At 42.6% G+C, this 129,059-nt stretch overlaps 1 protein-coding gene across 1 annotated transcript; it reads left to right on the top strand.

Moving 5' to 3' along the window:
• Positions 1–17,867: 17,867 nt before the first annotated feature.
• On the top strand, positions 17,868–99,975 carry csk (C-terminal Src kinase). The gene is made up of 14 exons (XM_058998386.1): positions 17,868–17,986; positions 18,302–18,418; positions 62,123–62,202; positions 76,899–77,012; positions 80,183–80,295; positions 83,211–83,430; positions 85,650–85,743; positions 92,570–92,635; positions 93,116–93,215; positions 94,885–94,975; positions 95,885–95,958; positions 96,446–96,641; positions 96,998–97,084; positions 98,993–99,975. Exons 3-14 carry the CDS (start codon positions 62,188–62,190, stop codon positions 99,173–99,175), a joined length of 1,353 nt encoding a protein of 450 aa, XP_058854369.1. The 5' UTR covers positions 17,868–17,986; positions 18,302–18,418; positions 62,123–62,187; the 3' UTR covers positions 99,176–99,975.
• Positions 99,976–129,059: the final 29,084 nt, after the last annotated feature.

Raw genomic sequence — 129,059 nt, 5'->3', positions numbered from 1 at the left:
CCTTCCATAACCATACCTGATTTAGACACGACACGATGACATGACCCGACATGGCATGACGCGACACGATGACCTGACACGGCATGATTGGCCTGACACAGCACGATGACCTGACACGACATTGTGTCATAGCACAATTGACCTGGCACAAAGACACGGCACAACCTGACATGACACGATGACCTGACACAATGACGTGACACAATGACACAGCACGCACTGACACGACACGATGACTTGACACAGTGACACGGCACGACCTGACACGACACGATAATCTGACATAATCACACAGCATGACCTGACACGACACGATGACCTGACACAGACACGGCACGCCCCGAGACGACACGATGACCTGAAACAATGACATGGCTCGCCCTGAGACGACACGATGACCTGACACAATGACACGGCACGCCCTGACACAACACGATGACCTGACACAATGACATGGCACCCCCTGACCTGACGCAATGATATGGCACACCCTGACATGATGACGTGACACGGCAAGCCCTGGCACGACACGATGACCTGACACAAAGACACGGCACGACCTGACATGACACGATGACCTGACACAATGACACGGCACTCCCTGACACGGCACGCCCTGGCACGACACGATGACCTGACACAAGGACACGGCACGCCCTGACACGATGACGTGACACAATGACACAGCACGCACTGACACGACACGATGACTTGACACAGTGACACGGCACGACCTGACACGACACGATAATCTGACATAATCACACAGCATGACCCGACACGATGACCTGACACAGACACGGCACGCCCCGAGACGACACGATGACCTGAAACAATGACATGGCTCGCCCTGAGACGACACGATGACCTGACACAATGACACGGCACGCCCTGACACAACACGATGACCTGACACAATGACATGGCACCCCCTGACATGATGACGTGACACGGCAAGCCCTGGCACGACACGATGACCTGACACAAAGACACGGCACGACCTGACATGACACGATGACCTGACACAATGACACGGCACGCCCTGGCACGACACAATGACCTGACACGACACGGCACGCCCCGACACGATGACGTGACACAATGACACGGCACGCACTGACACGACACGATGACCTGACACAGTGACACGGCACGACCTGACACGACACGATGACCTGACATGACACAATGACATGGCACACCCTGACACGATGACGTGACACGGCACGCCCTGACACGACACGATGACCTGACACAGTGACACGGCATGCCCTGACACGACACGATGACCTGACATGACACAATGACATGGCACACCCTGACACGATGACGTGACACGGCACGCCCTGACACGACACGATGACCTGACACAGTGACACGGCATGTCCCGACACGATGACCTGATATGACACAATGACATGACACACTGACACGATGACGTGACACGGCACGCCCTGACACGACACGGCATGCCCCGACACGACCCGATGACCTGACACGACACGATGACCTGACACGACACGATGACGTGACACAATGACACGCCACTCCCTGACACGGCACGCCCTGACACGACATGATGACGTGACACAATGACATGGCACGCCCTGACACGGCACGATGACCTGACACAATGACACGACACGATGACCCGGCATAATGACACGGCATGTCCTGACACGACACGCCACGCCCTGGCATGACACAATGACCCGGCACGATGACCTGACACGACACGCCCTGACATGTCTTGATGACCTGACACAATGACACGGCACGCCCTGGCACGACACGATGACCTTACACAGACACGGCACGACATGACCTGACACAATGACACGGCACGCCCTGACATGTCATGATAACCTGAGAGTGAAACGGTGTAACAAACGGTCTACGTCTACTTGAAGCAATTTTTATCCCCACCGTTGGCAAGACTGACAGCGAATAATATCAAAGGGTTCTTGGTAAATAAAGACTTCACTGTACACTGCAGTATGATGCAAAAAATCTGTCATGTATTAAAGAATTTTCATAGTGTTATCACACATAAACAATATGCAGAACAGCAGTATAACAATATAAACTGATAACTTAGGCTAATCCACAACAAAAAACCTCAAAAAAAACAACCAGTTATATTAATAATGCAGCGAGCAACACGGTACACACACTTATTGTTTAAACTGCTCTTAGGTATTTTCCCATTACTATTATAAAAATGACATTGATTAGCAAAGTAAATAAAATAAATCCACATATTTTAATCATATAGAACAAAAAAAAACAGTCCTCCAAATAAAAAAACACGGCATAAACTTCAATGTCCCAAATGCGTTTAACAACCCCCCCCCAAAAAATAGAAAAACCAAAAAATAAACGGGAGCTCCCCAAAAAGTAAATAGTCAGATCTCACCCGATCCTTAGGGGCAATACACGAAATCCAGAAAAATCCAACAAAAAGGGAGATCAATCGAATAGTTGAGGAAAATCCCAGCTGGTATCTGCAGTTTAATTTCAATGTGTTCCGTCCCAAATCACTTCTGTGTCTAAACACGTTTGCAGCAGCACTAGTTTGTTTCACTAGTTGAATATTTGCTAAAATAGTGTTTACAGCAGTAGACTTATAAAAGAACTTAAACACCCATTTTTACTTCAGTATTGACAAAACAACAAACTCTAGTTACCTACAAACCTAAAACACTTTGCATTACATTGCATTCAACCATGCTGCCAAAAACAGGAAACAGGAAGCCCCTGTGAGAGAGACGTAGAAACTTTTTACACCCCACGTCAAATCTGACATTAGCACTATACAATTAGAAATTACAAGTTTACTCTTTCTAGTTTATTTTTTCAATTTGTACCTGGCCAGGTATACTGTAATTCATTCAGCTAAAAGTGGTACATATCTAGCACCACTTTGTGTGGCGAGTGCCACATAGTCCCGTCCCCCCCAACCGGACATACTGGGGTTTTAGCTCCAAAATAGGGTTTCAGGTTGACCACATGCACAGTATCTACTTTCTGAGGTTGATCAACCCATTGTACAGAATAATTAACAGGACCTAACTTTTTCTTTATTATTGCTGGACCCGACCATTTAGGGGCTAGCTTAGCTGTAAACTTCCCTAAAGAATCAGATAATGGATGGGTTCGGACCCAGACCAAATTCCCCACACTAAAAACTGTACATCCCGTCTGCGGAGGTTATAATGTTTAGCCTGCCTGGACTGAGCTACTTTGACTCGTTCACTGACTTCTTTAGCCAAAGCCTGTTGGCGTTCTAACAATGAATATTGTGCAGAGGCCAGAGTTGGAGACACTGTTATCAGACGGTCGAGAGGCCCTTTGAGCATGCGTCCCACTGCGAGTTCAGCAGGCGAAAACCCTGTGGTTTCCTGCTTCACTGTGTTGAGAGAAAAACGAAATTCATGGTTCCATTGGTCCCAATCTTGGTGTCGATCTCCCACAAATGATGCTATCATGGTTTTTACGGTTTGATTAACCCGCTCTGTCAAATTCGTTTGAGGATGGTAAGCTCTAGTCAACTTTCTGACGAATCCCCAAGCTTTGCACACGTCGATAATAAGCTGGCTCGTAAATTGTACTCCTCAGTCAGAAATGAGATATTGTGAGTTCCCCACCTGGTAAAGATTTCCTGAATTAGAATTTTAACAATTTTAGGGGTCTTGCTGTCACGTAAAGGGAACATTTCCACCCATTTGGTATAGTAATCTATGATGACACATAGATACACGTGTCCTCTTTTACTCTTGGGGAATGGTCCCATTAAGTCTATCCCCAACAATTCTCAAGGTTCTTCCACATTCGTGGACTGAAGTAAACCTGCTGGTCTACAATTTGAAGGTTTATATTTTTGACAAGTAGAACATTGCTTGACAAACGTCCAAGTGTCTTTTCTTACAGATGGCCACCAAGTTACTTCAAGAACTCTAAGCAGAGTCTTAAGTTGTCCCAAATGACCACCTAGAGGATTGTTGTGGTAATAATTTAAAAAAAATGTCTGTCATGCTAGTCGGCACCACAAGCTGGAATTTATGTCCTTCTCTTTGGATAGGTACCCTTCTGTACACCAGCCCTCGTTCCATCACAAACTTAATTCCTGTCCATTGCAGTACACGGCTTCACATTCAGATCTGCCATTATGTTAGCAATAAAAGGATCTTTGGCCTGAGCCTCTGCTATCTCATCCAGGGAGGTAGGCACATCCATACTGAAACAGATCTTGTTCATGTAAACTGCAACCGTAACTTCAGGTGTGACTATAACTCGGGACAGAGCATCAGGTACAGTATTTAAACTTCCTTTCCTATACAGCACCTTAAAGATAAATTGCTGTAAATGGAGAGTCCACCTTGTAAGACGTGAAGAAGTCTTCGGTGTATTGAAAGCCCAGGGCAATGCAGCATGATCTGTCACCACTTCAAACTGGACACCTTCAAGGTAATGTCTCAATTTTTCGACTGCCCATACCACGGCAAGACATTCCTTTTCTGAAGTAGAATAATTCTTTTCAGCTGGATTGAGCATGCGGGAAGCATAAGCAATGACATGCTCTCCCTCCCCATCACTCTGTGCAAATACAGCCCCAAGTCCCACATCACTGGCATCTGTATATACTCTGAATGCCTGATCTAGGTTGGGATAAACAAGAATGGATGGTGCTTGGAGGGCCTTCTTAAGCATTTCAACACTGTTTTGGCATTCTTCTGTCCACTCCCAGGGCACACCTTTTTTCTTGAGGCGATTTAAAGGTGCAGCCAGATCAGCAAACTTGGGGATGAATTTATGGTACCATCCTGTGAGACCTAAAAAACGCTGTACCTCCTTCAGGTTAGTCGGAGTGGGGTATGCTTGAATTGCTGTGAGCTTATCCGTATCAGCAGCCACTCCCTGTCCAGATACAATGTGGCCAAGAAATTTGATGGATCTTTTAAAGAAATGACATTTGGCCAGATTCAACCAGCTTGATAAAGTTTCAAAAAATACTTGCTGGAGATCTTCCAAATGCTGAGATTCAGAAGGTGAATACACAATAACATCATCAATATATACCAGACAGCACCCACCTCGTAGTTCACGTAGAACGTGTTCCATAATGCACTGGAATGTTGCTGCAGCATTCTTTAAACCAAAAGGCATAACACAGAATTGATATAGACCAAATGGAGTGCAAAATGCAGTCTTTGACTTGCTGTTTTTATCCATGGCTACCTGCCAATATCCAGAACGCAGATCTAAGGTACTGAACACGCTGGCACCATTCAAAGACTCCAAAATGTCATGCACATTTGGCATCGGATATGCATCAAAATGAGTTTTGGAATTCAGTTGTCTGTAATCTACACAAAAACGGTAGGAACCATCCCGCTTTAGTACTAACACAACTGGGGCTGACCACACAGAAGTTGAAGGCTCAATGACGCCATCTTCAGTCATCTGTTGCAGATGTTCTTCTATAATTTTTTTTTATTAGATATGTCCGATATGCTCGACATCGAATCGGAACCTCATCTGTGGTATAAATTGTATGTGTTTGGACATTAGTAATTTCTGCTAGGGTATCAGTGATAGTAGCCAGTCCTTGACAAGGGTTAATAAGCTGCACATCTTCCACTGATTCAAAGTCCTCACCCTCTGGTTCTCTGATATAAAGATCATTTAATCTAGTGGTTATTTCCACTACTTTCCCTTCTAGTAACAAATGGGCCTAGTGTAAAATCAATATCATCCTCCTTGTTATTATGTATATTATCTGGGGTTGACTTAGCTATTGACATACTTGCATTAAATAAATCAACATCTATTACTTAAACCAGACCTTCAAATATCAAAATGCAGTATGACAATTATTCTTAAAAAAAAAAACCTAGATCCCCGTACGGGCCACCAATTCTGTAACAAACGGTCTACGTCTACTTGAAGCAATTTTTATCCCCACCGTTAGCAAGACTGTTTGACAGTGAATAATATCAAAGGGTTCTTGGTAATAAAGACTTCACTGTACACTGCAATATGATGCAAAAAATCTGTCATGTATTAAAGAATTTTCATAGTGTTATCACACATAAACAATATGCAGAACAGCAGTATAACAATATAAACTGATAACTTAGGCTAATCCACAACAAAAAACCTAAAAAAAAAAACCAGTTATATTAATAATGCAGCGAGCAACGCGGTACACACACTTATTGTTTAAACTGCTCTTAGGTATTTTCCCATTACTATTGGAAAACAATTGCTGAAATAAATAATTGTAGACATCTATTTCTTAAAACCTTTTTCCCTCATCCACAAAAGCAAAACTTTTGCTACAAAAGATTTTTCCTGTAATTTGATTTCGAGAAATTTCTAGAAATTATAAATTTCTATTGGGGTAGTAAACTTTTGACTACACGTGTATGTATGTCTGTGTGTGTATGTGTGTATATATATAAGAACATAAGAACATAAGAAAGTTTACAAACGAGAGGAGGCCATTCAGCCCATCTTGCTCGTTTGGTTGTTAGTAGCTTATTGATCCCAGAATCTCATCAAGCAGCTTCTTGAAGGATCCCAGGGTGTCAGCTTCAACAACATTACTGGGGAGTTGGTTCCAGACCCTCACAATTCTCTGTGTAAAAAAGTGCCTCCTATTTTCTGTTCTGAATGTCCCTTTATCTAATCTCCATTTATGACCCCTGGTCCTTTTTTCTTTTTTCAAGTCAAAGAAGTCCCCCGGGTTGACATTGTCTATACTTTAGGATTTTGAATGTTTGAATCAGGTCGCCGCATAGTCTTCTTTGTTCAAGACTGAATAGATTCAATTCTTTTAGCCTGTCTGCATACGACATGCCTTTTAAACCTGGGATAATTCTGGTTGCTCTTCTTTGCACTCTTTCTAGAGCAGCAATATCCTTTTTGTAACGAGGTGACCAGAACTGAACACAATATTCTAGGTGAGGTCTTACTAATGCATTGTAGAGTTTTAACATTACTTCCCTTGATTTAAATTCAACACTTCTCACAATATATCCAAGCATCTTGTTAGCCTTTTTTATAGCTTCCCCACATTGTCTAGATGAAGACATTTCTGAGTCAACATAAACTCCTAGGTCTTTTTCATAGTTCCCTTCTTCAATTTCACTATCTCCCATATGATATTTATAATGCACATTTTTACTGCCCGCATGCAATACTTTACACTTTTCTCTATTAAATTTCATTTGCCATGTGTCTGCCCAATTTTGAATGCTGTCTAGATCATTTTGAATGACCTTTGCTGCTTCAACAGTGTCTGCCACTCCTCCTATTTTTGTGTCGTCTGCAAATTTAACGAGTTTGCTTACTATATCAGAGTCTAAATCATTAATGTAGATTAGGAATAGCAGAGGACCTAATACTGATCCCTGTGGTACACCACTGGTTACCTCACTCCATTTCGAGGTTTCTCCTCTAATCAGTACTTTCTGTTTTCTACCTGTTAACCACTCCCTAATCCATGTGCATGCATTTCCTTGAATCCCTACTGCGTTCAGTTTGAGAATTAATCTTTTATGCGGGACTTTGTCAAAAGCTTTCTGGAAATCTAAATAAACCATGTCGTATGCTTTGCAGTTATCCATTTTCAATGTTGCATCCTCAAAAAAGTCAAGCAGGTTAGTTAGACATGATCTCCCTTTCCTAAAACCATGCTGGCTGTCTCCCAGGATATTGTTACCATATAAGTAATTTTCCATTTTGGATCTTATTATAGTTTCCATAAGTTTACATATAATAGAAGTCAGGCTTATTGGTCTGTAGTTACCTGGTTGGGTTTTGTCTCCCTTTTTGTGGATCGGTATTACATTTGCTATTTTCCAGTCTGTTGGTACAACCCCTGTGTCAAGAGACTGTTGCATGATCTTGGTTAGCGGTTTGTAAATAACTTCTTTCATTTCTTTGAGTACTATTGGGAGGATCTCATCCGGCCCAGGGGATTTGTTTATTTTAAGAGCTCCTAGTCCCTTTAACACTTCTGCCTCTGTTATGCTAAAGTTATTTAAAACTGGATAGGAACAGGTCGACATGTGGGGCATGTTGTCCGTGTCCTCCTTTGTAAAAACCTGTGAAAAGTAATCATTTAATATATTTGCTATTTTTTTTTCTTCATCTATGATTTTGCCATTTGTGTCTCTTAGACATTTAACCTCCATACATATATATATGTATGTATACAGTCACCTCCAAAATTATTGGCACCCTTGATAATGATGAGCAAAAAAGGCTGTATAAAATAAACAACACAGGTAATGAGCTATATTTTATGCTCAAATATATGGGAAAACCATATTCTTTTATTCTAATACAATTGCTCAGAGAAAAAGTTTTTTTATTAACACGTAATAAAAAAAAATTATTGGCACCCCTAAAGATTCTTATAAATAAAATCAAACAAAATTAAATCTGCATTAACATTCTACTTCTTTAAGTTCATCTCAGTCTTAAGGAACTGTATTGTGGCCTTCCATGGCTTCCTGTTTCACTGGGATATAAAAATGAGATAACACGCATATGAAATCCATTTGTCATCCATCACCATGGGGAAAGGCAAAGAACTCACAAATGAAAAGAGATGGTTGTTGGCCTTCATAAATCAGGCAATGGGTACAAAACAATAGCTAAAAAAATAAATATACCACTTACCACTATTAGGGCAATAATTAAGTTCAAAACCACTGGAACAGTGGTAAACTTGCCTGGTAGAGGACGCAAGTGTATCTTGACCCATCGGTCCGCTGCAGTGCGGTCAACAGAGTCCCCAGTCCCTGTTACACCAGGAGTTAGGAAATGAGCCACTAGGGGTAGGAGCAGGACTAAGAGCCCCCCGGTTCTCCTGGGAGCAGCCAGCAACTGCCCCGACTGTCTCCAGGTCACTGGACAGTTTGTATAGTGTGCACATTGCAGATAAGCTGGGCCTGGCCTAGTTTCTGCCTGTCGAGGCTTCCATCGCCTCTCTGGTGCAGATGCCTAATCTAGCGTTGCTGCAAAAGGACTTTTCATGTCCTAATGAGATGATGCTGAAAAAGCCATAGCCTCAGTATTTTGCTCACGTCTTGGTAGCTACAGTAGCATTCTGGAGGCTTACCAGTCCGTGCTGCTACAATCGCTGTCTTTGGACCATAGGCCCTCGCCCCTCCAGTTGGACGAGCTGCGCCTGGTCAGCAACCACCTGATCCCATTGTCTAAGTACAATGGTCAGGCATTGGTCAGGAGCATGGCCGCATTGGTGGTGGCAAGAAGGCAGCTCTGGCTTGCTCAGGCCCGACAGCCTGACAAGGACAAGGCGTCATTACTGGATGCACCTGTAACACCAGGGCATACGTTTGGGCCGGCAGTGGATGAGATGCTAAAACGCTCTCAACAAGCACGTGAGTCTTCCACGTAATTGGCACGCCTCCTCCCCAAGCATAAGCCCCCAGCACATAAGCCAGCTAAGCATTGGCAAAACAGGCGTCCACAGCCACAAAAGCAGATTCAGGCTCCTACAGCCTCTGCTAGAGCTAATGCGCAATGCGGAGGCTGGCACAATTATGGTCCACCTGCTCACAAGCAGCACCTTTAGCCTGAGCTTCTACGAGCCCTAGAGATTTGCTGCCACAGGTCCAGGGCCCATTCTATCAGGCCAGCCTGGATTATTGGCGATCATGCACCACGGACACCTGGGTGATTCCCACCATCAGGGCCGGTTACTCTCTGCACTTTCGATTCTGCCCCCCTCCTTTTCAGAGCACGATCACAGCTACAGTCATGAACCCTCAAGACACTGTATTAGTGTCTCAGGAGGTGGCAACCTGTGACGGGCAGCCCCACCCCAGTATATATTGCGTGCCATTATTAAGATTTATTGTATTATTTTTTATTTGTATTATGATTTCTGTAAATATATATGACGACGAAAAGCCGTGTTTTGTATTTTATTATTGTTTAGCCGGACGAGCGGGATGCTGTCCGCCATGGTATTGTTTTGTATTTTGGTTTTAAAATACCTTGTGAAGATGCGTGACTGATCAGCCGCTGATAATTTAATTAGTTGACAGTAACGCATCCTTATTAAACTCATGCAGACTATGGCCGTGGGGTAATAAGGTAATTAATAGCTAGTTAACCCCTTGGCCATAATATAAAAAACCTGCAACTTTGGCAGCAACGGGTTGAGTGTGTTCAGAGTGGAGATCGCTATTCACACTGATTTAACCAGCGTGATACTTGTTATTATTTGTTTGTTCTTTTGGCCAACATGCCCTTTTGTCTGAAAGTGTTTTGTTTAAATCTTTTGTTTTGTTATTTAATAAAAACGCTGGGTTTCTCAGTTCTCTCAGTTTTGCTCCGCCATTCCTTGTCTTGGTTTCATTTCCCTGGTCTGACGTCACCCTTGCAGCCATCCTGTTCACACGGCCCTACTGCACAAACAGGCAATCTCAATTGTCCAGCCCCTCAGCGAGAGAGAAGAGATTTACTTCAGGTATTTCCTGGTGCCGAAACGGGATGCCGGCCTCAGACCAGTCCTCAACCTCAGACATCTCAATCTGTACTTAAGAGAATGAAGGTTCAAGATGTTGACCATGCAACAGCTGTTGTAGTCAGTCAGGGCATGCGACTGGTTCACTACGGTGGACCTCAAGGACGCCTACTTTCACATTCCTGTAAGACCTGGCCACAGGAAGTACTTGCACTTCACCTTTCAAGGGACCACGTACGAGTTCTGTGTACTGCCGCCCATTTCTCAAAGTACATGGATGCTATATTGACCCCTCTGAGACTAAAAGGCATCACAGTGATCAATTACCTGGATGACTGGCTGATATGTGCTGAGTCACTAGCACATAAGAACAGAAAAACATAAGAAAGTTTACAAACGAGAGGAGGCCATTCAGCCCATCTTGCTCGTTTGGTTGTTAGTAGCTTATTGATCCCAGAATCTCATCAAGCAGCTTCTTGAAGGATCCCAGGGTGTCAGCTTCAACAACATTACTGGGGAGCTGGTTCCAGACCCTCACAAATCTCTGTGTAAAACAGTGCCTCATATCTTCTGTTCTGAATGCCCCTTTATCAAATCTCCATTTGTGATCCTTGGTCCTTGTTTCTTTTTTCAGGTCAAAAAAGTCCCCTGGGTCGACACTGTCAATACCAGGCAGTGTTGCACATGGAACTAGTCACCAACCACCTCCAACGGTTAGGTATCACGGTGAACCAGTTGAAAAGCTGGTTAACACCTCCTGAAGGGCTGTCTATCACAGCGTAAGCCTCAATTCCAGAAACATGAGCACCACTCTGTCGGACGATCGAATCCAGAGGCTAACTGTCTGCTTGGATCTGTTTCAGCACAATGCAGCGGTGAGGGTACTGACCTTCCAGAGACTTCTGGGCCTGATGGCAGCATGTGACAATGTGGTTTGTAGTGCTCCGGTGTACAGGTGATTGCAGGTGCTCCAACAAAGGACAAACACAAAGTTCACAGGTCAGGTTTCTTTAATGTTCCTTGACGAGGATTCAAATAATAAAGCTGGCTCTACCCAGCAATGGGTATTGCCAGCGAAAACTGGACTCAAATAATAAAGCTGGCTCTACCCAGCAATGGGTATTGCCAGCGACAAAACAAAAGGGGGGTTGCAGTCCCGAAATAATAATTCCAACACACAAAACAAGAAATACAGTCACAACCACACGTCTCCAGACAGTGTGCTCTGGTGCAGGTGCGGTGCTCTGAGTGCTAGTGCTGGTGCTCGTGTGCGTTCAGGTCCGGGCTGGCTTCTCCCTACAGCTCCGGCTTCGAATCAGCCGTCTGGCAAAACAAACACAACAGTTATCAATGGAACCACACTTCATTCAAAATTCCGTCCTTGTCTCCTCCCATTAACCACAACAAAGGAAACGATTACGGCGTCACGTCCCCCTAAAGTACCCTAAGCCCCGCCCCCTCCGATAGCTAGTTCAATCACGTCTCCTCCAATTCATGACTGAAACTTCGCTCACCGTACTAGGGCGATGACTCCAGGTACCGTAACGCCGCCTTCTTCCTGAATGGCCGGCTTCCGACTGTCCCCGGAATGAACTGCCCAACCATTCAGTACGAAGCCCGCAGTTCCTGTTGTACAGTGCCCTCACCGGTCGAGAGGGAGATTGTTGCTTCGGATTCATTCGCTCTCTGTCACACAGCAGCATCCCAGATCCTCCCCTTAGGGCTCTTACGCATTGGTTCTCTCCAAGCCTGGTTCAAGCACAGGGTCCGGCACCCTGTCTTAGAACGCTACCGCTTATCACAGTGTCTCGTCACTGTATAGCCCTCTCGTGGTGGAAACAACCAGCTCATCTGTGCTTGGGCACAGCTCTGGGCTTTGTCACAAGGAGACAGGTGGTGACTACAGATGCTTTTCTACAGATGTCTGGAATGGCTTGGGAGTACAGGGAGTGTGGGAACCCGCATGGGAGGGTGTGGCAATGTGCCCCGCCCCTGTGTGTATTTTTGTGTTTTATGTTGTATGTTGCGTGTGTTAATAGATAGCACGGGATATAAATGGGTGTGTGTAGCACAAGTTATTTAAAATGTATAATTGTATTTAGGCACGAGAATTGCACTTCATGTGCATTTAAAGTATTTAATATGTGAGCACGAGGTTGCACATAATTCACGTGCTGGGATTCAAGTGAATAATTAATTAGTAATTGAATCCCGGCACAACAGTATATACAGATGCACGTTTCATTCACTCAGGGTTGTGTGTTCGGTGAGTGGAGAACGGGTGTAGAGAGGAGGTAAAATAAATGATAATAATAATAATAATAAGTGTTTGTACTCACCGTGTTTGTTTGTCTCTTAGTCCACCGTTTGTTTAGTGTTAATCCGTTTTATTTGTTTCAATAAACCTTCTGAACGCTGCCATTGCGTCTCAGTTTCACTCCTCACCACTGTGTCTGTGTACTGCTTTCTGGCCTGAGGTCATTCACAAAGACACCCTGTGACAGAGGGTCTTCACATAAATGTTTTAGAGCTGCAGTTCATCTGGCCCTGTAGGAATTTTTTTCAGAGATACAAGGGAGGCATGTGCTGATACATACAGACAACACCACAGCAGTGGCTTGCATCAACCACCAGGGGGGTCTCTGGTCTCTCTGTCTCAATCATGTTGCCTGGGAGCTTTTGTTCTGGGCTCATGAACACTTGCTTTCAGTAAAAGCAGTTCACCTGCCAGGGGTAAGGAACTGGGCGTTCGGAATGGCGACTTCATCCAAAGGTTGTGAACCTCACAGATAGATCTCTTTGCGACCCAGGAGTCCACCCATTGTCCTCACTAGTATTCCCTAGTGGAGAGCGGTCACCCTGGATGGCCCAGGACTGTTGTATACTTTCCCACCATTGCCACTGCCTTCACTGTGCGTGGAGAAGATCAGGCAAGATCGGGCCCTGGTGCTCTTAGTAGCCCCAAAGTGGCCCAGGAGAACATGGTTCTCGTCACTGGCCCAGCTCCTGTTCGGTCAGCCATGACAGCTGCCAGCCCATAGCGACCTGCTGAGCCAGGTGCGGGGGCTGTGTGGCACCCAGATCCAACAGTTCTGCAGCTTTGGGTCTGGCCCCTGAGCGGAGACATTTGAGCCGTCTCGGGTTATCTGACAAAGTCATTGAGATGCTTCAGAATGCGACGTCTACATGCTCCCAGTATGGCTGTAAATGGGTGGTATTCCTGAAGTGGTGCTGATGAAGGGTAATCTCCCTCCACGATTAAGGTCTAGCTGGCAGCTATCTCAGCTTGCCATAGGAGCACACGTCTTGGCGGGACAGTTTTTGAAGAGTGCTCGGAGGTTAAGACCCCCTAGAAAGGACCTGGTTCCTCACTGGCGACTTAATGTAGTGCTGGAAGCGCTTACAAAACCACAATTTGAGCCCCTAGATTCAGCAGAGCTGAAATTCCTGTCAAGCGAGTAGGTGAAATGCAAGCATTTTCAACAGTGAAAGCCTGTTTGTTTTTTGCGGAGGCTAAAACTAAGGTTACTCTCCTCACTAATCCTGCTTTTCTCCCTAAAAGCATGCTGCTTTCCATATAACCCATTCAGTGGAATTGGACCCTTCCACTCCCCTCCTTTCCATACGCTCTGTCCGGTTAGGGCTCTGGCATATTATGGTGACCGCACCCAGAGTGGGCGGCAATCAGAGGAATTGTTTATTTGCTTCGGGTCTAAGTTCCACGGACAAGCCCTGTCTAAACAGCGGCTGTCGAGGTTGATTGCAGACACGGTCAGGATTGCATACGACCAGAAAACGTCACTGGTCACTCCACAAGAGGCCTTTCAACCTCCTGGGCCACGCCTCCTACTTTACCAGGTTCTACCGGCTGAGTGTCGTAGATCAGCAGAACCCTGGTTTATGGTTTATGAACCCTGGTTTATTATGTTTCACTTAAGTCCTGGGGTAGTTAGTCAGACACCTTTTTTAGACTTTAGGTGTTAAATGCTGAAGTTACTCAGAGTAACTTTGCAGCATATATACTGCATGAGCGGTCTCCCTCACTGTACTGTGGATCCTCTTCGGTCCTCAGTCAGAATGCTGAAAGCAGTTTATCTACCTTCTTAGTACATCTGCCGGAGTTGCAAGTCCTTGACTTGCAATGGCTTGGGTATTGTATCCCATTAGGTAATGGTTATGGCTTGGGTATTCTATCCCATTCTGTAATGGTTACATTTCGTACTTGAAAGGGAACGTTGGGATAGTACCATAACCATGGTTCCCTGAAATAGAAACGTAACCGTTAACCTTCAAGGTCGCTGCATTCACTCCAACGCAGCAGGCCTGAAGAGAAAATGGTGCTGAGCCTTATGTGTCATTCGTATTTATCTCCTGGGGGTGGAGACAATGGGGCTCTTAAAGGAGCAGTTTTGATAAAAGTGCTAAGGTAATTCGGGCTATAAGAGATAGATCCCATTCTGTAATGGTTGCATTTCTATTTCAGGGAACCAGGGTTATGATAATTACCTAATGTTTTCTCTGTTTAAGTTGCTCCAATGTTAAATTTCAGTATTTGTTCTCTATCAGAATCCACCTGGTGTTATCTCAACCTGTAGATGCTCTGCTGCCTGCTCCTTTTGAGTATTTCCTGATTCCAAATTATTTCCAAACACATTCTCCGCTGGCCCTTTTTGTAATCTTAGTACAACGAAGGTGGGACCAGCAGAGGTGAAAAGTCACATCATCATGTGATTTCTTAGGACTCAGGACTTATTCAACCGGAGAGGCAGCTAGGGTTCTACAGCCACAGAAATGCCAGATTGATTTGACACAAAGAGAAAATATTATTGCACAACGGAACCACAGGGTCATTTGTAAACCTCTTGAAATGTAAGGCAGTAAAAATAAATACAATGACATTTGAAGCTACTTAGCGCTAAGCTGTGTGTTCTTGACTAGCACGGCTGCCACAGTGATGTCCTCCTGCAGGATGGGAATCTCCTTTCCTGCACTGATCCGCTCCCTCAGCTTCCTGCAGACCCAAGCACTGGCTGACGCCTGAAAGATGCTGACTGTGGAAGGGTTCAGTGGGCATCAGGGTGCCGATCTAGCAGAGTGTTTAAGTACATTAATACTACATCCCTCTAGAAGGCATGCATTGATTCTAGCGAGGCATATTGTTCCAGAGGGTATACATAATTCATAGCAGAGATCTAAGAGCCAAACGATTTCCAGTTACTCATCATCAGAGCTTTAGGCAGAGTGCCCTCCTTGTAGACAGCTGCTAGGCTCTGCCCAAAGACCCCTGTGGCAATCCCACTGGCTGCACAAGCGTGCTGATCTGCTCTCCCTCCTATCTTGGAGCCACAGCAAGAGTGGAAGACTTTAAGTAGACTCCTGCAGCCTTCCCTCTTATAGCTGGAAGTGATCAGCAACAGAGTAGTTCAAAGATCTGCTATTGTTTACATCATGAGACCCCAAAGGATTGTACTTAATATTACCTTTCAACAGAAATAATGTGCAATTCCTCATACTGCCACAAGGGGGGGGGGGGGGGGGGGAGGAGGTGAACCACAACATTTACAGTGGGGAAGTCTGGAGTGTGTTCAGCTCTAGCGCCATAACTGAATACTGTAATACACACAGTGCATAGACACCATGCTGTAATACACACACTGCATAGACACCATGCTGTAATACACACATTGCATAGACATCATGCTGTAATACACACACTGCATAGACACCATGCTGTAATACACACAGTGCATAGACACCATGCTGTAATACACACAGTGCATAGACACCATGCTGTAATACACACAGTGAATAGACACCATGCTGTAATACACACACTGCATAGACATCATGCTGTAATACACACAGTGCATTGACATCATGCTGTAATACACACAGTGCATAGACACCATGCTGTAATACACACAGTGCATAGACACCATGCTGTAATACACACACTGCATAGACATCATGCTATAATACACACACTGCATAGACACCATGCTGTAATACACACAGTGCATAGACACCATGCTGTAATACACACACTGCATAGACACCATGCTGTAATACACACACTGCATAGACATCATGTTGTAATACACACACTGCATAGACACCATGCTGTAATACACACACTGCATAGACATCATGCTGTAATACACACACTGCATAGACACCATGCTGTAATACACACACTGCATAGACACCATGCTGTAATACACACAGTGCATAGACACCATGCTGTAATACACACACTGCATAGACACCATGCTGTAATACACACAGTGCATAGACACCATGCTGTAATACACACACTGCATAGACATCATGCTGTAATACACACACTGCATAGACACCATGCTGTAATACACACACTGCATAGACACCATGCTGTAATACACACAGTGCATTGACATCATGCTGTAATACACACACTGCATAGACATCATGTTGTAATACACACACTGCATAGACACCATGCTGTAATACACACACTGCATAGACACCATGCTGTAATACACACACTGCATAGACACCATGCTGTAATACACACAGTGCATAGACACCATGCTGTAATACACACACTGCATAGACACCATGCTGTAATACACACAGTGCATAGACACCATGCTGTAATACACACACTGCATAGACATCATGTTGTAATACACACACTGCATAGACACCATGCTGTAATACACACACTGCATAGACATCATGCTGTAATACACACACTGCATAGACATCATGCTGTAATACACACACTGCACAGGCCATAGGCATCATGTTTAATTACTTCTTTACACTTGTTTTGTTTAAGAAACTTTTACTTGCACTGCAACAGCAGACATTCCATAAAGTAATGACTATTGCAACCACAGTTAACAATAGGTCTGTTAATTCATGCTTTAATTGCAGGAAACTGTATATGTGTTTGCGACTAATGATCTTGTAGCTGTGATATCAGTTCAGCTAGACTGAAGATACGTATTTCAGTATTTTACAGAACAAATCAACATTCACAGGCAGCGGCAGAAGAAAATCTCTTTGCAATCCATGTGAATGAGGCCGGTACGGGCTTGGGTTGGAGATGCTAGAGTTAGCACATTGCCTGAGCTGGGTCAAACTGAACCGTCTTGTAATAGACAGATTTGGGGAAAGGATCCTTACTGTTCTAACCTTAAGATGTGATTATCGGAAAATAGAGAGCAAGTCTGAATTTCTTGGACACGACAATAAAACAGTTAATATTACAAAAAAAATAATGAAAATGTGTGTGTGAAGTCGTGTCTCTGCACTCGCACTCCACCAGAGGGCACTACTGGCTTTGGCGTCGGGAAAAAGCCCGTCCTCCCCTCTGTGCGCGCTCCCTTCTCTTCCCACAGTGCGCGGCTCCGCGGAGGCGCATGCGCACTCAAGCTGTCTCACGGAGGGACCATTTCCTCTTGTTGGAGGCCTGTGCTTGCAAAGAGAGTAGAGGTTAGTCTGCGTGGGGACGATATTTTATTTTTAACAATATAACTGGATAACTGCGAGATACAACTGTATCTGTGGAGAGCAACACAGAGCAGCTCCTTTCTGACTCGGTGCTGCACTGGGAGCTTGCGGCACGTTGTTTATTATTCATTACCGCTGGAGATTAATTATAAATACCATTCGGAATCGCTGAGAGAACATTGTATCTAAAAAAAAAATCGAATTTCTTCTTTGTTTCTGCAATACTGTGGATCGCTTTCTGAAGACAGATAATATATTTTGTAATTACAAATATTAATTGTTCATTACCCACTGCAGCCGTTGTGTTCATTAATGGACTAGCTACCCAGAGCATCTTGAACACGGAGTTGGTATTTACTGTATCTACACCCGAAGGAAAGGAATTACAACGCAGCTTCCAAAAGGCAATACAAGGTGAGTGCACACAGAATCGTTGCCGTTCAGTTTGAACAGAGTCGTCTTTTCTGCACCGCTGCATAACTCCGCTGTTAGGGTCGCTATGCTGAGTGATATGGTCGCCTACGCTATGCAGTGTATAATGTTGATGTATCTTGCCGGGCTGGGTTACCAGTATTTTGATTTGAATAGCTGCTTGTGATCGTGCTACACAAACTTTTTAACTATAAACTGGACCTTATCAGGATTTTTGTATGAGTTTAGTAATGGAAGCTAATTGTAAAACACGCTATGATGCCAGCTAAAAAAGGGTGCAGTTGCGTTTAAAAAGGATGCACAGTCACACGTATTGGTAAATTACTGTACATCTAGCTTCCGTATACATTCTGGGTAGTACTGCAATTATAAGATGGATACTTTACTATTTTGTGTTGCATATGTTGCATTTATGTATGTCTTTGTTAAAAACCCATTCCTGTAACTTCCTCCTTCGGGTGCTGAGAAGTGTTGACGGGGTTGGCCTGCGATTCTTTCTGCTCGGGCTAGTCTCTGGCTCCGCAGCCGATGTATTCATATCGCGACATTGTCATTTGGCTGCACCTCTGTGCATATGCTGCTAGGTTTAGAATGTGCTGGTCATTTTCATTGCTGCTAGACTCTCTTTGTGTCCATTCTGACAACCGCAGTTGTTCGTTGCATGGAAACAATCATTTAAAAAAAAAAAAAAAAGAACCCAAACAAAAAAAACACCAGGAACTTCCTATATTAGTAGAGCCAGTAGTGGTCGCGGTGTTGCGCGACATCCGAGCTCCACAGTCAATGAAGTGAAAAGCTAGCTTCTCCATCCTGGTCATTTGAGAGCCCTACACATCGAGATATGCTTTGCTACAATGAGAACTGCCGCTAATTGAATTACAGTTTGACTTCACTAGAGGCTGTTAAACATATGTTCCGCTTTTGTGAATTCCCATATTTTAAGCACAGTTAAACAGCAATGTTCTTGCATGTCCCATCTTTGTACCTGTTAATGTCTGATAATAAATAAATAAATAAATAATTTATTTCTTAGCAGACGTCCTTATCCAGGGCGACTTACAAGATATCACATTATTTTTACATACAATTACCCATTTATACAGTTGGGTTTTTAACTGGAGCAATCTAGGTAAAGTACCTTGCTCAAGGGTACAGCAGCAGTGTCCCCACCGGGGATTGAACCCATGACCCTCCGGTCAAGAGTCCAGAGCCCTAACCACTACTCCACACTACTACTGATAAATCAGTAGTACGGCATGTGCAATGTATGTCGTGCATTCTGTACATACAGTTTAGAGCAATGTTCTGGATATTGCCCTGGCTACAGGCTTGCAGCAGTAAGTTTGTGGATATTGCCCTGGCTACAGGCTTGCAGCAGTAAGGTTTTGGATATTGCCCTGGCTACAGGCTTGCAGCAGTAAGGTTGTGGATATTGCCCTGGCTTCAGGCTTGCAGCAGTAAGGTTGTGGATATTGCCCTGGCTACAGGCTTGCAGCAGTAAGGTTGTGGATATTGCCCTGGCTACAGGCTTGCAGCAGTAAGGTTGTGGATATTGCCCTGGCTACAGACTTGCAGCAGTAAGGTTGTGGATATTGCCATGGCTACAGGCTTGCAGCAGTAAGGTTGTGGATATTGCCCTGGCTACAGGCTTGCAGCAGTAAGGTTGTGGATATTGCCCTGGCTACAGACTTGCAGCAGTAAGGTTGTGGATATTGCCCTGGCTACAGACTTGCAGCAGTAAGGTTGTGGATATTGCCCTGGCTACAGGCTTGCAGCAGTAAGGTTGTGGATATTGCCCTGGCTACAGGCTTGCAGCAGTAAGGTTGTGGATATTGCCCTGGCTACAGACTTGCAGCAGTAAGGTTGTGGATATTGCCCTGGCTACAGGCTTGCAGCAGTAAGGTTGTGGATATTGCCCTGGCTACAGGCTTGCAGCAGTAAGGTTGTGGATATTGCCCTGGCTACAGGCTTGCAGCAGTAAGGTTGTGGATATTGCCCTGGCTTCAGGCTTGCAGCAGTAAGGTTGTGGATATTGCCCTGGCTACAGGCTTGCAGCAGTAAGGTTGTGGATATTGCCCTGGCAACAGGCGTGCAGCAGTAAGTTTGTGGATATTGCCCTGGCTACAGGCGTGCAGCAGTAAGGTTGTGGGAGGATTATTTGGGTGAGAAATCACCATGGACTGATTCATGTACTGTACTGAGTTATACAGTAGGTACCACGTGGTATTATTTCAGCCTTGAGTAAATGTCAAAATTAGACCCCTGCCTAATGTTAATATTAAAAACCATGTACATGAAGTTGAGTTCCGGGACCTTGAGAAAGGGTTTCTTTTGATACCTAAATAAAGATGGGTTTATTTTAATCACCTAAATACCAGTGGCCTGAACATGTAAAAGCTGTTCAGAAGTATCTGTGTACTCTGGGCAACCCAGTCTCCGGGTACAAATAGTGTCATTTTTTTCTTTGTTTGGAAACCCAAGAACCTTGTTTTGTTTAATTCAGAGTGGCAACCCTTTGAGAAAGAGGCTGTTGAATAGTGGGACACAGATAGGTTCCTATTCCATCCATTACAATGATTCTGCTGAGACACAGCATGTCTGAAAGAGGGATAGGCACTCCTCAAAAGAGGGCACACCTCTGACAGCCTCAGTATCTAGAACGAGTGCTCATGCCCATCTCCAGTGACCTCTGACAGCCTCAGTATCTAGAACGAGTGCTCATGCCCATCCAGTCACCTCTGACAGCCTCAGTATCTAGAACGAGCGCTCATGCCTATCTCCAGTCACCTCTGACAGCCTCAGTATCTAGAACGAGCGCTCATGCCTATCTCCAGTCACCTCTGACAGCCTCAGTATCTAGAACGAGCGCTCATGCCTATCTCCAGTCACCTCTGACAGCCTCAGTATCTAGAACGAGCGCTCATGCCTATCTCCAGTCACCTCGTGCACGTTTCCCATGCTGAGAGTTCTTTTATCTGGTTCACAGTTTTGCTTCTGGTGAAGTTTTTGACCTCCTGCCAGTTTGGTGTTGCAGTTGCAGGTGCAGGCAGGCGGTGAGTGACACAAAGCAGTCGGGTATCCCCAGGGAGCGTGGCCATGTCAGATAGAAGGATGTTCACAGACAGGAGTCCAAAAGGGAGGGGGATCAGCACAGGCTTTCATTACATTAACATTTATTTCCTTGTTTTACCAGAGCCTGTTGAGGCAGGTGTCTCATTTTGAAGGGGGTCCTGGTAAGATTAAGCAGAAATATTTATTTAATTATTTACATTTATTTATTTATTGCATTTTATATAATGCTTTTTATACAAAAGTATCACAAAGCACTGTACAGTACATCGCAGAGAAAAAACACAATACATTTGTATAGCATGTCACACATACAATTGCCACAATCAGACCATTTAAATAACATATTTAAATAACAGTATACACGTAATACAAAAACAGCAATTTTAAAGTTACATTAAAACCCACTAAGATAAGAAAATCAGTAACTCCTGCAAATAACTAGGTGCTAATCCATTCTGGGCCTTGTAAGTTAACAGCAAAATCTTAAACTCAGTTCTATACTGCACAGGGAGCCAGTGTAAGGCCAATGGAGGCCAAAACTAAGGTAATATGTTCACTTTTCCTGGTTTTAGTCAGAATTCAGCAGCGGTATTCTGAACAAGCTGCAAGCGGGATACCACACATTTTGGGAGACCAGAAAAAAGTGCATTATAATAATCAATTTTAGATTAAATAATGGCATGCATTAGTCTCTCAGCATCAGATATGGAGAACTGTACCGGAGGAAAGTGAACCAGGAACCAGGAAGATCAAGAGAGCATGTAGTAGCTCTCATATGTTGAAAACAGCTTCCTTGAATTTAACACAGAAAGGTCATGCTTCAGGGTGTATCAGGGATCAGTACTGAAACATGAACTCCAATATAAAGGGCCTTGTAATCTAACACAGAAAGGTCATGCATCAGGGTGTATCAGGGATCAGTACTGAAACATGTTCCAATTTCCATTAGTGTGTTAGTTGCTAAGCAGTAAGTTTATATCATTTACAAACCTGTTCGTAAGTCATCGTTTATTCAAACATGCTGCTAATGCTACAAAACTAAGAATCAACTTGAGCAATCGGATATGTTTACTTAATGTTATGAACTTTGGAGAGAGAGAGAACCCATTTTCTATTTGTTTAAATTGGAGCCGTACCTTTTAATCAGTAAGCATCAGTCTCCCACGGACGTGTTGAACGCAACGTTTTTAATGCCAGCTTTGGTTCCCATTTATTACGGCTGCTGTAGTGTAAACTTGTGCAGACCTTGCAGACTGCTTGCCACCATGTGCAAGCTGTTTTCTGAATAGACACACTTCTGCTATTTCATTGTGAGAGTGAAAAATGGCATCTTCAAGCTTTTCAGCTGAGGAAGCTGAAACGGAAGTTAAAAAGAGGATTTCTTTTTTTGTCTAAAATGGTAACGTTTTACAGGAAACTATTATAGATGATCAAAATCACCCGATATGGTTATAACCTTATTAAATATGTAAAAAAAAATGTTTTAAAAGCATACATGGTACTACCGTGCAGCTTTAATGTGCCTGCAGGCGCTACTGATAAGCATCCCATGTGTCACGTACTGTAGTACCACTTACCACAATGCAAGGTTCAGCACTGAAGTGCAGTGCAGTTCCACTGGCTAGTGGCATCCTGCACTCTAAAGAGACTGCCTCCTTTGTGTGTTCATTTGTAAGAATTTGGATTTGCAACATGACAGAGTAATGGAGTGAACATGTTAGGGATGGGAAGTTTAAACCTATAAACTCTAAAGAAGTAATTAAACATTGAATAATATGCTAGACCAGTCATGTGACACATTTCACCAAACGCATATTTTTTAATGTATTCATTTTAGTAATTTATCATCATATACAGCAGCCCGTCGCGTTTCCAAATTCTGTGATGCCACAGTAAGGGCGGATATTATAAAAAGGAAGGGGTTTGGCAGTTGCCTCCAAGTAGTTTTTCTAATTGGTGTAACAGAAAGATTGACACTGGGGCAGGTTTTATTCTGGGTTGATCTGGCGCTTCATTGGTACACTGTGTGTTCATGCTGTAGTGGGCTCGGTATGATTAAGTCCACACGGGGTAAGAAAGGAATTTTTTTCAGATGTTTGTTGTATATTTTTAATAAAATTGCATCTCTGAATAAAGGAACAAGCCAGAGTCACATTTGGAATTATTTTGAGGAACCGGACGAGAAAACTGTGGTATGTAAATAATGATATTTGTTTATTTATCCAAGGCGACTTACAGAAACTAGGGTGTGTGAACTATGCATCCGCTGCAGAGTCACTTACAACTACATCTCACCTGAAAGACGGAGTACAAGGAGGTTAAGTGACTTGCTCAGGGTCACACAATGAGTCAGTGGCTGAGGTGGGATTTGAACCGGGGACCTCCTGGTTAAAAGCCCTTTTCTTTAGCCACAGGACCACACCAAAATTGCCATACCGCTAAAACACAAGTTCAATGCTTCACCATTTGAAATGAAAACCATTCAGATTTACTGTGGATGGAGGTACTGGATGCAGTAAAAAGCAAACATCCAGAATAAACCAAACAGAATGCTCTAGATGGCGACTGTGAATACGTATAGCACAATTTAAAAAGGATTTTTTTTCAATATGAATTCAGAGAACGCATACATGTAAATGGGTTATGTATTGGCTTTAATTTACCAGTACACTTTTATGCAGATCATTGATATCTATGTAATCTGTCAACAGAAGGGGATTAAAAAAAAAAAAAAACAACAATAAATGGATTTCCCGTTTTGTGGCACTGATCCCTGAATTAATATAACAATGTATTTGAAACTGTGCATTTGATAGATGTAACACATGTAAGTAATGTTTTTTAATTAATATTGGTTTTGTTTTGTTCTTTTGAATATAATATAATTTAAACAAAAAAAAGGTTTGGAGAGAGAGAGAACCCATTTTCTATTTGTTTAAATTGCATCAGTTTAAATTCCTCCTTTTAGCTGTATTGACCGTTGTTTTGTTAGAAAGACTGATTCTTTACTCATTTAACTGTGCATATTTTTTATATTTTACAACATAATGTATATCGAACACGAAATATCTGAACCCGTTAATGCGAATTGTTTTGAATCTTTGTACTCCTACGCACTCAAACCAGCTGTATCGTTGACTCATCGATCTGAGTGCCTCTCGCTCTGGCAATATTGAGCTACAACAGTATTATATTTTGAAAGTCTTAAGTAGACTGTATACAATCTGTGTTTAATAACCTGTACCCTTCCAGGGTCCTACATTATTATTATTATTTATTTCTTAGCAGACGCCCTTATCCAGGGCGACTTACAATCGTAAGCAAATACATTTCAAGTGTTACAATACAAGTAATACAATAAGAGCAAGAAATACAATAACTTTTGTTCAAGCAAAGTACAAGTGTGACAAACCACAATTCAATAATACAGCAGATAATAGTGATAGTTACATGAGGATATGATTAAATACAAAGTACTACAGGTTAAACACTTGGCAGATTACAGTATTCTGAAGTACATGATTAAATGCAGTAAAATAGGGGGCAGATAAGAGCAAAATAAAGCACATTTACATGAAGGGTGATAGTGTCCCAGGATACAAACAGAGGAGTTCTACAGGTGCTGTTTGAAGAGGTGATCTTGAGGAGGCGTCGGAATGTGGTCAGGGACTGGGCAGTCCTGACATCTGTAGGAAGGTCATTCCACCACTGCGGAGCAAGGGTGGAGAAGGAGCGGGCTCTGGAGGCAGGGGAGCGTAGCGGAGGTAGAGCCAGTCTTCTAGTGCAGGCAGAGCGGAGAGGTCGAGTGGGGGTATAGGGAGAGATGAGGGTCTGGAGGTAGCTGGGTGCAGTCTGGTCAAGGCATCTGTAGGCTAGTACAAGAGTCTTGAACTGGATGCGAGCGGTGATCGGGAGCCAGTGGAGCGAGCGGAGTAGTGGAGTAGCGTGGGCGAAGCGAGGCAGAGAGAACACCAGGTGGGCAGCAGAGTTCTTGATGAGCTGGAGCGGACAGGTGGCGGACGCAGGGAGGCCAGCCAGGAGGGAGTTGCAGTAGTCTAGGCGGGAGAGTACAAGGGCCTGGACCAGGAGCTGGGTAGCATAGCTGGTGAGGAAGGGTCGGATTCTTCGGATGTTGCTCAGGAAGAATCGGCAAGTGCGTGCCAGAGTGGAGATGTGCTGGGAATAAGAGAGGCAGGGGTCCAGGGTGACTCCAAGGTTCTTAGCGGAGGAAGAGGGAGAGAGTGTGGTAGATTCCAGAGGAACAGAGATAGAGAGATCAGAGGAGGGGGAGGAGGAGGAGGAGGGAAAGAAAAGGAGGTCAGATTTAGAGAGGTTGAGTTTGAGGTGATGCGAGTGCATCCAGGAGGAAATAGCAGACAGACAGGTAGAGATACGGGAGGAGATGGTAGGAGTCAGAGGTGGGGAAGGAGAGGAAAATCTGAGCATCATCAGCATAGAAATGGTATGAGAAACCATAGGATGCGATGAGGGGGCCCAGGGAGCGGGTGTAGAGAGAGAACAGGAGAGGACCCAAGACTGACCCTTGGGGGACTCCAGTTAAGAGAGGGTGAGGTGTGGAGGTTGCACCACGCCAGGTTACCTGGTAAGTGCGGTTGGAGAGGTAGGAGGAGAACCAGGCCAGAGCAGTGCCAGAGATCCCCGGGTCAGCAAGAGATGATAGTAGAATAGAGTGATCAACAGTGTCAAAGGCAGCAGAGAGGTCGAGGAGAATTAGGACAGAGGAGAGAGAGGCAGCTCGGGCACACTTAATTCATGTGATTTCTACAGTAAGAGCTTGTGCTATAATTTAATAGAAGTTAAAGCTAGTTAGCTGTGTATTGCAGTGTTTTGTGGCAGACTGCAAGCACCAGCCGAAAGGGAAGCTGCTCCAGATTTCTTCTGCTAGCTCATCAAAGGAAGTTGTATGTCGGTTTGTGCTAATCTGTATTAATAAAATGAATAAGAAATATCCAAAACCATTTGTGTATGCAGTATAAATGTAATGTGTAGTGGTTTTCCCTTTCAACATTACTCTTTTCCTTTTGATAAGTCATTTCCATGTTTTTCCATTTCATAGACCTATTACTTGATATATATGTGCTGGACTTTTACTTTCAAGCTACGTTGTTCAAGTAAATGCCAACACATTCTTATTTGTATTTATTTTAATCAATCAACAGTTAAAAGAATTGAAAAAAATACATTAAAAATGAAAGAAAAAAATACAACCTACTGTAGAAATCGCATTGTTTACAGAAATTGTAACAGAAACGAACTTCTGAAAACTGTAAAATAAACCGTGTTCGAAATCACAGTTTTCACACGTGTTTTTATGTATATTTATTTTTGTTTGTTTGTTTGTTTGTTTATTCATACACCTGCGCATTCTCGGACTCTAGTTAATGAGAAACGGCGTCATGGGAAAGTATGTACACTCAGAATCTGGAAAGACTGAGAATGAATGTAACGACTGGTGGTTCCATGAATATTTTAGAAACTTAAAATTGATCTTGTTTTTTGTATAAAATTTAAAAGACAAATGGAATACATGAAAAAATAGAAAACAAAACACAGCTCATGGCTTACCTTTCCTGTATTCAAATGTACTACCAATTAATACAGCTTCTTATCTTATGTCTCTTTAATTTAGAAATTGCTTCACATTTTTCTCTTCTGGCTGACTTGGTATTATGGTATCTATATAATGTGACATTGTGTGTTGTGCCTGAAATATAATTTCTGTGTTCACTGGTTTTGTCTTTCTTCCCCACTTTTTTGTGTGTGAAATAAGTTATTGCAAAACCATACAGTTTGCTTATTTGGACTTTACTTACTTGGACATGTACTGTGTGCCAAGACAAGTTTGTGGTTTTAAAATTCTAATATAAACATATTATTTTATAATTACTTTTCATAGACACATATTAGTAACTTTTACTCGCTCTTTAAATCTCCAGACACCTAAAATCATAACAAAAAGAACAGTTACACACTTATTTTGAATTTCGTGTACCTATTAAGCACAGGATATGCTGGATTTAGACCCCTGCAAAACCCTGAAATTGGTTTTCAGTGGGGGCACCCGCGCCGGGGGAGGACCCCCACACCCCCCCTGCACCCGTGCCGGGGGAGCACCCCCCACACCCCCCCTGCACCCGTGCCGGGGGAGCACCCCCCACACCCCCCCTGCACCCGTGCCGGGGGAGCACCCCCCACACCCCCCCTGCACCCGTGCCGGGGGAGGACCCCTATACCCCCCCCCCCTGCACCCGCGCCGGGGGAGGGCCCCCCACACCCCCCCTGCACCCGTGCCGGGGGAGCGCCCCCCACACCCCCCCTGCACCCGTGCCGGGGGAGCACCCCCCACACCCCCCCTGCACCCGTGCCGGGGGAGCACCCCCCACACCCCCCCTGCACCCGCGCCGGGGGAGGACCCCTATACCCCCCCCCCTGCACCCGTGCCGGGGGAGCACCCCCCACACCCCCCCTGCACCCGCGCCGGGGGAGGACCCCTATACCCCCCCCTGCACCCGCGCCGGGGGAGGACCCCCCACACCCCCCCTGCACCCGCGCCGGGGGAGGACCCCCCACACCCCCCCTGCACCCGCGCCGGGGGAGGACCCCTATACCCCCCCCCTGCACCCGCGCAGGGGGAGGACCCCTATACCCCCCCCTGCACCCGCACCGGGGGAGGACCCCTATACCCCCCCCTGCACCTGCACCGGGGGAGGACCCCTATACCCCCCCCCCTGCACCCGTGCCGGGGGAGGACCCCTATACCCCCCCCTGCACCCGCACCGGGGGAGGACCCCTATACCCCCCCCTGCACCCGCACCGGGGGAGGACCCCTATACCCCCCTCTGCACCCGTGCCGGGGGAGGACCCCCACAGCCCCCTGCACCCGCGCCGGGGGAGGACCCCTATACCCCCCCTGCACCCGCGCCGGGGGAGGACCCCTATACCCCCCTCTGCACCCGTGCCGGGGGAGGACCCCTATACCCCCCCCTGCACCCGCGCCGGGGGAGGACCCCTATACCCCCCTCTGCACCCGTGCCGGGGGAGGACCCGCGCCGGGGGAGGACCCCTATACCCCCCCCTGCACCCGCACCGGGGGAGGACCCCTGCACCCACGCCTTCTACTTAGGATTTCTAGCCTCCTTCTTTAAATGAAAATGAAAAGACTGTTTACTAAGAAAAATCATAAAACAATAGAACAAATTCCCTTTTTTTTATTCTATTGATTTTTTTTGTATTACAAGCAGGACAGCCACTATAAGATCGTTACCTTTATTAAAAATGTGCACGGATGAATCTACCATTTAATCCAGTAATGCCCATAAATTAACTGATCAAAAATTTGAATCGAGTGACAGTCCTAATTTCAATATATACTTTGGTGTGTACGTGTGTTTTTTTTTTTTTTTTTCTTTTTAATTAATTTATTTTTATTTATTTTTATTTATTTATTTTTTACTGTAGTTCAGTCTTTGCGATGATGAAACGTTATTTGCTTAATTTGGGGTTCTTTGCGTGGAAAATACTAACCAGGGCTGTCAGTATACATCAGAATGTAATATTAAGAGAGTGTGTGTGTAGATATGGTTTAAAAGCTGACACCTGCATAGCATTTAAATATTCATAAGAATGTACCAAAAGCACATCCCTAGAACATGTACAGCAACATGCCAGAGTAACGGGGTTACATGTACAGTATGGTGCTTTGCAACATGCCAGAGTAACAGGGTCATTCGTTGCCATTTTTCTATGAGAGAGACAGAGAGACTGAGAGAAACTGTCTGGGAGGCAGGGTGGGCAGAGACAGAGAGACTCTCTGGGAGGCAGGGTGTGCGAGTGGTTAGAATGGAGACAGGGAAGCAGTGTAGGGCATGACGTTTTTTTATCCTGAGTTGCAGCCTGTGTGACTCACTGACTTGGGCAGATGTAGAGGCAGACACACGCCATCCTGCCACTGCAAGCTGAGCGAGTAGTCCCAGCTGGACACGGTCAGGGAGATAATGAAGACATTGTTGCAGGGGCCAGTCCCATAATGAAGATCTCTTCCTCTGTCTGTGGAGCTCATGGCAAACATGTTGGTCTCAGAGCTCCATGTAGCGAGGCTCTATCACTGCAAGAGGGAACTGCTGGACTGAAACACGCTGGTCTCAGAGCTCCATGTAGCAAGGCTCTATCACTGCGAGAGGGAACTGCTGGACTGAAACATGCTGGTCTCAGAGCTCCATGTAGCGAGGCTCTATCACTGCGAGAGGGAACTGCTGGACTGAAACACGCTGGTCTCAGAGCTCCATGTAGCGAGGCTCTATCACTGCGAGAGGGAACTGCTGGACTGAATCATGCTGGTCTCAGAGCTCCATGTAGCGAGGCTCTGTCACTGCGAGAGGGAACTGCTGGACTGAAACATGCTGGTCTCAGAGCTCCATGTAGCGAGGCTCTATCACTGCGAGAGGGAACTGCTGGACTGAATCATGCTGGTCTCAGAGCTCCATGTAGCAGGGCTCTGTCGCTGCGAGAGGGAACTGCTGGACTGAAACACGCTGGTCTCAGAGCTCCATGTAGCAAGGCTCTATCACTGCGAGAGGGAACTGCTGGACTGAAACATGCTGGTCTCAGAGCTCCATGTAGCGAGGCTCTGTCACTGCGAGAGGGAACTGCTGGACTGAAACATGCTGGTCTCAGAGCTCCATGTAGCGAGGCTCTATCACTGCGAGAGGGAACTGCTGGACTGAAACATGCTGGTCTCAGAGCTCCATGTAGCGAGGCTCTATCACTGCGAGAGGGAACTGCTGGACTGAATCATGCTGGTCTCAGAGCTCCATGTAGCAGGGCTCTGTCGCTGCGAGAGGGAACTGCTGGACTGAAACATCCTGGTCTCAGAGCTCCATGTAGTGGGGCTCTGTCACTGCGAGAGGGAACTGCTGGACTGAAACATGCTGGTCTCAGAGCTCCATGTAGTGGGGCTCTATCACTGCGAGAGGGAACTGCTGGACTGAAACATCCTGGTCTCAGAGCTCCATGTAGTGGGGCTCTATCACTGCGAGAGGGAACTGCTGGACTGAAACATGCTGGTCTCAGAGCTCCATGTAGCAAGGCTCTATCACTGCGAGAGGGAACTGCTGGACTGAAACATACTGGTCTCAGAGCTCCATGTAGTGGGGCTTGATATCACTGTGCGACGGAACTGCTGAACTGAAACATGCTGTTCTCAGAGCTCCATGTATTATTATTATTATTATTATTTATTTCTTAGCAGACGCCCTTATCCAGGGCGACTTACAATTGTTACAAGATATCACATTATACATTATTTCACATTATACAGATATCACATTATGTTTACATACAATTACCCATTTATACAGTTGGGTTTTTACTGGAGCAATCTAGGTAAAGTACCTTGCTCAAGGGTACAACAGCAGTGTCCACCACTGGGGATTGAACCCACAACCCTCCGGTCAAGAGTCCAGAGCCCTAACCACTACTCCACACTGCTGCCCTGTAGCTGGGCTCTGTCACTGCGAGAGGGAACTGCTGGACTGAGTCCCTTATCTGGAGCTCCTCAGCACGGGAAGGGGGTGGGCTGCTTGATTTTAACAGCCCTCTGTAATGTTATGAGTCACAAAAGGAAATGCTTTTCCAGTGATTTGTCGTCTTTTTTATAATTTGAAATCCGCCCCAAACGAGTGGCCTAGTGGCTGACTGCAGACTCCTTTGGTTTGGGGAGCCAGAGGTTCAGTCTCTATTTTGAGTACTCAGTAGCATGCTGGAGAATCATACTGATTTCTTCAAGGCAATATCAGCATGTAGCTTTTTCTCCCACTGTTGCATCACACGCACGACTGAATCGGTGTGATGATTGAGTGCACAGTGACTGTGGCTGGCAAATGTTTCTTCAGCTTTATTCCTTGAAGCCTTAAGACGTACATATTTTAAATTAAAGTGTAAGGTTGGTTATTTTTCTAGTGCAGCTATTTGATTAGTCATAGTATTGTGTTCAATCAATGTTTATTTATGCCATGAAAACTGAAAAACAAGATTACAATCTCAGTGCGATGTTCTGTAGAAAGGACTGGCCTCCATGGATAGATACACAGCTTCTCTTCGTCTCTAAGCTGCTGTTTCAGTCGGAATGGGAAATTAGCCCGATCAGCACCACTGGCACTCTCTTAGGTGTTTGCAGTGGAGAACTCAATCTGGATAATGAATATAATGCAGCTCTACAAAAGAAAGTGATCACACTGCAGTACAGTACCTAATGCACGATCATTATGCTTTGAAAATTTGGTTGTGAATGGAAGTCACGTGGCTTCAACATGTGTGGATCCTGCATTATTTAGGGGGTATACATACAGTAAGTCAAGTAGCCTACTTACTGCTTGCCTACTATTCCATCCAGTTTTATCTAAAAATTTCTCTTCAAATGAAGTGAAAATGATACTTGTTGACCCTCTCATGCAGTTGCAGAGTGGCACATTGCTGTGGCACATTGCTGTAGCACAGGCACACGTTTCCACATAAGCGTAACAGAGCTGCATGCTTTACTACTGTGCCTCTGTGTGGCACTGAATGTCTGTCTGTGTATCTCTGTGTGTCTCGTGTCTGTCTATCTGTATGTGTCTCGTGTGTCTGTATCACTGCGTGTCTGTGTATCACTGTGTGTCTCTCTCTATCGCTGCGTGTCTGTCTGTGATCTCAGATCCCCCAGGTTACTCACGTTTTTATCTGCTTCATTTTCATCTCATTTGAATTCATGACGCCTTGAATAAATGGCTTGCCCTGTGCAAAGTCTGTGCATTATTAAGATTGATACAAATACGTTTGTGGGATTTTCCCCTTTCTGTATAATTGCCCTGATTTTTCACTTCCTGTTTCCCTGAAATAAGTTGCAGCAGGATTGCAGAATGTACTAATTTAGCACCTCTGCACGTGCTCTTAAACTGTAGAGACTTTGAAGACATCCCAGGAAGATCTGCATCTCCTTAGCAAGGAAGCCTATAGGATAGTACAGCAGCGTACAGTACAGACCTGCAGTCTGTATTACTGGAAAGTCCCCTACAAGGAAAAGTAGGAGCAGACATGCTTAAAGTAATTGTACTGCAGCTATCAAGAAGGTTATAAATCTTGCCATGTTGCACTTCCATTACATATCTCGCAAATGTGTAGAGTGTTTTAAGTTGAAACGACTTTACAGTAGGTCAAAGGAAGCTCCCTGTTTCTGTGACTTATTCTTTCAGGGTTATTTGTTTGCACTTGCAGTCCCAGGGGCATTCCACCTCAACAGTGTCTTCTGGGTCAAAGCATGTTACTGGCTGAAAGTATGTCAGTCAATTGGGGAAGCAGCTGATTGGTTATTGATAGGAAAGAAGCCAGTGAAGGGGTGGGGCAATTTCACACTCTGTGAAATGACCCAGGAAGTACAAGACAGCCTAAGAATGGCTTGTGAAAACTTTTTTTTTATTATTTTTTATAAAAACACACATTTTTACTAGACGAAATAATTGTCCTCTGTAACATGTCTAGAATGTGAAGAGTACATGTTTGTTTGAAATATTTTATTATTCAAAATTCTGAAGTAGGTCAATGACACAGAAAACCAAACTGTCCAGTCAGCTGTCAGGGGAGATTCCACACACCTACTTGAAGTGTTTTTAAGTCCCCTGAAACCCCTTTATTTTTTCAACTATTCGGTTATAAAATGTGTTTCATAGTTGAACAGTCAATTGTTTACCATGATTTATCTATACAGTCAGGCCACATGAAGAAACCTAACTTGTCAAATTCAGAGATGCAGGAGGTACTGACAGCTGCTTAAAAGAGCAGAATATATACATGCTGGTGAGTGGATGGAGGTTCACTTTGTCAAGGAGCAGAATATATACATGCTGGTCAGTGGATGGAGGTTCAGTTTGTCAAGGAGCAGAATATATACATGCTGGCGACTGGATGGAGGTTCAGTTTGTCAAGGAGCAGAATATATACAGACGTGCTCAAATTTGTTGGTACCCCTCCACAAAAATCGAAGAATGCACAATTTTCTCTGAAATAACTTGAAACTGACAAAAGTAATTGGCATCCACCATTGTTTATTCCATATTTAATAGAAACCAGACTTTGCATTTGATTTTTTATTCAACATAATATTGTAAATAATAAAACAAATGAAAATGGCATGGACAAAAATGATGGGACCCTTAACCTAATATTTTGTTGCACAACCTTTAGAGACAATCACTGCAATCAAACGTTTTCTGTAGCTCTCAATGAGACTTCTGCACCTGTTAACAGGTAGTTTGGCCCACTCTTCCTGAGCAAACTGCTCCAGCTGTCTCAGGTTTGATGGGTGCCTTCTCTAGACTGCAAGTTTCAGCTCTTTCCATAGATGTTCGATAGGATTCAGATCAGGACTCATAGAAGGCCACTTCAGAATAGTCCAATGTTTTGTTCTTATCCATTCTTGGGTGCTTTTAGCTGTGTGTTTTGGGTCATTATCCTGTTGGAGGACCCATGATCTGCGACTGAGACAGAGCTTTCTGACACTGGGCAGTACGTTTTGCTCCAGAATGCCTTGATAGTCTTGAGATTTCATTGTGCCCTGCACAGATTCAAGGCACCCTGAGGTTCAGTTTGTCAAGGAGCAGAATATATACATGCTGGTGACTGGATGGAGGTTCAGTTTGCCACTCGCAGTGGATCTGTGAGGAATTCTGTAGGATGGGGGATTCCTCCACCCAAAGGAGCTGCGCCACATCCAGGCCACGGGAGCATACTGTATGCCAGACACTTGTATCTATATTCTGTTCTATGAATACAAACGTGCTCATTTTTGCCACCAAATATATTTCAAGCAGTTTTGGTTTGCATTTTTGCGTATTTTTCCCAGCACTATATTGAGTCCTCAGAGTTGAGTCGATTTGTTTGAACAGTATTAGCCTATCAATTGATTTTGTGATTTCTATATAATGCTAGCTCTCAGTATTGAGTTCTGTAATGTTTTTTTCTTCTGCTGTTCTGTTTGGTTGCTATGTTGAATGATCTATTTCATTTGATCCCAGATCCTCAGTCCTGGGCTTTATTAAATTCAATGGCTCTATTATCCCCTGTCCAATTGATTATGGAGATCACCAGTATTGAGATCTCTCAGAGCTGTACACTGTCTTGCGTTTCAGTGTCATGTCTCTAATTCTAAATGGAGATCACCAGTATTGAGATCTCTCAGAGCTGTACACTATCTTGAGTTTCAGTGTCCTGTCTCTAATTCTAAATGTCCATCGCTGCTCCCATGATATTTCACCATTCATTAGCTAACTGATTTGGTTATTTCACTGTTTGGGCATGTTGAACTTTATAGTTCACTGTTTTCAATGTTTGACATTTTTGTATGTGACAATTGGATTGTGAAATAGAGAGAGTATTTAGGGCCCTATGAAGTCTGTTTTATTATTTTGAATTTTCTGATTTATTTTTTCCTGATTTCGTTTTTTTTCGGTTTTAAAAATCTGTAATTTGTTACTTAGTTAGTTTTTTATAACTACAAGTGTTTGATACATTGACAGCAATGATGAAGCTACAAATGCATGAAAAAATGACAAAAAAAAACAACTTTCTAAACGGTTTTAATGAAAGTGCTTTCAGAAAAAAGGGTACAAACTGGCACAATGTAATAGAAAAAAACTAGGAACATTGTAAATTAAAAACAAAAAAAAGATGTAGGCTTTTTTAGTAGTTTCTTTTCAACACAAGCTGAACAATAACATTTCAAAATAGATGTAATGTTTTCATTAATAATTAATGACAAACAATGTAAATAAAAGCCCACATATTTTGATTTATTCTAATTTAATAAAAAGGCACTTGGTAATATCTCCCTGAGAACTTTGGAGAAAAAATGCAGCAACTAGACCCTACATTCTGCAGTAGTCATTACAGTACTATCTGCTCAGAATAACTTGTAGGTAGTCGTTTTCCCCCAAGCGCAGTGCTTAATTTGTGCCGGGGCTTGCCAGGGCTCAGCCCCGGAACCTCTGGACGTGCAGAGTCGTATTCCCGGTACCTCTAGTTAAAAATCTCAGAAAATGCGTTCTTTTTAAACTCTCAACACAGTGGTATTAAGTCTGCAAGTTCTTGCGTGCGCACTAGAGAGACAGTCCGCTGCCACATTTGTAGCCGCAACTCTGTTGTTTTTTTATACACAAATAAGCGTACTTGATTTGAAAAACGTCATCAACGATACAAGCAACTTCTTGCACTACATGGTTTGATTAAACGAGTAGTACACAACAAAATATGAAAGCTGAACATTAATTTCAACAAAGAACGACAACTTTTTAATGAAAAAAATATTGTAGCCTACTTTTAGCCTGCTATATTGTATTAAACCAAAACAATAAAATTAATAACAATCTGGTTCTTTCTTGCCTTTTTCAATTAATATAATTTAATTAATAGAGAATAAAAACATACTAAGATAACAACTACCTAAGCCAGCGGCTTCTGTTGCATACACATCGCAGACCGTGGGGCAAACCAATGCTCATGTTGATGTGCGTATTAATTTTTTTTTTTTATTTTTTTTTTTATAATGTCATCCTTCTGGAGTCTTCTGAATGTCTTTTAATTTGTTTGTATTTTAAACCATTTAAATGCAAAACCATAACAAAACATTCAAGGAAATGCATGCACATGGATTAGGGAGTGGTTAACATGGAGAAAACAGAAAGTACTGATTAGAGGAGAAACCTTAAAATGGAGCGAGGTCCTCTGCTACAAAAATAGGAGGAGTGGCAAACACTGTTGCAGCAGCAAAGGTCATTCAAAATTGTCAAGACAGCATTCAGAACTGGGCAGACACATGGCAAATGACATTTAATAGAGAAAAGTGTAGTCAAAAGTGCAGGCAATAATAATGTGCATTATAAATATCATATGGGAGTTACTGAAATTGAAGAAGGGATCTATGAAAAAGACCTAGGAGTTTATGTTGACTCTAGACAATGTGGGGAAGCTATAAGAAAGGCCAACAAGATGCTCAGATACATAGTGAAAAGTGTTGAATTTAAATCAAGGGAAGTAATGTTAAAACTTTACAATGCATTAGTAAGACCTCATGTAGAATATTGTGTTCAGTTCTGGTCACCTTTCTACAAAAAGGATATTGCTGCTCTAGAAAGAGGGCAAAGAAGGGGGACGGTGCGGGTTCCGAGCAGCTCGGCGGGGAAAAAATGCCTGCAACCTTCCCACCGAGCGCACGGGCCCCAGCGACCCGGTGCGGGGTCCCAGCAGCTCAGGACTCTTTTGACCTGAAAAAAGAAACAAGGACCAGGGGTCACAAATGGAGATTAGATAAAGGGGCATTCAGAACAGAAAATAGGAGGCACTTTTTTACACAGAGAATTGTCAGGGTCTGGAACCAACTCCCCAGTAATGTTGTTGAAGAAGACACCCTGGGATCCTTCAAGAAGCCGCGGCAACATTGTATTGAGTGTCTGAGTGTAGCTATTGTTTAAATAAACAGTTAGGCACTGAACCGGGTAATGGAGCAAAGCACTAAAAATGAATGGAAGTTTTATTTATTTATTTATTTTAAACGTTCAGACGGCTCACTGGACAGAAAGACGCTTACTTGTCTACTGGCAGTGAGTTCCAGCATCACACACGAGTACATCTAGTCTGCTGTGTGCTGAACACACCTTCACTTCTCAAAATGCACGAGCAGCAGCTCTTCTGCTACAGACAATAACAATACAACAAGAGATTAAACCCACCAGTTTTGCAGAAATTCAGCATCTCTGCAAGCCCATGAATCAAGCTAAGTATGATAAGAAAGACTTTATCTGTATATCTAGCTATCTATATATATATAATCTATCTATCTATCTATATATATATCTATATATATATCTATATATATATCTATATATATATCTATATATATATATATATATCTATCTATCTATATCTAGCTCTCTTGCTCGCGCTCTCTCGCTCTCTCTTTCTATATCTATATCTATCTATCTATCTCTCTCTCTCTCTCTCTCTCTCTCTCTCTCTCTCTCTCTCTCTCTCTCTCTCTCTCTCTCTCTCTCTCTCTCTATATATATATATATATATATATATATATATATAATATATATAAGATATATAATCTATATATAGTGCCTTGCAAAAGTATTCAGACCCCTGACCAATTCCCTCATATTACTGAATTACAAATGGTACATTGAAATTTCGTCCCATATATATATATATATATATATATATATATATATATATATATATATATCTTTATCTATCTATATATCTCTATCTATCTATCTTTATCTAGCTCTCTCTCTCTATCTAAATATAGATAGATAGATAGATAGATAGATAGATAGATAGATAGATAGATACATAGATACACACACATAGTGGTTTGCAGAAATATTCACCCCCTTGCAAAGTTTTCACATTTTGTTGGCACCTGAGCGTACTCCACGACGCTTTCACATTAGACATTTCATGTAGAATCTACACAAACTACTTAATGTAGTTAAAAAATGCATATAGAATATAAATAAGTAAGATTTACAGAGAAAAACAGATTAATCTTAGTTGCATAAGTATTCAACCCCTTTGCTACTGCAGCTCAGGTGCAAATGATTTGTTTGAAAGTTCAGAAAATTAGTGAAATGGTTTCAGCCTGTCGTGCTCAAAGTGGTTTAACTTGTAGATAATTTCCCTCAGGTATATAAAGACTTTCAAGCTGCAACTCACATAGTGATCCAACAAAGCAGCCATGAAGACCAAGAAGCTTTCGAAACAAGTCGGGGATAAAGTGGAAGAGAGGCACAGAGCAGGAGATGGGTACAAGAAAATTTGAAAGGCCTTGATTATCCCTCTCAGCACAGTGAAGTCCATCATTAAGAAGTGGAAGATGCATCATACCACCCAGACACTACCCAGATCAGGTCGCCCTCCCAAACTGATCAGTCGGGCAAGCAGGAAACTGGTTCGGGATGTCACTCTGAAGCCAACAATGACCTTGCAAAGTTCTGTATCTGAGATGGGAGTCAGTATTCACACATCAACAATAAGCCGGTCCCTACACAAAGCTGACCTGTATGGACCAGTGGCAAGAAAGAAACCATTACTCAAAACGCCTCATCTTAAAGCACGTATGGAGTTTGCGAAAAAGCATGTAGATGATACAGCAGACCTGTGGAAAAAGGTTTTCTGGTCAGACGAGACAAAAATTTAACTTTTCGGTCTAACCAAGCATTACGTCTGGCGCAAGCCCAACACTGCACATCACCCAGTCAACACTATCCCAACTGTCAAGCATGCTGGTGGCAGCATCATGTTATGCTTCTCTTCAGCAGGGACTGGGAAGCTTGTCAAGATAGAGTGGAGAATGGATGGTGCAAAGTACAGGCGAATCCTTGAGGAAAACCTGTTTGAGTCAGCCAAGACTCTGAAACTGGGGAGGAAATTCACATTTCAGCAGGGCAATGCCCCGAAGCACAAAGCTAAAGCCAGACTGGAGTGGTTGAACAAGAAGAGAATTAATGTTCTTGAGTGGCCCAGTCAAGGTCCTGACTTGAATCCAATTGAAAATTTATGGCGAGACTTGAAGAGTGCAGTCCATCGACGATCCCCAACAAACTCAGAACTGGAGCAATTTTTTGTGAAGAATGGGCAAAAATGTTACCATCTTACTGTGCAAAGCTAGTGTAGACCTATCAAAAACTACTCATAGCAGTAATTGCTGCAAAAGGTGCTTCTACCAAGTATTGACTTAAGGAGCTGAATACTTATGCAATACATTTCATTTTGTACATTTTCTTTGCAAGTTTTGCTGACATTTAACCTCCTCCTCATATAACAGTGTTCAGTTTAACCACTACAGCTTTGAATAAACAAAGTTTGTTTGAAAAACTGTGCATACATTATTTGTAATTCAACAAAATGTGAAAACTTTGCAGGGGGGTGGATACTTCTGCTGTATGAGTAGGCCAGTGGCATACCCAGTTAGCACACAGGCCCACTCAAATCTGCGCCTATGAATGCCAAGTTGGGATATCTCAGCGGTGAAATGACGGATTCGAAAAATTCCTTCGATGTTTGACGGTAGGAAAACAACGATTTTGATATTGAGTCAGCTTTTTTTTTCTCTTTTGCTTTTGTAATAATATTACAAATGAGTTATAAAATATAATGTTTACGTGCAGTTCCGTGTTCCGCCCGCGGGACTAGAGGGCGTAGTTAAAAGGCTAATTGATCATTAGAAAACCCTTTTGCAATTATGTTAGCACAGCTGAAAACTGTTGTGCTGATTAAAGAAGCAATAAAACTGGCCTTCTTTACACTAGTTAAGTATCTGGAGCATCAGCAATTGTGGGTTCGATTACAGGCTCAAAATGGCCAGAAACAAAGAACTTTCTTCTGAAACTCGTCAGTCTATTCTTGTTCTGAGAAATGAAGGCTATTCCATGCGAGAAATTGCCAAGAAACTGAAGATCTCGTACAACGCTGTGTACTAGTCCCTTCACAGAACAGCGCAAACTGGCTGTAACCAGAATAGAAAGAGGAGTGGGAGGCCCCGGTGCACAACTGAGCAAGAGGACAAATACATTAGAGTGTCTAGTATGAGAAACAGACGCCTCACAGGTCCTCAACTGGCAGCTTCATTAAATAGTACCCGCAAAACACCAGTCTCAACATCAACAGTGAAGAGGTGACTCCGGGATGCTGGCCTTCTAGGCAAGTTGCAAAGAAAAAGCCATATCTCAGACTGGCCAATAAAAAGAAAAGATTAAGATGGGCAAAAGAACACAGACACTGGACAGAGGAAGATTGGAAAAAGGTGTTATGGACAGACGAATCTAAGTTTGAGGTGTTCGGATCACAAAGAAGAACATTCGTGAGACGCAGACCAAATGAAAAGATGCTGGAGGAGTGCTTGACGCCATCTGTCAAGCATGGTGGAGGCAATGTGATGGTCTGGGGGTGCTTTGGTGGTGGTAAAGTGGGAGATTTGTACAGGGTAAAAGGGATCTTGAAGAAGGAAGGCTATCACTCCATTTTGCAACGCCATGCCATACCCTGTGGATGGCGCTTGATTGGAGCCAATTTCCTCCTACAACAGGACAATGACCCAAAGCACAGCTCCAAACTATGCAAGAACTATTTAGGGAAGAAGCAGTCAGCTGGTATTCTGTCTATAATGGAGTGGCCAGCACAGTCACCGGAGCAGCTTGACCGTATGGTACGTAAGAAGTGCCTGTCAAGCCAATCCAACTTGTGGGAGGTGCTTCAGGAAGCATGGGGTGAAATCTTTTCAGATTACCTCAACAAATTGACAACTAGAATGCCAAAGGTCTGCAAGGCTGTAATTGCTGCAAATGGAGGATTCTTTGACGAAAGCAAAGTTTGAAGGACACCATTATTATTTCAATTAAAAATCATTATTTCTAACCTTCATTTTGCTATATTTCCTATTCAAACTCATTTCATGTATGTTTTCATGGAAAACAAGGAAATTTCTAAGTGACCCCAAACTTTTGAACGGTAGTGTATATCTTTCCAAATATGCACATACTTTTAAGAGTTTTGATCCCAATGACCGCCTGTACACTGTGAACAGGATTAATACAGCTATAGCGAGCCTCATAAGAACATAAGAAAGTTTACAAACGAGAGGAGGCCATTCGGCCCATCTTGCTCGTTTGGTTGTTAGTAGCTTATTGATCCCAGAATCTCATCAAGCAGCTTCTTGAAGGATCCCAGGGTATCTGCTTCAACAACATTACTGGGGAGTTGGTTCCATACCCTCACAATTCTCTGTGTAAAAGAAGTGCCTCCTATTTTCTGTTCTGAATGCCCCTTTATCTAATCTCCATTTGTGACCCCTGGTCCTTGTTTCTTTTTTCAGGTCGAAAAGTCCCCTGGGTCGACATTGTCAATACCTTTTAGAATTTTGAATGCTTGAATCAGATCACCATGTAGTGTTCTTTGTTCAAGACTGAATAGATTCAATTATTTTAGTCTGTCTGCATACGACATGCCTTTTAAACCCGGGATAATTCTGGTCGCTCTTCTTTGCACTCTTTCTAGAGCAGTAGTATCCTTTTTGTAAAGAGGTGACCAGCTGGCTTCAATGCTGACAAGTCGCTGAAGAACATGCTGTCTCTCCTATGGATTGAAAGAGACCTGTGCGATTCTCTGGAGTATGACTAGAATTGCAATGTTCAACAGCAAGCCCGACACCTTACCCTGTAAGGTGGAGTGGAGATGAGAGGATACCAACTAGGCAATGGGAAGTCATTTACCAACTTTCATTTTATTTATTAATTGCTTACAATGTAATATTTCTGTGTGTTGCTGGCTTTACGCCCTCTAGTCCCGCAGGCGGAACACGGAACTGCACGTAAACATTATATTTCATAACTCATTTGTAATATTGTTACAAAAGCAAAAGAGACAAAAAGCTGACTCAATACCAAATTCGTTGTTTTCCTACCGTCAAACAGCGAAGGAATTTTTCGAATCCGTCATTTCACTGCTGAGATATCCCATTCGCAATGTGTCTAGTACCCCTATGCTTCCAAAACAAATGTGATCGACTAGCTTGCATTTTGCTGCTCTGGTCTTACAGTGTAGACATTGTTAATGTTGTAAATGACTATTGTAGCTGGAAACGGCTGATTTGTAATGGAATATCTACATAGGCGTACAGAGGCCCATTATCAGCAACCATCAGTCCTGTGTTGCAATGACACGTTGTGTTTGCTAATCCAAGTTTATCATTTTAACCTGTAATGTGCCAGAAGTTAACATCCCTTTTAGAACTTAGTGTATCACTGGACATAAAGAATCTGGCTCTTTTCATATGCTACAAGTTGAAAAAATGACTATAGAACATAAAAAAATGAAAAGCGTTTGTTGTTTTTTTATGTATTTTTTCTGGATATCTCCTTCCAGTGTGGTACTGAGTAAGACTTTTATCACACCTGAGGTTTTAGTCTTGATGCCCAAGGGGTTACCTTGAATTCAAGCCCTGAACCATGCCTGTGCTGTCTATACTTTGGAAGATATTGTGATTTATTTAAGGGCACAGCCCCCCAGGCGGAAATTGCCTGTGAAGGGCTGGGGTTTTGACAGGTTAAAGTGCATTCACTGCAGATATGTGTACTTTTATTTTTTGTCTATTTCTAACATTTTAAATGGATTTACAGGGAAAGTATTTGATGTATTCAGGTTTTTAATTGATTTCAAATCATTTTTAAAGTGTGAACTGTTTCCTGTAACATCAGACCTTTGGTCATTACCCATCCAACCTAAATAGGGGCCCACCCACATTTCCAAGCCTAGTTACACCACTGGAGGAGGCTGCGTTGCTGCCTTTTTTTTTTTTTTTTTTTGGCACGTAGCACGTAAAGCTGACCAATTTTCTTGTTAGTTTGCAGTTTTTGGATATGATGACAGTTTGTTTATGTTCTCTTCACAATTAAGTTAATTTCCTAGAAGTGCTTACTGTAGCTACATATTTATAATTGTATTTAAAAAAACGAATTTATTTCAGTCCACAATCACATTTAAAAACAGATCTCCTATTTATTGTGTTTTCTCATCTCTGTATGCAGCTTGAACTGCACGTTTTATTGTGTTGGTTGTATTTGTAATTTCTAAATGATTGCCCCTAGTAAATTTTGGTCACTTTCTCAATGGGTAAATTTCCTGGTTGGTTAAATAAATGCATAAATACATTGTAAATTGTATTTACAGTTAATACTACTACTACTACTACTACTACTACTACTACTACTACTACTACTACTAATAGCATCAGTAATAAAAACAAATGTAAATTAGATGGATGTAGCAATTGTATCAATTTAATATGCCATTAAAACCGTGATAAACTAAGATTAATTGCGATAAATTTAAATTTAATATAAAGATAAAACCAAACTGAAAGTTATGTGCGAGGTGGTGGGGGTGTTAAGAGAATATCAGATCTTTTATATTGTTAAAAAATAATAGTATTTCTGTTGGAGTACAGCTGTTGATGTTGTGTGCGTGCGTGCGTGTGCGTGCGCGTGCGCGTGTGTGTGTGTGCGTGCTTGCATGCTGAAATGTTAAGGGCTGTTAGCATGCAGAGTGCCCGGATGTTAAGGGGTGTTGGCACGCTGCAGGAGGAAAGGAAAAGCCACAAAGTGCTGCAATAATTGCTGATTGCATAAAGCCAAAGTGAAGACTCTGAGCCCTAAACCCTGTTTGGTAAAAATGAAACAATTAAGAGTACAGAGAAAAATCAATCAGCAAATCGAGTGTTCTCCGACAGCATTCCCGGCGCCTCCATTCTCTGATCACACACACACACATACACCCACAAAAATATCTCTCTATCTCACATGCAAATAGGATGTGTATTCAAAGCGCTCAATCCCACCAAGTTTACATATACCCTGCAAGCGTATTCTATTTATTTTTCATTGTTTACACCAAGTGCTTCAGGGCTCTTCAAAACGGTTTCCCAATGAGGGGCCAGGACTCAAAGAAAAAAAAACTGAAGGTCCCACACCTGATCTTGTGTTGGACTGCTTGGTGTGGGGGTGGCATGGACTCCACTCTGTTTTTGGGGTTACATGGACTCCACTCTGTGTTTGGTTTGGGGTGGCATGGACTCCACTCTGTGTTTGGTGTAGGGTGGCATGGACTCCACTCTGTGTTTGGTTTGGGGTGGCATGGACTCCACTCTGTGTTTGGTGTAGGGTGGCATGGACTCCACTCTGTGTTTGGTGTGGCATGGACTCCACTCTGTGTTTGGTGTGGGGGTGGCATGGACTCCACTCTGTGTTTGGTGTTGGATGGCATGGACTCCACTCTGTGTTTGGTTTGGTGTGGCATGGACTCCACTCTGTGTTTGGTGTGGCATGGACTCCACTCTGTGTTTGGTGTGGCATGGACTCCACTCTGTGTTTGGTGTGGCATGGACTCCACTCTGTGTTTGGTGTGGCATGGACTCCACTCTGTGTTTGGTGTGGCATGGACTCCACTCTGTGTTTGGTGTGGCATGGCATGGACCACTCTGTGTTTGGGGCATGGACTCCACTCTGTGTTTGGTGTGGGGTGGCGTGAACTCCACTCAATGCCTGGAGGGGTCCTGTGAGACCCCTGCAATGTCCAGGCAGCACTTTAACCAAGACATGATTCTGAATATTCATATAGAACTTCAGAACAAGCAAAGCTTCAGTCAAGGAAATTAATTTTCATGTTCTTGTGGTTGAGGCACAGACTGGTGCATTTCCTTGCTAAGCTCAGTGTTGCAGCTTTGCATGTTTCTGGTGCAAACACAAGCATTGCTTGATTATTTTCTGAAATGTCTGCAGAGGATGTAAATGTCAAGATACCAACCTGCTTTAGTCTTCCCTGCAATGTCTCTGATACAAGGCTGATATGCAACCTCACCCCAATTAAAAAGTTTTTCTAACACTCGCTGATGCAATACAACAGCTTATTCTAGAATTCCAACTGCTGTATTCTCAGCGCTACAGCACCACCCTGCACCTTAGTAATGAGAACCAACACTGCATTCTGAGCTCTCCAGCACTGCCATTACCCTGTACCTTAATAATAATGAGCACCAGTTTAAACACCCTATTCTGAGCTCTCCAGCACTGCCATTACCCTGTACCTTAATAATAATGAGCACCAGTTTAAACACCCCACTCTGAGCTCTCCAGCACTGCCATTACCCTGTAACTTAATAATGAACACTAGTCTAAACACTCCTCTCTTGGCTGTCCAGCACTGTCATTACGCTGCACCTTAATAATAATGAGCACTAGTCTACACACCCCATTGTTGGATGAGAGTGAGTGATGGGCCAGGGGTCTTATTGAAAGTTATGTAGATAACTCTTAATGCCAGCCTGTTTTCTTAATTATTAATGGCATTACACTGCAGCACTGCAGCCCAGGGACTCCTTTTAATAATGAGGATATCTTTCAGCACAAAACCATGTCATGCTAACATACAACAGTAGCACCATCCTGTACCTCTGAGAAGGACACAATGTACACAATCTCTTTATTCCCTATCCCAGGTGACCTCAGATCACCACTGATTTCATAGGAAGATCCTCAGCAGTGTACTGTATTACTGAATTGGATGGCTTTCAGATTCCCGACACGTAGCTTTCCATTTCAGGAAATGTTTGTTCAATTAATCTTAACATTTGCAGCAAATGGTTTTGTAATCAATTAATCGTATCCCTCTTTAAAAAAAAACAAACAAAAAACTATTCGCCTAAATATTTGAATGGGACTAAAAGCTTGTACAGTTAGCAGTGCATCTGTGGTCCCTAAATGTTCTGTTTGCAGCTTTCATTTGGGCTGGAGTCACGTTTTCATTATACTAGTTACTTCAGCGGTGTTTGCTTGAAATAGTGCAGTAAACTTTTTTACTTTTGTGCTGGAATAGTGAAGCAGGTTCAAACACCCACAATTATGCAATACTGTATTAATATCATAAAAAAACATAATCATTCCAGTGTTCAAATCACCAGTGTAGCTGGGTGTTCAAGGTAAGGGACTGTGCAGTGTGTAGCTGGGTGTTCAAGGTAAGGGACTGTGCAGTGTGTAGCTGGGTGTTCAAGGTAAGGGACTGTGTGATGTGTAGTTGGGTGTTCAAGGTAAGGGACTGTGTGATGTGTAGCTGGGTGTTCAAGGTAAGGGACTGTGTGATGTGTAGCTGGGTGTTCAAGGTAAGGGACTGTGTGATGTGTAGTTGGGTGTTCAAGGTAAGGGACTGTGCGATGTGTGTTCCTCCTTATAACTAGAATACCAGTGTTAGTTCAGTCATTATGGTGCAAGTAGGAGCCCATACCATACCTCCTTATAAGCTACAGTATAAAGGGACGCCTTATAATGAGGGAGCACTTCACTAGACTTCTCAACACGAATGAGAAACGTTTCATGCAGTTTAAAAACATGAACTACAAACATTAAGTTACTGTTGTAGTATCACTTTGTGTAACTTAGTGCACCCTTGGTGTGAGATGCATTAATAAACCCTCGAGCTGTCGTATTTTGGGATTTATATGGCATCTCACACTCGGGTGTGTAAATTCACGTTACACACGCCTCCTACATCAATTTCTTGCAGATATATACTACACTAACCATCTTTCTATTTATTCATTTAGCAGATGCCTTTATCCAAGCCCCCCAAATTTGGAACCCTAGGAGGGACGTCCCCCTCATTCTAAAACTGAAATGGAAGCACTGTAAAGCACAGAATCAAAGCTAAATGGTGGTTTCCACGTGCAATTTCTTAACATGTTACGAACATAAGAAAATAAAGTTTACAAACGAGAGGAGGCCATTCAGCCCATCTTGCTCGTTTGATTGTCAGTAGCTTATTGATCCCAGAATCTCATCAAGCAGCTTCCTGAAGGATCCCAGGGTGTCAGCTTCAACAACATTACTGGGGAGTTGGTTCCAGACCCTCACAATTCTCTGTGTAAAAAAATGCCTCCTATCTTCTGTTCTGAATGCCCCTTTATCTAATCTCCATTTGTAACCCCTGGTCCTTATTTCTTTTTTCAGGTCAGAAAAGTCCCCTGTGTCGACATTGTCTATACCTTTTAGGATTTTGAATGCTTGAATCAGATCACCGCGTAGTCTTCTTTGTTCAAGACTGAATAGATTCAATTCTTTTAGCTTGTCTGCATACGACATGCCTTTTAAACCCGGGATAATTCTGGTTGCTTTTCTTTGCACTCTTTCTAGAGCAGCAATATCCTTTTTGTAACAAGATGACCAGAACTGAACACAATATTCTAGGTGAGGTCTTACTAATGCATTGTAAAGTTGTAACATTATTTCCCTTTATTTAAATTCAACACTTCTCACAATATATCCGAGCATCTTGTTGGCCTTTTTTATAGCTTCCCCACATTGTCTAGATGAAGCCATTTCTGAGTCAACATAAACTCCTAGGTCTTTTTCATAGATCCCTTCTTCAATTTCACTATCTCCCATATGATATTTCTAATGCACATTTTTATTGCCTGCGTGCAATACTTTACACTTTTCTCTATTAAATGTCATTTGCCATGTGTCTGCCTAATTCTGAATGCTGTCTAGATCATTTTGAATGACCTTTGCTGCTGCAACAGTGTTTGCCACGCCCCTATTTTTGTGTCGTCTGCAAATTTAACAAGTTTGCTTACTATACCAGAATATAAATCATTAATGTAGATTGGGAATAGCAGAGGACCTAATACTGATCCCTGTGGTACACCACTGGTTACCTCGCTCCATTTTGAGGTTTCTCCTCTAATCAGTACTTTCTGTTTTCTACATGTTAACCACTCCCTAATCCATGTGCATGCATTTCCTTGAATCCCTACTGCATTCAGTTTGAGAATTAATCTTTTATGCAGGACTTTGTCAAAAGCTTTCTGGAAATCTAAATAAACCATGTCATATGCTTTGCAATTATCCATTGTCAATGTTGCATCCTCAAAAAAATCAAGCAGGTTAGTTAGACAAAATCTCCCTTTCCTAAAACCATGCTGGCTGTCTCCCAGGATATTGTTACCATATAGGTAATTTTCCATTTTGGATCTTATTATAGTTTCCATAAGTTTACATATAATAGAAGTAAGGCTTACTGGTCTGTAATTACCTGGTTCGGTTTTGTCTCCCTTTTTGTGGATCGTTATTACGTTTGCAATTTTCCAGTCTGTCGGTACAACCTCTGTGTCAAGAGACTGTTGTATGATCTTGGTTAGCGGTTTGTAGCGGTTCTTTCATTTCTTTGAGTACTATTGGGAGGATCTCATCCGGCCCAGGGGATTTGTTTATTTTAAGAGCTCCTAGTCCCCCCTAGTTAGAAGAGCTCCTAGTCCCCCCTAGTTATCTGCTTCCAACACTCAGTGACACAATACAGTACTGTATTTTAGCATTGTCTGGGTGGCTGACTGTCCATTTGATGCACCTCTGTACTCAAACCCACTTTCGAGAGACGAGCAGAGCAGAAGACAGGGAGAGGGATTGATTGACTGATTATATGTAACGTGTGTTGAAATGCTTTGGCAACACTGGATCACTTCTGTCATGCTAATGAAGCCAGTTTGTATTTCAGAGAGAGACGTGTACAGTGTAAGCCAATTGATTTCAATTCAGTATTTCTTCACTGACTTTTTTCTATGGTACACTGATACACTACACTACATACACATACAGTCTTCTACATGCAGGTATAATTAATAAAAATGGTGATGGCTTTTCTGATTGGTTATAAACATTTCTGCTAATAAAGCTTTAAGCATGTTTAATCCTAAACTTTCAGCGTTTTGAAATGAAAACTCATTACGGTGAATCGTGAGAATCGGATCAGAGTCCCGTCTGAATCGATTCTTTGGATTCACCCAATGAATGAATTCAGAAACGCTCGAGTCTGGCTGATTCATTGAGAGTTATGAAACTGAACCATATGTACCATGTTGTCGTTTGCAGAGGGTAAACGGTTTTGCTTCAAATTATTTGTATGGTTACCAGAGTTCATATATTGCGTAAAGACCATAACAAAAAAAATGAGTGAGTTCATCCGAAACCGCAAACTGAGTTTTGCCCTGTTGGGCACGCTCAGCACTCACTTCAGGGTTTTGAATTCTGAGAGAGTGAGAGAGAGGAGTGAGTCCCTGTCAGGCACGCTCAGAGCACTCACTTCAGGGTTTTGAATTCTGAGAGAGAGAGAGAGAGAGAACGTCCCTGTCGGGGCACGCTCAGAGCACTGTCTTCAGCAGACTGGGTGTCTTTCTAATCAAGATGTTAAGACTTGAGAGCAATGTGGAAATACCTGTTTAGTGAAAATCCCCAATGTGAGTGACTGTGCAAGTGTCTGTTGTGCTTTTGAATTCTAATGCAAGATCCAAACTGGGTGCAGGACTTGTGTTGAGTTTGTCAGGTCAGAACACTCCAGTCCAGGAGGCCCCTTATTATTTTTGCTGGGAATATAGTGCAGATGGACATACACCAGTAGTGCCTTCATGTGACACTCGAGTTTTACATCCAGAGAACCGCTTTGACTCGTCGTGATGTTCATTGTGTGCTTAACCTAACCCTTGCAAGGATTTGTGTGGATACAGTATGTGCTGTGCAGTATACTGACTCATTTTATAACACTTTCTCTTTTGCCTCCTGGCTATTTGTTGTACCCAGTTCTTGTATGTCTGGGGCAGTTGTGTGGTTGTTCTATCTGCTTGACTGCACCCACGATAACGTCTTCCATTAAAGAGGTCTGCTTGACCTGCACCCACGATAACATCTTCTATTAAAGAGGTCTGCTTGATCTGCACCCACGATAACGTCTTCCATTAAAGAGATCTGCACTCTCCTCCACAACTGGATGGCTTCCTGACTGATCACTTCATTCAAGAATTGGGCTTGACTTGTTCATGCCAGCACGTTATTGTGTAATGTGGTTATTGCAGTGCAGCTATTGTATAAAGTGTGTTTAACTCTTCGTACTAGCCAGGGTTTTATTACCTCCAGCAATATTATCATGGCTCCACTGTGTCTTGTTTTTTCAGTCCTTTTGCTCATCAGGTTTCATTTACAACACTTCAGGTGACATGCAGCTGCACTCACTCCAGTGGTCTGGCTGTGTCCGACCTGTTTGACAGTGTATTTGAAATATTTGCATGCCCTCAATTAACGTAGAAGCAAATGTAGAATTAAAAGATTCTCAGCCCAGTAGTAGTGGTATTAAAGGTAAGAAATGGATAGCGTACTGCTTTAAGTAGCTACAGTATTTAAACCTAAATGGTTGTCAACTTCAGCAGTGCATTGAAAGAAAGTGTTACCATTAACCAATGACCTGCTTCACATTAGCATGATTTTGCCATGAATGATAGTAAAGCAAAGAAGAAAAAGAATAGGGAATGCATACATAATCCGTTCCCCATTTATTTGCCTGTGTATTGTACAATAAGTGGATTGTTAATAAAGGAATGTATTACTGAGTGCTGTGTAATGTAGGGCAGAGAACTTTTCACACCACTGATGAAAAATGCAGGCTTAAACGTCATACCAAAAGGTTAAAAAAGCAATGCTTGCATCTGTAATTTACTAAAAACTGTGGTTAGGGAAGGAAGTGTGATTTCTAACTCTTTAAACCACTGGTAGGACTGGAAATACAAGGAATACTGCTGTGAAGAAAATCAATATGAAGCTGAAAGCTGCATCATCCAGTAGATCTGTCAGCTTTGTCAGCCCGTCTGAAAGCAGGTGGGGAAGTACAGTATGGAATGTGCTTTCAGCAAAGCATGTAACCAAGCCTTTAAAAACACCCTTACCAGCAGCATTCTCACAAGCTTCCTGTTGATCTGGGTGCCTTCCTGTGTCTCCACTGTATTTTGCACACAGGAAGTAAACCGTTTGTTTGTTGGGGTTTTATTTGAAAAGCATGCTTGTGGTTTACAGATCAGTTTGGGTTGTTTTTTGGTTCAGCTGGTAGGGAGAGTATTCCTCTTGACAGGAGGGGCTCTTTACAGTTACTGGCTCCTTGTTTGGGAGCATTCAGTCATGTGCAGAGACTAACAGGTGTGTTCAATTGTTTTAAATAGAGAAACTCATTTCAACTTTGAACTGAGGCATTCAGAAATGAAAGCTATTTTTAATTAATTTTTGGTTTTATACAATGTTTTTTGGTTCTTAACGCCCTTATACTGCTTTGCAACCATAGCCCCTTTCACACTGGCGCCCCTACCCTTGGCGAAATGCATGATGGCCGTTCGTAAGCAGATGAATTAACAAACAACCACGACTGCGTGAAGGTTTCATTTGCTCAAATCAACATTTAGTTTTATGTGCTTGCTTCTGTCACCCAGGTCGATCCTGCTTCTTCAAAAAGCAGTGTGAAATTGCATAGTGACCCAGGTAGAGCAAGCCAGTGTGAAACGGGCTTGTGAGTACTGAACACTGATCAAAGCACACACTTACCGGTAAAACCAGGGCTGTGTGGAATGTGTTGTTTTTAGAGCCTTGCTAGCAGTGTACATGTAAATAATTAAACAATGGACTACAATCCCAAGGAAAAACACTTATCCGGAAAACCTTGTTTTTGTTTTTCAGATGAGCTGGTATTTGTAGTTTAAATACATTTCTGATCATGATCAGGTCGTGAATGCATTTGGTTGCACACGCGTGCCTAAAACAAAATTGATGGTTGCTCAAGCAACTTGTTTTGGTCGTATGCAACCAGATTAGGCGCACACACAGTAGACTGATTCTCTGTCAAGATGCATTACTGCTGCTGTCTAGTGAAAGATAACTTTCACCACCACATGTTTTAGCCTCTGGCTATATCAATGAAGCAGATCTTTTTCAAACATTTCATTTTTCTTCATGCTTACAAACCATAGCTTTGTTAATGTAAAATTTCTGTGCATGAGAAATCCTGGATACTAACCTGAAGGCTGGACAGGATGAGAGGCCTGGAGATTCTCTTCGGTGTATCGGCTCTCTGGGAGCTGGCTTTGTGGCCTGCTCCCTGTACTGCACACGCTGGCTTTGTGGCCTGCTCTCTGTACTGCATACGCTGTCTTTGTGGCCTGCTCCCTGTACTGCACACGCTGGCTTTGTGGCCTGCTCCCTGTACTGCACACGCTGGCTTTGTGGCCTGCTCCCTGTACTGCAGACGCTGGCTTTGTGGCCTGCTCCCTGTACTGCACACGCTGGCTTTGTGGCCTGCTCCCTGTACTGCAGATGCTGGCTTTGTGGCCTGCTCCCTGTACTGCAGATGCTGGCTTTGTGGCCTGCTCCCTGTACTGCACACGCTGGCTTTGTGGCCTGCTCCCTGTACTGCACACGCTGGCTTTGTGGCCTGCTCCCTGTACTGCAGATGCTGGCTTTGTGGCCTGCTCCCTGTACTGCACATGCTGGCTTGTGGCCTGCTCCCTGTACTGCACACGCTGGCTTTGTGGCCACATAGTATGACACATAGTATTTGTATCTGGAAGTCAGAGAAGTGAGGATCTCAGTGCTCTAGTAGAGCCAGGCTGAGGACATGTGGACTCTGTGCGGCTCTAGCAGTGTTACTGCATTCTTAATGTGAAGTGCAATACTTTGAATAAGCTACTAACAACCAAACGAGCAACTTCTTCTTCTTCTTCTTCTTCTTCTTCTTCTTCTTCTTCTTCTTCTTCTTCTTCTTCTTCTTCTTCTTCTTCTTCTTCTTCTTCTTCTTCTTCTTCTTCTTCTTCTTCTTCTTCTTCTTCTTCTTCTTCTTCTTCTTCTTCTTCTTCTTCTTCTTCTTCTTCTTCTTCTTCTTCTTCTTCTTCTTCTTCTTCTTCTTCTTCTTCTTCTTCTTCTTCTTCTTCTTCTTCTTCTTCTTCTTCTTCTTCTTCTTCTTCTTCTTCTTCTTCTTCTTCTTCTTCTTCTTCTTCTTCTTCTTCTTCTTCTTCTTCTTCTTCTTCTTCTTCTTCTTCTTCTTCTTCTTCTTCTTCTTCTTCTTCTTCTTCTTCTTCTTCTTCTTCTCAGACGCCCTTATCCAGGGCAACTACAGATACTTCTGGGTGAAAGTTAAAGGTTCAGTAAAACCTCTGTTATCCAAATTGATCCACACCAGGGGGTGTTTTGATGATCAAATTGATCCACACCAGGGGGTGTTTTGATGATCAAATTGATCCACACCAGGGGGTGTTTGGATGATTAAATTGATCCACACCAGGGGGTGTTCGGATGATCAAATTGATCAGATACTTGAATACAGTAACTGAAACTGTTTGACTTTCCCAATCAAGACAGAGAACACATACAGTACACTACTACTACAGTACCCCTTTACCTTTAAATATATAACATACTGCACTGTACTGTAAATAGAAGAGACTGAGGGAAGGGCTGACAGGTTACCAAGGGGCTGTTTGATAACAAAGAGGATCTGTGATAGTCTAGGTTTGGATAAAGTTTTACTGTATGTAACTCATTGAGTCGCATTGATTCTGTGTGCTTTAATAAACACAGCTGCGCAAGATGGGTTACTACCGACCAGTTTGATTTTATTGCTGTGTTTTGATGAAGCATGTGTCTGAAAGAGATCCTTTTCTTTAACACTATTTTGTAATGGAAGTTCCTATCAGACAGAAATAGCCTGGGTTATTACAGTGTCCACTGTATACACTCATCCTATCAGACAGAAATAGCCTGGGTTATTACAGTGTCCACTGTATACACTCATCCTATCAGACAGAAATAGCCTAGGTTATTACAGTGTCCACTGTATACACTCATCCTATCAGACAGAAATAGCCTGGATCATTACAGTGTCCACTGTATACACTAATCCTGTCCCATTTATGCTTATGTACTTCATGATTGTGCCAAAGAAGGACAGTAACTCTAGTGACCAGCTTGCACAATTAATAAAAACATGTTTAAACTCCAGTGGTTGGGACACAGCTGGCTAATTCCCAGGTCTTTCATGCCATTCACTGTGAAAGCTGGGTTCAAATTGAGATGCTCAGGCCGTCGGTAAATAAGAAAGGTCTCAGCCTAACGTACTCCAGACAGCCCTTGTCTCAAAAGAAAGGGCACATGGTGTGCTCCAGAGAGTCCTGCTGCTGCAGAAAGGCAGGGATATTCCCAGGTGCTCACACTCACGGAGATGCCAGGAGAAGCTCTTGTGCTACCATTGTCTGGACCGAGACCCACAGATCTGGACAACCCCCAACACAAGATGCTCTTTAAGTGTGCCCTGAGATTCGTGTACTTCATTCACACGCCACAGCCCTGTATAGCTGTATGAATCGGTGCACTCATTGAATGTAATAGCTGTATGAATCGGTGCACACACTAGAAGAAACATGCTTACTGTGCTGCTGCAGTAGAGGATCTGTTTGCTTGTGTTACTGTGCTGCTGCAGTAGAGGATCTGTTTGCTTGTGTCACTGTGCTGCTGCAGTAGAGGATCTGTTTGCTTGTGTTACTGTGCTGATGCAGTAGAGGATCTGTTTGCTTGTGCAGTATTGCTTCACCCTTTTCAGTGCAGTGCGTTCTTTTCTGATTCCTAATTCACTAATAGACTAGCTCCTCTACAGCTTATCACTGGATTTCGTTATTTTAATTTAGGTGAAGTCGATTTTCTCCACTAGCCTAACTTATTGGGCAAGTCTCTGTGGTTATAAAGGATTCTCATCGCTTTTTGAAACATTTTTAAAAATCTTTATTTTAAAAAGGACATTGCTGCGTGTCACCATACAGAATACATCACACGGTATGATAAGCGAATCCCTTTGATGTCCCTTTTTTAATGTTCATAACCAGCGACCTACTATCGTATTAGATAAGGAGATAATTGTGGCGGCCATTAACGTCATTCTGTTTTCCTAGTTGTAGTTGTGTATTCAAAGCCCTGTAAATGTGTGCGTGTGCATGGCCTCCGCCGCTGCTGTGACTGAACTCCGAGTCCGGTCTGTGGGCTCTGCAGGCTGCAGGGAGGGCAGAGGGCACGCGGTGATGGGCCTGTCAGGCGCAGACAGAGAACATGCTGTTTCCAGAGCATTGTACTTCTAACAGGGGGATTTGCATACAGAACAGGTCCCATTTCCATATCTTAATGTCGGCTGGGTTGTGACCTTGACTGGGGTCTGATTGCACAATACCGGCTTTGTGGAGACGACTGCTGCCTGGGATAATGGGCTGTACTGTATTATAACACAACAGGGTGGGACCTCCGCCACGGGCATTGGCCACAGGACGCAGGCAAAAGCACACCCTGCAGTAGGGGACTGATTGAGCTGCATGGGAGCTAGGTGTCATTTACTATCTGAGCAGAATGATACTCTGTTCTACCTTAAAATACCATAAAATATGGGTTCCTACAATGGTGACTAGTGGAACATCATTCAATGATTTGCCCACTGGGGAAAATAGTGGAATAGTGTTGTCCAATTGTGATGAAACTTGCGGAGGACCTTCTTTGGCACCCATTATTGAATGTATTCTTATCTGTGGGTAAATGGATGTTGTCAGTATGTCACAATTACATTCTTGTTTAAAATGAAGAAGCCTATCCTTGAGTGGAGAGGAGCTGTCTGCAGTGCAGACTTTATCCCAGTGGAGTGCATGTGGAGTGGAGCTGGCTGCAGTGCAGACTTTATCCCAGTGGAGTGCATGTAGAGTGGAGCTGTCTGCAGTGCAGGTTCTATCCCAGTGGAGTGCATGTAGAGTGGAGCTGGCTGCAGTGCAGGCTCTATCCCAGTGGAGTGCATGTGGAATGGAGCTGGCTGCAGTGCAGGCTCTATCCCAGTGGAGTGCATGTAGAGTGGAGCTGGCTGCAGTGCAGGCTCTATCCCAGTGGAGTGCATGTAGAGTGGAGCTGGCTGCAGTGCAGGCTCTATCCCAGTGGAGTGCATGTAGAGTGGAGCTGGCTGCAGTGCAGGCTCTATCCCAGTGGAGTGCATGTAGAGTGGAGCTGGCTGCAGTGCAGGCTCTATCCCAGTGGAGAGCATGTGGAGTGGAGCTGGCTGCAGTGCGGTCAGGCTGTTGCTAGCAGGCTCCAGGAGAGCTTCCCCTCAGCTCTTCAGTGAGCAGCACACCTCCGTGCTGATCTGGCATTCACACACAGACCCAATTCTTCCAATGAAAGAGGTGGCTATTTTATAAGTAGCTTATAATCCTCGTAATGGAACGTGAAACATGCAATGTGATTGGTCGAGCAAGGTTCCAGTTGTCCGTATATAGGATGGATACATGAAAATAAATAAATAAAATCGCTATCTTTATACTCACTCACCCTGACTTTGTCACTTCAAATAATGTACTTTAGCGGTTTGTAAACTAAAGAAAAACAGAAAAAGACAGTGCACGTTATCCACCCCTCTCTGACACAGACCTTGAACGAATTACTGAAATCCGAGATCCGTGTTGAATTTGTTTTTATTCCTCACAGAGTTGCAGATAATTCAATCTTATGCACAAATTTCAGAACTTTGGGATTCTCTGTGGAAACTGAACCACCTTCTTGTGCTTTATTTGTCAACACAAAAAAACAGCTGTACTGAGTTGGAAAGCTCAGAGTCCACCACCTGCTCTGGTCTCTTCCAGTGCTGAGGCCAGGGAGTGCCTTAGGTTAGGGTTGAGTGCTGTGTGAACACACAGGGGTGTTAATAGTTTAGGGTTAGGTTAGGGTTGAGTGCTGTGTGAACACACAGGGGTGTTAATAGTTTAGGGTTAGGTTAGGGTTGAGTGCTGTGTGAACATACAGGGGTGTTAATAGTTTAGGGTTAGGTTAGGGTTGAGTGCTGTGTGAACACACGGGTGTTAATAGTTTAGGGTTGAACTCTTAGCGGTCCATTTATTCAGCGCGTCAGGACCAATTTATTTTCACACGCGCAGTTTATTTTAGACGCGCTGTTTAAAGGTATTTTATTTCACAGTAAAACAGGTTTAAAAGGCACTGCATATCAACAGGACACTCAGTACTGCATCTCCAGCCCTTCGCTGTATTTTTCACATACCTCTTCATCTCCTGATCACTCGTTTTATCACCAAACTCCTCAGTAATGCGATCCAAGTCATTATTTTATTACTGTCACATCTCAAAAAGCTCTGCACATGTCTGTGATATTGTTTGAGCGCTGGATGCAGAAGCAGCTATCTTGTATGTTTATGGCTGTGTTATCTCTGTGTATTGCTCAGATACGCCCCCCCCCCCCTTTTTTTTTTTTCCCCCGGCTTCTCTCGATTTCCTATCGGTCTCACTCGGCCATTGAATGGTTTTTTCTGCTTTTTCCGGAGAAAAAACGACTAGAGACCTGTGCTTTACGTCTTTTTGATGATGTCGGACAGGGTCCGACATCGGACCAGAGAGGGAAAATTGTAATGTCGGACCTGGTCATAGGACCGCAAAGGGTTAAACATTATCCAAACAGACAGAATTTTGTCTGCACTAGAAATGTGAAATATAGATGTTGGCATTCAGTGTAGAAAATATGTTAATTTTAAACTTGATAAACATGAAAACGGCCCTATTAGCAAAGTCTGCGGGGAAGCTACACTTTGAATTGAACAAACTACCAGCTCTGACCAGGATAAGCCAGTGTGCCCTGTTAAACTACCAGCTCTGACCAGGATAAGCCAGTGTGCCCAGTTAAACTACCAGCTCTGACCAGGATAAGCCAGTGTTGCGCATTCCCAACGTTTACGAGACAGAAGGCTTACCACTGCTACACTCTTTGTCAGAGACCAGTGATTGCTGGTTGCGTAAAACAGCCTAAGGTATTGACTTGATTGTGTTAATTTAGTTAGTGCAAACCACTTAAACTCAGGAAATACTTCAGAGGAAAACTAAAGGAGAAACTTAACTCCTGTCTTGTAGAACAGCAGGGCTGCCATGGTAACCAGTGATTGGGCCTGGAAGACAGCAGACAGGCCTGTAGCCAGTTTCCCCTGAAGTGTTTCTTGACTTGACAGAGTACTGCTAATGACAAGTTTGATCAGCGATGTGTTGGAATACTGTGTATTAGAATGGACTGGGATTGGAACCCTTCATGTAGCTGAGTATATTGGAATGGATTTCTAGCACAGTTTAAGTACAAATGGACTCTCTAGAGGCTGTCTAGTATTATTTGGTATGGCCTTAGGGTTTTTCTCATAGTTTTACCTGCTTTGTCACAGCATGTATCCGTGTTTTACACAAGTCCAGGGGACCATTGCTTCTGGGCAGTTGTTTCAGTTGCTCAGTACTTGGAAGGCTCTGTACTCTTCAATCTCTTCAGTTAAGTCTAGCAGGTTCAGAAATGGAAAGATATGTTCCACTGTGGGCAATTGCCCCTGCCATTCAGGTACTGTGCAGTGGGCAATTTGCCAAAGTGGAAAATCCAGGCTGGTGTCGACATTTATTCCGAATCAGTAATATTGAAATAAATAGAGTGTTGATACTTAAACATCTTCGCCCATGTATTTGCAATATTCATCTGTGCAGCACTTACATAGTACAGGGGCCCATGTGGAGCTGGGATCACAGGGAATCTCATTGGCAATAGTTCCTGGACGAACGGGAGGTTTTCATGTTTGAAATGAACAAATATTCTTTCATTTTTAATAAGATTGAAAACAAAAGTATCATGTGTACCGTATGACAGTAAAACCAACCCAGAGAGATAAAAATAAAGTGTGTCCCCATCCAGTGACTTAGTAGAGAAAGGAGAGAAGCACGGCTCTGTGGAATGTGTGTGTGATTTACCTCATTTACACATTTCCTTTGCATCTGTGACAGTCGTTTAAAAAATGCTGTTGTATGAATCGATATGAACATGGCCATGTGTACCACTGAATACATTTCAAGCAGCGTTTGTGTATTCAAATATTCATCCTTCAGTAACACTGCAATGTACTATCAGGTATTAAAATGTGTGCACGTTGTATGTTTCCAATCCCATGCTTTTCATATGTAGCTATTACAGGACTTCTTTCGCTCTGGAAAGAGGTCAGTCCAGTATGTGTGTTCTCAATTAGTTTGTGGTTATTGCATTATTAAAATACTGCCGTTTATCATTAGTGTGTGTGTGTGTGTGTGTGTGTTTACTGAAATCCCATACATACAGAGCTCAATGTAAGAGTGACCAGCTACCATAGGGCAGTCTGGTTCACATATCTGTATTAACCAATGTAGAAAGAAAATAAATTTTTTTCATACATGTTCATTTTTATTTATGAATCTTTTAAAAAAAGAAAAATAAATAAATAAATAATCTGGCTTTACCCCATTATAACTTTAACATTAGTTTCTGTAACTAAAAAAGTAAAATCAAAGAAACCTTTGCCACTGCACTCGTAAATTTGGAACATTGTATTTTAATACGAGCCCCACAAGCTATGCAGCAACACTGTGTATTGGGCACACCAGTGTGTTGCACGCTCACCGGGCACGCCTGTGTGTTGCACGCTCACCGGGCACACCAGTGTGTTGCACGCTCACCGGGCACGCCTGTGTGTTGCACGCTCACCGGGCACGCCTGTGTGTTGCACGCTCACCGGGCACGCCTGTGTGTTGCACGCTCACCGGGCACGCCTGTGTGTTGCACGCTCACCGGGCACGCCTGTGTGTTGCACGCTCACCGGACACATCTGTACGAACAGAAAGCTCAAGTTTCCATGATTCAGGAGGAAATAAGAAGAACACAACACACTAACTTCCAGGCAAGGTGAAATCAGTCATTATACAAGAGAAGCTAGCTGTACCACACAACAAAGTGAGCATTGTGATGATGATCCTTTAACCAGAGAATGCATAGAAGAGCAGGCTTATCTAACCACATGTTAATGCACTGTACAAAGCCACCCTATGAGCATGATAACATCAGGGAGCTTGAAGACAAACTACACTGCATTGTATTCCATTACGAAGTATTATTAAATACTGTACCTTTTTTTTTTTTTTTTTGCAGTATAAATATAATTTATTATCACACAGGAAATGTCTCGGGTTGGTCAGGAATTCACTCATGTACTTTTACAGTACTGCTTGCAGTGAGAGTGAAGGAAATGGACGCGCTTTGTTTTCTAAAAGCGCTATGAAAGCTCCCTCATGAATGTTTACCACAGTACATTTGCATGGTAGTTGAGCAGTTTTTCCCTGCTTTTCTCATCTTCATACAATGCATGTACCATGGTTTGCATGTTTAACTGTAACTCTGGGCTTAACAATGCTTGTTTGTGCTTTGCCATGCCTTGTTACCCTTTGATATAATTTTACTATAGAAATGTTTGTAAGGGTAGATGGAATATGTTTGTGCACATACCTACGTATGAAGACTACAAGGATACTTTAGTTGCAATAAAGTATTCATTACCATGGTATAATGACATACTATATTGTATATGGTTTCATTGTAAAAAACACTATTATAATATATAAACCAAAGTTCTGCACCTTTTTATTAAAGTTGTATAATGTGTGAGCAGATGAGATCTGAGCCATCTGTCAAGAACATCCTGTTTCTGTACAGCATGGCCCATCGGAAAAGACTGATTTACCTGCTTCCTGCTCGCGTGGTGCTTTGCATTCGCGCGTTCTGAAAGTACTACTGGGTTATATTTAGATGCTAGAGTTGGGCTGGCGGTTTGGGGGTCTGTGAGTGCATATTGATACGGCAGCAAACACTTGTTTAGGGATTCATGCGAAGGGTGAGCTGCCTATCTGAGCAATTCCCATTAATAAGGCAGGATTGATTTTTATTTTTTCCAAAAATTATGCATTAGTGTGTTTTCCAGATAGAACACCCTAAACTTTATCAAAATAAAAAGGGGATACAATGTAACATTTGGGTATAAATTTTTTTTTACTTTTTAGTGAAAAAAAGTCCCCTGTGACATACTTATTAAATTACCTAAAAGGTAGATAAAGATAATTATCCTATTATAATGTTTTTGTTTGTACAGAAATAAATTGTCACTCCAGAACCATAGTCAACATTCTAAGTTTTTGATATCATAGTTACTGTTACAGCAAGGTCCCCTGAAACATAATGAAATACATGTTGGATGAATAATTATTAGAAGTATACATTTAGATTTAACTGACAGTGAATTGTATACCAAGTGATTTCATACGGACTGTACTCGTTGGCTGGACAGAATCATGAAATCACAGACTGTTACTTTTCTAGAGGATCTCCGATCATATGCAGAATGTTAAAGGGGAAGGCACAGATTTCTTTGTTTTGAAATAAACAATTTGTCAGATTCAGAATACCATGAGTAAAGCATTGTTTGGAAATGTGAACTGGGAACCCCTTCTATCTATACAGTATACAGTACGACACAGGGAGATTTTTGAATTGATCATGGTGTGCAAACCCTTAAATGTAAAGTAAGGCTTCTGGGATCTCCCCTGACAGCTCTCTTTAATATTGAATGCTCCCGTGGCCTGCGTGTGGCGCAGCTCCTTTGGGTGGAGGAATCCCCCATCCTACAGAATTCCTCACAGATCCACTGCGAGTGGCAAACTGAACCTCCATCCAGTCACCAGCATGTATATATTCTGCTCCTTGACAAACTGAACCTCCATCCACTCACCAGCATGTATATGTTCTGCTCTTTTAAGCAGCTGTCAGTACTTCCTGCATCTCTGAATTTGACAAGTTAGGTTTCTTCATGTGGCCTGACTGTATAGATAAATCATGGTAAACAATGGACTGTTCAACTAGTCTGTATATGAAACACATTTTATAACCGAATAGTAAATAGAAAATAAAGGGTCTGCTGTTAGTGCCACCTACCTGTTATACCAGGTACTGCTGAGCATTGTCCCAATTGAGGGTGCTTGAAAATCTTCAGAATATCTCTGGGAAAAGCGTAATGTTAAATCATGGAAAAGTTGAAGAAAGGCGCATGTACATTAAATGTGTAGTTTTGCCCAGTGTTGAGTACTGTAGCTGTACCAGAATAGTATAATGAACAGATTATATCAAGTGCAGCCTTAAAATGAGCCTGATACTTAGAAGAGAAACTGTGCTGCTGCCACTAATCTCACTGATTAATTAAACATGTTTAATAAAGAGTAGCCTGTGAACTGTGTTGACCGTGTTGCTTCTGTCTTGCAGCTCTGATGGTACCAGGTGACTTGTGACTGGCGTGAGGAGGAACCCACTTCCCAATCGACTTCACCATGTCTGGGATTCAGGTATGAGCGCTGGCACAGTGACACTGGGAAGGAAAGATCAGCCCTTTGTAACCCCCTTTCTCACACACACGTATGAATGTCACTCATTTTCCTACATGAAGTGGTGCACATAGCTAGTAACACCCTTTCTTTATTTCTCTATTGATTCTGATTAAATGTTTTAACACTGGGGTGGAAACATCAAGCTTTGTGGTCTGTATCTTTTCTCTCCAATTTATATTTAGATGTTTTCTTACATAATTCTTTTTTTTTAACTTTTATTTCTGTTCCCACTCCCCTCTATAGTGATGTCCTGCTCGGGAGTGCTTTGGGCAACTCATTGAACAGAAAAAGGGAATTCCTCAAATAAAAAAAGAAAACAGCCTTATATGCAGAAGTACCACTGCTAACTTTATCATCATCCAAAATGTTTGCAAATGATCCAATGAGCATCACTAGAAGAGGCTTTTGAAGCCTTGTTATCTTAATCTCATGATGCATTCTCTAATTACTGCACATCCCTCATAGATTCTGTCGGCACGTCTCGCTCTGCGGGAATATTTCCTGTTTCTGTTGCCAAGCAAGCACTGCCTGCGAGAGCCAGCCTCTCTCCAATCAATTACTGGCCTGCTGAGCTAATTCTCCTAATTTCCTCCTCTCCCAGTCCCTGTCAGTCTCATTTGCTTTCCCAATTTCTCTCTCTCTACTTTCTCCCTAAACGTTTAATCATATTCACCCTCTCCCTCACTCGCTGAGAAAGCTCTTAACCAGAGCAATACAGTTACAACTGGGGCTGCAGTACAGCACCGCAAAAACGATGCACAGCACAATGCTGTGAACTGAGTGGACTAGTGAGAAGATCTCCAAGCACTGGTAGTTTGTTGAAGCAACACTATTTTCTGCTGGTTTCCACTCTGGCTCTTGCCAGTATTTGAATGCTCAGTGAACCTCTGAATGGATGAGTCTGTATTTGAAAGAACACGACTCCTGACAGTCCCTTAACACCTCAACAGACAAACCTGAGAGACTTTCTATCAGCTCGTTGATCCTGATCATTCATTTTTACATGTTTGTGTTGGAGTTGCTGTTTCTGCTTCTATCTAGCAGGATTTAACCGGCACACTAACTATTCCAGCCAAAATGCACGGGTCTGCTTGTGGAAAGCACAATGCCATGAGTGTAAGCCTGGTAAAGAATGGACTAAGCAGAAACTAAATAATACAAAACACACACCAAAAAAAAGAATAGAGATATATTCAAAAAATGTAGATGGTATTACATTTTTATTCCTAGCTAACATATTCAATATCCTCTTGCCTGTAACATGTATAATTCCATGGATTCAGTCTTGTGTTTCTACATATAAAATCTGAGGACAAATGAGTATTTAATTATGAAATAATTACTAAGTGGCATGTCAACCATAACTGTTAAACACTCAGTAGTGCTAAAAATGTTATAAATTCAATGACAAATGTTCAAAAGAAGTGTTTTGAAGACATTGAGAAAGACTTTGTAATTGAAGTATGATGTTTCTTTTAGTGTTTCTAACTGAAGTGTTAATAAAGCTTGGTGCTGTGAGAGCACCACTCCCCTCCCCTCCCCATAGCTCTGTGAACCTCTATCATGCAGAAGCAGTCAGGTGCTGTGTGAGCTCCCCTCCCCTCCATATGGCTCTGTGAACCTCTATCCTGCAGAAGCAGTCAGGTGCTGTGTGAGCTCCCCTCCCCTCCCCATAGCTCTGTGAACCTCTATCCTGCAGAAGCGAAGCAGTCAGGTGCTGTGTGAGCTCCCTCCCCTCCCTTCACTCACTCAGAGACTTCCTGGGCTGTCTGCTCCGCCCTTCAGAGCACTAGCTCAGAGACTTCCTGTGCTACCTGCACCTTCCTTTGTAGAGCTCTGGTTTGCACCTTGTTTGCAAACATCATTGCACCGTTGCAAATTTAGCATTTAACAAAAATAAAGGGGGGGCGGGGGTAACGGAAGTAAAGATAGAATGTGTTGAGGGGGAGGGGGGGGAGCCCTATCTGACTTGAACACGAGTCAGTGTTGCTGAGCTGGTATGCTGTGGTTTCCTCATCCTCTGCAAGAAACACAAATCTGTGCTTGGTTCCTTTTGCATTTTGTTTTAAAGCGGCATTTTATCTTGTCGTGTTTTAATTCTGAACTGTAGTAATTTTCCGATGTTTAATTAAACAATATCAAATACATACATCTCTTGGAGAAATTGGAGCACAGCATAGCGGTAGAAGTGGTGTGGATCTCTGTACGAACTGACAGATGCCTCCAATATAACCCCCTGTGGACAATAAGAAATGAATTGCTGACCACATGCTGTGAGGTTTTAATGATTTCCATTACATGAGAGTAGATGTTAAAACTTCATGCTGATTTGAAATCGGCTGTCGCCAAGATAAGCACCAACTAAGATGTAGCTTTACAATAAACTAATGTGATCTGTGTCTCCATCCATTCGCATTCCCTTCCATATGATGATGTAGATATCCTTCTGCCAGGTGTTGATGGCTGAATTGTAATGCTGGCTCCGGAGATCAGCTTATTTTGCCTCCCTAGCGCATCAGCACACACAACTGCTGCGATGCTAGCTCCGGGGATCAACCACAGTGCGGTCTTCCCAGTGCATCAGCATGACAACCATCTGGATTGAGCTAAGTAGGGTACATCTCTGGGGTCTTCAAGTGGGCACCTTCCATCCTCAGTGTTTTGTCAACTAGCCCACGACACCTCAAGAGGGCTTGATGGTGATTCTGGCATCCCAGCATCACCCCCTCCATCCCCCACTCAACTCAGCCCAGCTTACTTACCCGTATATCAGCGTTTCTTTCTTTCTCTTGTGTGCTTGAGATCCCCAACCAGAATCTTTCAGTCTCAACCACAGCCAGTTGCTGCTTCTCTCTGCTGCTTCAGATAAGTTCTTCACTGTGCGACGCAATTCTTGGCCACTGAATCCGACGTCTCTGAGAAACAGAGACTCTCCATCCTCGTTGTTCCGCTTTAGCGGCTAGTTGAGCATACCACAGTTTCTTCCTCTCGTATGCCTCATCTACAGCATCCGCCCATGGCACTATTAACTCTACCAGGTGAACAAGGCGTGCTGATCCAGACCACAAGACAATATCTGGTCGAAGGTTAGTGCTGGCAATCTCAGGTGGAAAAATAAGCCGTTGACCAACATCTGCCAGCATTTTCCAGTCTCCAGCAGCTTCCAGTTGTCCTGGGCGAGACTTGGTTTTAACACCTTTTCTTGGTGGTTGCTCTCCTGGGCGAAGGAATGTTGTCTTTTATGTGTAATGGTTTTTTTTTTTTTTTTTTTTTTTTTAAATTTAGTCGTTGCCAATTTATTTTTTTTTATTATTTTCTCCCCAATTTGAAATGCCCAATTATTTTTAGGCTCAGCTCACCGCTACCACCTGACTCGGTAGGGGAGAAGATGAACACACGCTGTCCTCCGAAGCGTGTGCCGTCAGCCGCCCACTTCTTTACACTCTGCAGACTCACCGTGCAGCCGCCTCAGAGCTACAGCGTCGGAGGACAACGCAGCTCTGGGCAGCTTACAGGCAAACCCGCAGGCGCCCGGCCAGACTACAGGGGTCGCTGGTGCGCGGTGAGCCGAGGACACCCTGGCCGACCTAACCCTCCCTCCCCCCGGACGACAATGTGTAATGTTTTGATGGAACTGGTGGCAACTTATTGGTCATGTTATGCTTGTCTTCCAATGCTAAGGCCAAACATTGCAGCACCTGGTCATGGTGCCAAGTAAACCGTCCTTGGCTAAGAGCCACCTTACATCCTGTTAAAATGTGCCTTACAGTTGCAGGTGATGAACACAAAGGACATAAGGGATCCTCTCCTACCCAGAGGTTTAGGTTCTGTGGTGATGGGAGAACATCATATGTTGACCTGATGAAGAAACTGATCCTTCTGTGTTCCGTTGTCAATGGATCTTGCTAGCTGATCTTGCGTTGTTCCACACTCTCCCATCTCATCCATTCTCCCTGCTTGGCCTATGAAACGGCCTTTACGCACCTCATCCTCTCCTTCTGCTTTTGCACCTCGTTGACTACCAGCTTCCTCCATTGAGCTGGGGCTGCCTTGTGCCATGTAGGAGGAGGTGAACTGAGACCAAGACCCCCTCTTCCATGCTGAACTTGCCCCATGATATCACCGATTCGAAGGCTTCCACGGCTTTCTTTGCCTCTTCCAATTTTTAACACGGGTGCTGCCTCCCTTACGCATTTGTCTCGTGACTACTAATGTCATTTCCAGTCAGACCTGGGCGCACTTAAACTCCTCGGTTAGAGCGGAGATTGGTAGCTGCAGTATTTCTTTACCATAAAGTCCCACTCTGCTGAGGCAGAGTGGAACTCCCAACCATTTCCTGATGTATGAACTGGTTAAAGCTTCCAGCTTCTCTACTGTTGTCAAAGAAACCTCATACACAGTCAGTGGCCACAGCAACCTCGGCAGTAGACCAAACTGAAAACACCAGAGTTTTAGTTTGCCTGGTAAAGCGCTGCTGTCTATGCTCTTCAACCCTTTGACTGCTTGTTGTCTAACTTCTCCCACATGAACTGTGTCCTTTAGATCCCAGCAGTACCATCTCCCAAGACTTTTTCTTCAATTTAAACATAAAGCAAAGGCATACACAGCCATTCCAAAACACTGAAGCCTGCTGAGCCCATGCATTTGCACACTATATCTTTATTTCAATTATTTAACCACCCAGCTGCCCCTTTTATTTTGGCAATTTCCAAATTTTTTTTTTCATTCTTATCCCTCAAATAAGTAATGTGGATGTTTTCAAAACAATTTTTGCTATTTTAAAATACACACTTTTTTGTTATTATGAAAAAGGAAATACAGTATTTCAATAGAACTTTAACAAAATAACAACAATGTTTACAATTGTAGGATTATAATATAGATCACATCATAACATTTTCTTTCCAATGACAGCATTATATAAGTATAAATAGCATAATTTTTTACAATTGCAGCATTGTAATAACATTATGTCTGGGAGATGCTCGCTCATGCAGTCTAAACCATTCAGAAGGGGGGCTCGCGATGTCTGTGAGACGCTCGCTCATGCAGTCTAAACCGTTCAGAAGGGGGGCTCGCGATGTCTGGGAGACGCTCGCTCATGCAGTCTAAACCGTTCAGAAGGGGGGCTCGCGATGTCTGGGAGACGCTCGCTCATGCAGTCTAAACCGTTCAGAAGGGGGGCTCGCGATGTCTGGGAGACGCTCGCTCATGCAGTCTAAACCGTTCAGAAGGGGGGCTCGCGATGTCTGGGAGACGCTTGCTCATGCAGTCTAAACCGTTCAGAAGGGGGGCTTGCGATGTCTGGGAGATGCTCGCTCATGCAGTCTAAACCGTTCAGAAGGGGGGCTCGCGATGTCTGGGAGATGCTCGCTCATGCAGTCTAAACCGTTCAGAAGGGGGGCTCGCGATGTCTGGGAGATGCTCGCTCATGCAGTCTAAACCGTTTAGAAGGGGGGCTCGCGATGTCTGGGAGATGCTCGCTCATGCAGTCTAAACCGTTCAGAAGGGGGGCTCGGGGCTCGCGATGTCTGGGAGGCGCTCGCTCATGCAGTCTAAACCGTTCAGAAGGGGGGCTCGCGATGTCTGGGAGACGCTCGCTCATGCAGTCTAAACCGTTCAGAAGGGGGGCTCGCGATGTCTGGGAGACGCTCGCTCATCTAAACCGTTCAGAAGGGGGGCTCGCAATGTCTGGGAGACGCTCGCATGTGTGTTAACTCTGGAGGCATGCGCTCTTTATGCTGAAGAGACAAACAACAGTACTGGGATTTGGAGTCAGTCAGCACCGCATGTTAATCCTCTGTATGAAATGAGTGTTGTATGTGTAGTGTGTGAAAAAATTCATTCTATAGTAATGCACAGGCTTATAGGTGCGTTTTTCATGTGCAGTGTGTGAAAAAATACATTCTATAATGCACAGGCTTATAGATGGCTAAAAATGGATTAGAAAATGACCCGTAGTCACTGCAGTCCAAACACAACAAAGCTGCTGCCAAGTAGATTCCTTATCTCGGGAAGCGCAGGTGTATGCAGGTTCACAGTGCAGTACAACGTCGCATATCCGACCTCCTGTGGACTGGGGTGTAGGCGAATATGTGAACAAGTCGGATTTGTGAACATCTATAGAAAATTACATTTACACATGCATAAATAGGTTAGTGAACAAAAACAACACTCAAACTGCTTTAAACACAGGGACATTCTTTGCTTTAAAAGTATGCAAACGTAAACAAGATGAATTAGGCTACAGTACACAGTGTTGCTATGCGGTTTACTATAAGCCATCTCCACGCAAAGCTTAAAAAAAATAAATAATTCAAAACAAACTGTAAATGTACAGTAACCTGCAACTGATGGCTTCTTTCTTAACTCTAGAAGTCCCTGCCTCCCTGGTTCTGCTTTCTTAATATCTCTGTCACGGTACTTTGCGCTCTTTCTTGATAGTGCCAACAGCCGATAAGAAGCTCGGTTTAAATATTGCTTCGGCTATTTTAAACAAATGGCCGGTAAGCATTGCGTTTATGAAGCTTGCTTTGTTTAATTAAAATGCATTTAAAAGCTACAACAACACGCTGCCAATATCTACAACTGTGCGCTCCATCATATAAACACATTGCACAGAAAAAGAGTAAAACACAAAGCTTTCTGGTGTATTGAAACGTCACTGCTACACACAGCTGACTGACACACGCACACAGCCCGTCTCTCTTAAAGGGGAACTTGCTGCCAGTACCAACCATTACTCTCGTAGCCTAATTTTAATATTTGTTTATTTATTTATTTAGCGGTGGTTAATTGATCAGGGCGGTTATGCGACGGTCAGATCTGCAGCGTTCTGCTGTACTGGATTTTTGATTAAAGCTTCCATGTTTACCCAGAATTTTGTAAAACTGTATACTATTTGCATTTCTTCCATAGACCAGAGTGATCAGGACCAAATCACAAAGAAATACAATCTTAGGACAATCTTGTACAACGTGAAACTGCAAATCCCAAATCAGAGGCATCAGTATCATAAAGGACCATATCCTACACCCTTCATGTGCATGTGTACAAGCCTGACAGACTGGCTGCCTGATATACACCAGGGTTATGGTACCAATAGAATTGCATAAGCGATTATAAAGTGTGACAGATGTATGAATGGACAGTAGTCTTCAGTAACACCCCCTGCAGAGAATAATAATGACTTACTGAACACATTCTGCGGCTGCTGTATCTAAAGTTTAGGTAATTTAAAAAAAAAAAATTATTTAGTCGTTGCCAATTATTTTTATTATTTTCTCCCCAATTTAGCAATTATTTTTAGGCTCAGCTCACCGCTACCACCCCTGCGCTGACTCGGGAGGGCGAAGACGAACACACGCTGTCCTCCAAAGCGTGTGCCGTCAGCCGACCGCTTTTTTTCACACTGCGGACCCTCCATGCAGCCACCCAAGAGCTACAGCGTCGGAGGACAACGCAGCTCTCGGGCAGCTTACAGGCAAGCCCGCAGGCGCCCGGCGAGACTACAGGGGTCGCTGGTGCACGGTGAGCCGAGGACACCCTGGCCAACCAAACCCTCCCTCCCCCTGGGCGGCGCTTGGACAATTGAGCGCCGCCCCCTGAAAGCTCCCATCCTCGGTCAGCAAAGGAATAGCCTGGACTCGAACTCGCGACGTCCAGACTATAGACCACATCCTGCACTCCACACGGAGCGCCTTTTACTGGATGCGCCACTCGAGCCCTTTGACTGAACTTTTTAAAAGGACATTTAAATGAATCCTTTTTTTTTTATATTTTACATCAAAATACCTTCTCTGCCATACTGTTTTCCATGCCCACAGTAACAGCCACACTTTAGCACTGACACTGAATGGGGTGTGTGATGGGCTCCAGGTTGTGTCACTGACACTGGATGGGGTGTGTGATGGGCTCCAGGTTGTGTCACTGACACTGGATGGGGTGTGTGATGGGCTCCAGGTTGTGTCACTGACACTGGATGGGGTGTGTGATGGGCTCCAGGTTGTATCACTGACACTGGATGGGGTGTGTGATGGGCTCCAGGTTGTATCACTGACACTGGATGGGGTGTTTTACCATCATGTTTAGGGATTTCAGCTTTTAAACGTGTTTATTTTGTTGTGTTTACACAGTACATAAATTGTTTAATCGGTAACATTTAAAAATAACGTCCACAAATTCCTAATAAATTTTGACTGAATGCCGCAGGAATAACACCTGGATATCTTGTGCACTTCCTCTGAGTTCTGAAGTCATTCATTTTGAGTTCAGCCCTATTAATATAGGGGTGGGTTTAATTACCCCAATTCATTCCATGTTCCTTTGCATGTGTAAAGCATGCATGACGAATTCATACTCTCTTACTCGCCCACCAGGGGATTGTGAGAAGTGTTCATATTTTATTTACATTTTCTACTATATAAAAATGAAAGCTGCACAATTATTTTATTGTAAAAATGGAAGAGTGACACACATTGGTAATTGTGGAGTAAAGGAGAGCGAGGATGGGAAGGTGATGTGTAGCAATGTGTTGGATTTCGTGTCGATACATGCTTTTGACATCAAATGTAGACAGTATTGTTAATGAACAAGCATATTTCAGATCCAAGTGAATTCTGTTAAAAATCAGTATTGATTCAGGAGCATATGTTGAGGTCGCATGCATGTTAATTGAACTCAAGTACTTCAGATTATATTATTTTTTTAAATACAAAGTGTTCTCGTTTGAATGTAAGCTGTGCCTTGCTGTTTAAATAATATGCACAGCAGCGTTAGTTATTGGATCGTCTGATAAAAATTCTGTTTTGTTCTTGATTTTGAATAATGAATATTGTTGATGCATGGATTATTGTAGATCAATGCGTCTGTGATAATCGATTAAGAAATGAGGTTGCCAATTGCACCACCAGTGCAGTGTTATTCATTCAATATTTACGCTTTTCAATATACACACAAATATTCAGCGTATATACATCAGTCTCATCAACATTAATGTTGTAGTGCATTAAAAAAAATTAACCACTCTGGAGGGCTTTTAATTACAAAAATTGGCAAGATATTAAAACATTTAAAAGTGTTTTATCCTAAAGTTTAACATTAAGGACATTGAACTGAATGTAACTTCCCTACTGATAAAACTTCGCTGGTTCTCTGGCTGTTCACCCCTTTAGCACTTGATCACACCCACACAGCATAGGGGCCGCCAGTGTGTGTAACACTAGCTGGTATGAAGTCTGTGTTGCACTCATAACAACATAAGAAAGTTTACAAACGAGAGGAGGCCATTCAGACCATCTTGCTTGTTTGGTTGTTAGTAGCTTATTGATCCCAGAATCTCATCAAGCAGCTTCTTGAAGGATCTCAGGGTGTCGGCTTCAACAACATTACTGGGGAGTTGGTTCCAGACCCTGACAATTCTCTGTGTAAAAAAGTGCCTCCTATTTTCTGTTCTGAATGCCCCTTTATTTAATATCCATTTGTTACCCCTGGTCCTTGTTTCTTTTTTCAGGTCAAAAAAGTCCCCTGTGTCGACATTGTCTATACCGTTTAGGATTTTGAATGCTTGAATCAGATCACCGCGTAGTCTTCTTTGTTCAAGACTGAATAGATTCAATTATTTTAGCCTGTCTGCATACAACATGCCTTTTAAACCCGGGATAATTTGGGCCACCAGTGTGTGTAACACTAGCTGGCATGATGTCTGTGTTGCACTCCGGGGCTGCCAGTGTGTGTAACACTAGCTGGCATGATGTCTGTGTTGGACTCCGGGGCTGCCAGTGTGTGTAACACTAGCTGGCATGAAGTCTGTGTTGCACTCCGGGGCTGCCAGTGTGTGTAACACTAGCTGGCATGAAGTCTGTGTTGCACTCCGGGACTGCCAGTGTGTGTAACACTAGCTGGCATGAAGTCTGTGTTGCACTCCGGGGCTGCCAGTGTGTGTAACACTAGCTGGCATGAAGTCTGTGTTGCACTCCGGGGCTGCCAGTGTGTGTAACACTAGCTGGCATGAAGTCTGTGTTGCACTCCGGGGCTGCCAGTGTGTGTAACACTAGCTGGCATGATGTCTGTGTTGCACTCCGGGGCTGCCAGTGTGTGTAACACTAGCTGGCATGATGTCTGTGTTGGACTCCGGGGCTGCCAGTGTGTGTAACACTAGCTGGCATGATGTCTGTGTTGGACTTGTTTGGGTGACTTTTTGAGGTAGCGTGGGGGGGAATGACCTTGCTCCTCTGGCCAGACGTCCTCCAGCCCCCCTTAGCAAGTGGACAGAGCCTCTTTGTTCTCTGAGGGCTCTCTTTGTATTGATAGTGACTGTAAATCTGCTCCCAAGGAGAATCAGTCACTTCATAAAGAAGCTTCTGGTCACACAGCTGGTCCTTTCCCTTTTGTTTCACAGATACAATCATGCATGTTTAAAAGGCTAATACACTGCTTTCTGCAGAAGAGATGTGAATGCACAGTGAATTGAGAGCCTGGTGCTCCATTGTGAGTAAAGCAGTGCTAAGCATTATAGTAAAACATAGCAGAGCTGTGATTATCACAGTAACTCTAATCAACACAGAGCTTGCCTTGCTCTTCAGAAGGGTCTCCTGCAGCCCAGCGTATACAAGGGAACCTTTCCAAGCAAGACATGATCATACCTGCTGAACACACAAAATGAAGGGAAGCATTAACACTGCATTGAGAGTTGTCACTGTGGTAATGTCGTATAGAGACATGGTCAGTTTGCGAGTTGTGATAATGTCGTATAGAGACATGGTCAGTTTGAGAGTTGTCACTGTGATAATGTCCTATAGAGACATGGTCAGTTTGAGAGTTGTCACTGTGATAATGTCCTATAGAGACATGGTCAGTTTGAGAGTTGTGATAATGTCGTATAGAGACATGGTCAGTTTGAGAGTTGTGATAATGTCGTATAGAGACATGGTCAGTTTGAGAGTTGTGGTAATGTCATATAGAGACATGGTTAGTTTGAGAGTTGTCACTGTGATAATGTCCTATAGAGACATGGTCAGTTTGAGAGTTGTCACTGTGATAATGTCCTATAGAGACATGGTCAGTTTGAGAGTTGTGATAATGTCCTATAGAGACATGGTCAGTTTGAGAGTTGTGATAATGTCGTATAGAGACATGGTCAGTTTGAGAGTTGTGGTAATGTCATATAGAGACATGGTTAGTTTGAGAGTTGTCACTGTGATAATGTCGTATAGAGACACGGTTAATCCAATGTGTAAAACTCTAGTTACTGCCATTTGTTTTACCACCACACCTGACTTTTTAAAATATTAATTTCAGGTAAATTACATGAAAAACAGCCTCAATTTTTTTTTATTTTACCACATTGCAAATGACGTACCCACCCTAGAAGGATATATTAGGAAACAGAACGTTCTATTCTGGGTCCCTGTGACAGAGATCAAATGATTCTTGACCTGTGAGGGCACTGTGTAACGGGAACAGAGTACCCTTAACTAAATGGCACGACAATTTATTCCGTGGGGTAGGTGGAGGTCATTTAGGAAAGGGCGAAGCTACGGTATCCAAACTCAGTGACCCAGACGGTTAACGGTGTGGCATCAGAGGATTGGAGGAGCGGATGCGCTCGTTAACCTAGGGGTCATGAGCGAGGATATAAATAAGGGTCATAGTGGACATGATCTGTTCCTTTTGTGAATGGTTAGGAAAGAACCTGAAAGGAGTCCCTGCATGTAAAAACAGTGAGTGTTCTGTTAGTCTGTCTTGTAAACGTTGTTTGTTTGTTTAGTTTGTTAAAAGGTTACTAACACGATCCGGAGCTGCAGCCACAGGCCAGCATTAAACCCGGACACCAGCACTTCACTTTCCACTGAGAACTGTCTTTTCACCACAAGCACTTAAATCACGCACCGTAGGAACTGTGTCTTTGTGTTTTGTGTCTTTGTGTGGGTGATAAAACTGGATTTTTTGGTTGCGGGTCAAACCTGTGGGATTTTATAAAACCAAAGTGATACACGATCTGCTGTAATCACTTCCAGCATTATTATTTACAGGTGTTTTGCCTTAAGGCTCTGGATATTGTAATTTATCAATAAACACCCTTGCAGCTGTTAGTAATTGTCCATGTGATTTGTACCTGCACCGCACGCACTCACCTATATCTCACCACTTTGCCACAGTCCCAAACGTCCTTTTAAACATAGCCAGGCAGTGTGTGTGTCAGTCATTCATGCGCGGAATGTTAGACTAAATCCACATCAGTTGAATTATGAATATGTACAGTGATGTGTGGTGAATCGGGAAAAGAAGCCCACTATGGATTATCTGATACACCAGTTTACCACTTTGAGTTATGTATCCCACATTAAAAAACATTTTCATTCTAATGATATTCATTCAAAATGCCACTGATAATACAGAAATACACAGATGTTGAATAGATCTTAAGAATTACAGTAAAAGTGTTGATCTACAGAAATGCATTTAAAAACTTGGAGAGAGGAAAGCACATCATTGATCAGTGTGTAGCTGGTGAATGACAAATCCCCAATTCTGTTATCTGTTTGAATTGGAAAAGGAATCAATTAAAATATGAAAGGGTGACTTCCTAGAAGTATTTTAAATTAGAATAAATACTTCTAAATGCTGCTGCATGACATAGTTAATGTAACAGCAGTTGTAGAGCTAGCATACAGATATTAGTAAAGATCAAATAAACTTTGAGCTGTACTGAAACAGCGTCTTACTCCTCAGTCCTGTATTATTGTTAGTGTCACACACACACAGGTGGGGTCCGGCCTGATTCACAGACAGCCTTTGGAAAAGGGACTGCATTGTAGATCTGGCAGCCTCTGTTAATGTCCGAGTTCTTGTAATTCCAGTCGTGTAGGGTGGGGGTGAGGGTTTGTGTTCTTATCAGAAATGCATCTTGTTTGAATAATACACCCTGTGTTTCCAGGCATTTACCTTTAAAAGCCCCACAATCTGCAGGGTTTTGGCTCATTTTCAAATATGCAAAAGGAGCCAGCCAGTTTAACCAGTTTGTTCAGAATACCGCCGCTAGAATTCTGACTAAAACCAGAAAAAGTGAACATGTTACCCCTGTTTAGTCCTCTTTACACTGGCTCCCTGTGCAGTATAGAATTGATTAAGATTTTGCTGTTAACTTACAGGGCCCTGAATGGATTAGCACCTAGTTATTTGCAAGAGTTACTGACCACATATCTTCCAAACCGCACTCTGAGATCACAGGATGCAGAGCTGCTGGTTATTCATAGGGTCATTAAAAGCAACGCGGGAGGTAGGGCTTTTTCTTGAAAAGCTCCTAAATTATGGAATGCACTGCCTTCGTTTGTCAGGGAAGTTGGGACCGTTAGTTTTCAAGTTAAGACTAAAAACACACTTTTATAAAATGGCTTTCTTATCTTAGTGGGTTTTAATGCAACTTTAAAGTTGTTGTTTTTGTATTGTGTATACTGATATTTAAATCTGTTATTTAAATGGTCTGACTGTGGCAGTTGTATGTGTGACATGCCATACAAATGTATTGTGGTTTGTTCTTTTTTTCTGCTATGTACTGTACAGTGCTTTGCAACACTTTTGCATAAAAAGCACTATGTAAATGCAGTAAGTAAATAAAAACCAGCACAGAATGACAGGCCAGAACAACAGTAAAATTATTTACAGATTTATATTATTATTAATAATAATAATAATAATAATAATAATAATAATAATAATAATAATAATAATAATCATCATCATCAATGTACTTTAAAAGGACCTTGTGTAATTTGTGTTTATCTTGCTTAATCTGCATTGTTCTTGGTGGCATTTTGAAGTAGAAATGTGTTATTGTGCGTCTCTTAAGTAACAAATTCAAGTTTGACAGAATTTTGTAACCGGAAACTTAATATTTTTATGACTTTTTTCTTTTTTTGGTTAAGTGAACCATTTAAGTTGGGCTGCATTTTTAATCAGTGTATGCTTAAAATAAGAATTTAACAAACGTTGTGGTTGAGATTGTGTAGGCTGCTTTTTCTTTTCTACTGTCCAGTATAGGTGGAAGTTATAATACGCAATGTTTGACATAATATATATATATATATATATATATATATATATATATATATATATATATATATATATATATATATATTGTTCTACAGAAGTGTTTTACTAGTACAAATGTAAAGTGTTATTTTTGTTTGACTTGTAAAAGTTATTCTTTGTATTTAATTTCCTGAAGTAAATGCAACAAGTAAACAATACCTATTGATTTTGTAACATTTATAATTATAAAACAGTTTAAGTATAGGTCCTATGGGTTCTAGTAGTTTACAATCGCTTACCTGCAGTATCTATTGTTATCGGTATCCTATCGGTATCGGCTGATAAGGGTAGATAACCATCGGCTATCGTATCGGCCAAGAAAAGCACATCGGTGCACCCCTAATAAAGACTTCTACTTGAAACATTTGTCAAACTAGATTATTTTAGTATTGCTACAAAGTATTTCAGCCCCATAAAACATTTTATCAAACATTTTTTCCTCCACTTGTTTTTTTGGTCTAGTCTAAATAAAGATGATGTAGTTGAGCTTGTTTTGTTCCAGTTTGCTGGGCCTGTCTCTCCAGCTCCCCCTAGTGACTGTATTGTGCTCTCTTCATCCACAGACAACGTGGCCTGCTGGCACCGAATGCATAGCCAAGTACAACTTCCAGGGCGATGCTGAGCAGGACCTGCCGTTCAGCAAAGGAGACGTCTTAACCATCATCGAAGTCACCAAGGTAACCAGGGGCATGGGCAGTAACAAGACTGCACCTTTATAGCCAATACACTGCTGTGCTTTAAACTGCTTCTTAAACATTGAACTGAACATATCACTGCGCATTCGGGAACATTCGATGAATTATAATAATAGAAAACTACATTGTGGAGGACTCGCATACACTATAAACATCATTCAAACCACTGTGTTATAATAATAGAAAACTACATTGTGGAGGACTCGCATACACTATAAACATCATTCAAACCACTGTGTTATAATAATAGAAAACTACATTGTGGAGGACTCGCATACACTATAAACATCATTCAAACCACTGTGTTATAATAATAGAAAACTACATTGTGGAGGACTCGCATACACTATAAACATCATTCAAACCACTGTGTTATAATAATAGAAAACTACATTGTGGAGGACTCGCATACACTATAAACATCATTCAAACCACTGTGTTATAATAATAGAAAACTACATTGTGGAGGACTCGCATACACTATAAACATCATTCAAACCACTGTGTTATAATAATAGAAAACTACATTGTGGAGGACTCGCATACACTATAAACATCATTCAAACCACTGTGTTATAATAATAGAAAACTACATTGTGGAGGACTCGCATACACTATAAACATCATTCAAACCACTGTGTTATAATAATAGAAAACTACATTGTGGAGGACTCGCATACACTATAAACATCATTCAAACCACTGTGTTATAATAATAGAAAACTACATTGTGGAGGACTCACATACACTATAAACATCATTCAAACCACTGTGTTATAATAATAGAAAACTACATTGTGGAGGACTCACATACACTATAAACATCATTCAAACCACTGTGTTATAATAATAGAAAACTACATTGTGGAGGACTCGCATACACTATAAACATCATTCAAACCACTGTGTTATAATAATAGAAAACTACATTGTGGAGGACTCACATACACTATAAACATCATTCAAACCACTGTGTTATAATAATAGAAAACTACATTGTGGAGGACTCGCATACACTATAAACATCATTCAAACCACTGTGTTATAATAATAGAAAACTACATTGTGGAGGACTCGCATACACTATAAACATCATTCAAACCACTGTGTTATAATAATAGAAAACTACATTGTGGAGGACTCGCATACACTATAAACATCATTCAAACCACTGTGTTATAATAATAGAAAACTACATTGTGGAGGACTCGCATACACTATAAACATCATTCAAACCACTGTGTTATAATAATAGAAAACTACATTGTGGAGGACTCGCATACACTATAAACATCATTCAAACCACTGTGTTATAATAATAGAAAACTACATTGTGGAGGACTCGCATACACTATAAACATCATTCAAACCACTGTGTTATAATAATAGAAAACTACATTGTGGAGGACTCGCATACACTATAAACATCATTCAAACCACTGTGTTATAATAATAGAAAACTACATTGTGGAGGACTCGCATACACTATAAACATCATTCAAACCACTGTGTTATAATAATAGAAAACTACATTGTGGAGGACTCGCATACACTATAAACATCATTCAAACCACTGTGTTATAATAATAGAAAACTACATTGTGGAGGACTCGCATACACTATAAACATCATTCAAACCACTGTGTTATAATAATAGAAAACTACATTGTGGAGGACTCGCATACACTATAAACATCATTCAAACCACTGTGTTATAATAATAGAAAACTACATTGTGGAGGACTCGCATACACTATAAACATCATTCAAACCACTGTGTTATAATAATAGAAAACTACATTGTGGAGGACTCGCATACACTATAAACATCATTCAAACCACTGTGTTATAATAATAGAAAACTACATTGTGGAGGACTCGCATACACTATAAACATCATTCAAACCACTGTGTTATAATAATAGAAAACTACATTGTGGAGGACTCGCATACACTATAAACATCATTCAAACCACTGTGTTATAATAATAGAAAACTACATTGTGGAGGACTCACATACACTATAAACATCATTCAAACCACTGTGTTATAATAATAGAAAACTACATTGTGGAGGACTCACATACACTATAAACATCATTCAAACCACTGTGTTATAATAATAGAAAACTACATTGTGGAGGACTCGCTACACTATAAACATCATTCAAACCACTGTGTTATAATAATAGAAAACTACATTGTGGAGGACTCACATACACTATAAACATCATTCAAACCACTGTGTTATAATAATAGAAAACTACATTGTGGAGGACTCGCATACACTATAAACATCATTCAAACCACTGTGTTATAATAATAGAAAACTACATTGTGGAGGACTCGCATACACTATAAACATCATTCAAACCACTGTGTTATAATAATAGAAAACTACATTGTGGAGGACTCGCATACACTATAAACATCATTCAAACCACTGTGTTATAATAATAGAAAACTACATTGTGGAGGACTCGCATACACTATAAACATCATTCAAACCACTGTGTTATAATAATAGAAAACTACATTGTGGAGGACTCGCATACACTATAAACATCATTCAAACCACTGTGTTATAATAATAGAAAACTACATTGTGGAGGACTCGCATACACTATAAACATCATTCAAACCACTGTGTTATAATAATAGAAAACTACATTGTGGAGGACTCACATACACTATAAACATCATTCAAACCACTGTGTTATAATAATAGAAAACTACATTGTGGAGGACTCACATACACTATAAACATCATTCAAACCACTGTGTTATAATAATAGAAAACTACATTGTGGAGGACTCGCTACACTATAAACATCATTCAAACCACTGTGTTATAATAATAGAAAACTACATTGTGGAGGACTCACATACACTATAAACATCATTCAAACCACTGTGTTATAATAATAGAAAACTACATTGTGGAGGACTCGCTACACTATAAACATCATTCAAAACAACAGTGGTGCTGCTTCAGCTCTGTGCGAGTGTTTACCACCTACTGAAAAGAGGGGCTGTACTCCGGCCTCTTCCTTTATCAGTCTCCTCAAACGTTTGTCTGCTTGATCCATTTTTTTTATTGTTATTATTTTTTAGTTGATAACATGTTTTCCTCTCCTGATATTTTATTATAGGACCCAAACTGGTACAAAGCGAAAAACATTGTGGGGCGGGAGGGCATCATCCCAGCGAACTATGTGCAGAAAAGGGAAGGAGTGAAATCAGGGAGCAAGCTCAGCCTCATGCCGTGAGTACCATGGGGATGGGGTGGCTGCTTAATCGTATTCAGGGATTGTGCTGGGAAACAAATCACTGCAGAGCACAAGTCCTTTTGAATCATGAAATGTTTCATGATGCATGTTGTATCCTGACCCGTGTCGTCTTGTAACAGAAAGAATTTCACACAGTTTGAGCAGCCAGGACCCCAAACTGCACGAGATGACATGTCTTCTCCTATAAGAGACACCCTGCACTCAACCCTAACTAACCCTAGAACTTCGGAACTTGTATGAATTGTGACTTCAAGGGTTTATTTGAACCTTGCATCAATAAGTTGATTTTTTTTTTGATAAGATCATGTAAAATCATTCAGTCGCCACAATGGATTTTGTCAGTTCTAAGTCCAGCTCTTGTGATCTTTGTGAGGTTAGTTGATTTGGAGTCTAAAAGCTCACCCTCTTCTGTTCTGATGGGACCACTTTTACATCTGCAATCATATCGCGGCATGTTCATTTCACAATCTCAGGCTAAGAAGCTTCCTGTAGTTGCTTAGAAGCAGGTAGGCTATTTCTATATTTTAGTGCATTTGGAATCCCAGAATCTAAATGTTCCAGTTTCAGGTTGCATTTCTTCATCTTCCTTCTTGATCCCTCGCTGCCTGAGCAGTGCTGTTTGCTGGAGACACTTGTCCTTCTTGATCCCTCGCTGCCTGAGCAGTGCTGTTTGCTGGAGACACTTGTCCTTCTTGATCCCTCGCTGCCTGAGCAGTGCTGTTTGCTGGAGACACTTGTCCTTCTTGATCCCTCACTGCCTGAGCAGTGCTGTTTGCTGGAGACGCATGTCCTTCTTGATCCCTCACTGCCTGAGCAGTGCTGTTTGCGGGAGACACTTGCCCTTCTTGATCCCTCACTGCCTGAGCAGTGCTGTTTGCTAGAGACACTTGTCCTTCTTGATCCCTCACTGCCTGAGCAGTGCTGTTTGCTAGAGACACTTGCCCTTCTTGATCCCTCACTGCCTGAGCAGTGCTGTTTGCTGGAGACGCATGTCCTTCTTGATCCCTCACTGCCTGAGCAGTGCTGTTTGCTGGAGACACTTGCCCTTCATGATCCCTTACTGCCTGAGCAGTGCTGTTTGCTAGAGACACTTGTCCTTCTTGATCCCTCACTGCCTCTTTAGTGCTGTTTTCTGGAGACACTTGTCCTTCTTGATCCCTCACTGCCTGAGCAGTGCTGTTTGTTGGAGACACTTGGAAACACTGGAAACAAAGTTGATTGAGATTTTGGTCCCTGAGGTGTTTAAACAGTATTCCAAAACATGACCCTATTATTTAGTTGCACACACAGCATACTAGAACATAAACTGAACTGTATACATGGTATTCTGCATATTTAGGACATATTCTTTAAAAGTGCATGATTGAAAGTGATGGGGTTGAAGCAGTCCAGTGGGATCTATCATAGAGTGCATGTAGTAGGAAACACAGAGAGAGCAAGGCCAGGCCTGTCAGTTAAGTGCTGATTGTGGGAGTCTGAGCCTTGTAGGGTCTGCCCCCTGGTGGTGAGAACTGGTATGTGCAGGAGCTTATAGAAAATAAACCAAATCCCATTCCATCAATGGGAAGCCAGCATGTTTCCAGCACTCCATTCCTAGCTCTCCAGCACAGACACCCTGCACCCTAATATAATAACAAGCACCAGTCTAAATACTTCATTCCCACAGTGCTGGGATGCGCATGGGCTTTTCATCTTTGAATAGTCTTTCAAAATTGAAAGAAATATTAGAATATTCTTTCTTTAATTAGCTGGAAAACAAAAGTGTAATTCATACCCTATGAGAGAGAAAACTAATAAAATAAACCTGGTCCCACTTCAAGTGAACTCTAAAGGAGAGTAGCAATGTTCTGTGCAGTAGCCTGGCCTTTAATTCAGATGCTTTTCTTTGCACAATATGTTTTTAATTCAGTTCATTGAAATGAAGAAATGTCGTGATTGTGCCCCTGAATAAATTCCATACATGTGTTGAGCTTGTGGCATATTTGTTCCAGCGCTACAAGCATGTCAAGCTGAAAGTGAATTAGAAAGCTGTAGAGAAGTAAAGCAGATGCAATCTAATAAAACAGATACACTAAAAAGCTGTGAAACCCAGGAGCACAGCTGGTGCTGCTTGTGAACAAACTCAGATTCAATTGCAGTGCTTCATTACAATGCAGTGGCCTTCTGGGTAAATAAAAAGACCACCCCACTAATCTATTGTGCATGGGAAAATCGAAATAGTTCATTAAAATGAAGAATACCCTACAGCTTGTATGAAAGTGGACCCCTGGTTAAAATAACACGTGGAGCAATCACTTCTTTCCTGTGTTTAATGAAGTTTGACCAACTGCCTTCTCTTCAGAATGAAACTTTGTGTGCTCTTCAGCGGTGTGCTTGTGAACATAGTCAACTGTCCCTAAAGTTTGTCAGGATAGTTTAACCCGATCAGAAGCATGGGTGCAATATCAGACGTGACCCAACTCGACCACCACACACATTTGGAGGAAGACATTTCTGCATTGTACGCCGTAAAAAGTGAAAGCAGCCAGATTAAAACTACACACATGGCCATACATATACTCAAAATGTAGTGGTGTTTTAATTAATAAAGCTGTTAATAATAATTTGAATAGTACAGCACTTGCAGTGAATTTGTAGGAGGTGTTCAGTGTTGGAGAGAGAACAATAGCTCACAGTACATTGTGTTTAGCAGACTGGTCACGCAATCATGGGATGTAAGTCGCCCTGGATAAGGGCGTCTGCTAAGAAATAAATAATAATGTCTACCTGGAGGGTCTTTACAAGTCATCCGTGCTGAGCAGTGGGATACAGTTATATTGCTTAATATTGCTTTATTATAACAACTATCCTGTGTATGGATTGATAGGCGTGTGTGTCTGTTTCTCTGCAGCTGGTTCCACGGGAAGATCCCACGGGAGCAGGCAGAGCGGCTCCTCTACCCCCCCGAGATCGGCCTCTTCCTGGTCCGTGAGAGCACAAACTACCCCGGAGACTACACGCTGTGCGTGAGCTGTGAGGGCAAGGTGGAGCACTACCGCATCATCTACCACAACGGCAAGCTGTCAATCGATGAGGAGGAGTACTTCGATAACCTCATGCAGCTCGTGGAGGTGAGAAAGAGAGAGATTACAAACGCTGTGTCTCTCTCTGTGCGCATACCCCTGTGTGTGTTTGTGTCCGACTCGAGGGTTCATTCATTTTTAGAACCCCAAAATCTTTTCAGTTTGGGGTGGGGTTGTCTTGTGAATGACCCCATTGCGGTGCAGAGCATTCACTAAACCCATCCCGATCTGAAGATGATCATTGGAAAACACAAGCAGTTAGCAGCAACGTCACAGTGCGCGTCACTCTCCTAATTAAAGCTACAGTAACACATTAGCTGCTCAGTGCACAACACAACAGAATAAAATAACACATCTAATAGCAACCTAAATATTCTATGTGTGTTTAATTCTAACAATTAATAACAGTAATAACTAAACAAACATGATCTATGGGTAGAATTGTACACAACTTTTTTTCATTTCTTTTTTTTCTTTGTTTTACCTTAGATTTAAAATTGAGCGTTTAAAAGTTGTGGGTGAACTTTTGCTAGTTTTGTTCGTTTTTATTTCTCTTCATACACAATCGGCTTCATATAATAATAATAATAATAATAATAAATCAGTTAATTTGATAATTTTATTTGAAAGCATAGGTCTGCAATGTATCACTTTGTTTCCATTATAATCCAAAATAAAAATGATAAATAATACATTAGTGTAGCAAAGTGTTTATCAGAACCCACGCACCCGTTCAGTGTCTCTGCAGAACCAGTGGCAGGACCTCAAAGTTGTCATGGGGTTGAAGAGACAACTTTCCAGGCTTTTTGGGATCTCTTTTTCCATCTTAACGTATGAGTTCTAGCAGTAAACACTGAAGACTTCTGGTTTACAAATCAGCATAGAGAGATAGCCTGCAAAGGAAAAGGGGAAGCGGCTGTGCTGAAGGGTTAGCACGCCTCAGTCTGGGACAGTGAGCTGAGCCTTGTATTTGTGTAGTCTGTGCACATGTGCTGTTCGGAAAGGTGCAATCTGCAGGGCTGTGGTTTCTAATGATCAGACCACATGTTCCACTCTGTCACTCACACACTAACAGATGGGTCCACTTCTTTCTGTTCCTCTCAGCTGTGACACAGCCAGTAATGCAGATTCATATCCAGGTTCTTGTCTTCAATACCCCTGTCCAATAAAAGTTATGAAATTAGTGGATGGGTTTCCCTTTTCAAAGTTTCCCATAGTAAAACCATAGCAAGGTGTATTAAAGTATGGGAAAGCATTAGTAAGCATTGTAAAGCCCAGAGAGATATGATGAAGCATATTAAACGTGGAAGCCAGGGTAAACTACGGTAAATGCAGAGTATAACCATTGGAAAGTCATGGAAGAACTGGCTTCAAAAGCAAAGCACAGTACTTGTATAATTTACTGTTAACAGGCCTGACTGAATTGACCAATTCCTGAATTATGGAACAGTGAAATATAGAGGGAGCGCTGTGCCTACTTTGTAGATGCAGAGGAGACTGCTTGTTCATGATACTGGTGATATCTCTAATTATATGACAGTGAGTCCCCTCTGAGCCAGGAGGCCCTGGGTGCCCCTCTCCCCTATGGGGAATGACAGTGAGTCCTCTCTGAGCCGGGAGGCCCTGGGTGCCCCTCTCCCCTATGGGGAATGACAGTGCGTCCTCTCTGAGCCGGGAGGCCCTGGGTGCCCCTCCTGCCCCTCTCCCCTATGAGGAATGACAGTGCGTCCCCTCTGACCCGGGAGGCCCTGGGTCCCCCTCCTGCCCCTCTCCCCTATGGGGAATGACAGTGCGTCCCCTCTGAGCTGGGAGGCCCTGGGTGCCCCTCTCCCCTCTGAGCTGGGAGGCCCTGGGTCCCCCTCCTGCCCTTCTCCCCTATGAGGAATGACAGTGCGTCCGCTCTGAGCCGGGAGGCCCTGGGTCCCCCTCCTGCCCCTCTCCCCTATGGGGAATGACAGTGCGTCCCCTCTGAGCTGGGAGGCCCTGGGTGCCCCTCCTGCCCCTCTCACCTCTCTCTATTTGGACCAGATCCAACCTGTCGGTACATTTTAATCATTGTAAATAAAAGCCCCCCTCTGTTCCTTAGCTTTAGTACATTTTACAGTTTTAGGAGTTTTGAGCAACTCATGTGATTTTTAAAAAAAATGATTTCTGTATTAATTATTTGATGTGGTACAAGTACAGACACATGGCTTTGTAATTGTGCTGGGCTTCCAGATGAAGTAGGTAATAATAAAGCATTCCCTGCTGTTTGTCTTTGTCTCCAGCATTACACCACAGATGCAGATGGACTGTGTACTAAATTGATCAAACCCAAACTCATGGAAGGAACGGTGGCTGCTCAAGACGAATTCTCCAGAAGTAAGTCCTTGTTGTAGAAACACTCCTGCTTCCAGTGTCTGCAGTCAGCGGCCACCCAGACTGTTCAGTCTGAAGAAAAACTTGCAACCAAACACATGCCTTACTGTGGCTGTGCTGCCCATACTCCTACAATCTTTTACAACTTGGACATTTTGACATTTCTTTTTGTAGGGGCTCTCAGGATACTGTAATAATCTGAGTATGTGATTGGGTTTCTTCATTGGAACCCCTTGAAGCTTGTTAATAATACAGCACGTATGATACGTTCAGTCTAGAGTCGTTTCTAACCAGCTGAGCTGACGACACGTCATGATTGAGTGGGGCGGAGACACTGCTATGCAGAATTACCAATAGGAAAGTGTCAGGTATGATTGACACACGTTTTCAATTGCTGTGATTTTATTCAGCTTGGATGTCTCCACTCCGACTGCATTTGGTCAGCTGCTGGTCACAAGCAAAGAATAGATGGAAAATAATTGCATTGAGTAGCAAAGCCCCTGCAACAATGAACCGGTTGTGTGATTTTTCAATAAAGAACCCGAATCTGCTCAAAATTTAAATAGGTTGCTCTAAAAGGAGCAAGCCCAGTTATAACCCAGTGTGGACCAATGATATTTCTTTGACATACGGCTATGCATCCCATCTGACTGGGAGAACTTCATGGCATCTGTTTCAGTCAGAAACATGTGATTGGGTGTTTGATTGCTTCATCGTTGTTTCCACTTCAATCAGAAACGTGATTGGGTGTTTGATCGCTTCATTGTTTCCACTTCAGTTAGAAACGTGATTGGGTGTTTGATCGCTTCATTGTTTCCACTTCAGTTAGAAACGTGATTGGGTGTTTGATTGCTTCATCGTTGTTTCCACTTCAGTTAGGAACGTGATTGGGTGTTTGATTGCTTCATCGTTGTTTCCACTTCAGTTAGAAACGTGATTGGGTGTTTGATTGCTTCATCGTTGTTTCCACTTCAGTTAGAAACGTGATTGGGTGTTTGATTGCTTCATCGTTGTTTCCACTTCAGTTAGAAACGTGATTGGGTGTTTGATCGCTTCATCGTTGTTTCCACTTCAGTTAGAAACGTGATTGGGTGTTTGATTGCTTCATCGTTGTTTCCACTTCAGTTAGAAACGTGATTGGGTGTTTGATCGCTTCATTGTTTCCACTTCAGTTAGAAACGTGATTGGGTGTTTGATCGCTTCATCGTTGTTTCCACTTCAGTTAGAAACGTGATTGGGTGTTTGATTGCTTCATCGTTGTTTCCACTTCAGTTAGAAACGTGATTGGGTGTTTGATTGCTTCATCGTTGTTTCCACTTCAGTTAGAAACGTGATTGGGTGTTTGATTGCTTCATCGTTGTTTCCACTTCAGTTAGAAACGTGATTGGGTGTTTGATCGCTTCATTGTTTCCACTTCAGTTAGAAACTTGATTGGGTGTTTGATTGCTTCATCGTTGTTTCCACTTCAGTTAGAAACGTGATTGGGTGTTTGATTGCTTCATCGTTGTTTCCACTTCAGTTAGAAACGTGATTGGGTGTTTGATTGCTTCATCGTTGTTTCCACTTCAGTTAGAAACGTGATTGGGTGTTTGATTGCTTCATCGTTGTTTCCACTTCAGTTAGAAACGTGATTGGGTGTTTGATTGCTTCATCGTTGTTTCCACTTCAGTTAGAAACGTGATTGGGTATTTGATCGCTTCATTGTTTCCACTTCAGTTAGAAACGTGATTGGGTGTTTGATCGCTTCATCGTTGTTTCCACTTCAATCAGAAACGTGATTGGGTGTTTGATCGCTTCATCGTTGTTTCCACTTCAATCAGAAACGTGATTGGGTGTTTGATGAACTCACTAGCCTGTCGTTCTTGTTATCTTCCTCTCCAAGGTGTACACAGCTTCCCAGGGGATTAACTGGTTTATAAATATGCACGACCAGCCCTAGTGCTTTATTTACCACTTCCCAGATGACACCGATTTGAAAACCATTGTGGAAGCAACCGTTGAATAAAACAACTTTTCAAAGCAATGCTGATTCTTCACTTCACAGGGTGGGATTTCTTATTTTAGATAAAATACTATTCCCAAAATATAACTGTCGCTTGAAAAAATGTTCATTAAAAGATTTCTGAAAAATCGTCAACTGTGCAATGTTTGAAAACCGATCGTGAAGTGCTCTGTTTGTGGGTGTTGTCCCTCATTTCTGTTAATTCATTAATAATGACAATTGATTTTGGTCAGAAGGCAAGGGATTAAAACTACATGCTGAGCTGCACAGCAGCCCACACTGTCAGCAGACAGCAGCCCTGCCTACAGTATGTAACACGTGGTAGAGACATGAATATTCATATTGAGGGGCTCCCATGTACCTCTCTGAGCAGACATTCTCCTGATGAATCAAAAACAACGGCGTAACACTGATTTCTGATCAAGGGCACATGAATACAAATATCAAAACAATCCTGACTGTGAAAGATAATGCAGGGCAGGCATTGACTATGTCGCTGCACGTTGCTAAGAGCCGCAGAGACGCAGCGGAGAGCAGGCTTTTTTTCACCACGCTGCAGGCGAGGTTACGTCACTAGTAACAGCCTTTCAGAATGTCAGAAAGGCATTTTACAACTGGAAAAACACATTGGCTACAAAGCTTGGCAATGAACAAAATGTGAGTAGGTCAGTTCCCTAATGACTTCTACGAATCAGGTGCTGTGATGTTCTGCAATGCTATCTACATTCAATTGACTGGACCTGAAAAGATACCTGCAAAAATCATTTTAAAGTCCCATATCCATGTAAAGAATCCCATCGCATATAAAGTGAAGCAGCGAGGCTCCCATGCACTACAAACCCCGATCACACAGTGTGGAATCTGCACGCAGCAGACAGGAGTTTGTTGTTGATTGTGTTGCGGTGTGTGCCGAGGCAGATCTCTCACTGGAAAGTGTAACAGTGTACTGAGTAATTGCAGGAACATTTAGTGAACATTGTTGGTATCTTTTCTGTCAAAGCATAATTTCTGCCATTGCAATCCAATTCTGAATAAGGATTTTGCACATAATTGTTAGGCTACTTCATTTTAATCACTGTATCAAACCATTTTGATTTAAAATAACGGAAACACAGAATATACATTTTTTAGAAGGGAAAAAAAGAAATAAGAAAAAAAAGGGAAAATACCAAAAAATCAAACTGATTTCACAGGGCCCTAGGTAAGTAATGTGTTTTGTTGCGAACACAGTTTGAGTCATTCCATGCATGTCTGGTTGAAACTTGATAAGGACATTCTTTATCACGTTTAAGCGCATCCATCTCCACCCATCTGTATGTACGTGCATGCAGAATACAGTTCATCTGCGTCTTATCTATGTAGGTCAGGTGTACTCAAGGTAACTCACTGCAACAATAGGAGGATAACGTGTATTAATTAATGCTAAACCCGGCTCTGACTTGTCCGCTGGCTTTGGAACCAGCCTGTATGTTCTTTCAGTTTTTGTTCTGTAAAAACTTAATGAAGCAGGTGCTATGAATTTAGCGCAGTGAGTTTCAACACTGAAAATAACCTGATCCTGTTTAAAAATACCCCAGTAACGACATCTGTGGTATCTTTTTCTGTAGTGATGCGGAAAGCAGTGCAGCGTGCAGGATATCCTGTTTGTAGCAGACCATGTTACAAACAGGATATCCTGATCCTACATTAATGATTTAGAGTCTAGTATAGTAAGCAAACTTGTTAAATTTGCAGACGACACAAAAATAGGAGGAGTGGCAAACACTGTTGCAGCAGCAAAGGTCATTCAAAATGATCTAGACAACATTCAGAACTGGGCAGACACATGGCAAATTACATTTAATAGAGAAAAGTGTAAAGTACTGCAAGCAGGCAATAAAAATGTGCATTATAAATATCATATGGGAGATACTGAAATTGAAGAAGGGAACTATGAAAAAGACCTAGGAGTTTGTTGACTCAGAAATGTCTTTGTCTAGACAATATGGGGAAGCTATAAAAAAGGCCAACAAGATGCCCAGATATATTGTGAGACGTGTTGAATTTAAGTCAAGGGAAGTAATGTTAAAACTTTGCAATGCATTAGTAAGACCTCACCTAGAATATTGTGTTCAGTTCTGGTCACCTCGTTACAAAAAGGATATTGCTGCTCTAGAAAGAGTGCAAAGAAGAGCAACCAGAATTATCCCAGGTTTAAAAGGCTGTTGTATGCAGACAGGCTAAAAGAATTGAATCTATTCAGTCTTGAACAAAGAAGACTACGCGGCGATCTGATTCAAACATTCAAAATCCTAAAAGGTATAGACAAAGTCGACCCAGGGGACTTTTTTGACCTGAAAAAAGAAACAAGGACCAGGGGTCACAAATGGAGATTAGATAAAGGGGCATTCAGAACAGAAGATAGGAGGCACTTTTTTACACAGAGAATTGTGAGAGTCTGGAACCAACTCCCCAGTAATGTTGTTGAAGCTGGCACCCTGGGATCCTTCAAGAAGCTGCTTGACAACCAAACTAACAACCAAACGAGCAAGATGGGCTGAATGGCCTCCTCTCGTTTGTAAACTTTCTTATGTTCTGAGAGCTACGTTTAGGTTTACTGCAATCAAGTAAGCTGCAGTACATTTCATTTTTAATTCCCTAAATGTTTTTTTTTTTTTTCTCAGCAACACACTTCCTAATTACAGTCCTAAGTATTTCTGTGCGGTCTGCTTTCACCTTTCTTAAAATGGTCAGTTTGAGAGAGAAACTTCAACAACAGCCGACCCTTCTTTAGTACAAAACTCACACTACATTACTGTTTTTCATTATGGTAACATCTTAAATTACCATGCCTGTTTCTTTGGCTGAAGAGAGATTATTATCTCATCATCAACCTGGGGAATCTGTCTGCTGCGCAATGAAATCATCCTTAAACTCCTGACGGTAAACAATGTAACTAAATGTGTTATATCTGGGATAGCTGGCGGCAGATGATAAAATTGTGTTTGTGTTGACTGGGGAATCTGTTCTATGGTTTGACTGCTGAAAGATAAGGTTTATTGGGGTTCACAAAGGATACTTTTCACTTCCTTTTTTGTTTACTTATTTTGTTTTTTGCTGCATTATAGCCCTTTGTTAAAAAGATTATTTATTTTAAGTGTCCAGGGCATTGTGTTAATGGCACGTGTGCAGCACACAAATCTAAGTGTGTTTTTATTTTAGATTTTCGCTGCTCTTCTAAATTTCTTGATTGCAACTGTTCATTTTAAGCTACATTTTTACACAGCAGGACTCACATGTTTGGTCACCATCCCGACTGTTGCATGAAGCTGGGGTTCGTGAATTCTGGTGGTGTTAACGCAGCACCTCTGCAATTACAGGCATTTGTATTTGAACAAATTGTTACTGTCCTTCTCGCACTTCAGTTTATTAAAACACATGATATGCTGTTGTTTTTTTGTTTTATAGAGAACTGCGTCATAAGTCGTTCATAACTATTGGCACATGCTTTTAAAGGGAGGCAGCATGTTTGTGTTACAGGCGCCAATGGCACCTAACCCTGAAAAAACTGTTGCCAAAACCTTTTTTTTGTTACATTTGCGGCCGTTTTAGCCGCAGTCTGGAGCCCTACTTTTTCATGCTGCCGATGACTCTGATTCTATATCTACAGTGTGGCTAGGATCCTGCATGGTCTGCTTTTTCATGATGCTGATGACTCTGATTCTATATCTACAGTGTGGCTAGGATCCTGCATGGTCTGCTTTTTCATGCTGCCGATGACTCTGATTCTATATCTACAGTGTGGCTAGGATCCTGCATGGTCTGCTTTTTCATGATGCTGATGACTCTGATTCTTTATCTACAGTGTGGCTAGGATCCTGCATGGTCTATGTTTTCAGATGCTGCTGACTCTGATTCTATATCTACAGTGTGGCTAGGCTCCTGCATGGTCTGCTTTTTCATGCTGCCGATGACTCTGATTCTATATCTACAGTGTGGCTAGGATCCTGCATGGTCTGCTTTTTCATGATGCTGATGACTCTGATTCTTTATCTACAGTGTGGCTAGGCTCCTGCATGGTCTATGTTTTCAGATGCCGATGACTCTGATTCTATATCTACAGTGTGGCTAGGATCCTGCATGGTCTGCTTTTTCATGATGCTGATGACTCTGATTCTATATCTACAGTGTGGCTAGGATCCTGCATGGTCTGCTTTTTCATGCTGCCGATGACTCTGATTCTATATCTACAGTGTGGCTAGGATCCTGCATGGTCTGCTTTTTCATGATGCTGATGACTCTGATTCTTTATCTACAGTGTGGCTAGGCTCCTGCATGGTCTATGTTTTCAGATGCTGATGACTCTGATTCTTTATCTACAGTGTGGCTAGGATCCTGCATGGTCTGCTTTTTCATGATGCTGATGACTCTGATTCTTTATCTACAGTGTGGCTAGGATCCTGCATGGTCTGCTTTTTCATGATGCTGATGACTCTGATTCTTTATCTACAGTGTGGCTAGGATCCTGCATGGTCTGCTTTTTCATGATGCTGATGACTCTGATTCTTTATCTACAGTGTGGCTAGGATCCTGCATGGTCTGCTTTTTCATGATGCTGATGACTCTGATTCTATATCTACAGTGTGGCTAGGCTCCTGCATGGTCTGCTTTTTCATGATGCTGATGGCTCTAATTTTTTACAGTGTGGCTAGGATATTTGTATTACCGACATGCCGCTTTCACATTTATTTCGTATTGTGCCATACAAACAGTGGTGTCTTTGGGTCCTGGTACTGTGTTGACGCTGAGGCGTGGCTCTGATCCACACTCTCGCTGTCTCCCTTTCAGGTGGCTGGGCTCTCGTTAGAAAGGATCTCAAGCTGTTGCAGCCCATAGGGAAAGGGGAGTTCGGAGGTGGGTACCCTGCTGTACACAAACTTGTTTGTGTGTATGTGTGTTTACATGGGGACTTAACCAGTGCTAAAGATCTGCATGTCTGTTTATAGAGGGCAGCTCCAGTGTTTATACAGTAGGGGGGGTGCAGTGTGAGGTTATTTATTCAATATGTATACTTTGTCATAAACAATAACATCAATGTTATTATTTATGACAAGAAATGTTTGGTTGCAAAAATTCCCAATATGTTAAAAGTTAAAGTTTGGGAAATGAAACGGAATCCAACATCCCTACTGAAGTAGTTTTTAGTTTTATTAGCCCTTGAGTGTGTTCTGTAGCAACTCCCTCTGTAAACACTACGCTTGAAGACATGGCCTGTCTTCTTTCAGTAAGGCACAGAAGCTTAAGATGGAACATGTAAAAAGGCACGAATTCTATTTCAGTGTGAAACAGAACTCGAATATAGGATGTGGTTGAGTGTGTTTTCTCTCGATTCAGATGTGATGCTGGGAGACTACAGAGGGAATAAGGTGGCTGTGAAGTGCATCAAACACGATGCCACCGCCCAGGCCTTCATCGCTGAGGCCTCCGTCATGACGTGAGTCCTGCTGGGAATCGTTTGCCATTGAATTTATTACGTTTCATTTAGTATTTCAATATATATTACTAGTAACAAATGACTTGTGAAATTGAATAAATATCCATAACTACAGTATACAATATGCAATAATATAAACAAAACGTTCATTATAGAGAATCATAAAGAAGCAATCAGTTCTCGTGTCCTTCATATCAAATTCTCTTTTCCTTGTCTGCTTGATCCATACTTGCACTCATACCTCCCGGAGCCTCTCAGGTCTCTGCTTTAATAACATCAAGGCTCTTCCGAACCAGTTGGATTACCCATTATGTGGAATAATGAGGGTTTACACAGTGCTCTGACCAGCGCTAATCTCTGCTAATTACAGCTCTGTGTGTGTGTGTGTGTGTGTGCGTATGCGCGTGTTTTATTCTGATCATATCATCCCCAATCTCTGTGTGTGTGCATAGACACATGTCACTCAGCATTCTTGACAGCAAGTATTGAGAGACGTGGATTCTGAGAATATGTGAAGGAAAACGTTGGCCAGTCCTTACGAATGCCACGTTTACATTGTTACATGTGGCAGGTGATCTCGTTTGTTCTGTTTCTAGTAGTTTGTGTTTACAGGACAGATGATATATGATACAAATATACTTATTATGTTTTAAATTGAGATACAAACCTGAGGGCTTTAGAGACAAATCTGAATTGCATTTCCATTATCTGGTAAAGAGCAATAATATAACGCAAGTCTTTGTGTGTTACTGCTACCCGTCCCTCAGCTCTAACCACTAAGCCACACTGCCTTCAACATCCCCAGAATACCTCCTGAGTACAGGTGCATAGTGTATCAATGAATGCTGAGAATAGATTGGATCTAATTGAGGTATGTATCGTTTGTATTGTGATACAAGACTAAAAGCATAGCATATCTCCTATAGTTCTCCAAATTGTTCTTGAATAAGTGTTTTATAGTTGGTATGCATACATCCTCTCCCAAACTCAGGTGTTTTTTGCCTTAACAGAATAGTCTATTATTAAAGCATCATTCAATCTTATGCACCATACAAGCAGCCCGTCAGGACTGTCACATGTATTATGAGACCTATTGTATCACAAGCTGCATATCGTGATACAGCAGTGCATTGTTACACTCCAGCGCTGTGGTGTCCTGGGAGCAGTGTGTTTGAAAGCTGTGGGGTAGGGATATCATGCCAGTGCAGTCCTGGGAGCAGTGTGTTTGAAAGCTGTGGCGATTGCAGAGGCTGCTTGTGTGTCTCTGTACTGACTGTGTCTCTGAAATGTGTGTGTCTCTGTACTGTTTGTGTCTCTGTACTGACTGTCTCTAGTTACTGTGTCTGTCTACTGTCTGTGTCTGTCTACTGTCTGTGTCTGTCTACTGTCTGTGTCTGTCTACTGTCTACTGTCTGTGTCTGTCTACTGTCTACTGTCTGTGTCTGTCTACTGTCTGTGTCTGTCTACTGTCTGTGTCTCTCTACTGTCTGTGTCTCTCTACTGTCTGTGTCTCTCTACTGTCTGTGTCTCTCTACTGACTCTGTCTCTCTACTGACTCTGTCTCTCTACTGACTCTGTCTCTCTACTGACTCTGTCTCTCTACTGACTCTGTCTCTCTACTGACTCTGTCTCTGCACTGACTGTGCTCCCTCTGACTTCTGACTTCTAGGCAACTCCGACACAATAACCTGGTGCAGCTCCTGGGGGTGATAGTGGAGGAGAAGGGCGGTCTCTTCATAGTTACAGAGTACATGGCCAAGGTAAGGAAGGAGGTCTCTTCATAGTTACAGTGCATGGCCAAGGTAAGGAAGGAGGTCTATTCATAGTTACAGTGCATGGCTGAGGTAAGGAAGGAGGTCTCTTCATAGTTACAGTGCATGGCTGAGGTCTCTTAAGGAAAGGCAGAACTGAATGTGTACATGTTCCAGAAGACAGTACTGTAGCTGTTCTAACTCAATAGGTATTGCACTGTAATCTGTTGCTGGTTCTCAACGTGATCTTGTCACTGGGCCTCTCTGTGAATGTGCTGCTGGTTCTCAATGTGTTCTTGTCACTGGGGCCTCTCTGTGAATGTGCTGCTGGTTCTCAATGTGTTCTTGTCACTGGGGCCTCTCTGTGAATGTGCTGCTGGTTCTCAATGTGATCTTGTCACTGGGGCTTCTCTGTGAATGTGCTGCTGGTTCTCAATGTGATCTTGTCACTGGGGCCTCTCTGTGAATGTGCTGCTGGTTCTCAATGTGATCTTGTCACTGGGGCCTCTCTGTGAATGTGCTGCTGGTTCTCAACGTGATCTTGTCACCGGGGCCTCTCTGTGAATGTGCTGCTGGTTCTCAACGTGATCTTGTCACTGGGGCCTCTCTGTGAATGTGCTGCTGGTTCTCAACGTGATCTTGTCACTGGGCCTCTCTGTGAATGTGCTGCTGGTTCTCAACGTGATCTTGTCACTGGGCCTCTCTGTGAATGTGCTGCTGGTTCTCAATGTGATCTTGTCACTGGAGCCTCTCTGTGAATGTGCTGCTGGTTCTCAATGTGATCTTGTCACTGGAGCCTCTCTGTGAATGTGCTGCTGGTTCTCAATGTGATCTTGTCACTGGAGCCTCTCTGTGAATGTGCTGCGGGTTCACAGTCGTTCACTTTGTGTCCCTCGTCTCAATGCTTTTCCCCTGCAGGGCAGTCTGGTGGATTACCTGCGGTCTAGAGGGAGGTCTGTGCTGGGTGCAGACTGTCTGCTCAAGTTCTCACTGTGAGTATCGCAACTTCCTCTAAACAGGGGCAGCCATCTTAAGGTGTCCAGTCTTCAGATATTGAACAAGTTTTTGCTCCCATTGAAAAATAGCAGCTCTATACAGCAGGTGCTTCTTATAAGAACTGATCAGATACAAAAATACCGCAGGGGTGTGTGTACAGTGTAACCCCTTTAATATCACTTCAGAGGGGCTCGGACGATGACAACAATCCAATAAAACAGAAATGAAGCACTGGTACTATTGGAATGTAATATCGGTACAGCTTACTGTGTGAAAGTTCACATACACCAGTGTGTGCTAATTATTGCATTGATTACATCACTGCTAATTTTAAAAATGCATTTTCATTTAGTACTGAATTTAGTACTAAACTGTACAGCTTTATTGTGTTTTTATTTCTCTAAGTGACCTTAAGGGTGGGGGCTGTTTTTGAGTAATACTGGCTGGTAGGAACAGGTGTGTAACATTCTTCCTGTCCCCCAGCGACGTGTGTGAGGCCATGGAGTACCTGGAGGCCAACAACTTCGTCCACAGAGACCTGGCGGCACGCAATGTCCTCGTCTCTGAGGACAACATCGCCAAAGTGAGCGACTTCGGACTGACCAAAGAGGCCTCTTCCACCCAGGACATGGGCAAGCTGCCCGTCAAGTGGACATCCCCGGAGGCACTGCGGGAAAAGGTGACGAGGACTGGGAGGCAGCGTAGTCTAGTGGTTAGAGCTGAGGGACTGGGAGGCAGCATGGTCTAGTGGTTAGAGCTGAGAGACTGGGAGGCAGCGTGGGCAAGTGGTTAGAGCTGAGGGACTGGGAGGCAGTGTGGTTTAGTGGTTAGAGCTGAGGGACTGGGAGGCAGTGTGGTCTAGTGGTTAGAGCTGAGGGACTGGGAGGCAGTGTGGTCTAGTGGTTAGAGCTGAGAGACTGGGAGGCAGTGTGGTCTACTGGTTAGAGCTGAGGGACTGGGCAGTAAACAAACACAGCAAGGTTACCCCTCTCTCCCTCCCCATAACTGAACTGTCTTCCCCTGTTTGTATTGTAGAAATTCTCCACAAAGTCTGACGTGTGGAGCTATGGAATTCTCCTGTGGGAAATCTACTCCTTCGGCCGAGTGCCTTACCCCAGGATTGTGAGTATCTGTGCCATGCCCATAACTCCAATGCAACGGCAAAGAAAAAAAAAGGAAAGGAAGATTGTTGCCTGCACAAAACCTGGCCCTCCTGGCACCTGGGTTATTGCTTTTTACCGTACAATAATTGTATTCCTTTCAGACAATTTGCAATTGAACTTCAAATTATTGTCAGTGCCACTTAACCTTGTTTCCCCTTTTCAGTACAAGCAAGAGAGTTTTAAGGGTAGTGTTTCACTGTGGCCAGCAGAGGGAGCTCATGCTGTATGAAAAATATCCTGTATGATTTTTGTATATTGTAACTGCAATAATTTAGTACTGCTTCCTGTTGTGGGAATTCAGCAATCCATCCCACAAGTGCAGTGGTACCCCCAAAACGTTATCCATTCCTTAGCAATGCAGAGTGCCTGAGTGGGATATTTACCCTCAAAAATATTTTTGCAATGGTAACTGCCAACACTTGAAATACCTTCCCTTGGTAATATTTAGGGTGGCCCAGCACTTGCTCATTTAAAATAAAAAAGATGTATTAGAAGTTACCTAATAAAGTAAGTAGTGCAACTCACAGCACTTGAGCAAAGGGGAGAGAAACAGATTGGTGTCCCTCCAATAGCTTCACAGAGAGAGAGAGAGAGCAAAGGGAAACAATGGACGATCCACCGCTACTTTTTTCTTGCTGTAACTCATTAAAACAAAATCTCTGAAAACTACAAGAAATGTCCACAGGAAGTAAAATGCTGTTTGTTTAACAGTAAGTTGTTCCTAAGTAAGTTCAAGTTGTTGTGCCCCTATAAGCTTGCATCTCAACAGTAAGAGCTGATCACACCCCGCTCAGCTGTGATGTGCATCTCAACAGTAAGAGCTGATCACACCCCGCTCAGCTGTGATGTGCATCTCAACAGTAAGAGCTGATCACACCCCGCTCAGCAGTAAGAGCTGATCACACCCCGCTCAGCTGTGATGTGCATCTCAACAGTAAGAGCTGATCACACCCCGCTCAGCTGTGATGTGCATCTCAACAGTAAGAGCTGATCACACCCCGCTCAGCTGTGATGTGCATCTCAACAGTAAGAGCTGATCACACCCCGCTCAGCTGTGATGTGCATCTCAACAGTAAGAGCTGATCACAGCCCCGCTCAGCTGTGATGTGCATCTCAACAGTAAGAGCTGATCACACCCCACTCAGCTGTGATGTGCATCTCAACAGTAAGAGCTGATCACACCCCACTCAGCCGTGATGTGCATCTCAACAGTAAGAGCTGATCACACCCCGCTCAGCTGTGATGTGCATCTCAACAGTAAGAGCTGATCACACCCCACTCAGCTGTGATGTGCATCTCAACAGTAAGAGCTGATCACACCCCACTCAGCCGTGATGTGCATCTCAACAGTAAGAGCTGATCACACCCCGCTCAGCTGTGATGTGCATCTCAACAGTAAGAGCTGATCACACCCCGCTCAGCTGTGATGTGCATCTCAACAGTAAGAGCTGATCACACCCCGCTCAGCTGTGATGTGCATCTCAACAGTAAGAGCTGATCACACCCCGCTCAGCTGTGATGTGCATCTCAACAGTAAGAGCTGATCATACCCCGCTCAGCCATGATGTGCATCTCAACAGTAAGAGCTGATCATACCCCGCTCAGCTGTGATGTGCATCTCAACAGTAAGAGCTGATCACAGCCCCGCTCAGCTGTGATGTGCATCTCAACAGTAAGAGCTGATCACACCCCGCTCAGCTGTGATGTGCATCTCAACAGTAAGAGCTGATCACACCCCGCTCAGCTGTGATGTGCATCTCAACAGTAAGAGCTGATCACACCCCGCTCAGCAGTAAGAGCTGATCACAGCCCCGCTCAGCAGTAAGAGCTGATCACAGCTCCACTCACCCGTGTTCTACCCCTACAGGCCCTCAAGGACGTGGTCCCGCGGGTGGAGAAGGGCTACAAGATGGACGCTCCAGATGGCTGCCCCCCCGTGGTGTACGACATCATGAAGCAGTGCTGGATCCTGGACCCGCTGGTCCGGCCCAGCTTTCGAGTCCTGAGGGAGAAGATGCAGCACATCCAGGCCAAGGAGCTGTACCTGTGAGGTGGGAGCCCAGAGCGAGAGGGAGGGGGGGGGGGCTGCCTTTACGAGACTCTGTGCTCAAACCCAGAGGAGGAGAAATCCAAGCAGACTCTGGATCGCTTCATTGATGAAGCCTCCTGAACTCTATATCCCAGTCTCTCTCGTAGGGGAGGGAGGGGCTGGCACCTTTTCTTCCACGTTCAGTACGAATATGTGTTGCTTAAATGAATTCTACTGTGTATGACGAGCCCCACCCCCTCTCCTTGTGTTAGTGTAAAATCTCCCGTTCCAGCATGCTTCACCCCTCCTGCTGCCAAAGTCCTTGTGGTCGATACGCTGTGTGCAGAAGTGCCTCCAGACCGCAGACACCACTGTGGTACTGCATTGCTGTCTGATTGACACGCCCCTTTTTATTTCATGTATGGATTCTTTTTTATTTTTTTTATGATTATAATTATTGCTGTTATTGTTGTGTTTTTGGCTTGTTACTCTGCCCTCCCTTCTTCGACACACTTACTGAGTTGTCCACTTATCAAAGAAAAATGTGCATCAGCCAGTCCTTTTACTACGCTTAAAATAAAAATAATAAATAAATAAAATGTGGGGAAAAAAGTTTCATTAAGAATATTGGGTTTCTTAAAAAAAAAAAAAAAAAACATAAATAAAAGGACCAAAACACAGAGAGTCTGTGTTCACATGTTAAGCTGGGATGGTTTGCATGCTGTGTGGGAGGCCTGGGTTCACTGTCCATGTTAATCTTGTTTGTTTTTATGCTGCGATGAATATAAATAAACCATTCCATCTGACCAGTTTGAAAACGAGCCAGTCGCCATTGTGTTGAGTGTTTCTATTCAATTGAGAAGCGTGCAGTGTCTGCTTACTGCATTCAGCCACAGTGTTCAGAAACCAGAGCGCGCTGTGCTCACTGTCCAGTTTGTTTCAATACCCTAATTGGAGTTCCAGCTGTACACACAAGCTTCCTTCCTCTGTGGTAGAGGCTTGCCACCAAGCAGACTGCTGTTACCTGCAGCCGAAGGAATTTCTGGGGGTTATCTACAGTCCCAAGCTCTGGGAAGCAGAACTAAATAATTTAAAACCAATGGTGCAGTAGGAGTGATAACTTAACCTTTAAAAGTATTGCGTCTATTATTCACTTTAGCAACGTTATGACTTGGTCTTTCTCTTCAAATAGCTCCTGTAGTTCCACTGTAATTCCAGCAGGTGGTGGCGTGTCTCTGTTGGCCGCACCATGCCGACAGGACACTGCCTCGCCACAAAGCAGCTGCTGTTTCAATACGGATGTTGTACATGCAGTGCTTCATGTCTCCCGGATCACACTGTGTCTCTTCATTTTGATAGAAAGATTCAAACTGCACATTGATAAAAGGACTCATTGGCTTCATTCACTTTAGGTGATAGGAGCACTCATGACAGCACAGAACACACTGGGTTTTACCAGTGAAAGTGAAAATCTAACCTGACAGTACAGAACCCAGTGGGCTTGACCAGTGAAAGTGAAAATCACTTTATAAGCCATACATTTCAAACACCTAACCCTAGCCCTATTTCAGACCCCTAACCATAATCCTAGCCCTAATTCTAATGCCTGTCTGTCTGTGGCACTCTACATATTGAACACAACTGCCTTGGTTATTTCTACACCAAACATTTAGCCTGTAGCTGTTTCAGTTTGCATTCGGCTATAATCCATTAAACTCAGTTTTATGCAGTACAAACCTTTTTAACCGGTCAGGTGTGAGGTTTTGCTCAGAAATAAAATGCAAACAATTTAAATACAAAAAATATACATGTGTTTTCATTTCGTCTGTTACTCAGTGGCGGATTCCAAATTCTAGGAAGTTCTGGTGTTTCCATTTTTAGCGATCGCTGAGCACCTCTCGGGGGCGGTCTGACAACATTTCAGCTTATTGAAGGATCCCAGGGTGTCAGCTTCAACAACATTACTGGGGAGTTGGTTCCAGACCCTCACAATTCTCTGTGTAAAAAAGTGCCTCCTATTTTCTGTTCTGAATGCCCCTTTATCTAATCTCCATTTATGACCCCTGGTCCTTTTTTCTTTTTTCAAGTCAAAGTAGTCCCCCGGGTTGACATTGTCTATACCTTTTAGGATTTTGAATGTTTGAATCAGATCGCCGCGTAGTCTTCTTTGTTCAAGACTGAATAGATTCAATTCTTTTAGCCTGTCTGCATACAACATGCCTTTTAAACCCGGGATAATTCTGGTCGCTCTTCTTTGCACTCTTTCTAGAGCAGCAATATCCTTTTTGTAACGAGGTGACCAGAACTGAACACAATATTCTAGGTGAGGTCTTACTAATGCATTGTAGAGTTTTAACATTACTTCCCTTGATTTAAATTCAACACTTCTCACAATATATCCGAGCATCTTGTTAGCCTTTTTTATAGCTTCCCCACATTGTCTAGATGAAGACATTTCTGAGTCAACATAAACTCCTAGGTCTTTTTCATAGTTCCCTTCTTCAATTTCACTATCTCCCATATGATATTTATAATGCACATTTTTATTGCCCGCATGTAATACTTTACACTTTTCTCTATTAAATTTCATTTGCCATGTGTCTGCCCAATTCTGAATGCTGTCTAGATCATTTTGAATGACCTTTGCTGCTTCAACAGTGTTTGCCACTCCTCCTATTTTTGTGTCGTCTGCAAATTTAACGAGTTTGCTTACTATACCAGAATCTAAATCATTAATGTAGATTAGGAATAGCAGAGGACTTAATACTGATCCCTGTGGTACTCCACTGGTTACCTCGCTCCATTTTGAGGTTTCTCCTCTAATCAGTACTTTCTGTTTTCTACATGTTAACCACTCCCTAATCCATGTGCATGCATTTCCTTGAAACCCTACTACGTTCATTTTGAGAATTAATCTTTTATGCGGGACTTTGTCAAAAGCTTTCTGGAAATCTAAATAGACCATGTCGTATGCTTTGCAGTTATCCATTTTCAATGTTGCATCCTCAAAAAAGTCAAGTAGGTTAGTTAGACATGATCTCCCTTTCCTAAAACCATGCTGGCTGTCTCCCAGGATATTGTTACCATATAAGTAATTTTCCATTTTGGATCTTATTATAGTTTCCATAAGTTTACATATAATAGAAGTCAGGCTTATTGGTCTGTAGTTACCTGGTTCGGTTTTGTCTCCCTTTTTGTGGATTGGTATTACGTTTGCTATTTTCCATTCTGTTGGTACAACCCCTGTGTCAAGAGACTGTTGCATGATCTTGGTTAGCGGTTTGTAAATAACTTCTTTCATTTCTTTCAGTACTATTGGGAGGATCTCATCCGGCCCAGGGGATTTGTTTATTTTAAGAGCTCCTAGTCCCTTTAACACTTCTGCCTCTGTTATGCTAAAGTTATTTAAAATTAGATAGGAACAGGTCGACATGTGGGGCATGTTGTCCGTGTCCTCCTTTGTAAAAACCTGTGAAAAGTAATCATTTAATATATTTGCTATTTTTTTTCTTCATCTATGATTTTGCCATTTGTGTCTCTTAGACATTTAACCTCCTCTTTGAATGTTCTCTTGCTGTTATAATATTGGAAAAACATTTTGGAATTGGTTTTAGCCCCCTGAGCAATATTGATTTCTATCTCTCTCTTGGCCTTTCTAACTTCCTTTTTGACTTGTGTTTGCAGTTCCAAGTACTCTTTCTGTGTGCTTTGTTTTTGGTCCCTTTTAAACGCTCTGTAAAGTGCCTTTTTTCGCTGAATATTTTTTTTAATTGATCTATTAAACCATTTTGGCCATTTTGTTTTAGATTTAGATTTGTCTACTTTTGGGATGTAATTGTTTTGTGCCTCTAGTACTACATTTTCAAAAAACAGCCACCCTTTTTCTGTGGATGTTTTCTCTATTTTACCTGTTAGTCTCTGTTTCATACCTTCGAAGTTTGCTTTTCTAAAATTGTAAACCTTAGCTTTAGTCATTACTTTTGGGGTTTTAAAAAATATTTCAAATGACACCATGTTGTGGTCTGAGTTTGCCAATGGCTCTCTGACCTCTGTTTTAGTTATTCTGTCTTCATTATTTGAAAAGACTAAATCAAGGCATGCCTCCCCTCTAGTCGGTGCCTTGACAAATTGCGTTAGGAAGCAGTCATTTGTCATTTCAAACTGTGGGGCTGAGGGGGGAGGAGGAGTCCAGGGAAAGAAAGGAGGTCCGAGCCCTGGCTCCATGGCGTTCTCCAGTGCTTATTTAAAGTGTTCTCAAGAGGAATTCTTTTGAATACTGTATTTGTATGGGACATCTATTCAGGGATACCATGATACAGAAATTATTCTCCATTCTCGAGTCATTCTCCATTTATTCTTTCATCGATTCGCTGATCTGCTTTCCATAATGACCACATGATAAGTGATCCACGAAGTATAAAGCCGAGTTTCTGCCCCAGGATTTCCTGTCATGATGCTGTGTGGCTCGAAGCTGAAAGGTGGTCAGCAGGTGCCACAATATTGGAAGATTTATTTGTGAAACTTCTAAGCAGCTAGATCAGGTAGACAGACATGTTGTGTACTGGTTCAGAGCTGACAGCATCATGACAAGTGATGAAGGCGCGCGAGCCACAATGTGTGTCTGTTTCACTTCCATCTGATCCCCTGCTGGGATAAGCCACCTGTTTGTTGAATTTGAGCATTTCACAGCACTTCAGGGGTAATCCCCGGATAACAAACAGTGTAGCATTAGTGTGAGCCTGGACTCCCAACAGGAGCCTCTCAGAGTGATGAACAGTGTAGCATTAGTGTGAGCCTGGACTCTCAACAGGAGCCTCTCAGAGTGATGAACAGTGTAGCATTAGTGTGAGCCTGGACTCTCAACAGGAGCCTCTCAGAGTCATGAACAGTGTAGCATTAGTGTGAGCCTGGACTCTCAACTGGAGGAACTCAGAGTGATGAATAGTGTAGCATTTGTGTTTGAATTTGCTGCCAGATCACACTGATGTACTCTAAGCATCCTGGGAAACCTGGAATACTGGCTTTCTGTACTGAAGTGTCAATGAAGCAGTTTATCAATAGGTAAGCTGACAATCTCTGAGCAACCATGCTGAAGAAAATCTTGCCTTCCACGTTTAACAGGGAAATAGGGTGAAACTGACCGATACTTTTTCTTTGGGTATAAAGACCCCACCTGCTTGGCGCCATGCTCTTGGTACAACCTGTTTTTCCCATGCCACTTTCATCAATTTCCACAGGGTTCGTAGAACACCAGGGGCAGTCTTGTACACTCTGTACGGAACTCCATTAGGCCCTGGAGATGATGACACCCTTGCTTTTTTCACAGCTTGCTCTACTTCTTTCCACTTAGGTGTGCAGTCCTCCATTTGGTATTCTGGTGGATTGATAGGTGGGGTGTCTGAAGGAATCGACATAGCTTGACAGGGGGGCCCAAATGGTAGTTTCTGTGAAAGGTTAAAAGACTTAAAGGACAGTGTTCATGATTAAGTATCAGTAAAGCTGAATATGGCATGAGCATTGCCGGGACCTAGTGTGGTGGCCTGGCATTGACCAACATATCGACTGTACATCTTGTTTGGTCCGTGGCAAAACTGGACAGCCTGACCCACCACCATTGCAGCCAGTTACCTGGCCGTTTACCCCTGGGAACACCTGCAATTGGACATTTGTGGGGAAATTCATGATGTTCCCCATCATCAACACTATCTGGCGGTCATGTATGTTCTGCACTCTAAATGGCCTGAGGTGGTTCCTCTGGAGTCAGTCATCTCTCAGACCATAATCCACATACTAGACACACTGATCGCCCGCTGGGGGTTGCCACAGGTCATTACCACAGATAATGGACCACAGTTCATTTCGGATGAGTTCTCCACTTTTCTCAGTGACAACAGGATAAAACACATCCGTACAGCAGTCTACCACCCTCAAGCTAATGGAGGGGTTGAGAGATTTAACCAAACCCTCAAGCACGGCATTCAAGCACATCCAGCTCAAGGCTGTGCATTCCAAACAGCCCTACTACAGATCCTTATGCACTACAGGGCAACCCAGAACACTACCACAGGGGTCTCGCCAGCACTGTTAATGACAGGACATGAGCTACAACTGTCATTGGGCAGACTGCGACCCCCAGGGAACCTGCTGCCCACATTGCTGTCCAACGGAGCCAACAGTGTATGAAGCAGAGGTTTGACAAAGTGCACAGAACAAAGCCACCTGTGATATCGGTCCTGTACTGGGTCCGTGTGAAGCGGCTGTAGCCGAGGCAACAAGCTGTAATCCTTCACCCCTGCAACCCCCCGGCAACTTGGGAAACAGAGGCTGAAACACATCCGCATCTGCACTGCGGATCCATAGCCACCAGACCTATAGTGCTGGAGGACAACACAGATCTGAATGGCTCCACTGCAGACCCGCAGGTGCCCTATCAGTCACAGGTGTTGCTGGTGCGCGGTGAACCATGGATTGCCCTGCCGACCCAAGCCCTCCCTACCCGGATGGCGCTCGGCCAATTGTGCAAAGGTTAAAAGCAAGACTTTGAAATCAATCCTGTATTGCATTGGGAGCCAGTGTAGGGATGCCAATACCGGCATAATATGGTCAGACTTTCTTGTTTTCATTAGGATCCTGGTAGCAGTGTTTTGAACGAGCTGCAATCTGGACAAAACACAGTTTGGAATACCAGAAAATAGGGCATTACAGTAGTCTATTCTAGAAGTTACAAAGGCATGCATCAGTCTCTCAACATCCTATGCTTAGAGAAAGCGTCTTAGTTCAACAATATTTCTTAGATGGAAAAAAGACACTTCAGTTACATTCCTAATGTACAGGCACATTTATTTAGCCTCTCGTTGATTTCTTGAACCCAAAATTATGACCTCTGTTTTATCAGAATTTAACAGTAGAAAATGTGTTGACATCCATTTCTTAATATCAGTGAGACAAGTAGTTAAGGTATTTGCAGATGTGGAATCACCTGGTTTCAGAGATAGATACAATTGTGTGTCATTGGCATAGCAGTGAAAGTTTACCCTGTGTCTACGGACAACATCACCCAGGGGGAGCATATAGAGGGAACACATGGTTGAGATTCTCAAGACGGTCAATTAAAATGGGATGGTCGATGGTGTCGAATGCTGCTCTTAGATATAGAAGGATGAGGACAGAGGCAAGGCCTAAGTCAGAAGATAATAGCACATCGTTTACCACTTTGATAAGGCTCGTTTCAGTACTGTGACCAGGACGCAAGTGTTTAGCTGAGCTGCCACCACTCTCTCTAATACTGATAAGAACTCCTGGATCCAAAGTAGGTTTTTTTGAGCAGTGGTTTTACCACGGCAACTTTAAATGAGTCAGGAACGATGCCAGAGGAAAGGGAGCTATTAATGATATCACCGTGTAACAATTCTTTTTTTTTTTTTTGGTTCCTGGGTAGTAAGTGTTATTTCTTAATTGCTTATGCCTCAAAAGTATAGAAAATGGCTATTATTCCCCACAAACTTTGCTTTTGTGTCCAGGACAGTGATATTTTGAAATGTACCTATTTTCCAGAACATTCCAGATAGATTCAGTGCTGAGTAAACTTGGAGTAACTTCTAGAACTTTCCAGTAATATAAATAGTAGTATAAATACAGGGGCCTTAAGCCCACCAGTTCAGTTTAGTTCCAACTGCCTAAGTGGATACATATCTGCATTTTTCTGAGATGGCATCAAGAGGCTTGAAGTATGATCAGTACGGCTGGGAGGTCATAGGAGACTTCAAAATGGTGGCATTCCTGATGGGTCTCCAAGGCGGTTTTACCAAGTTTCCCTGCTATCTTTGCCTTTGGGACAACAGGGACACCAAGGCGCACTACCACAGGCGGGACTGGCCACAGCGGACCGAGTTCTCTGTGGGGAGGAACAACGTCAAGTGGGAGCCACTGGTGGACTCCCGGAAGGTGCTGATGCCCCCACTGCACATCAAATTGGGACTTATGAAACAATTTGTCAGAGCTCTAGATAAGGAGTCGGCAGCCTTCAAGTACCTTCAAGACTTCTTCCCTAAGCTGTCTGAGGCAAAGGTCAAAGCCGGTGTCTTTGTCGGACCACAGATAAAGAAGATCCTGGAGTGCAATGAATTCCCCAAGAAGCTCACTAGTATTATTTATTATTATTATTTATTTCTTAGCAGACGCCCTTATCCAGGGCGACTTACAATCGTAGGCAAAAACATTTCAAGCGTTACTAGTAAGGAGAAAGCGGCTTGGAACAGCTTTGTCGCAGTGGTTCGGGGCTTCCTGGGCAATCACAATGCCGAAAACTATGTGGAGCTGGTTATTATTATTATTATTATTATTATTATTTATTTCTTAGCAGACGCCCTTATCCAGGGCGACTTACAATCGTAAGCAAATACATTTCAAGTGTTACAATACAAGTAATACAAGTGTTACAATTAGAATTACAAGTGTTACAGTAATACAAGTGTTACAATTACAAGTAATGGTTGAGACTCTGGTGAAGAACTACGGCACAATGAGCTGTAGGATGTCCCTTAAAGTCCATATCCTTGATACTCATCTTGATAAATTCAAGGAGAACATGGGAGCGTACTCGGAGGAGCAAGGCGAGCGCTTCCACCAGGATATACTGGACTTTGAACGCCGCTACCAAGGACAGTATAACGAGAACATGATGGGAGACTACATTTGGGGGCTGATTCGTGAAAGTGATTTACACTATAATCTCGAAAAACTAGTCACTTCTAAATCTTTTGTAGTCATTTTTGTATTACTTTAGTATAAATACATGTTAATTTGGATTCATATATTATTTTTTTCTGACTTTATGTGAACGAAAAGACACAAATTCACCCGTTTTCTCATTGGAAATAGGTAAATTTCAAAATATCACTGTCCTGGTCACAAAAGCAAAGTTTTGTGGGGAATAATAGCCATTTTCTATACTTTTGAGGCATAAGCAATTAGGAAATAACACTTACTACCCAGGAACAAAAATTGTGTTATATAGTGTATTTAGAATAGTACAATCAATCCTAGAAAAGATTTATTTCAATAGTTTGGTAAGAATTAGGTCTAATGAACAAGTAGTAGGTTTTGCCTTAATAACTAGATTAGTTAAATCTAGCTCAATAAAGAAAAATAATCGAAAACGTGTTTTGGTATAGCACAACTCAAAGATGTAGCAGTGACGTATTTGAATTTGGGTCATTAGATTTGCCAGCAGTGTTTGAAATCTGGTTTCTTATATTAGCAGTTTTGTTATTAAAGTGGTTCATAAAGTCATCAGTGTTTGCTGTTACTGAGGTTTTCATAGAATGCTCTTTTTGCTGGTTTGTGAGTTGAGCTCTATTGTGTTAAAGAAATCGAGGATCACTTTTATTTGCTTGTATTAAGTTTGAGTAATAAGCTGACCTGGCAGAGGACAGTGCAGTCTTGTAATTCATGACGCTGTCTTTCCAGCCAAGCTAAAAACCTTGTAATTTTGTGGCTTTCCATCTACGTTCAAATTTCTGACATGTTTGTTTGAGGATGCAAGTTGTGTCATTGAACCAGAGGGAGAAACTTTTGAAAAAACTCTTTCAGTTTTTAGCGGCACTACAGTGTCCTAGATATTGCTTAATGTTGTGTTATAATTATCTAGCAATACATCCTGAATAGATAAGTGCTGAGGTGGACAATGCATCCAAGAATTCATCAGCTGTCGAGGAATTTAGGGACAGAGTTTTAATAAAAATGTTCCAGGAGGTTTATCGGACAGGGGAGTATTAATTAAAAAATAATAGAGGGGTCTGGGATTGCAGGATTAATAATAGGAGAGGGGTCTGAGATTGCAGGATTAATAATAGGAGAGGGGTCTGAGATTGCAGGATTAATAATAGGAGAGGGGTCTGAGATTGCAGGATTACAGGGTAGCAGGATTAATAATAGGAGAGGGGTCTGAGATTGCAGGATTAATAATAGGAGAGGGGTCTGAGATTGCAGGATTAATAATAGAGGGGTCTGAGATTACAGGGTAGCAGGATTAATAATAGGAGAGGGGTCTGAGATTGCAGGATTAATAATAGGAGAGGGGTCTGAGATTGCAGGATTAATAATAGGAGAGGGGTCTGGGATTGCAGGATTACAGGGTAGCAGGATTAATAATAGGAGAGGGGTCTGAGATTGCATGATTACAGGGTAGCAGGATTACGTTTTGGATGTCAAGACTACGAGTAATAACTAGATTGAGTAATAAGTGTGTGATTGTGGGTGTGAGTGGAACCTGATACATGCTGAGTAAAGCCCACAGACTGAAGTAAAATCAGGAAATTATTTCCAAGGGGATCTCCCTCTACATTACATGTACATTAAAGTCACCCAAGACAACAATTCTGTCATATTTGAAAGCAAGGCTTGATCGCTAAACTCTGTCAAAAACAACAGGTAGGAGCCCAGAGACAATCACATTCTGACACAAATGCTTTGCCTTTTGACAGAGTGTTCTGAGCTTTTTCTTGAGAATCTCAGATTCTCTGAATCTAATATCGTTTGTCCTTACATGGATAGTCTGTGTAGATATTTGATCGTGGTTTCCAGCCTGATCATCCAGATTGACCTCAAAATCGGAAACTTTAGCACACTTTCTGTGAGTTTAAGTGTTAGGCTGACATTTCTAATAATAGCGTCACCCATTAGGAGCACCTTGCTATCATAGTTTCACATTTGTCAGGTTGGGTGAAATGTTGAAATCTGTTTTTAGTCTGTAGCTTCCTTGAACCCTGTTTTTAATCTGTAGTCTCTTTGAACCCTGTTTAATCTGAAGCCTCCGGGACAGTGGTGCAGAAGTCCAGCTCCTTGAACCCTGTTTAATCTGTAGCCTCCTTGAATCCTGTTTTAATCTGTAGCCTCCGGGACAGTGGTGCAGAAGCCCAGCTCCTTGAACCCTGTTTAATCTGTAGCCTCCAGGACAGTGGTGCAGAAGCCGAGCTCTTTGAACCCTGTTTAATCTGTAGTCTCCTTGAACCCTGTTTCAATCTGTAGACTCCAGGACAGCGGTGCAGAAGCCCTGCTCCTTGAACCCTGTTTAATCTGTAGCCTCCTTGAACCCTGTTTTAATCTGTAGCCTCTGGGACAGCGGTGCAGAAACCCAGCTCCTTGAACCCTGTTTAATCTGTAGCCTCCTTGAACCATGTTTAATCTGTAGCCTCTGGGACAGTGGTGCAGAAACCCAGCTCCTTGAACCCTGTTTAATCTGTAGCCTTCGGGACAGTGGTGCAGAAGCCCAGCTCCTTGAACCCTGTTTAATCTGTAGCCTCCTTGAACCCTGTTTTAATCTGTAGCCTCCGGGACAGCGGTGCAGAAGCCCAGCTCCTTGAACCCTGTTTAATCTGTAGCCTCCGGGACAGTGGTGCAGAAGCCCAGCTCCTTGAACCCTGTTTAATCTGTAGCCTCCAGGACAGTGGTGCAGAAGCCGAGCTCCTTGAACCCTGTTTAATCTGTAGCCTCCTTGAACCCTGTTTTAATCTGTAGCCTCTGGGACAGCGGTGCAGAAACCCAGCTCCTTGAACTCTGTTTAATCTGTAGCCTCCTTGAACCATGTTTAATCTGTAGCCTCTGGGACAGTGGTGCAGAAGCCCAGCTCCTTGAACCCTGTTTAATCTGTAGCCTCCGGGACAGTGGTGCAGAAGCCCAGCTCCTTGAACCCTGTTTAATCTGTAGCCTCCGGGACAGTGGTGCAGAAGCCCAGCTCCTTGAACCCTGTTTAATCTGTAGCCTCCAGGACAGTGGTGCAGAAGCCCTGCTCTTTGAACCCTGTTTAATCTGTAGTCTCCTTGAACCCTGTTTCAATCTGTAGCCTCCGGGACAGCGGTGCAGAAGCCCAGCTCCTTGAACCCTGTTTAATCTGTAGCCTCCTTGAACCCTGTTTTAATCTGTAGCCTCCAGGACAGTGGTGCAGAAGCCGAGCTCTTTGAACCCTGTTTAATCTGTAGCCTCCTTGAACCCTGTTTCAATCTGTAGACTCCAGGACAGCGGTGCAAAAGCCCTGCTCCTTGAACCCTGTTTAATCTGTAGCCTCCTTGAACCCTGTTTTAATCTGTAGCCTCCAGGACAGTGGTGCAGAAGCCCAGCTCCTTGAACCCTGTTTAATCTGTAGCCTCCAGGACAGTGGTGCAGAAGCCCAGCTCCTTGAACCCTGTTTAATCTGTAGCCTCCAGGACAGTGGTGCAGAAGCCGAGCTCTTTGAACCCTGTTTAATCTGTAGTCTCCTTGAACCCTGTTTCAATCTGTAGACTCCAGGACAGCGGTGCAGAAGCCCTGCTCCTTGAACCCTGTTTAATCTGTAGCCTCCTTGAACCCTGTTTTAATCTGTAGCCTCTGGGACAGCGGTGCAGAAACCCAGCTCCTTGAACCCTGTTTAATCTGTAGCCTCCTTGAACCATGTTTAATCTGTAGCCTCTGGGACAGTGGTGCAGAAACCCAGCTCCTTGAACCCTGTTTAATCTGTAGCCTTCGGGACAGTGGTGCAGAAGCCCAGCTCCTTGAACCCTGTTTAATCTGTAGCCTCCTTGAACCCTGTTTTAATCTGTAGCCTCCGGGACAGCGGTGCAGAAGCCCAGCTCCTTGAACCCTGTTTAATCTGTAGCCTCCGGGACAGTGGTGCAGAAGCCCAGCTCCTTGAACCCTGTTTAATCTGTAGCCTCCAGGACAGTGGTGCAGAAGCCGAGCTCCTTGAACCCTGTTTAATCTGTAGCCTCCTTGAACCCTGTTTTAATCTGTAGCCTCTGGGACAGCGGTGCAGAAACCCAGCTCCTTGAACTCTGTTTAATCTGTAGCCTCCTTGAACCATGTTTAATCTGTAGCCTCTGGGACAGTGGTGCAGAAGCCCAGCTCCTTGAACCCTGTTTAATCTGTAGCCTCCGGGACAGTGGTGCAGAAGCCCAGCTCCTTGAACCCTGTTTAATCTGTAGCCTCCGGGACAGTGGTGCAGAAGCCCAGCTCCTTGAACCCTGTTTAATCTGTAGCCTCCAGGACAGTGGTGCAGAAGCCCTGCTCTTTGAACCCTGTTTAATCTGTAGTCTCCTTGAACCCTGTTTCAATCTGTAGCCTCCGGGACAGCGGTGCAGAAGCCCAGCTCCTTGAACCCTGTTTAATCTGTAGCCTCCTTGAACCCTGTTTTAATCTGTAGCCTCCAGGACAGTGGTGCAGAAGCCGAGCTCTTTGAACCCTGTTTAATCTGTAGCCTCCTTGAACCCTGTTTCAATCTGTAGACTCCAGGACAGCGGTGCAAAAGCCCTGCTCCTTGAACCCTGTTTAATCTGTAGCCTCCTTGAACCCTGTTTTAATCTGTAGCCTCCAGGACAGTGGTGCAGAAGCCCAGCTCCTTGAACCCTGTTTAATCTGTAGCCTCCAGGACAGTGGTGCAGAAGCCGAGCTCTTTGAACCCTGTTTAATCTGGAGCCTCCTTGAACCATGTTTAATCTGTAGCCTCTGGGACAGTGGTGCAGAAGCCCAGCTCCTTGAACCCTGTTTAATCTGTAGACTCCAGGACAGCGGTGCAGAAGCCCTGCTCCTTGAACCCTGTTTAATCTGTAGCCTCCTTGAACCCTGTTTTAATCTGTAGCCTCCGGGACAGCGGTGCAGAAGCCCAGCTCCTTGAACCCTGTTTAATCTGTAGCCTCCGGGACAGTGGTGCAGAAGCCCAGCTCCTTGAACCCTGTTTAATCTGTAGCCTCCGGGACAGTGGTGCAGAAGCCCAGCTCCTTGAACCCTGTTTAATCTGTAGCCTCCGGGACAGTGGTGCAGAAGCCCAGCTCCTTGAACCCTGTTTAATCTGTAGCCTCCAGGACAGTGGTGCAGAAGCCCTGCTCTTTGAACCCTGTTTAATCTGTAGTCTCCTTGAACACTGTTTCAATCTGTAGACTCCAGGACAGCGGTGCAGAAGCCCTGCTCCTTGAACCCTGTTTAATCTGTAGCCTCCTTGAACCCTGTTTTAATCTGTAGCCTCCGGGACAGCGGTGCAGAAGCCCAGCTCCTTGAACCCTGTTTAATCTGTAGCCTCCTTGAACCCTGTTTTAATCTGTAGCCTCCGGGACAGTGGTGCAGAAGCCCAGCTCCTTGAACCCTGTTTAATCTGTAGCCTCCGGGACAGTGGTGCAGAAGCCCAGCTCCTTGAACCCTGTTTGATCTGTAGCCTCCAGGACAGTGGTGCAGAAGCCGAGCTCTTTGAACCCTGTTTAATCTGTAGCCTCCTTGAACCCTGTTTTAATCTGTAGCCTCTGGGACAGCGGTGCAGAAACCCAGCTCCTTGAATCCTGTTTAATCTGTAGCCTCCTTGAACCATGTTTAATCTGTAGCCTCTGGGACAGTGGTGCAGAAGCCCAGCTCCTTGAACCCTGTTTAATCTGTAGCCTCCGGGACAGTGGTGCAGAAACCCAGCTCCTTGAACCCTGTTTAATCTGTAGCCTCCTTGAACCCTGTTTTAATCTGTAGCCTCCGGGACAGCGGTGCAGAAGCCCTGCTCCTTGAGGGGTGGGGTGTGTGTATTTGAATAATGTATGGGTTCTGAAATGTATATATTTAAAGCAAGCATACATCAGTAGCCTATTCAATACTTTCTTGCTTCACATTGTACTGTAGGCTATACCGCTATCAGTGTATATATTGAAAAACGAGAAAAAAATAACTGGTACATAAACTGACACACGCATTAAAAATCTTGAAATACAAATGTACCACTTTTTGATAGCATACAATTTTCTGACCTTACACGGGTCACGTTTTGGTACATATACCACATTCTGATGATATACCACTTTCTGGCTCTACACCGGCAGCAAAATATGACATGTATAAGCGCCACATTTTGCTACCTTGTCAAAATCTGCTGTACCAATTATTTATTTATTTTTTTTGGTAAAAAGCGCTGGATATAATTGTATCATTAATTATCAAAAATCAAAAGTATGAAGTGCACATTGTTCCAGTGTTCGTGGATTATACGGATGTTTGAGGTCATACCAGAATAGATTTGTTCTTTGGAATTCGGATTTCAGGAAGGTGAGCACAGTGTTCATGCCCAGTCTCAATGTAGTCCATTGTGATTCTCATTGGAAAGAAAGAGGTTGATGAAGAGAATACTGTGTGGATGAGGCAGGTCTCAATGTAGTCCATTGTGATTCTCATTGGAAAGAGAGAGAGGTTGATGAAGAGAATACTGTGTGGATGAGGCAGGTCTCAATGTAGTCCATTGTGATTCTGCACCCAGCTACCTCCAGACCCTCATCTCTCCCTACACCCCCACTCAACCTCTCCGCTCCGCCTGCACTAGAAGACTGGCTCTACCTCCGCTACGCTCCCCTGCCTCCAGAGCCCGCTCCTTCTCCACCCTTGCTCCGCAGTGGTGGAATGACCTTCCTACAGATGTCAGGACTGCCCAGTCCCTGACCACATTCCGGCACCTCCTTAAGACTCACCTCTTCAAACAGCACCTGTAGAACTCCTCTGTTTGTATCCTGGGACACTATCACCCTTCATTTAAATGTGCTTTATTTTGCTCTTATCTGCCCCCTATTTTACTGCATTTAATCCTGTACTTCAGAATACTGTAATCTGCCAAGTGTTTAACCTGTAGTATTTTGTATTTAATCATATCCTGATGTAATATTCACTATTTAATCATATCCTGATGTAACTATCACTATTATCTGCTGTATTATTGAATTGTGGTTTGTCACACTTGAACAAAAGTTATTGCATTTCTTGCTCTTATTGTATTACTTGTATTGTAACACTTGAAATGTATTTGCTTACGATTGTAAGTCTCCCTGGATAAGGGCGTCTGCTAAGAAATAAATAATAATAATAATAATAAAGAGAGAGATGTTGATGAAGAGAATACTGTGTGAATGAGGCAGGTCTCAATGTAGTCCATTGTGATTCTCATTGGAAAGAGAGAGAAGGTTGATGAAGAGAATACTGTGTGGCTGAGGCAGGTCTCAATGTAGTCCATTGTGATTCTCATTGGAAAGAGAGAGAGGTTGATGAAGAGAATACTGTGTGAATGAGGCAGGTCTCAATGTAGTCCATTGTGATTCTCACTGGAAAGAGAGAGAGGTTGATGAAGAGAATACTGTGTGGCTGTTGCAGGTCTCAGTGTAGTCCATTGTGATTCTCATTGGAAAGAGAGAGAGGTTGATGAAGAGAATACTGTGTGGCTGAGGCAGGTCTCAATGTAGTCCATTGTGATTCTCATTGGAAAGAGAGAGATGTTGATGAAGAGAATACTGTGTGAATGAGGCAGGTGGCTGATTGGATTTCACCGTTTTGAACTGACTCTGCAGTTGAAATGAATTCCGAGACGTGCCTCAGGTATGATTTATTGAACCAGGTGACGTCAGCTATAATAATATTGCGAAGAAAGCACGCTAAAACTAAATATGGTACGGTTGATGTCATGAATAAGGTTTGTGATGTGTCGAGGTATAGAGCAGGTGAAACTGGCTCTCTGGTTGGCTGAAAGATCTTCAGCAATTCAAATACATTATCAGAAGTAGGAGCAATGCTCTGCCTGTGGTCCGGTTCAAATTCTCAGGACAGAGCAACGGCTCTGAAAAGCCAAACTGTTTAGAGATGCTTACCAGCAGACGGTTTAGTCTGTCTTAATCCATTTAATATGAGACTCTGCTGACGTCCTCTGTGCTTCACTGATTCTGTCACAATCCCCTCAGGCTGCACTGACCTCATAATTCTCACTTTCATCAACTGTCTCAGGAAACCGCAGTGACCATCTGACCCCGGGGTTTAAAGACTTTAATTCCAGGTATTATAAAGGTCTTTCTAGTCTTGTTCCTCTAATCAATCAATGCTGTGTGTATAGTATCTATTGTCACGTATCAATGAGGGAAACAGATTGTATTCATCTATAGGCAAGAATAATTCTGCTGGGTCCTGGATTCAAGCAAAAGAATGGCCCCTCTGTGGCACTGACATGGCACTGACACACAGGTGTATACATTCAGACCTGGGCTTCCTATCTACACACAGGTGTATTCATTCAGACCTGGGCTTCCTATCTACACACAGGTGTATTCATTCAGACCTGGGCTTCCTATCTACACACAGATGTATTCATTCAGACCTGGGCTTCCTATCTGACAAGTTCTCCTCTTGTTCCATAAAAACGAAAAGATCAATTTAAAAGGGATTGGATTCAGTATAAAGGAAGAAGCCTCTTTTTGACTCCTGGACCTAACTGATAAGAACTCAGGTATACTTTAATCAGTCACTAATTATATCATTTATGAAAGAGCAAGTAGTGACATGTCATTTGCATATTTCCCTTCTATTGTAGGGTGTTTGAAATCATTGTGAGTGCTTTGTTTCTGTTGTTTCAATAAATATTATCAGATTTCTCTAAACAGGGAAAGGGTGATTCAGAGAACAATGATAATAATTCAATGGTTTCAAACTGGCTGAGCCACCGGGCCCTGCAGAGCCCGAGCCCTGATGCTGAGTGCACGACGCTTGGGCGGTGATGTCATCGTGTGACTCGGCCTCTCAAAATTGCCCAGCTCCGGGCTGGGTGAAGTTACATTTGACTTTGTAAAATATCAAGGTTCCTGGAGTCCGAGAAAACATATTTTCCGCACTAGCTGGCAGCCCTGATTAGCATTTCTGCAGTGACATTCCCCCTGTGCCTCAGGAGCTCCCAGCTGTCTGCCAACTGAGATCTGTGTCAGGACTGAGCCCTCCAGGGTCCCTCCCCCAATACTGCTCTGAGATCTGTGCATGACTGAGCGCTCCATACCCATCCCCCCAATACTGCTCTGAGATCTGTGCAGGACTGAGCTCTCCATACCCATCCCCCCAATACTGCTCTGAGATCTGTACAGGACTGAGCCCTCCAGGGTCCCTCCCCCAATACTGCTCTTCAATGGAGGGCTTACACAGTCCAATACAATACAGTAAAATACAATACAATACAATACAGTACAATGCTATGCTATTCAAAACAATACTATAATTTACTATACTATGCACATAGGAGGCAGTGTGGTCCAGTGTTTAAAGTCGAGGGCTTATAACCAGAAGGTCATCGGTTCAAATCACACCTCTGCCACTGACCGACTCACTGTGTGACCCTGAGCAAGTCACTTAACCTCCTTGTGCTCCGTCCTGTGGATGAGAGGTTAAATCAATGTCCTATTGTAAGTGACTCTGCATATAATGTACAGTTCACAGCCCACCTCTGTAAAGCACTTTGTGATGGTGGTCCACTATGGAAGGTGTTATATAAAAATAAAGATATTATTATTATTATCGTATACTATACTTAGTGTTCCGTGTTTGTGGTTTATTCAATTTTTACTGATTTATACCCGATTTTTGTCTATTATTCAATATTTTCCCGGTACTATTTTCTAGAAAATACACAATATTTTGATTAAAATGCTGTTTTATTTTGACTCTGACATTGTAATAAGCAGACCTACACTGTACCCTAGGATACAGCAGACGTTTAGACACCAGAGGATCAAATAACATTCAAACGTGGTTCTCTGTCACTTCACAAACACATTATCACCTGATTATGTTGGCCAATCAAAGCCTGATTATTGTGGCAATTGCTGGGCGAGTAACTACTAGCTTACTAACTAAATTGAAATACTTATACGAAAATATAATAGTTTTAGTGGATGAGGAATGGGGAGAAAACGTAAATCAGTTTATGAATATTCAAAAGAACACAAATGTTTCAAAGTATACAAAAAGCAAAAATAGCAGAAGTGGGTCAGATGAGGCAGAGGATGCACAGCGCTGCAAATACTGCTGCATCGAGGTACATGTTCACACTGACAATAAAAGAACATACTGAAAAATAAGAGACACATAAAACTCAAACAAGAAAGTGAACTGAGAGACAAGCAATCCGTTAATGCAGCTTTTACACACACTTTAATAAAAAGAGAATTGATGAGTTTGTCAGAGCGCTGTGCTTTGCTGGACAGCCACTGTTTATTGCAGTATTGGTGACTTTGTGCGACAGTACTGTCTGTCCATCAGCTAAAACACTGCCTAGCACTGCCAATCTTAATCGTAAATACTTGACAGAAAATGGTGATGCTTTAGTTGGTAAACTTATATGGAATGCATTGATGGAAATGTCCAGTGTGATTTCTGACGTGTCTCCCGATGGCTTGCACCACCCAGTTCTGTCCATTTTCTTTTCTTTTTATGATTTCAAGGCGAATAAACCTGGCTTGTTTTGTGCTGATGTCACGTTCATACCTTCTGTAGATACTATTAATAATTTTCCGTCAGCACATCGATTGCCCAAACGTTCACAAAGTACTAATTACCTGGGAAAACGTGGCTTCGACTTGCACAGATTCTGCTCATCATACATGCCAGGGACATTATTAATCAGAAACCAAAACTGCTTTCTATGCATCATAGTCCACATGTAAAATGTGTATACTGAGATTTTTTCTTTTTTTTTTTTTAACAATTTTATCCTTATTTTAATACATGTAAAATAAACTCTGAAAAACTCCCGGATTTTTTTTTTTTAAATATAAAAACCGAAAACGTGGAACCCTAACTATACTATACCGCTAACCAAGATCATGCAACAGTCTCTTGACACAGGGGTTGTACCGACAGACTGGAAAATTGCAAGCGTAATACTGATCCACAAAAAGGGAGACAAAACCAAACCAGGTAACTACAGACCAATAAGCCTGACTTCTATTATATGTAAACTTATGGAAACTATAATAAGATCTAAAATGGAAAATTACCTATATGGTAACAATATCCTGGGAGACAGTCAGCATGGTTTTAGGAAAGGGAGATCATGTCTAACTAACCTGCTTGATTTTTTTGAGGATGCAACATCGACAATGGATATTTGCAAAGCATACAACATGGTTTATTTAGATTTCCAGAAAGCTTTTGACAAAGTCCCGCATAAAAGATTAATTCTCAAACTGAACGCAGTAGGGATTCAAGGAAATGCATGCACATGGATTAGGGAGTGGTTAACAGGTAGAAAACAGAAAGTACTGATTAGAGGATAAACCTCAAAATGGAGCGAGGTAACCAGTGGTGTACCACAGGGATCAGTATTAGGTCCTCTGCTATTCCTAATCTACATTAATGATTTAGATTCTGGTGTAGTAAGCAAACTCGTTAAATTTGCAGACGACACAAAAATAGGAGGAGTGGCAAACACTGTTGCAGCAGCAAAGGTCATTCAAAATGATCTAGACAGCATTCAGAATTGGGCAGACACATGGCAAATTACATTTAATAGAGAAAAGTGTAAAGTATTGCATGCGGGCAATAAAAATGTGCATTATAAATATCATATGGGAGATACTGAAATTGAAGAAGGAATCTATGAAAAAGACCTAGGAGTTTATGTTGACTCAGAAATGTCTTCATCTAGACAATGTGGGGAAGCTATAAAAAAGGCCAACAAGATGCTCAGATATATTGTGAGAAGTGTTGAATTTAAATCAAGGGAAGTAATGTTAAAACTTTACAATGCATTAGTAAGACCTCACCTAGAATATTGTGTTCAGTTCTGGTCACCTCGTTACAAAAAGGATATTGCTGCTCTAGAAAGAGTACAAAGAAGAGCAACCAGAATTATCCCAGGTTTAAAAGGCATGTCGTATGCAGACAGGCTAAAAGAATTGAATCTATTCAGTCTTGAACAAAGAAGACTACGCGGTGATCTTATTCAAGCATTCAAAATCCTAAAAGGTATTGACAATGTCGACCCAGGGGACTTTTTTGACCTAAAAAAAGAAACAAGGACCAGGGGTCACAAATGGAGATTAGATAAAGGAATATTCAGAACAGAAAATAGGAGGCACTTTTTTACACAGAGAATTGTGAGGGTCTGGAACCAATTCCCCAGTAATGATGTTGAAGCTGACACCCTCAGATCCTTCAAGAAGCTGCTTGATGAGATTCTGGGATCAATAAGCTACTAACAACCAAACAAGCAAGATGGGCTGAATGGCCTCCTCTTGTTTGTAAACTTTCTTATGTTCTTCTTATTATTATTATTTATTTCTGAGTAGACACCCTTATCCAGGGCAACTTACAATTGTTACAAGATATCACATTATTTTTACATACAATTATATTATTTTTTTTACACATTATTTTTACATACAATTACCCATTTATACAGTTGGGTTTTTAATGGAGCAATCTAGGTAAAGTACCTTGCTCAAGGGTACAGCAGCAGCATCCACCACCAGGGATTGAACCCACAACCCTCCGGTCAAGAGTCCAGAGCCCTAACCACTACTCCACACTGCTGCCCACTGCTTATGTTCTTACTATAACGCCCAATGTGCTGACGTAGTAAAGCAGAGACACGAGTCTGCAAAAACAATGCTCTTTAATGAGATGTCATCTCTGAACGAAACCAAGCACCAGTGACAGAAACACACACAGGATGAAAGAGAGGGGAGGTCATCTCTGAACAGAACCAAGCAGCAGTGACAGAGATATACACATGGTGAAAGAGAGGGGAGGTCATCTCTGAACAGAACCAAGCAGCATGACAGAGCTACACACAGGGTGAAAGAGAGGGGAGGTCATCTCTGAACAGAACCAAGCAGCTGAGGGTGACCACGTACAACACCAGGAAAACACACGGAAGGGGATCGGGGCACGAGAGACAAACAGATGCAACAAAATTACTGCAACAGCAGGTAAGATAAACACATACAGTAACTAATAAACACTTATAACAGAACCATGAACAGTTCACAGTCCCGCTAAGCATCCTGGGATACCGCTGTAGCAGCGCTGTCTCAGTGCTGAAGACGGCAGCACCAGGCACGCTACAATACAATACTATACTATTGTATTGTAGCGATCTTAGAAATGAGGGAAGCGAGACAGGATTCAGGGGCTGATCTCAAATTTCATTAACAAGACAGAGCTATATAACAGGCAACCAAGTGCTGCAATGTTCCAGAACTCTTCAGCTGCTTTCAGTTGCAGCCATGCTCTCTGGTCCATCCTGTCTCTCTCTAATTACCAACACTGTTGTGCTGGCCTCAGTAGGTTAGACTCAAGAGAGCGAACACCTCCCTGCTTCTCCTTCTGAAGAGCTGACTCCTCCTCTCCTCCAGCACCCCTCCAATCCCTGCAGCTCTCTTATTCCATGACCCCTTTTGGGAGGGTGCTGCTGCCATAACCCCGGCCAGGATTGGCTCTCCATCTCCGCAGTCGCTACAATACTATACTTAGTGCTTCTGTTTTTATTCATTTCATTGTTCGCTGCTTATTTTGAGCTATTTTCAACTTATATGTAAATCTTTTTTTTTTTTTGGTCGGGGCTTTCGCTTTTTATAAACTGTATGAGATTATTGTTTTCGGTCACAATATTTATAGTAGCTCAGCAGTACTTGCACACTTCAGTTGAACCTTCCTTCCTTTGCTGTCTTCCACAACGGAATCCTTATGGTCACGGGCACATTCTTCTGGGGTTTTTCATTGTTTAGGCATTTTTTTTACATTTCGCCACAATTTGCAATTCTGTTTTAAATTCCACAAGCGTTAAATCCTCCCTATTGAACTGTAATATATCTTTAAATCTCGCAACCAAGAACAATCCTGCGTTTCTTGTAATTTCATTTTAAATTTTGCAAGCGTGTTACAATCCTCCAATCAAATGTAGGAATTTGCTGCCACTCAGCAGTTGGGATGGATTTAACACTAGCTCTGCTGGAGCTCTCTTTCTGACTGATCACAGTTTTTAAATGCATTTTTCTCCACTGATTTGGCAGCTAGGCGCATGTGCTTTTCCTCAATATATGAACATCTTAAACATCTCAAAGCATCAGTAGAACCAGTGTTACTGAAACTTATGGAGATATAATACGTTATACCTAGAACTACCGGAGCTGTCATTGTAACAACAGTGGGTTTGGCTTAGTGCGTGTGAGATCGATCACATGATGAACTTATTTGTTTATTTAGCAGACGCCTTTATCCAAGGCGACTTACAGAGACTAGGGTGTGTGAACTATGCATCAGCTGCAGAGTCACTTACAACTACGTCTCACCCGAAAGACGGTGCACAACGAGGTTAAGTGACTTGCTCAGGGTCACACAATGAGTCAGTGGCTGAGGTGGGATTTGAACCGGGGACCTCGTGGTTACAAGCCCTTTTCTTTAACCACTGGACCACACAGCCTCCTACTTGAAAGCTTCATGTTTATTTTGAATAGCTACAACAGGATAGTTTTTCAGACGTGATTTATTTATCAACAACTGTAAAAATACTTGTCTAGTGAAAATGAATAGACCAACACAACGTAGGACAACATTTCTTGCAGTACTTTCAGGAGTTATCGGAAGATGAATCTGGACACAAAAATGTGCCAGACCAAGACAGCGATGAAACTCACTCTGATCACAGTGAGGTTACTGATAGTGACAGTGAAATGTACAGAAGTGGCATGGCAATGTTGATTGCACAAACTTAGACTCCACATGTTTTTTTTACATTCCACATTTTGAACAGTTGCACTTCCATCTTTTGAACAATACACATTTTTAACAGTTTTACCTTTCCATCTTTTGAACAGTTGAACCACGTTTTGAAGAGTTGTACGTTCCATCCTTTGAATAGTTAAGAACATAAGAACATAAGAACGTTTACAAACGAGAGGAGGCCATTCAGCCCATCTTGCTCGTTTGGTTGTTAGTAGCTTATTGATCCCAGAATCTCATCAAGCAGCTTCTTGAAGGATCCCAGGGTGTCAGCTTCAACAACATTACTGGGGAGTTGGTTCCAGACCCTCACAATTCTCTGTGTAAAAAAGTGCCTCCTATTTTCTGTTCTGAATATTCCTTTATCTAATCTCCATTTGTGACCCCTGGTCCTTGTTTCTTTTTTTAGGTCAAAAAAGTCCCCTGGGTCGACATTGTCAATACCTTTTAGGATTTTGAATGCTTGAATCAGATCACCGCATAGTCTTCTTTGTTCAAGACTAAGTTCCCTCCTTTGAAGAATTGTACGTTCTATTCTTTGAAGAATTGTACGTTCCATTCTTTGAAGAGTTGTAAGTTCCATCCTTTGAAGAGTTGTAAGTTCCATCCTTTGAAGAGTTGTACGTTCCATCCTTTGAAGAGTTGTACGTTCCATCCTTTGAAGAGTTGTACGTTCCATCTTTTTTGTAAGTTCCATCCTTTGAAGAGTTGTAAGTTCCATCCTTTGAAGAGTTGTAAGTTCCATCCTTTGAAGAGTTGTAAGTTCCATTCTTTGAAGAGTTGTAAGTTCCATCCTTTGAAGAGTTGTAAGTTCCATCCTTTGAAGAGTTGTAAGTTCCATCCTTTGAAGAGTTGTACGTTCCATCCTTTGAAGAGTTGTACGTTCTATCCTTTGAAGAGTTGTACGTTCCATCCTTTGAAGAGTTCTACATTCTATCCTTTGAAGAGTTGTACGTTCCATCCTTTGAAGAGTTGTACGTTCCATCCTTTGAAGAGTTGTACGTTCCATCTTTTTTGTAAGTTCCATCCTTTGAAGAGTTGTAAGTTCCATGCTTTGAGCTTGTGGACATGTTAATAAACCACTTTTTTTTAACCCTTTCAGGACCAAGCATTTTTCAGTGGGATGCTCCCCCAGGACCAGGCATTTTTTGGCTGTAGTTGACTCTCTTCCTAAAGATCACTAAAAATTGATTTTTTGCAGTAGCATCTTGGAAATGGTGTCCATTTTTTCAGAACACTCTGGAGAGCATTATGCAATACTTCAGAAACCATACAAACTTTTCGCTTTTTTTCAATATATTTTTAATATATATTTTTTAAAGTTAAAGGGTACGTAAGGACCTTTTTATTTTATTGTGTTACATGTTCCCATGTGTTGCTACAACTGTTTACGTAAGGTGTGTGTATTGTTTTAATTTTTTTTTGACCACTTTTTTAAACTTTTAAATTGCATTCCTTGATGCTTCACATGTACCTGCATGGACCTCTCAGAACTACATTTCCCATCATCCCCCTGCTCACTGGTAAATCCATCTCAGTTACATATGTGATATGTTAATGAATTCCAGAATATTACACCTTTAATTGAGCATGCAGTTTGTTCAAATTTAGTACAACGTCTTGCCTCCATACAATTACCATCGACGGCTGCTCTGGTGATTCTGTTGCTAAATTCAGAATGGAGTGTAATTAATTATTTTAATGGTGGAGGAGCAAGTTCATGCAGAAACTTAAAAATCCGAACTCCATATGATAATGTTTAAAATTATCAAAACTTAACAAATTGTATTTTGTAAGAGTCTTTGTCTAGAATTTTTAGGCTTTGTTTATAGAGAGAGTGAATTGGCTGAACAACAGATTTCCCTGTTTGTGACTAAGTGATTATAAATAAGAAATAACCCACGACAGGGTGTGTGGTAAGACAATTTTTACCACCAGCCCTGGGTGCGTTGTGAGGCACGAGGCCACAGGCCGAGTCCCTTCAACCACCCAGGAAGCCCTGTAAGAATTGTCTACCGCACACTCTGGAGTGGGTTAGATCACTTATAAAATGGCTAATTTAAAAAAAAAAAAAATTACACAAACTAGCTTTTATAAGGAAAAAAATAAGAACTATATTATGTATCCTTCCACTGAGAACAAAAAATAGTCCCTGAAGACTGTTTAATTGTAACATATATTTTGTACTTTTTTTTATTTTCCATAAACATTACATTGAACATTGCCGTTTATAGTAACATTTTTCAAGATGAAATGGCATTTGTGAATTGAAAGCAGACTGATTTCCCACATCTGAGGGAGGATTCATGGAACAGCCAAACACCGCACTGCACTGGCACTCGAGGGAGGGGCTTCCGAATGGGTTTTTTTTTTTGGAGGAAATTATCCTACTTAGGCTTTGCGGTCTTCAAGAGAAGCTGACCAATAATTTCTGAGGTTGTTTTCACACTGATGCCGGTCACCGGCATAATTTCCCTAGATTGTAAACCCGCATTAGATGACATGTGGACAAAACGAGTTCCGTGTCAGTTTGCGCAGTGCCGCAGTCCTTCCCGTCCGCGGCGAGCACAATAGAATTCTATGCCGAACCCGACCTTGTTTAAAAGTCCAACGGTTGTGTAAGCAGAGAGCAGGAGAGATTTTAATTTTGTTTTTACATTTTTACCTACAGAAACACATTTAGAGAATTATTACTATTAAGGCGTAGTAATATTAATAGATCAGGTAAGTAAGTTGGTCTATGATGTCATAGCCGTGCGGTAAGACAATTATTACCGCACGGTCATGTGATCTTGTTCAGCCAATCACAGCACTTAATTAATCACCTCTTTGTCACCTCTCTCATAGTAGTAGTTAGCTTACAGGCAGCCTCTTGACGCTGTATCGTCAGCGTACATCTGGAGATCAACTCCAGGACTCTGACACATTGTTTTCTATCCTTAAGATATGATTCAACCCATTGCAATGCATTTCATTTAGCTCATTTAGAAATAAGGACATCATGATTAACTGTATCGAATGCTTTCTAGATCAAAAAATATGGCTCCAACCACTCCCCCTCTATCAAGCTCAAGTTTGATCTTTTCTACAAAATAACAATTTGCAGTTTCACTCGAGTGCTTTGGTCTAAACCCAGACTGCATTGGCTGTAGAAAATCTCCAGCCTCCAAGTGTGACATCATTTGTTCAGATACCACCTTCTCAAGAACTTTTGACATTACCAAGAGCATACTGATAGGCCTATAATTTTTCTTCACAGTTATTTGTTTTATGAGTGTGTATTTAAGCCAAGAGCGTTTAGATGTAACAGTCGATCGATTCTCTTTGTAAAACAGCATGGAGTAAAGTTGTTTAGTTTTCCGGTATGTTCTGTGTGCAATTATAAAATAAAACTTGATTGGAATGGAGAAATGCCTCCATATAAGTGTGTGTGTGTGTGTGTGTGTGTCTGTGAGAGAGAGAGAGAGAGAGAGAGAGAGAGAGAGAGAGAGAGAGAGAGAGAGAGAGAGAGAGAGAGAGAGAGAGAGAGAGAGAGAGAGAGAGAGAGAGAGAGAGAGAGAGAGAGAGAGAGAGACCACGTCAAAAGTTTGCATACACCAATGTGTGGAAATATACAGTGGCTCTCAAAAGTATTCACCCCCCTTGGACTTTACTTTTCTACATTTTATTGTGTTACAACATGGAATCAGAATGGATTTAATTAGGAGTTTTTGCCACTGATCAACACAAAAAAAGTCTATAATGTCAAAGTGAAAAATAAAATCTACAAATTGTTCTAAATTTATTACAAATACAAAACAGAAAATAATTGATCGCATAAGCATTCACCCCCTTGAGTCAATATTTGGTAGAGGCACCTTTGGCAGCAATTACAGCCATGAGTCTATTTGGATAAGTCTCTACCAGCTTTGCAGATCTGGACACTGCAATTTTTGCCCATTCTTCTTTGCAAAATTGCTCAAGCTCCGTCAAGTTGGATGGGGACCTTTGGTGAACAGCAATTTTCAACTCTTTCCACATATTCTCAATTGGATTGAGGTCCAGGCTTTGACTGGGCCACTCCAGGATGATGTGCGGTGTTAGGCTTGCACCAAACATAGCAAACATAGGCCAAAAAGCTCTATTTTGGTCTCATCAGACCATAGAATCTTCTTCCACTTGGTCTCAGAGTCTCCCACATGCCTTCTGGCAAACTCTGCCGAGATTTGATGTGAGTTTTTTTCAACAATGGCTTTCTTTTTGCCAGTCTCCCATAAAGACCAGTTTTGTGAAGCACCCGGGCTATTGTTGCCGTATGCACAGTGTCTCCCAGCTCAGCCGTGGAACACTTTAGAGTTGCCATAGGCCTCTTGCTAGCCTCCCTGACTAGTGCCCTTCTCGCCCGGATACTCAGTTTCTGAGGATGGCCTGTTCTAGACAGATTCACAGCCATATTCTCTCCATTTCTTAATAATGGACTTTATTGTGCTCCGGGGGATACTGAATGCCTTGGAAATGTTCTTATATTCTACCCCCGGTGCTTTTGAAGAATCTTATTCCGGATTTGCTTTGAATGTTCCTTTGTCTTCATGATGTAGTTTTTGTTAGGAAATGTACTAACCAGCTGTGGGACCTCCCAGAGACAGGTGTATTTAACCTGAAATCATGTGAAACACCTTAATTGCACACAGGTGGACTCCATTCAACTAATTATGTGACTTCTAAATACAATCGGTTGCACCAGAGCTTATTTAGGTGTGTCATAGCAAAGGGGGTGAATACTTATGCAATCAATTATTTTCTGTTTTATATTTGTAATTAATTTAGAACAATTTGTAGATTTTATTTTTCACTTTTTTTGTGTTGATCAGTGGCAAAAACTCCTAATTAAATCCATTTTGATTCCATGTTTTAACACAATAAAATGTGGAAAAGTCCAAGGGGGGTGAATACTTTTGAGAGCCACTGTATATTGTTAGTTCTGATATGACTTTTTGCAACTTTATTCCTTGATACTTTAACCATTTGAATATCAGCGTCTCTTCCTGTTTTTAGAGACAGTTCCTGTTTTTGATTGCCATGTTGAGCCATTGAGCCAGGGTATACCAACTTTATTTTTAGATTTTCTAGCCATCTTGGAATACTTATCTATAGTAGTTTGTAATAAAGATGTAAAATTATCACAACAGGTTTCTCGGCTGTCGCATTTTATAAGTTATCCCAAATCTATTAGTTTAAGTTTCTTTCTCAAAGTTTACAAGACCGCTTTTAAGAATTACGTTATGGTTCTCCTTATTTTTTATTTATTTTTATAAAAATGTAGTAATTGCCAATTATTTTTTGTATTTTTTATATTTAGAATATCCAATTATTTTTAGGCTCAGTTCACCGCTACCACCCCTGCGCAGACTCGGGAGCGGCGAAGATGAACACACGCTGTCCTCCGAAGCGTGTGCTGTCAGCCAACTGCTTCTTCTCACACTGCAGACTCACCATGCAGCCACCCAGAGCTACAGTGTCGGAGGACAACGCAGCTCTGGGCAGCTTACAGGCAAGCCCGCAGGCACCCGGTCAGACTACAGACTTGAACCGGCAACGTCCAGGCTATACATAAGAACATAAGAACATAAGAAAGTTTACACACGAGAGGAGGTCATTCGGCCCATCTTGCTGGTTTAGTTGTTAGTAGCTTTTATCCCAGAATCTCATCAAGCAGCTTCTTGAAGGATCCCAGGGCATCAGCTTCAACAACATTACTGGGGAGTTGGTTCCAGAGCCTCACAATTCTCTGTGTAAAAAAGACTCCTATTTTCTGTTCTGAATGCCCCTTTATCTAATCTCCTTGGTCCTTGTTTATTTTTTCAGGTTGAAAAAGTCCCCTGGGTTGACATTGTCAATACGTTTTAGAATTTTGAATGCTTGAATCAGATCGCCACGTAGTCTTCTTTGTTCAAGACTGAATAGATTCAATTCTTTTAGCCTGTCTGCATACGACATGCTTTTTAAACCCGGGATAATTCTGGTCGCTCTTCTTTGCACTCTTTCTAGAGCAGCAATATCCTTTTTGTAACAAGGTGACCAGAACTGAACAAAATATTCTAGATGAGGTCTTAGTAATGCATTGTAAAGTTTTAACATTACTTCCCTTGATTTAAATTCAACACTTTTCACACTATATCTGAGCATCTTGTTGGCCTTTTTTATAGCTTCCCCACATTGTCTAGATGAAGACATTTCTGAGTCAACATAAATGCCTAGGTCTTTTTCATAGATTCCTTCTTCAATTTCAGTATCTGCCATATGATATTTATAATGCACATTTTTATTGTCTGAGTGCAGTACCTTACACTTTTCTCTATTAAATGTCATTTGCCATGTGTCTGCCCAGTTCTGAATGCTGTCTAGATCATTT

This window comes from Acipenser ruthenus, chromosome 24 (assembly GCF_902713425.1).
Source record: "Acipenser ruthenus chromosome 24, fAciRut3.2 maternal haplotype, whole genome shotgun sequence".
NCBI classification, from domain to species: Eukaryota; Metazoa; Chordata; class Actinopteri; order Acipenseriformes; family Acipenseridae; genus Acipenser; species Acipenser ruthenus.
This window is presented reverse-complemented; position numbering and strand designations above follow the sequence as displayed.

Excerpts from the sequence above, each read along its gene's own strand:
- csk (XM_058998386.1), top strand. Across the intron at positions 77,013-80,182 it reads CCATCATCGAAGTCACCAAG|GACCCAAACTGGTACAAAGC; the intron begins GTAACCAGGGGC and ends ATTTTATTATAG. Across the intron at positions 85,744-92,569 it reads TCAAGACGAATTCTCCAGAA|GTGGCTGGGCTCTCGTTAGA; the intron begins GTAAGTCCTTGT and ends TCTCCCTTTCAG.